We start from the raw sequence: 102,472 nt of genomic DNA on the forward strand, positions 1-102,472 counted from the left end.
ACAGGGAAAGACATACATTGTAGCCTATAAGAAATTGACTACCCCTGCAACTCAGCCAATGAGAAACCCATATCCGCCTAAACTCTTGCTTTTCTCCAATGGACTTCTATTGAAAACAACCCCTTCCAACTTCCTCTTTCTTCTCAATAAAATAGTGTTCCTTTCCTTGTTGGTTTTGCCTATGGTTTTGTGTAACTCTCTTGTCCCAAATTGCAGTTGTCTGTTATTCCTGAAAAAAACCATTTTGCTGTTAAACTAACTGGCAACTTTATTTTTAAGGTTCACACCTGCTAGTGTGGGAACCTATATGGCCTTTAAAAGGGAGCAAGGGGGAGGCACGAGCCAGTTTGGAGAGGATGGAAAAATCGAGAGATTGTATGTTGTATGGAGCTTATATAAAAGTATCTAGTTTTAAAAAACAAAAGCAAGGGGCGCCGGGGTGGCTCAGTTGCTCAGTGTCTGCTTTCTGCTGGGGTCGTGCTCCTGAGGTCCTGAGGTGGTCTGCACTGGGCTCGCTGCTCCTCCCCCGTGCTTCTCCCTCTCCCTGTGCCTGCGGCTCCCCCTGCTTGTCCTCTCCGGAGGGGGCACGCTCTTTCTCTCAAATAAATAAATAAAATCTTAAAAAAAAAAAAACTATTAAAAAAAAAAGCAAAAAGGATCACAGTTTAATTTCATGTCCTGTTCAAAGGAAGTCTGTAACAGGGTGGTGTAAGATGACAGAAGAGAAAACATGATAAGGACCACACCCTGACTGGAGTTGAGATAATGAGGTTTTGTTCCTTAACAGTAAGTGGACCTGCACAGTTCAAACACAGGTTGTTCAAAGGTCAACTGTACAGAATATACTTTGCTTAAAGACATTCTCAGATTACTAGGAAATGAATAAACACAAAAATGCACAAGTCAGAGTATAAAAGGATCTTAACTTATTTTTCCTCTTCTGGAAAATTTTCCTACAATGTGGATGAAGCTTGTGCAAAAATAGATGTGTAGAGGAGCAAGATAAATAGCGAAACATTGGAAATCTAAACACCTGAAATTTAAGGAATGTTGATAAAGGGAAATACTAGACATATTAAAAATAATGTGAACAAAAACCTTAAGTGTTTGTCTTATGTTTTTAAGAGCTAAATGCAAAATGTATATACAGCATGACCTCAATTATATTCATACATATGCATATATAATATATATAAAGTGTATAAAAATTTACCAGTATTGGATCTGGGTAAGGGTAAGTTATTATTCATTTTATTTTATTTATTATTTGAGTGTGGCTAAGTTATTATTTTCATTTCTTTATACTTTTCTAGTATTTCTAGATTTTCTTTAAGATTTTATTTATTTATTAGAGAGAGAGAGAGATAGCACAAGCAGGGGGAGAGGCAGAGGGAGAGGGAGAAGCAGGCTCCCCGCTGAGGAGGGAGCCTGATGCGGGACTCTATCCCAGGACCCTGGGATCACGACCTGAGCCGAAGGCAGAATCGTAACCAACTGAGCCACCCAGGCGCCCCTAGTATTTCTAGATTTTCTGTAATGAGTATATATTGTCTATAAGACAAAATGAAGAAAAAAAAATAATGGGGAGAGGGGCTAGCTATTTGTAGAGACTGAGCCCAATTTGGAAACTCTAAATACACAAGGTAAAACAACCAAAAGGAAAGTGAAACAGCAAAGTTTTAACAGTGGGGATATCTAGGCAATGAGATCATGGAGGTTTTCTTCTTTATACTTTAAGATATCTACCGAAATGTCTTTCATGAGCATATATTACTTATAAATTAGAATATTAAATATTTTTAAGATGCTAAGAATAATGTCATCATGTTAAGTATAATTTTAGATGAATAGGCAAATCCTGGCACAAATATTTCCTGAATGTGTCTGATGCTGCTAATTGCCCATTTAATATCAATTTTCTTTTCTTTCTTACTAAACCTGATTGTGTGATTGTGTTGTGAATGACAATGTTCTGTGCTGAAAAAAAAAAGAAAAATGTATCTCACCCCCTCTTTCAGCTAGGGGTGGTGGCATGTGATATGGTCCTGGTCAGTGAAATATAGGTGAATCACTGGATAGGGTGTCAGAGAAAGCCCTTTCATTGTATGTCTGTCTCTTTCCCTTTTTCTGCTTGAAATGAGAATGTACTAACTGAAATTCCAGCCTTATTGTGAACATGAAGATGAGGGCCCCACCTTAAGCAGGGCGGAACAAAAATCAACAAAGGAGCCTGGGTCCCTGGTGATATTATAGAGCATCCGTATCAGTCTTCTTGACTAACTACCTCTGGACTTCCCATTACATCAGAGAAAATAAACCTCTACCTCATTAAGCCATTGTTATTTAGGTTTTCTGCTACATTCAGCCAAATTCAAACCCTAACTGCTACCTACAATAGATGTGCCTTTGGAAATATTAGTTAGCCTTTTGTGCTACACTGAATTAGTGGTTCTAATTCCTCACTCCCCCTGGCATGCACACCCTTACTACAGACTTGTATCCTTCCTCCCCCTTTGACTTTGAGTTTAGCTATAGGACTTGCTTTGCCCAACGGGATATGTGGAAGTGACAAGTGTGCCAAGTTCAGAGCCATGGCCTTAAGGGACCCCACATTTCTTCTTTCCCTCTTGAACCGTGCCATTGCCATTAGAAGAACATACCCTGGCTAGCTCTTCGGTCCCAGGAGAAGAATGAGGGGCAAATGGAGCAAAATTGCCTGAACCAATCTTTCAGTGAGATATATAGCCATCCAATTTGGGCCTGACCTAGATCAGCCCAACTCCAGACAACCTATAGATGTGTGATAATAAATTAGTATTGTCTTCAACCACCAAGATTTTTGGTTGTTTATTATACACTATTACAGTGGTAATAGTTCATCTGTAAACCTTTCAACAGTCCAAATTTTTCATTATAAAAGAGATAATAATAGCATCTACCTCACAGAGTTGAGCATAAAATGAGGTAATACTTATAAAGCATTTAGCATATGTCTGATATAAGTAAAAGGATCATTAAGTTTTATTATTATTATTATTATTACCTTTATCACTGCTTTTATTGAAAAAATCAAGTATGAAAATATATTTCATACTCCCATGACTCATTGGACTTCTAGTCCTTATAGAACTAATTTTTCCTAGTTTTAACATAGCAGCAACTTAAAAAGAAACATGGGAGACCTAGAGTACTTCCAGAGAATCTTGTCAGGAAAAAAAAAAGTAGGAATTGGATATATTTACCTTGAGAAAAAGACAGCATGAGAACTGTTATCAGTTTTGTTTAAAAAGAAGGGACTTTAAGTATCAGAACACCAGAGCACAAACCTACATTCAGTAGTGGATTTAACTTAACATAAATAAATAGAGCTGACCAATTATGATGGAAGTAATAATAGAGGAAGTAAGCTCCATTTTATTAAATGTTTTTATCTCAAGGGATTGAGATTAAAGGAATTACCTTCAAGAATGTTGTAGAGTTAAAAACCCACAGCTAGGGGCGCCTGGGTGGCTCAGTTGGTTAAGCAACTGCCTTCTGCTCAGGTCATGATCCTGGAGTCCCGGGATCGAGTCCCCCATCGGGCTCCCTGCTCAGCGAGGAGCCTGCTTCTCCCTCTGACCCTCCCCCGTCTCATGTACTCTCTCTCATTCTCACTCTCTCAAATAAATAAATAAATCTTTAAAAAAAAAAAAAAAACCCCACAACTAACATCACACTCAATGGGGAAAAAAATGAGAGTTTTCCCCTAAGATCAGGAACAAGACAAGGATGTCCACCTTCCTTCCATGCCTCAAACTAGAGCCGGGCAGTTTCCAATGGTGTCGGGGCTTCAGAAGGTGGGTGGTCAGTTAACTGACCCCTAAGCTCACAAGACTTCTTGGGAGACCAGGTACTGGAGGTGGTTATAGGGGACCGGGATTTGGTTCCAGATTGAATTTCATCTTTGTGATTCTCTCCCACTATGGGGAGCACTATGGCACGGCTCCCAAGGGTGAACATTAATTTGGTACAGTCTAAGCCCTTATTAAAGGAAGAATATTTTCCCAATTGTCAAGGAGCTCACCTTGCTTGGTAGACCGTAAGTCCTCATTTTTGTGAGGAGGGATTTTTTGGACCCCCTTCCAGGTTTGCTGAAATTATAAAAGAGCTGCATTCCACTTTCAGCAGCTGTCTTCTTATGACCAAAAAAAGGGCAAAGATCCATCAGATATTTCACCTCATTTGTCCTCTGATGGGGAGGACTGGCCTGCCAGTTCCTTCTGGCACAGTACAAGTAGTCATATATCCCTAGATTTCTCATTCCACAGCAAGCTCATTATCTCTAACACTCTAACACTATCTCTTCTCTCCAAACCAGTCCCACGCTCTGCATTCTTTATTGGGATGAATTGTCTTTGACTTAATAGCAGGCCCAGTGATTTAAGCAGCCCCAAACCTGCTTTGGGTAACCCTGCTTCTCTCTCCCCCTAATGCTTCACACCCAGATCTGTCCTAAGCCTATCCATTCTACCTTTTTTAGCACGTCTCATATCCATTCCCTTCCCTAACTACTATGTTCTACTGAGGCCTGTTACTGGAATCTCTTAAAGGTTTCCTCTGCTTCCAGCCTGCTCCACTCCCGAAGGCAAACCTGATCATATACCATCCCCTACGTATATCCCTTTGAAGACTTCCCATTGCTTACAGAAGAAAATTCACCTCCCCTTGCATGGGATGCAAGTTCTTCCTTGATCTGGCCTCTATCACTAGACCTGCACTGTCCAATACGGTAGCCACAAACCACATGAATCTATTTACATTTGTTTTAAAGATTCTATTTATTTATTTGAGAGAGAGCAAGAGAGAGCATGAGCTGGGGGAGAGGCAGATGGAGAAGGAGAGGCAGACTCCCCGCTGACCCAGGGATCATGACCTGAGCCGAAGGCAGTCGCTTAACCAACTGAGCCACCCAGGCGCCCTGATGAGTCCATATTGATACAAGGTTAATAACTGAAGTCCATAGTTTACATTAGGGTTCACTGTGTTGTATATTGTTTTTAACAAATGTATAATGGTAGCTATCCACCATTATAGTATCACATAGAAGAGTTTCACTGCTCTTAAACTCCCAAGTGCTCCACCCATTCATTCTTCTCTTCCTCTTCCCCAGTTCCTTCCCACTCCCCCAATCCTTAGCAACCACTGACCTCTCTCTGTCTCTAGTTTTAGTTTTATAGGAATGTCTTATAGTATGCAGGCTTTTAAGACAGACTTCTTTCATTTAACAATATGCATTTAAGTTTCCTCCATGTCTTTTCCTGGCTTGATAGCTTGATTCCTTTTTAGTATTTAATAAAATTTCATTGCTTGCATGTGTCACAGTTTATTTATTCATCCATTGAAGGGCATCTTTGTTGTTTCCAAGTGTTGGCAATTGTGAGTAAAGCTGCCATAAACACTTGGGTACAGGTTTTTGTGTGGACATAAGTTTTCCATTCCTTTAGATAAATACTAAAGGGTGCAATTACTGAGTCATATTAAAAGAGTATGTTTAATATTCTAAAAAACTGCCGAACTGTCTTCCACCAAAAGGTGGATATCTCATTTTGCATTTTCACCAGCAACAGTGAGAGTTCTGGGTGCTCCAAATCCTTACCTGCATTTGATATTGTCAATATTTTGGATTTTTGCCATTCTAATAGGTGTGTAGTAGTATCTCATTGCTTTAATTTTGCACCTCCCTAATGACATATAATGGTAAACATCTTTTCAAATGCTGCTTGTTATCTGTGTATCTGTTTTGGTGAGGAGTCTGTTCATATTTTTTGCCCATTTAAAAGATCAAGTTGTTTGTTTTCTTGCTGTTGGGTTTCAAGAGTTCTTCGGATATTTTGAGAAATAATCCTTTATCAGATATGTGTTTTGCCAAGGTTCTCTCAGTCTCTGGCTTGTCCTTTCATTCTCTCAACCAGTTCTTTTGCATAACAGAGTTTTTAATTTTAATTAAGTCCAACCTACCCATTTTTTTCTTTCATGGTCGTGCTTTTGATGCTTTATTTAAAAAGTTATTGCCAAACATGGAGCACCTGGTTGGTCAGTAAGGAGAGCATGCAACTCTCGATCTCAGGTTCATGAGTTTAAGCCCACACTGGGTGTGGAGCCTACTCAAAAAATAAAATTAAATAAAAAAAATAAAAAGTTATTGCCAAACTCAAGGGCACTTAGATTTTTTTCCAGTGTTATCTTCTAGGTGGGTCTTACAGTTTTGTAGAGTTGGATCTATGATCCATTTTGAGTTCATTTTTGTGACAGGTTTAAGGTTTGTGTTTGTTCATTTGTTTTTCTGTTCCTGATGTCTGGTTATTCCAGCACATTTGTTGAAAAGATTATCCTTTCTCCTTCGAATTGCCTTTGCTCCTTTGGTCAAAGATCAGCTTACTGTATCTGTGTGGTCTCTATTCTATTCCACTGATCTGTTTGTTTATTCTGTGACCAGTACCACACTGTCTTGTCTACGGTGGCCCTGTATCAAGTCTGAAAGTTAGGTACTGTCATTCCATTTACTTTTCTGGTCTTTTCATCTCTTACTATGTGAATTTGGACTTCTGGTTAGATGTTGAATAGTAGTAACGGTAATACCGAGCTTCATTATTTTCAGAGAAATGCTTATATTATCACATTAATTATAGTACTTCCTGAAGATAAATACCTTTGGGGGGGGGGAGCGTTAAGGAAGTTCCCTGCTATTCCTGGTATGGGGATTTGCATTTTTTTTTTTTTTTTTGGAAAGTAATAAAACTATTTAATTTTGTAGAAAATATTTGCAATGCATTGTTATTAACAAAACTGTGTTCTTAAATACATTTTATTTTATTTTTTTAAACACTTTTTAATTTAAATTCAATTAATTAACATATAATGTATTATTGATTTCAGAGGTAGAGGTCTGTCATTCATCAGTCTTATATAACACCCAGTGCTCCTTACATCACGTGCCCTCCTTAATGTCCATCACCCAGTTACCCCATCCTCCCATCCCCCTGCCCTCCAGCAGCCCTCAGTTTGTTTCCTATGTCTCTTACGGTTTGTCTCCCTCTCTGGTTTCATCTTGTTTTATTTTTTCCTCTCTTCCCCTATGATCCTGTTTTTTTTCTTAAATTCCACATTTTTTTTTTTTTTTAAAGATTTTATTTATTTATCTGAGAGAGAATGGGAGACAGAAAGCATGAGAGGGGGAGGGTCAGAGGGAGAAGCAGACTCCCCGCCGAGCAGGGAGCCCGATGCGGGACTCGATCCCGGGACTCCAGGATCATGACCTGAGCCGAAGGCAGTTGCTTAACCAACTGAGCCACCCAGGCGCCCCTTAAATTCCACATTTTAACAAACATTCCAGGTTATTCTAGTTCAAGTGGTCCAGAGACACACACTCTGAAAAAGTAATTAATATGAAAGAAATACCATGTCTGGCAAGGAATTCCCCATCTTTTCAGTATCATATACAAATTCTGTCTTTGATTCTGATGGACAATGATACACTTGTGTATTAGACATTTTAAAAAATAGATTAGCTATGTTGATGACTGAATACTAAACATGACTTAAAATACCAAAAATGTCATAATTCATTGATACTTATAATTTTTTTTTACCAATATTAGAATTACTGAAGACTTCTAATACAATAAACTGCATATAACTCTATAACTATAACCACAATCAAGGTAATGAACATATATATCATCAGCCCCTTGCCCCCAAAGTTCCCTCCTGTCCCAGGGTAATCTCTTCCTTTCATTCCTCCCTTGTGCTCCCATCTCAGGCATCCACTGATCTGCTTTTTGTCTCAATAGATTAGTTTGTGGGGCACCTGGGTGGCTCAGTTGGTTAAGCGTCTGCATTTGGCCCAGGTCATGATCCCAGGGTCCTGGGATCCAGCCCTGCTTCAGGCTCCCTGCTCAGCGGGGAGTCTGCTTCTCCCTCTACCCTTTCCCCCTGCTCATGATCTCCCTCTCTCTCCCTCTCAAATAAATAAATAAATAAATCTTTAAAAAATAGATTAGTTTACATTTTCTAGATTTTTAAATAAATGGAATCACACAACATGTATTTTTTGCTTGTATAGCTTCTTTCAGGTAGCATAATTGTTTTGAGATTCATCCATGCTGTGTGTATCAGTAGCTCATTCCCATTTATTACTGATTAGTATTTCACTGTATGGATATACCACGATTTTCTTATCACTAGTAAATCCAAGTTTTTAATGTGGTAAAAATAAGTTATTTGGCTCAGTAGAACAAATAAGAAACTCTTTAACATTACAGAAATTCCTCAAACAAGGACATGAAGAATAAATTATGAGAAAAGCCTGTTTTTTTTTTGTTTTTTTTGTTTTTTTTTAAAGATTTTATTTATTTATTTGAGAGAGAGAGAGTGAGAGACAGAGAGCATGAGAGGGGGGAGGGTCAGAGGGAGAAGCAGACTCCCTGCCGAGCAGGGAGCCCGATGCGGGACTCGATCCAGGGACTCCAGGATCATGACCTGAGCCGAAGGCAGTCGCTCAACCGACTGAGCCACCCAGGCGCCCTGAAAAGCCTGTTTTGATCAAAGGTAGGATCAAATCTTTGTGATGAGAACAAAGTCTGAAAGAGATAAAGAAAGCAGAGGAGGGTGAGGAATTTGGAAAGCAAGAATAAAATATGAACTGAGAAATCTATCATAAGACATTGGTAGCAGGTATAACAGGGAATTTCAAAACATTTAAATTTAATGAAGTTAATTTATCAATCTTTTTCTCTATGGTTAACACACTTTGTGTTCTGTTTAAGAAAGCTTTGCCTACTCCCAAGTCATGAAGATATATTAAGTTGCCTTTTAGAAGCCTTATTATTTTGCCTTTCACATTTAGATCCACACAATACTATGAATTGATGTTCATCTTTGGTGTGAAGTAGAAGCCAGTGTTCTTTTTTTTTTCTTTCCCATATGGATATCCAGTTGATCTAGCACCATTTATTAAAAAAGGGCATTCTTTCCTCATCACATTTCAGTGTCTCCTTTGTCACAAGTCAAGTATGTGTAAGTGTGTTGTTATTGGCCTGTTTGGATTGTGTGTTCCAATCTTTTATCCATCTTTGCATCAATACCATGCTGTATTAATTACTGTAGCTCTATAATAAATCTTGGTAACAACAAAGTACCCATTGTTCTTCTTTAAGATTATATCGGTTATTTTTAGCTCTTTTTCCTTCCATATAAAACTTAAAATCATTTTATTAATTTTCACAAAAATACTAGTCAGATTTTTGCTGGTTTCTACAGATCAATTAGAATCTATAGATGAATTTTTAACATCTTTATAATATTGGGTGTTTCAATCCATGAGCGTGGTGTATCTTTCTATTTACTTAGTTCTTTAATTTCTCTCAATAATATTTTGTCATTTCCTGTATATATGTTTGGTCTATCTTTTGTTAATTTGAGGACCATTGGAAAAGTACTGGCACTCAAGCCCCCTCCCAGAGATTCTGAATCAACTGGCCTGGTACACGTTCCAGGCACTGATATTTTTCCAAGATGCCCAGGTGTTACAGTGTGCAGCCACAGTTGGGAAACACTGCTCTGGAAACCTCTCTCAAGGCTGACGTTAATCTATCATCAGTATTCTTGAGGTGGTGTCGTTCACCCGTTTAAAAACTGTTTACATATATTATCATCCAGTCTTGGCCCTTTATCTCTGGAACCTATCAATGTTATCTTGTTTGGAAAGAATCTTTGCAGGTGTAATTAAGTTAAGGATCTTGAGATGAGATTACCCTGGTTTATCCAGGTGGGCCCTAAACACCATTCCAAGTATCCTTATAAGAGAGAGGCAAAGGAAGATAACAGACACACATTGAAGACACTGTGAAAAGAGAGAGAGGTAGCTACAAGCCAAGGGATGCCAACAATCTCTAGAAGCTGGAACAGGCAAGGAACAGATTTTCCTCTAGAGCTTCCAGAGCGAGTGTGGCCTGATGATAACTTTATTTTTAGACTTCTGACCTCTCATAGCTGTGAGAGAATAAATTTCTGTTGTTTTAAATCACTTCATTCATGTTAATTTGTTACTGTAGCTCTAGGAAATTAATACATGGCATTTTCAGATAACATCTGCTCATCTAAGCCTACAAGTTGAGTATGCCCCGAAAAGAAACATACAAATAGATTAAGGCTTTGTACACAAACAGCTGTATGATCTTGGAAAAGTTACTTAAACTCCACAAGTCTTACGTTTCTAATCTGTGCAATAGTGCCTACCCACCATATGGTTCATGTGATGATTAAATTATTTGATGTACAGAAAGCCCTCGGGATCCTGGAACAAGGTTAGAAATTGACGTGCTAACTGTGGGGCGCCTGGGTGGCTCAGTTGGTTAAACATCCCACTCTTGATTTTGGCTCAGGTCATGATCTCAGGGTGGTGAGATAGAGCCCCACCTCCGGCTCTGTGCTCAGTGGGGAGTCTGCTTGAGGATTCTCTCTCCCTCTCCCTCTGCCCCTCCCCCCACTCGTATTTGCATGCTCTCTCACAAATAAATAAATATATCTTTAAAAAAAGGGAAGTGCTAACAGCTATTGTAGGAAAAAAAATCTCATAAAGAGAGAAAGAATATGATATAGCAGGCAGAGTGGCTAGGTGTTTTTTGTGTTTTGTTTTTGTTTTTTAAGGAAAAATATCTTTTTCTAAGGCAGAGTTTTAATCAGAGGTGCCTAGGGAGCTTCTAAGGCTGTGTGGACCTGATACTGTATCCAAAGCATTATGTCCATGGGCACTTTTTTCTGAGGGGTCGTGGTTTGATCAGATCCTCAAGGAGTATTATGATTCCATAAAGGCTAAGAAGGATTGAAGAGACTGAGAAGGTGAGAACAGAGTGTGCGGTGGTGAGGACACGCCTGCTCACAACACTCCAGCCTCATATTCTCCATCTTCTCATTGAAACAAACTTCACAATTACCATGTTGGGCAGGGAGGCCAAGCAGCTCAACGCGGTAGTGGAACCAAGGGCTGGCTCAGGACAAGCGCTTTAGATTCCCTACTTCCCCAGTAAATACATCGAAGTAGACAGAGCAGTGGGCTATGTCAATATAGCTTCTAGACAGGTCCTCAGCTCCTTCCAGTATGTTGCTGCCCCAGCCTAGCTTACATAGAACATTCCGGGTGCAGCCATTGGAATAAATAAGATCGTTGACAGCGTATGTGCCGGGAAGGGAGGCTTAAGACTGGCCTATGGAGGCAAAGGTGGAACTGATGGACCAAGTAACCTTTCTTGTTTCCGCGTTTTAGAAAACCATAGAAAGCGGAGGAGTTGGAAGCGGAGGAGTCCTAACCTCCCAACACAGCAATCCTGTTATTTTAAATCTTCCACGAGGGGCGCCTGGGTGGCTCAATTGGTTAAGCGACTGCCTTCAGCTCAGGTCATGATCCCAGGATCCTGGGATCGAGTCCCGCATCGGGCTCCCTGCTCCGCGGGGAGCCTGCTTCTCCCTCTCCCACTCCCCCTGCTTGTGTTCCCTCTCTCGCTGTGTCTCTCTCTGTCAAATAAATAAACAAAATCTTTAAAAAAAAAAAATCTTCCACGACCCAGATTTGCTCCATGCGCCTTCTTTCTCCAGCAGTACCCTGAGCAGAGGACACTAGCAAAGGTCAAACGGATGTGGAGAAACGGTATGGGAAACTGTGCAGAGCTGACCAGGATGGAGTGGGGTTTACCAAGTGTGGATTTCAGGAGGTCTCTGGGTGGAAAAGAGAGTAGTACTTCACTTCTGCTACTGAGTGAGAGGCAGCTGAGGTCTGTGGAGTCTCAGTACCAAGAAATGGTGAAATGAAAGTTCCCGTGTGTGACCAGTGCTGTCACTAAAATCGTACTCTAACGTTGGAACGGCTGGAAGCCCAAATCTGTGCTGTCTACAGCGGGTGTAAGTGAGGCGCTGTTAAGGCTCAATAGCAACCTCTGTGAGGGAACGAAGGGAGTACGTCCTGCCAGGGTGTGACTTTCATTCCCAGAAGGAGCAATACTCGGGTTGTTGTCCTCAGAGGTAAGCATAGCTCCTAGGAGGGAAGCTCCTCCTGCCGCTTTAATATCATCTTTCATACAAAAAAAAATCAACGCAAAGGATTACTTCCAAATTCAGCCTCCATGATATGCAATATGTGGCAACCACACGAAGGACTGAAGTGATTCCTAGGTAGACCACAGCGCTTCTTTTCTTACCTGTATGTAAGGGAGCCATCTGCTGTCAGAATAGGATCCTCCAGCTACAGATTCTTCCATTTTCCCCCTCCGACTACGTAACTACATTAACCTAGCTCCAGACCAACAATTCTGTAGAATTCTAGAAACTGACATGAGATCACTGTCAGGGAGAAGCCACACAGTCCTGTCTCTTCTGCAAGTCCGAAAATATTCAGTAAGCACTTAAATCCATTTATGACACATTGCAATTCTCAAAGGGGGTTCTGTCATGCTGGAATTAATAAGAAAGTCCGTAATAACAAATGTCCCTGCCAATTTCCTTCTTAGTGTTTTTGGCAATACGATTCCTTTCTCAACTTGTCTTTGCCTGTCCCCATCCTGCCCAACCCACAACCTCAGCTCCAGTCTTATTTCCTTCGCGAAGATGCTGTCATTGTTCCAGCACACAACGGCCTCTCCTGGGACCTCTGCTCTGTCCCCGGGGCCCCACTCTTGTCCACACTTCATCATCCACACACTGCTGCATGGTAGCATACACTAACAACCAGCATTTACCATATGTCTGCACTGTGGTAAGCACTTTTATTATTAACTTATTTAGTTCTCATAATAACCCTATGAGGTGGTTACTATTATAATCTCCATTTTGTAGAAGAGCAAATTGAGGTCTAGCAAGGCTAAAAAAAACCCTGCCCAACATCATCAAGGCTATTAACGCAGGGTAGCCACCATTAAACCCACATTGGCTCTTCAGATGTGTTCGTAAGCACCCAGAGGACAAGAACTAAAATTCTTTGGGAGTTCTCACAGTGCCTAGCTCAGCACTAGGGTCCTACGGGCTGATGTCCAGAGTTTTACGACAGTTTACTAATTTTACAGGGAGTCAGAAGACCCAGGAAAGAAGATCATTTTGTCCCAATAGTCAGGCTGATAAAAAACTAGTCTGGCAAGGTACTCTAGTAACAACAGGAAACTTGCACTGAGGATGTAGTATAAGCCAGGCTCTGGGGCAGATATGTTTATATATTAACCTATTTCATCCTTGTATACATCATTTCAGAGAGGTACAATTATATATATTTGATCATTGGGGAAACTGAAGCACAGAGACGTCAAGTAACTTGCTTGAGGTCACAGAAACTCCTGCCTACGCCTACTCTACACGCTATCATCTCACACTTACTATGGAAGAATGCTTATCTGCAAAGGAGTTAAGAAAGTGTGAAGACTATACAATGAGGAAGATGGCCTTCCCCATATTGTCCCAAATCCCAGGTTGCAGAAACGGTGCAGGAGGGAGGATCTCCGCAGACGCTGCACAGTCCCCTGGGGATCTCACTGGTTACTGCTGCCAGGCTCAGCTGGCCTCAGGGGGGCACTGCTCCCCTTTTAACATCTTGGCTTCTACACGTTTCCTTTTAAAACAGCGATCCTAACTAACGCAAGGCTGGAACATTTCAATCAGAATTTACCAAAGCCCAGGGTAATAAAACAAAGAAAGAAAGAGCATAACAAAGAACATAATCTGCTTACAAGATGTGGCCGACTCTCCAAGGCATGAACAAAATGGACCTTTGACCTGCCTTCCTGCTGAGGCTCCATTCTGGTGTTTACCACACAAAAGCACTCACCTGGCACCTTTCCTCTAAGTCCAACCCTTAGAGGGCTGGGTCTGGGAGAAGTAAGACTTTTCTGTGCATTAGCACAGAATTCAGATTCCTGTTTCCGGTATGAGGACCTGCTCCGTCCACAGATGATGGACACTGGCACTGAGCGCTCTCTTGGGGAGATGCCTTCTGTTTAGCCACTCCCTCCAAGGAGACCTGTTTTATTTTTTAATTTTTTAATTTTTATCTATTTATTTTTTGAGACCTGTTCTTAAGCCTCATCAGGACATCCTAAATCTAACATCTGTATAAGATATTTACATGTACAGTAGTAGGTTGCCACAAATCAACTCCTCTCTTCAGGGTATCAAACAATGAAAAGAATTCTCACACCAGAATGCTTGAGAGATTAAAGAAGCCAACAGGATGAATGCGCTACAGCCAGGAGCACATCTGACAAAACAGTACACATGTGCACATGAGTTTGCATGTGCATGGATTAGGGGCTGTTTGTTTCTAGATACTACGGGCATTTGTTTCTAGATGCTGTGATTTGAGGTGCTAATGACTGGGAGATCATCAAGAAGACTACACATGGAGATAAAATCGAGGACGGGACATTCACAATCACTTCTACTGATGCTGCCTCCAAACCTGTTTGCCCGCTGTTGCCAGGAGCCTGACTACCTTGAGGAGAACCCCAAACCCATAATTGTAGATGCTCAAAAAGCTACCCGTTAATTTTATTAAACACCTGCTTAATGCTTGTATTTTAAAAAACCAACTCTTTCTGAATTTAGCAACATTGCTTTCTTTACCTAGAAATTTTTTTCTGGGCTTGCCTTTGGGATCGATTTGATCTTAGCTTCTAAGGCATCCACCCCATCTAGTCCCAGGATATATGGACTCCTATGTGTTCCAGCAGGTCCTTCTAACATGGTGCCTGTCAGAAGTATAAGGCACTGCAGAGTCCGTGGTTATTGATGAGAACAGATGAAACAGTTTCTTCTACTCAAAGATATTTCTTTCCAGTCATTTACAAATAATATTATCAATCATGTCTAACTTATAGATGCACCTGTTTTCTAGGAAGATCTTCTGTGGACGTAGAAGGCCAAATTCATCCCCCTGCCTGTTTTTGAATGGCTTGCAAGCTAATAATAATTTCTATATTCTTAGGTAGTTGGAAAAAAACAAAGAACAGTAATATTTTGTGACATGTGGAAGTGATATGAAAGTCAGATTTCCATGTCCGTAATAAAGTTGGGCTGGAACGCAGCCGCGTTCATCCTCCGTGTGCTCACGGCTGACCTCGCTCTACCGCAGCAGAGCTGAGAAGCCACAGCAGAGACAGTGTGGCCTGAAAAGCCGAAAATATTTTGTATCTGGTCCTTTACAGAAAAAGTTGAGCAACCCCTGACATTGTCTAACAGGCTGTCTTTGATTCATAAATTCAATCTCCATTCTTTTTCAAATCATCGTAGTGATTTTACAGATAAGGAAATAAGAGGCCCAAAGAGGTTATAAATAGTTTGAGTGATACAGAGCCTGAACTAAAACACTTGGCCAAATCACTGAAGCTCTCTAAATCTTCGTTATATCACTTAGTGCTGACCTCACACAGTCATGGTGGAAGGGAAAGGGATTAACGCCAGCCAGGGGTTTAGGGCAGTGTCTGGCGGAAGCATTGACTACATGTAGCTATTTTTATTAGCTAATAATGTCATTATTACTATTAAAACTCAGATCTTCTGATTTAACCCAGTACCCTTTTCACTGTAATAAACTGTACTCCCCCCAAAGAAAAAACAGGAATAGGTTCTATAATCACTGATTGTTTTACCAAGACTTGAGATAGTTTCCACCCACTCTCCAGACAACTGATCCACTCATATCCTTAAGTTTCTACCAGTGTGACATCATAATGGCCACAGACAGTCTTTGGGGAGATGGATATCACTTACTCAGGAAGGCCTTACAACCATTTCTCCTCTTCTGATCTGTCCAGTGAGAATAAGGATGTGCCTTCTACATAACTGGAAAGCTCATAGGAGGTAATAGACAGGAAGACACTTTGAGAACTGAAATTTCTTTGCAATAAAATCATACATCTATGAAACCTTTTGCAAAAGTAGGTGATTCCTAAGATTGCTATCCATTCATAGGCTATTGAGAGTCTGGTCATCAGGTGAACTATGACCTAAATCGAACCCCTAGGTACTCTCTATTCCTTGATTTGGAGAGGAGCAAGAAATACCCAGCTCAGAAAGTAAATAAATTTTTTAAAAAAGAAAGAAAGAGAGAAAGCCAGCTCAGAAGCTTGGAGGGAGTGCCAGTGATGGAAGAAGAGAAGTTGTCAGCAGAGGTAAGTGAACAGGTGAGGGCTCTTCTGAAGTCCCTGCCGGCTGTGTACCTGGCCACTACCCACCCTGTGTCTCTCTCTATGGACCTTGTCTACCCCCATCCAGCTGCCTTCCTTTCTCCCCCACCTTCCTTTTTCCTTCTGTCTTCCCTATTCCCTTCTTCCATCTCCCTCCCTGCGTGCCATCCTGTCTCTCCTCGTCTCTTACTTTGTCCTCAAGAATATTATTAGTTTCTATACAATAAAATACTTCTATTCCATGTCATTAATGTTGTATTATTCTTCCGCTCATGTAAATTATTGTTTCATGTTACTTGAAATGAAAGAGATAAATAGGACTTTATTCCACTTACCAAGATGAGCACTGAGTGATGTATAGAATCACTATGTTGCACACCTGAAACTAACATAACACTGTATGGGAACTACACTGGAATTTTATTTTATTTATTTTATTTATTTTTTTTTAAAGATTTTATTTATTTATTTGAGAGAGAGGATGAGAGGAGAGAGAGAGCACATGAGAGGGGGGAGGGTCAGAGGGAGAAGCAGACTCCCCGCTGAGCAGGGAGCCCGATGCGGGACTCGATCCCGGGACTCCAGGATCATGACCTGAGCCGAAGGCAGTCGCTTAACCAACTGAGCCACCCAGGCACTCCGTACACTGGAATTTTTAAAATAAATACAAAAAATAGGACTTTATTGTTTGCAAAGCTCTTTCACATGCATTATTTTGTTAATCTTTGGGTCTTCTCAAGACCCCACTAGAAAACAATCTCCAAATTTAAAAAACACATAATGATAGCAAAAAGCTTTCATCTATTTTTTTTTTTTTCTAAATAGGAAAGTGTCTCTTGACTGAGCAAAAGAGCTTCCTGCATCATGAACTTGGAGCATCACTTAGTTGATTTAGCTCTTTATTTTCTGATTTTACTGTGGATATCTTTCTCTGATCCATTCTGAAGATATTCATGATTATATTATTGACTAGCAAGTAAATTCCTAATTCTGTAGCATGGTATTGGAGGGCCTCCATGATTGCCCGTGACCACTCTTTCCAGTCTCATTCCTCATGACCCCTCTCTGTGTACCACATAGTTTACATTTTCCTGACTGTGCCTTTCCTCATGAATTTCTCCCTGCCTAGATTACCCTATATTCTTCCCACCAAATCTGCCAATGGAGACTGAACTAGTCCTTCGAGGCCCTGATCACACCTAGCCGTTACATGTCTCTCAACTACAGCCCTTTATTAATGCCCTCAGTGAAGCACTCCCTAGATCTGGCATTGCTGTGTAATTATTATTGTTTATCAACCCATCACCTCCCACTACTCTCTGATAGATCTCTGTAATCCCTGTAAATTTATCACAATGACTGCATACAATAGGTTTTCCACAAATGCTTAGTGAATGACCAAACCTACCACCTCCAGCCTGAATTCTCAATAAAAGATAGGACAAAATTCAAACTTTAAAGGTTTTCATTATATTTTGGGGTCAAATCACTTTCCTCATTTAGTACAAGATTTCACCTTAGCATTTTTGACATGAAGTTCGATATGCCACTGCTAGGTGTTTTTCCACCTAAAATCATAGTTCTGAGAAAAATGAAAAACATCTGTCATAGGCCATTATTCAAGCACTGCAATCACATAAGGACTAGGCAAGCATGACTATGAATCTGATGCTGACCTTTAGGATGGATTTAGGTTTTGCAAAACTATTACATGACCTCCAGGCTAGCTTTACTTTTAGATTCCAGTAATCCAGAAAACACTCCGAATTATTTATTTCTCTGCAATGGGTCATAAAATGTGACATTAGCATCCTGGAAAAAATTATATTTGAATCCATTTATAATTGAAAGAGAATATGTTTGATGATATTTTTTGGAAGCACCTCCTCTACAAAGAAAGTAGGAATAGGTTATATAATCATTTATTTTAAAATGTTAATGGTGTTTTATTAAGACTCAAGACATCTGATCCACTAATGTCCTCAAGTTTCTGCCAAGGTGACATCATAATGACCACAGATGGTCCTTTGGGAGATGGATATCACTTAGTCAGGAAGAAAATACAGTATATTTTCAGCTCAGATTTCTTAGCAACATAAGGTATTAATTTTGTTAAAATCAAAAGCCATTCCTCTAAAAGCTACTGTTTTTTTTTTCCCTTTTCAAGTTCAGCAATTCCCCCCCCACACTCAGACTTCTTCATGTTTCCTTTGAAAGGTTTATATAACCTATCCTCATGACTTTCTATAAACAGATAATCCCTTTTTTCTGTTATAAGGCTTTTTATGTTTATTTTATTTATTTATTTATTTTTTAAGTAAGTTTTACACCCAACGTGGGGCTCGAACTCACTAACCTGAGATCCAGAGTCTCATGCTCTACCGACTGAGCCAGCCAGGGGCTCCAAGGCTTTTTACATTTAAATAGAAACAAATGAAATACTAAATTGAGTTTAGGTAAAATAGGAGCCAGGAAAGCAAGCTAGATGGCTTGGCCCTGGGATTATGGAGGGAAATATGTGCAGATGTGTCCATGATGGAAGAGAACGGCCTTGTCACTTTTCCTGTCTTCTCAACCTCTTCCCCTGCGGAGAAGCTCAGTGCCCCTGACAGCATGCCTAGCGACTGCTGGAGCATGAATGCAAGCATTCCTAAAATGGACCCTAGTGCTATCCTTTGAGATGGGGCTAAGTATTCAATAATATTCCTCAAGCTGAGTTCCTGGTTCCCCCGAAGGGATAAATCATAGGTTAAATCTTTAGAAATATGGCTTGTGAGTAAAAGCTGGTTGATTTGTTATTGATTAAAAACCATGCCAGAGGTCTTCCATCTCCTCCTCATTTGTAGACTCTCAAAAACACCCATAAGCCCTCCCTAACTCTCAACTCTTGCTCTGCTTCTGGACAAGTAAATAGCCAAGTGCACATTTAGGTTTTATCATAGTTGGTGGGACATTTGGGGTGAAAACGATATACCTGAAGCAATTCAGAAACTCAGTTTGCCAGAGAGTTAAAACATTAAACTATTCCTTCTAGGTGCTCCATATCATCACTTACTGTTTTTACCAAGGAAGTAGATTTAGGTTTGCAAGGCTGGTCATCTTCTCAGAGGTATTTCGCCTATAATTCCTGTAGTTATACACCAGGTAATGTGGCCTGATAGAGAACACAGGTTCACAGGTTTTTTATTCTTAATAAAACTCTTAAACTTCCTCAGTTCCTGATGACGTTATTTAATAATTTTTTCATGGCATCCCTATGCCAAAAGAAGTGCCTAACTACTCTGGACCTAGGCCAAAACCAGCACCTAATAGCTTGTGTGGAGCTGACAAATATCATTGTGTTTCTCTTGAAATTTAAAAATACCCTGCTTCACCCCTGTGAGTTTGCTGCAGTGCCCGAGGGCGACTTGGGACACAGTTGGAGAATGCAGTCTTAGTGTTTTAGGGCATTTAACAAATAATCCAATTCCAATTCTTATACGGTTTCCTTATGAAAAAAATAAATAAAAACTGCTATGATTTTACTTCTCTCTGGATAATAAAATGGTGATGTGTCAACATGGATAGATCTCAAAAACATAATGTGAGGTGAAAATGGCATAATGTGAGGCGAAAAAGCGTCAGAGGAGTGTATACAAAGTAAGAGCCCATCTACTGAAAGTTTATCTCTTATTTATGAATACAAAAGCGTAGTAAAATGAGGACCCTTAAAGGCGTGCACTCAGGAGACTGGTCGTCTCTGAGGAGGGGAGAAAATGGGACTGAAAAGAGAATAAAGAAGACCCACATTTTATCTGTGCTCTTTTATATGTGTCATTAGAATATGTAAAGCAAAGATGACCTTGCTATGGACTGACTGTGCTCCCCTGAATTCGAATGTTGAGAGTCTAATCCCCAGTGTGGTGGTATTATGGGTTGGGGCTTTGGCAGGTAGTAGGGTCATGAGGATGGAGCCCTCCTGGACGCAATTGGTGCCCTTATAAAAAGAGACACAGACTTTGCTTCCTCCCTCTGCTCCCTGCCATGTGAGGACACAGTGAGCAAGACTGCCATCTGTAAACCAGGAAGCGGGCTCTCACCAGACACTGGATCTGCTGCTGCCTTGATCCTGGGCCTCCCAGCCTCCAGAACTGTGAGAAATAGAGGTTTGTTGTTTAAGCCACCCCATCTATGGCAATTTGCTATTGCACCTTGAGCTGATGAAGACCATGACCAAATGTTGACACTTGTTAATTCTGGGGAGTGGACTATCTATAGGTGTTTCTTATGATTCTCTGTACTTTTCTATATTAAAACAAAACAAACACACAGAAACCAGAAAGTATTGAGCAAGAAATAAAAGAATAGATTAGTCATTATTTTTTTTTTTTTTGTATGATCAACTCTTATCTTCAGCTATTTCATTTGGTTTTGGATCATAAAATAATTCTGAATCTTTTCTGAGGGTCAGAATAGCCATATGATACCTACTTACTCTATTGTAGTCAAAAAACCATAGCAGCTGTGCTTAATAAAATTAGCTGCTTGTTAATCCTAATAAGGTGTAACTTTTACTACTAATTAGTTCCAGAAGATAGATTTACATTCAAATTTAAAACATTATTGTATTAAAGAAGAGACCAGGGGTGCCTGGGTGGCTCAGTATGTTAAGCATCTGACTCTTGTTTTTGGCTCAGGTCATGATCTCAGGGTCATGAGATTGAGCCCTGAGACAGGCTCCCCATTCAGTCGCTGGTGGGGAGGGGGGTGTGTCTGCTTGAAGAGTCTCTCCTTCTGTCCTCCCGCGACACCCACACGTGAGCTGTCTCTCTCAAATAAATAAATAAAACTTTAAAAATATATATCAGGGTGCCTGGGTGGCTCAGTCAGTTAAGCGTCTGCCTTCAGCTCAGGTCATGATCCTGGGGTCCTAAGATCAAGGCCCATGTTGGGCTCCCTGCTCAGAAGGGAGCCTGCTTCTCCCTCTCCTGACTGATGATGCTCTCTCTCTCTCGCTCTCTCTCTCTCTCTCTCAAATAAATAAATAAATCTTAAGAAAATTAAAATAAATAAATCAAAGAAAATAGAGGCCATATCTTGATAATTTTTTTTTAATCTCAGTATCTTATACATGGTAGATGTTCAATAAGTATCTTTGGAATCCATGAAACTAATTTGTCCTTTTCTCAACATTAAAATTAGCAATGAGAAAGAAACTTCTAGACACAGAAATGTAGCAGTTTGATAATGTGGCTTATAGTTTTTTGAAATTTTTTAAATGTGATAAATTCAGATGGTTCAAAATTAAAGGTTTAAACTGATATACAATGAAAACTAAGGTTCCATTCAACACTTGATCCCCAGCCACTCTCTCAAATAGGCAACCAAAATGACCAGTTTTGTGCATATGTCTGGAAAAGAGATATTCTATACATGTACAAGCAAATGGATATGTATCTTTTTTTCTCTGTTTATACAAATAGTAACATTCATATTCATGGCTCAAAATACCATCTACAGATGACATTGATTAGACAGTCATTTGGATGTCTAATAAATAAATCAAATTCAACACGTGCAGACTGAATTCCCGATCTTTCCTCCAAACAGGCTCCATCAGCCACTTTCCCATTCAGCCCATGGCACCCCCAGCCTTGGGGTTGCTCAGCCGTCCTTGACTCCTCCTGTTCACATACCACATCCAGTCTGTCAGGAAAGCCTGTTGGCAAGTAGGAAAACACTTCCAGAATCTGATCACTGCCTACCACCACCTCTGTTGTCACCCAGGTGGATGGCCACCAGCATCTCTCGTGAGATGAGGGTCCCTGCCTGAGGATTCTCTGCCTCCACCGCTGCCTCCCACAGCCTATTCTCTGCAGACCACCAGACAAAGGCTTTTAAATTCGAAGTCATACAGTGCCACTTGGTGCCTCAGATCCCAACAGGGCTCCTTGTTTCTCAGAATGAAAGTCAACCTCCTTATACGGCCCCGCACTGATCTGCCTCCTGCTGTCTTCCTCACCTTCTTCCTACTACTCTTTCCAGATCCCTCTGCTCAGCCTGGCCAGCCTGCTCCCACACCAGCAGACATACGCCCGCCCTAGGGCCTTTTACCTTAGCTCCCACACCTGGAACTCTTCTCTCAGACACTTTTCCGGACAAATGCCCTCACCTTCTTCAAGCCTTTGTTCAAATCTTACCTAATAAGATCCAACCTGACCACGGTATTGTTAACAGTGCACATTATCTTCTTCTCCACCCCCAAACCCCTGGATCTCCCATACCCTGCTCTACTCTTCCTTTTACCCACAGGACTCCCAGTTCCTGATAAACTACCATATAATGTTCACGTTTGGGGTTTACCAATTGTCTCCTTTAACAGAATGTAAGCTCCACTACAGTTAAGATCTTTGTCTATTTCATGGATATATCCCAAATGTCTAGTGTGATGCCTGACACATAGCAGATGCTCAAATGTATTTGATGAATACATGAATGTGTAAATAGATTATACTATGCATATCATTTGCACCTTAACTTTTTCACTAAATGACATATTCATTCATTCAACAAATACATTTTAAAATCTTGGAAATTTTTTATCAGCGCATACATTCTTTCCCTCATTCTTCTTCTTCTTCTTCTTCTTTTTTTTCAGAAGCTTATTATTTCATTGGAATTACATCATTAAAAAGAGGTACCATAATTTACATAATTCATATAACTGGTTCTATTTAGATTGATTCTAGTCTTTTATTTTTACAGAAGAATACTGTAATGGCAATCTGGTTCATGTGTTATTTTACATGTGTAAGAATATTTGCAGGATAAACTGCTAGAAATGGAATTGCTGGGTCAAAGGCTATTTGCTTTTTAATTTTAATAGGTACTGCCAAACTGAATTCTACAGAACTTGCACCAATTTACGTTCCCTCCAGCAATGTATGAGAATGTTTGCTCACACTGTCATCAATGCAGCTTATAATCTTATTATCTTTGCCAGTCTGGCAGGTAGACAATGAATTCTCAATGTAACTTTCATTTGCATGCCTGCTATTTTGAGGGACAGGAACATTTTTCCATATGTTTAAACAATGTTTGAGTCTTTTCCATTTTCTATGGGGTTGTTGATCTATTTCTTATTGCTTCCTAGGAGTCCTTTATATAGCAGAGAAATTAGCCCTTTGTGATAGGAAATGCAAATATTTTTCTCTGGCTTGTGTTTTGTCTTTGGGCCTTCTTACGATTTTTGGCCTAGCAGATTTAAAGAAAATGTTTTTATGAAGTTGAATGCACCATGTTTATTCATGCTTTTTTTTTCTGGGTTTTGCATCAGACATAGATGGCTATCCTCGATCTGATTTATTTGAACATTCTTAAATGGCTTCTTCTAATACTTTTGCAGTTTCGTTTTTACTTTTGAACCTCTGATCCACCTGGAATATCTCTTGATGTGTTGAGATAGGAATAGCTAACTTTGCCGTGACTACCCACTTACCCCCAAGCCATTAATTGAATAAGCCATTTTTTTTTCTTTACTACTTCAAAGTGCCATCTTTGCCCTAAGCTAAATTAATAAGTGATATTAAGGAGATTCAAAATCAAATATTCTGTCATTTGGGACAGCATCCCTAAGTTTTCCCTATACCCTTATATTTTATTCTTTTTTTTAAAGATTTTATTTAATTATTTACAAGAGAGAGAGAACACCCAGGGGGAGAAGCAGAGGGAGAGGGACAAGGAGACTCTGTGCTGAGCACAGAGCCTGATGGAGGGCTCCATTCCACGACCCTGAGATCATGACCTGAGATGAAATCAAGAGTCGGAGGCCAACAGACTGAGCCACCAAGGTGCCTCTATATTTTATTCTTAAATTCTATTCTGTACCATTGTGTCTTGCATCTATTCATGCCTCAGGATTACTATTTCAGTTTCTAATGGCATATAGTGAAAAGGTTAGTGCCCATCATCATAGGTATTCTCAAAATTTCCCTAAATATTCTTGCTCCTTATTTTTCCGCCTGAAATTTACTTTTATTTATTTATTTTTAAAGATTTTATTTATTTATTTGACAGAGAGAGCAAGAGAGCACAAGCAGGGGGAACAGTAGAGGGAGAGGGAGAAGCAGGCTCCCCTCCGAGCAGGGAGCCCGATGCGGGGCTTGATCCAGGACCCTGAGATCATGACCTGAGCCGAAGGCAGACGCCCAACCATCTGAGCCACCCAGGTGCCCCTCTGCCTGAAATTTAGAAACAACTTGCTATCACCGCTCAAAATAATGCCAGGACCAAGCCCAAGATCAACAACAAAAGCAACACAACAACATGTGATATTTCTCTGGGTTTCTATTACATTCATGCTCTCCAGCTCCAACCTTCACTATTGCCTTTAGCATATTGAAATCACTGGAAAACAGTCTTTTCCTGGTCTGTCTCTGAGCTAATTCTTACTGGAGTTTTGGTTGCAGGGTCACACATAGTTTCATCTCCATAACTGCCTTAGGCTGTTGTTCTGGGTTCTGATCCTCAGCCATCCTGATATCCTTCTATTCATTTTTTTCCTTATCAGTTCATGCTATAGCATAATTTAAAGTGGTTTGTTCAAAATCATAATTATAAGGGACTTACCATAATACTCCTTTTATTAACTTCTTTTAGACAGAAGTCTTATAATCCTGAAACAATCTTGCAGTCATTCCAATTCAAACTGTATGTTATGACTCTGTCCTTTAAATTTTTAAGTGTATTTTCCACTTGAGTTCTTAAAGGTTCAGAGACAACTGGTTTCTATGCAACCACTCAGGTGAAGTACATACTCTATCTTGCTGCTTTCCATTCCTTAGTGAAGTGCTTAACATCTGTAGTCAATAAACATACTCTCTGGGATGAAAGAGAAAAAAAGAATTTAGTAAAAGAATTTTAAAATAGCTGTCAGCAGGCTTCTCATAAGATTAAGTTTTTAAAAGCTAAAATAAAAGTTCTACCCATCACAGACTAAATATGCTTTAAAATATACAAGCAGTAGACTATAATTCACACACACAATGCACACACAAACACATAAAAAGACTGAGGAAATAAAATGTAATGAAATCGGTACATCCTACAATTCAGAATAAATGGCTTTAGGATCTGCATGAGGAATGCAGAACCATATATGTCTTGTGGGCTCACTTTTATAGGGATGAAAAATAACTAACATTTGGAATGCTTCCTTTCTCTGAGGAACTATGCTAAACATTCTCTTGAACCCTCACCAAGACCCTATGGTCCAGGTTCAATTATTATCTACACTTTGTGGAGGAAAAACTCTGATGTTTATAAGCAATTTGTCTAAAGCCAGCCAGTTACCAGCTGGTAGACTAGGATTTACTCCTAGGAGTAAATGGAATGCTGCCACTAGGCACAAATAAGATGCTAGAATGGGAGCATTTGCAGAGTTCTCCCTAAGTGGGGTAATTATAAATGATTTTTAAAAATCAGCTTTATAGAAGTTTAATATACATAATAAAATTCACTAATTGTGTGCACAATTAGATACGTGCTAAAAAATGTATTCAGTGATGTTATCATCACCAAAATTATAATATTGAACATTTCCATTACCCTCCAAAATTCCCCCATGCCCCTTTGCCCCATACTCCCTGGCTCCTGGCAAATCCCACTGATGTCCTTTCTGGTATGAGAGTTTTGCCTCTTCTAAAAGTTAATATAAATTAAATCACACAGTAGCTGTCTTTGAGGATGAATTTTTTTTTTTTTTTTTTTTTTTTTGAGAGAGAGAGGTGGGGAGGGTGCAGAGGAAGGAGAGAGAGAATCTTCAGCAGACTCCATGCCCAACGTGGAGCCCAATGCAGGGCTCGAACTCACAACCCTAAGATCATGACTTGAGTCGAAATCAAGAGTTGGACCCTTAACCGACTGCCCAGGTGCCCCTTGACGATGAAATTTTAAATGTATCATAGTGCATTTGAGACTCATGTTGTTGTCACATGTAAGTTATTACTTTTTATTGTTGAGTGGTATTCCATTGCAGGGGTATGCCACAATTTGTTTATTCACCAATAAACATTTGGGTTATTTTCACTTTGAGGTAATTACAAAGAAGGCTGCTATGAACATTTGAATACAAATCCTTGTTTGACATATGGTTTAATTTCTCTTGAGTAAGTACTACAAATACAACTTCTAGGTCATATGGTGTCATGTAGTCATCTGATAAGGTTATATTTATCTTTACAGGAAACTTCCAAATAATTTTTCAAAGTTTGTGAACCATTTTGTATTTCCCCCAGCAATGGGTAAATGTTCTAGTGACTCATATCCTTGTCTACCCTTGGTATTGTCCATATTTAAATTTTAGGCATTAGTGTGTGGGTGTGTGTATAGTGGTATTTCATTGTGTTTATTGAAGGCCTATTATTTATCATGCATCATGCTATCCACAGGGAATAAAATGGTTAGTAATACAGAGTTGATCCCTCATAGAGTTTAAGGACCAGAGGAGAAGACAAACAAGCAATTATGACAGAGAATGCTAAGCAGTATTGTATTAGGGCGCCTCCTAACACAAACATCTGCCATTTTCTGCCCATCAGCTCTTCTTTTCACTAATCAAAACATTTAGATAAAGTTGCTTAGAGAAATAGAAAAAACAAAAAGACTTTAGTAGAGGTGATTTTAAATTCCATATCGAATACATTCTTACACACATTAGCTGTTTTGTCAGTATTTACATCCTGAAAATCAGTTTGAAAATACACAACTCTTTTAGAACTCTGGAGACAGGTAACCTGATGTTCTTTAGAGCAAAGAACCAAAAATATAAACACAGCATTATTCCTGATCTGTGCTTCTAGGATCCTATAGAATTAATTCTTTGTACGCTGATACTACTTGTGAAAAATCTTTGAAAAGACAAGAGAATCTGTGTGGTCAATTTTCCAAACACTTATAAATCAGGTTCTAAAGATACACAAGGAGATCTACAGCTTTTCACTCTGGAAGACGATGAAGACACACTATCAGATCACTCCCTTACAGCAGTTAGTATAGTACTACCTGAGCAGAGGTGACTGCAAAGCATAATGTGAACCAAAATGATGGCATTTCTCCCACGAATGGAGAGGACTGGGAAGGATTTCACAGAGGTGGCATCAAGGTCCTGAGTGATGAATGATCAGGTCCAGAGGTAGGATGGAAGAAGTATCCAGGTAGCAGTAGTTGGGTGTATGGCTACTTGGCCTTTATTAAGACATAACTTTCCCAGAATAGCAGACCAGTACCTCTCAGATGTCATAAAAATGATCTGAACCAATAAAATAATGATAAAAAATCTGGTATGTAGAAATTCCTCCATTCAAGCAAAGAAAAGGAGAAAAGCCCTCCCAGAAAATATGGAACTAGGTGTAGCCCCATATTTGCAGTTTACCAAAGCTGATATTAATCAGTTCTGAACAACTGAGCAGGAAACTAGCCCATTGTTTAGTAGGAAAGAGCGAAAAGATAGCAATCAGTGTGAATAATAGTGTAATTAAGAGAAGTAAACTTGGCAAGGGTACTTAATTTATACTTAATTTGAAGTTTACAAAGCTCTCCTTCCAATTTGGAGGACTATAAAAGGAAAGAAGGTTAAGTTTTTGTCTTGAACGAAAGGACGGACCCTGGGTTAGGAAAGAAAGGGAGTAGCCTAATTTGGTAAGGACACATAAGCTTTAAGCCAATTCTCCTAAAATTTCAACAGAAGCCAGTGCAATGCATATTCCATTCCATTAAGCTAACATCCATGATGCTTATGAACTGGGACTTACCAGAAAACCCACTGAAATGTCACTCCAAGTACCATTACTTCTTTGTGGAATGGCTTCTCTTTCCCTCTTTAGCCTCAGGGAGGTCCTCAGGCTTGAAAGACTAGCTCTTGTCATTTTACAAATTAGAGGCTGTGTGAGCCTAAGCACTGTAAAAGACTAATTTTCCCTATCTGTAAAATGCAGCTAGTACTATCTACTTTGTAGGATTCTTGTAAGGTAAAGTATGTCGAGTACATTGAGTTCTCAGCACAAAGCTGGCCCCTATAAAAAAAGAAACAAGCAAAATGTATTAATCACCCAGTCTTTCTGGCCAGGGTACTGCAGGCCTATGATCTGCCAAAAGATACCCTTCAGCAGTTTGACTTATCTCGGAAAGCCTGTTCCCCGGGACACACCGTCCATAGAATCATCTTCTCACCAGTAACATATCTGTGCATCTCAAGCTGTCCTGAAGCCCTGGCGCCTGGGTGGCTGAGATGGTTAAGCGTCTGTCTTCGGCTCAGGTCATGATCCGGGGTACTGGGATCGAGTCCCGCATCGGGCTCCCTGCTCGGCGGGAAGCCTGCTTCTCCCTCTCCCTCTGCCTCTCCCCCTGCTCATGCTCTCTCTCTCACTCTCTGTGTCTCAAATGAATAAATAATAAAAAATCTTTTAAAAAAAAGATATCCTGAAGCATTATTTTCTTCTTACAATAGGGGTTGGGGTTCCTCAAGGTAATTAAAGAAAGAAGGCACATGGGAAGATAATTTAACTGGGAATAAAATTTGCACTATGAACAAAACAAAACACAAAATTCAAATCCTAATCAGTATGGAAAAATCATTTTGATAGAATAGTCAAAAGAGAACAAACCTGAGTTGCATATTTTTCCTTTTATTCAAAGGCTGAGTGGTGAAGCCACCTGAGACTTCCAGATTTTTCTTTCTTTTTCCTGTGTAGTCTCTGGTTGTTCCCATTTCAAAATGGCAGTTGTGGCTTTCCAGAGAAATGTTCAGGAGGGCAGCTGACTTGGAGGTAGGTTGCCAGGATTCCTCAACATTAAAACATGCACATAAAGACTCCAGAAGGGAATGTAGGGGCGAGTGGCCTCTGCTAGCTGTTAGAGGCAGGCAGGTCCACGGCTGCATGCTGCCCTGCCTCTGCGCCCCAAAGTCAGTTTTTGGCTGTCTTTTAAAAAGAACCCCTCAACGGATGCTCTATTGAATAACTTTTAAAAAGGCAAACCCCTTGTGGTCATTTAACACAATCTCAAAGCCTTGATTGCAAATGATAGTGAGATGGCCAAAATTACCACATGCTGTATCCAAGTTCTCAAGGTGCACCACCACTTTTTTTTTTTTTTTCCTGGTGGTCCCATAACCAAGCAGTTGATGTGTGTTGGGAACTATCGGGGCCCATTTGGAAGACCCAGGTGCCCAGCAGCTCAGGGTCAAAGTGCAGCTGACAGGTGTGGAGTAGCAAGAGGGTGGAGAGCGGCCAGTGGGGCCAGGGACCCACAATGGTGGGGCCCCAGAGGAGAGGAGGAGACAGCCGGAGCCAGAGAGCTGCAGGCTGAGAATTTCACTGTGGCTTTAATTTGCATTTCCCCAATACTAATTTTGAATAGCTTTTCATGTATTTAATTGCCATTTGTACATCTTCTTTAGCAAAGGGTTCACATTTTGGTGGAGGAGGATTGTTTGTCTTCTTATTGAACTGTGAATGTTCTTTATATACTCTGCACTAATGACCTTAATCAGATATATATTTTCCAAGTATTTTCCCTCATTTTGTGGCTTGCCTTTCTAGTTCAAAATATTTTCTAATTTAACTTATGCTTTGTTCTCTGATACATGGGTTCTTTAGAAGTTGTTTAATTTCCAAATATTTAGATATCCTTCTGTGACTTCTAATTAATTTAAAGAATATATTTCATAATCTTTCAGTCCCTTTAAGTTTATTGAGACTTGTTTCTTCGCCCATTTTATGGTCCTTATTTATGAATATTCCACATATTTTTGAAATGTTAATTAGGTCAATTTTCTTCCTAATGTTGTTCATGTCTTCTACATCCTCGCTGATTTTCTGTCTTCTTTTTTTATCAATTACCAAGAGAGGACTGTTGAAGTTTCCAACTATAATTGAGGATTCATTTATTTTTTTCTTTCTATTCTATCAGTTTTTGTGTCATATAATTTGAAGCTGTGATACTGAGTGAATCTACATTTAGGGTTGTTATGATCTCTTGATGAATCAATCTCTATCATTTTGAAATGTCCCTTTTTTCCCCTGGTAAGATTGCTTGTTATTAAATCAACTTTGCTGGTTATTAATATAGCCATTCTACTTTTCTTTTGACTAGTGTTTTCATGGTATTGTCATTTTCCATCCTTTTACTTTTAACCTATCTGTGTGTCTTTATACGTAACTTGGATTTCTTCTGGGTAGCATATGGTTGAGTCTTGCTTTTTATTTTTAAGATTTTATTTCTTTATTTATTTGAGAGAGAGAGAGAGCATGAGCAAACAGGGGGAGGGAGAGGGACAAGCAGACTCCATGTGGAGCGCAGAGCCTGACAATAGGGGCAATCCCACCACCCCAAGATCATGACCTGAGCCAAAACCAAGAGTTGGATGCTCAGCCAACTGAGCCACCCAGGCTTGCCTTTTTTTTTTTTTTTTTTTAATCCCATCAGACAATCTCTATGTTTTGATTAGAGTGTTTGGACCATTTACACTGAATGCAAGTAAATCTGCCATATTGATATTTTTTTCTATTAATCTCACTTCTTGTTTCTTTCTCATTTTTTGCCTTATTTTGGATTAACTGAATATATTTTGTGAATATTAATTGGAAACATTATTGGCTTAGTTGCTATACTTATTTGCCTTTCATTTTAGTGGTTGCTCTAGGCTTTACATTGTACATCTTGAACTTCTCATGGTCCACCTTCAAATATTATACCACTTCACACAGGCGTGTAGGGCCTTCCTATGGTATGCTTCCATCTCCTTCATCCCATTTGGTGGAATTGTTGTCATACATATTACTTCCACATATGTTATAAATCCCACATTATTTTTTTTCTTTAAGTAGTCAATTATAAAGAGATTAAAATGAGGAAAAATATCTTTTACCTTTACTCACAGATTTATCACTCCCAGTGTTCCTTATTCCTTCACACAGATCCAACTTTTTATCTGTTATCACTTCCTGCTGCCTAAAGAACTTTCTTCAATATTAATTATATTGCAGATGTGCTAACAATAGATTTTCTCAGCTTTTGCTTGTCTGAAAAAGTCATTATTTTGCCTTATTTTTGCAGAACGTTTCACGGGGTGTAACTGGTTTTGCTTTTCTCTCAGTACTTTATAAAGATGTTGCTACACTGTGGGTGCCTGGGTGGCTCAGTTGGTTAAGCGACTGCCTGCTGCTCAGGTCATGATCCCGGAGTCCCAGGATGGAGTCCCGCATCGGGCTCCCTGCTCAGCGGGGTGTCTGTTTCTCCCTCTGACCCTCCCCCTCTCATGCTCTCTCTCTCTCTCATTCTCTCTCAAATAAATAAATAAAATCTTAAAAAAAAATGTTGCTACATTGTTTTCTGGCTTGTTTCTTTTCTGCTGAGAAGCTTGAAGTCCACTGTTATTCTTTATTCCTCCACAGGTAAAATATCTTTTTTCTCTGGTTGCATTTTAGCTTTTTTTCTTTATCACTTACTTTCAACAGTTTGATTTAGATACTTCAGTGTGGATTTCTTTATATTTTTTTGCTTGGAGTTTATTAAGCTTAATAGATCTGTGGCTTTATATTTTCCTCAAATTTGGAAAATGTTCAGCTATCATTTCCTCAAATATTTTTTCTGCACCTCCCACATTTTTTCCCCCTGCGACTCCAATTACATGTATGTTAGACTTTTTTTATGTTGTTCCACAGGTCTTTGAGGCTCTTTTAATGTTTTCAGTCTGGTTTTTCATGCTTCAATTTGGATCATTTATTTCTCTTGCTATAACTCCAAGTTTATCTTTTCCTCTTAATCCCACCCAGGGTATTTTTCATTTTAGATATCATATTTCTCATCTCTACATGATTCATTTGAAATACGCACATACACACAGAGAGAGACAGACAGATAGACACTTGTACCACATACCCGTCTTTGAGAGATGCCTTAGGTGACAGGTGCACACGTCAGCTTAACTCAAAGGATGTTGAGCTATACCACTGTGGTCTCGGGAGACCATACTGCTATGGCAGGCCCTTAATCCCTGTGTCCATTTCTCCAGGGTAAACCACTACCTTCTCCCCATTGCAACAGACCCTCTTGCTTTTGCTCCTCCCTAGTGCAACCCCACCCTTTGCACCCACTTCTGTACCCTTCACCCTCTTCCTTAGCCTTCCTGGTATCTCCCTCCTCCCCAGTTCTCTGCTCTCACACTCCACTCTCAGGCCATCTTTCTTCAACCCAGCCTCAGGTACTATCTCAGTTTCCAGCCTGATGTTTCCACCAGCTTCCTATTTCCTCAACTTGCATCAACACCTTCTTTTCACTCTTCTCCCAGCACTGACCATTCATTCCTCAGGTGCTCGTAACCCCAGTCAAACTTCGGTCCATTACCCCAGTTCTTCCAAATCAACCTCAAGACCTCCTGACCACCTAACCTCCAGATTCTTTTTTTTTTTAAAGATTTTATTTATTTTTTTTTTCAGAGAGAGAGAGAGCACAAGCAGGGGGAGTAGCAGGCAGACCAGGTAGAGGGAGAAGCAGGCTCTCTGCCAAGGAAGGAGCCCAATGCGGGACTCGATCCCAGGACCCTGGGATCATGACCTGAGCCGAAGGCAGACGCTTAACCGACTGAGCCACTCAGGAGTCCCTAACCTCCAGATTCTATTCATACCTCTGTATCCAGCCTAACCTTTCTTTCTCAGGATGATGTTCACTTTGCTGAGGCTCTGTACCCATCCCTACCGGATTCCTGCCCACTCTTGTTCTTAGCCCTCGGGGTCATCATTACCTGCTCAGACCCTCTTCTCCCTGTCTGGTTTTTGCATTTCCACTCTGCCCTGCCAGTCTCTGTGAGGCCATGATGCTTCCTACCTTCTCTCTTTCTTCCCAAAGCATGATGTTTACTTAAATAAAAAGTGACTTAAATCAAATACCAAGAAAATACAAAAAACAGTTCTGAGATATGGAGAAATTATGATGATGGTATGCAAGGATTGCCTTTTGTTAACTGATCCAAGGAGCCTACAAAACCATATGAATACAAAGGGGTATCTTTTATTATCAGTTAAGGATTTCAATAATAACTTCCTTTATTTCTTTCACCTCTTATTTGGAAATAAAGAATACTAAATTGTTTTTTATTAATTGTTCAGAAATTAGGGGATAAAATGCAAAACAAAATGAGTGATAATTCTGGCATTTCCTTAACAATATATTGTGCATATTTTCTATGTTGCGAAGTTAAGGTGAGTCATAAAGTCAAGATCAGATACACACTTCAAGTAAACTGAATTACCAAATCCTATTTGTTTGCTGAGAATTCTTCTCAGGGTATTGGTGTCCTTATGGAGGCAGATAAAGGCCTAGAGATGAGACACATGGTGTGACTTGGACATACCCCTTGGAGACTGGCTTGCCTAAATTCCTCAGCAATAATACAGTCGGGTTTATTCTCACAACTCACCAATTACGTTTTCTTTTTAAAAGATTTTATTTATTTGAGAGAGAGAGAGAGAGAGCACGAGCAGGGGGAGGGGGAAGAGGAGGGGCAGAGAGAGAAGGAGAAGCAGATTCCCCACTGAGCAGGGAGCTGGACACTATGCAGGGCTCCATCCCAGGACCCCAAGATCATGACCGGAGCTGAAGGCAGATGCTTAACTGACTGAGCCACCCAGGTGCCCCACAATTCACCTATTATGTTTGGGATGCTCCCTGGCCAAAGTGCCCTGAGTGTATCTGTGAGACAAGAGAGCATGAAGCCAGACTATGAGCCTCTGGGGCTGCCTGCAACTGAGTGACCATAGTTGCAGTATTTTCTTTTGTATCTTCCTGAGGCCTTCCCCAGAGGCTGGGATTCTCCTTGGATTTCAAAGATTCCAGGGATCATATTTAATCAGATAGGAATCTGTTGGCCTGAACCAACAGAGGAAACAACCATCTACTCTTGGCCACCTGACAGCTTTGAGAAGAACAAATCATGTGAAAACTTTGGACTGTAGAAGTCATTTTGCTGGGAACAAAATTTGCATCACGCCATTCCTTCAGTAATGTGGGCAGGACTTAGCGCTAAGCAAGAACAGGTGCCCCGAAATATGAGATTATTAAATGATATCCCTTCCAATGCACCAGTGATACAAATAGCCCTGCTTGGGAACCCTGAGTTGGGAGTGAAGGGACAGTATAAAGTGGTATGTCAGTGCGCCTGGGTGGCTAGGTGTCTGCCTTCAGCTCAGGTCAAGATCTCAGGGTCCTGGGATCGAGCCCGCATCGGGCTCCCTGCTCGCAGGAAAACTGCTTCTCCCTCTCCTCCCTACTTGTGCTCTCTCTCTCTCTCAAATAAATAAATAAAATCTAAAAAAAATAATAAAGTGATATGTCAAGGATACTGTCTGGCTCTGGAGTTTGTTATGGGTTCTCAGCAGAGAGTCCTCTACGGTCTTTAGTCCAGCGGCGGGAAATAGACACCCAAAACAGGTTAAGAAGTAAATAGAGCTGTGAGAAATAGGAAATAACACATATGGTCAAGAATTTAAAAAAAAAAAAAAAAAGGCAGACTGAAAGACTTGGATCCTCGAAAGTTTTAAGAGCTAACATGCAGTTGCTATGTACAAACGGATAATTTTAACTTCATTCAACTCAATATTAAAGTGTTTATTTTGGGAACTAACTAGAGTAAAACCCACTTATTTTCAATCCTGCAATTTGGAATCAGATAGCAATGGGTTGAACGCATCCCAGCTTCTCAAATAGTGTGACCTTATGCAGAGTGCCTAACCTCAAAGTGCCTGAAATTCTCCACCTGGTTGCTGCGAGGCAGAAGTGGAATAACGCAGATGAGGCACTCACTCACTGCCTGGCTTTCGATAACTGATAACCGATAACTGGACAACAGACGATGATGCTTTCTTCTTTCCTCTTCTGGGTGATCTCAGCCAAGCAAGAAGAATTCGGTCGAACTCCTCTGATCTGTAAGTGAACCTAAGTTTTGCCAAACAGTATCTACCTGGTGTCCATGTAAATCAGGCCCCCAAACTAAATGTATTTAAATAAGCTTTAAGTAGGTCACGTGGAATCCAAGTTAGAGCAACTTCTTTGTAACATGAAGGTCCACTGATTACTAACTAGCCCAATTCCTGTGCTTTGTGACCAAGCTGGCTGGGGGCTTCTCCACCTTTCCTAGGTACTATGCATCTGTTTTCCAGCCTACAGATCTATTTTCTCCAAAAACAAGATTTTTTTTCTTGGTGGAATGACTTCTAGAAAATTAAACTGAAGTCATTTCTTAGGATCCCCAGATTGAGTTCCCAGATGGCCTCCAGGAATTAATATATCTTCCTAAATATCAGAAACCATGGGAACAGCACGCACTACTATTGTACAGATAGCATCTAAGGCAACTAAGGAAAATGCACTCTTTAATTTCTCCTTAAAAGAGTTCTCCAAAATGTTTACAATTTTAATAACTTACATGGGGCTTAGTATCTAAGGTCTATAATGGTCTCTTTAGGTATTGTACTCAAAGTAAATGATACCAGGAGAGTTAAGTGTTATCAAGTTAAATTATGCTTAAAAAAAATTGGTTCACTCAAGGAATCTTTCATTTTGAAAATAGCCCAATTTAGTCTCAATCAAGTTTCCCTAGAAAACCTTGGAGTAAGGCTCCCACTGAGATTTCAAAAACATACCTCACTTTCAATTTTCACTTGACTTGGAGAGTCTCCCCTTTGAGCTACAGGCAATTGATCTCCGTCCGGAACCGTAGGGGGAATCTTTCCTTTTTGAATTTGGATTGGTGGGAGGGAGTATGCCCCTCCATAAATTCACCCTTGGGGCTTGGTTTCAGGGATAGCTCATCGAGCACGTTTGGGGAAAGTTGTCCAGTTCTGCTCCCTTTCATTCTTGGCTCTCAGTCATGGCCACTGGAACTGTCAGGGTTCTACACAATAATTCAGAATTGCCCTGATACAATTCCAATGTATTTTGAAAGCAACGCATCATTGGTGGCTACTCAGGTCCTGGGATTGAGCACAATTAAGCTAACGTGCTGTAATTGTAGAAAACACATGGGCTTGCAGCCAAACACTTCTGTGATCTTCAGCAAGTGACTTTGCTTCTCTGAGTCTCAGGTTCCTCATTTTCAAAATGGGGGTCCTCGTAGGTACCTTACAGAGTTGCTATGAGATTTCAATATGACAAGGTTTAGTAAGGAGCCTAGTGCACTGATGCACAACCCATGCTCAGTAAATGGTCATTGCTATATATTTCCATTGTGTCATTTTTTAATGCATCAGGATCATCCTTATCAGTGCCATAGAAACAAGAGACTACTGAGAGGGCCCATTGAATGTGGCACTGGAAATATGAGTGATATCTCATTTTTAGTCTACCATCAGCCTTTCCTGATTTTTAGGGCAAATTATGCATCCACTTTGAACTCTAATTCTCAGGGGTATATTATCTGGGAAACATTCAAACTAGGAAGAACTGTGGGTTGAGATGACCAAATCAGGGTGAAGGATTTAGGCAAGAGCAAAGATGATGTTCCTTCAGTGCGACCCTGGGAGAGGTAAATCTGAGACCCTGAGTGAGAACAAGAGAAGTGAAAGAAGGCCCTCCTGCCATGGTTGGTGCTGACTCCAGACTCTAAAGTAAGTGGCAAATGGGGGCCTGGGATCAGGCAGTCTGTCCTGATAGGCTCCCCTGTGATTACCCCCATGACAGGAGGATGATGAGCACTTTGGGGGAGTGGGCAGGTGAGTCCTCTGGTGGATTCAAATTGCTTTAAAAACTCTAAGGAAGCTGTTGGTTGGGATTGAGGTGGGAGCAGGGACAGGATTATGGACAAGGAAAATACTAAAAACACAGATAATTTAATTTCTTCCAATCAAGTTGAAGACTGAGAAGCTAAATTCCTTTTTTCAAACCCAAAATACATTGTCTGCTTTCTTTTCATGTTACTGTCACTGATGCCAAAGGAGTCATGCTTAACTGTGGCCATAGAGTGAATCCCTTCAGAGGACAGTTGCCTTCTGTTCCCCTACGGTATGTGCTCAGATTTGAAACTGGTGGATGACTCCAATAACTCAGATACCACCAATCTTAGGTACAATTTCCTTTGACTTCTATGAGACAAAAATGATGCATGACAGAGAGGACAGACCACGTCCTTCTTGCCCTCATCACAGAACCCACAAAGCACACACTCGCAGAGTACCAACCAGGTACCAAGGCCTTGATGTTCAGGCTGAACAAAATAATGACTAAAAGTGTGGACTGAAGACCCACACTCTCTGGCTGTGATGATTACAAGCTGTGTGACTTTGAGAAAGTGACTTAACCTATCTGTGACTGTGTTACTGGTTTGTACCTTTCACAGACCGCTGTGAAAATGAAAGAGTCCTCTTGTGTACCATGTTCAGCGTGCCTGGCACACGCTAGCGCCCCCTAGTGTACTCGATGATGAAAAACTTTAGGTCTCTTAAGCTCTGCATCCATGTGCCTGTGCCTTGTAATATTTTGAACTCTGGCTCTGTCATTAGTTGTGTGCTCTGGGGAAAATTCCTAAACCTCCCTAGCCTAGCTTTCCCTTCCTACAAATAGGGGACAATGATAATTACTTTCAAAAGTCATTGTGAAGATCAAATATTAATGTTCTCAAAATGTTTCACACATGTAAATACCTGAATACATACATAGTAGTTTTTGTTATCTATTAAAAATAGACTAACAACAATCCCTGTCCTGTCTCATGGATTGTTGTGAGAAGAATGGACATAAAAAAGCAGCATAAAGCACTATATAAATGTTATTACATCCAGCAGGTAGGCAATCAATCAACAGGGATTGTTGCAGTCCTGCAGTATCAGGAAGCTAAATACTGAGGAGACTGTAGTCCATTTGCAATTGTAAACAAATTACTACTTTTACCATTAGGAAATCAAAGAACAGTCATTGTAAACAAATCAGCTTAAGGCTTGCTCAAGAACAGTACTTTTTAATTTACTGAAAAGTGCTTTCCAAGTTTTTATTTTAAAGCCACCAACACAAGGTGGTGATGAATAATTTAAGGATGTTACATTAGAGTGGATAGATTTTTGAAGTTTTTATGGCTTGGGTTTTCTTTCATTTTAATTTAGTAGATGTTGACATGTGTTGGTGCTGAGCATTGTGGTACTTAACAGTCTTCTGCGTTTTAACCCAAAGAAGGTGGGTTCAGAGCGCTCCTGGGCTGGAGTATAAACACAAGAAGACTCCCAATCCCTGAAGCAGGAGACTGCCCTCTAAAGGCATATTTTTTCTTTCACAACTGACCAATATAAATGAGTCCTCTCTGAATTAGTTTATATAGAATTCCCAGAATTTAAATTTTATCCTATTGAATTAGAAGGAAATTGCTTTTTTTCCTACAATGCTATTGCACTTCACCAAATATTAATCTTTACTGGAAATTAGCACACCTCTCCACAATGGGAACAATCTAAAAACATGTCCCTTTACTTGTTTTCAACTGCAACAAACACTAAAATAATTACATGTCTGATGTAGACATGAATAAAGCCAGTTATAGAAGTTTGTTTGAACTTCTTCCAAGAAACCTTTCCCCCTCCTAATTAGTTTTGTTCCCTTTCACTGTTTTCTCTCCTCAAATAGACTTAGAACTCAATGTAGCCTGGAATGTGCTTTTTGAATATTTTGGTTTTCCATCAAAATGCCTGCAGCCCCATAGCACCCTGTATATAACTGGGGATCAATAAATGGTTTTTGAGTTGATTTATTTAGTCTTTGGAACATTGACATTTGTAGTGAAATTTCAGTCAAAGATTTCTAATCGAGAGTTGTTTCTTTCTCCTGAATAACAAGACTGGAAGGTGTTTTCTTTCTTTCTGGCAGAATAAAATCTGCATGTCCTGGAGAAAGCTTAGGAAACGTATAATTGATATATTTTTGAAATGCTTCCCTTGTTTCCTGTAATTCCTCCTCCAGGAAATCTTTCCAATTTGTCATAATGCGTAGTTGTTTCGCTATGGACAGCAGCTCCCCCTCAGTGTCAATCAGTTTATCCATCACATTTCCAAGCGTGGCCTGATGTGTCTTCTCTGCTTCTTGAAGCACTTCCTGGACCTCTTCTTGCTTCTGCCTCTGAGCCATGCAATAGTACACATTCATTTCATGTTCTTTTTCTTTTATCATTTGGTTCACACTCTTGCTCTGATCCTTCATAACTGTTATACCAGTATTCAAAACTTCCTCCATGGCTTTTCTACAAAAGGGAGGGAGTTATAAGTTAGATGGGTTAGCCACTAAAAACAAAAAGATGTTGTCTTTTGCCCCAGATGTATGAGAAACTGTTGCATTGTTTAGATGAGCCATCAGTCTGAGAGAGGTGGGTAGAGATGAGCTTTTGGATTGCAGTAGCTGTTAACAATCCAAGAACATTTTTCAAGCAGGGAGACTGCCCACTGACTTCCCTGCTGGGGACTAGGGTGAGGCCTACTAGCCTAGTGTCTGATGGTAATTTTAGGAACCTGAGTCCTCTGTGGCCAGAAAAATATGAATGCAATGTGACTAAAAATGAAGAAATAGGGTCAGAGTTCTAAACCCCTAGAGAAAGTATTTCTGTGTATCAATCCAGCTACTTCCCTTTAGCCAGAGGGGAGGAAATTGTACTCACAGTTTTATCTGAACAATACTCTGATAGCCACCTCAAACCTTTTGGTCTCAAAACCCCTTTTCACTCTTAAAATGACCAAGGAACCCAAAGAACTTTTGTTTGTATGGGTGATATCTAGTGACACTGACAGTATTAGAATTAAAAGTGAGACATTAAAAAAATATTTATACATTTATGTAAGGTACGATTAAATCTATGGAATATTAAATGTAATTAACTTAACTTTTATGAAAAATACATTTCCAAATTAAAAAAATTTTGGTGAGAAAAGTGGCATACTTCCACATTTTTTTGCAAAACTCTTACTTGTCTGGCTTAACAGAAAAAAAGATGGATTTTTTTCATATTGTTTCAATCTGTTGTGCCATCACACATCATAAAACTCTGGAAAATAGCACTCTGTACTCATGAGATAATGAGAGTGAAAAGGCAAATAATATATTTGTATTATTAAGAAAATAGCTTTGACCTCAGGGCCCCCCCTGAAAGGGTCTCAGGGACACTGAGCATTCCTTGGACCACACTTGGAGAACCACTGCTGAATGAGTTCACAGACCTCTGGTTGTAATGTACGAAATTATATGTAATTTATAGCAGCCAACTGTTTTGAATTCTTACCATGTCCCAGGCAAGTAAGTGGATGAGCATCCCATGCATACATTAGCTTAATGTTTCCTCAAAATGAGTCCATGAGGTGGGTTTATGATTCTGTCTATTTTACCGATGAAGAGACTGAGGCTCACAAAGGTTAAGTGACTTGCCCTATTTCACTTTATTAGTGCAAGTGGCAAAATGAGCAACCCAGGCAGTCTGAGTCCAGGTCAAAAGCTTTTAGCCACTGTAATGTAATTTTGATGGACATCTCTGCTTAACCTAGTTTCAAGACCTCCCAAGAGGTCTTGAGAATAAAACCTCCCCAAGATTTGAGAATAAAATAATTTATAAATGTGATTCAAATACTTATGATTGTTCCTGAAAATCCTCCCCCTCTGCCTCCGGGTCTATTACAATCTTCCCAAGACTTAGCACCTGTCCTATCTCCTAACTTCTAACCTCCAAGATGCAATTCTCTCATTGTCTCCGATTCTTTCAACTTGACTTTCAAATGTGAACTTCCCTAATCATGAGGTAAACATCAGTTGTCCTTAGCCTCTGTGGCGCTGTGCAATATTTCTCCCCTTCCTTTTCCCACCAGTCAGGCTACATCTATGACTAATAACAAGGGTTAACATTTACTGAGTACTTACTGTGTCCCAGGGACTGTGCTAAGCATTTGACATGCATTACATCTCATTTAATTTTCACAATAACTGAAGATGGTACAATTTTTATTTATTACCTCTTACTATTCCCATGTAACAGGGGAGGAAACTGAGGCTTAGGGAGATTTAGTTATTGTTCAGTGACACAATTGAGCAAGTGGGAAAGCTCCCACCCTTAACCATTACCTGCTGCAATAGTGTGAGAGATCATTATATATTTTTTATCCAGAGAACAAAACAATGAAAGTAATTATGTTTTAGAATTGTTATTCTGGTAATAGTGGTTAAATTGAAAAATAACGGGGTGAAGTAGAGATATGAACTGGTACTATTTTGCAACATTCTGGGTGTGCAATGATTAGGGTCTGAATTAATGATGAAAAAGAAAGGGGTAGGTAGAGGGAGAGAAAAGGATAAGTCCAAGAAATATTACAAAGCCATAAGTGCCAGAATTTGTGTTGGCTAGGATAAAGGGGAGGCAGGAAGAAGAGGAATCAAGACTAACTCCCTGATTCTCGGCCTGGGTCACAGGAGAATGGAGGTACTATCAATAGAAATCACACTGTGGCTAGAGCCAGGGGTGAGCCTCTACACACACCCTGAGGATTTAGTCTGATGTTTTACAGAATCTTTGGGATATTGGAGAGTCTGTAAAGGTGGCGACCAGGGACACTGGTGCTTTGATTAGAAGGGACTGAAAGGAAGCTTCCTTGAGCCTGCCTCAAGTCTCCACAGGGGAAGTGGTGCTCCTTCTCGGGAACCACAGCTCTGTCCCATGCAGGTGCGAGCTTCCTGCTGGCTTCGCCTGGCTTTCTCCCGGCCCACACAGAGGATGTGTTCATCTGTGGGGCCAACTAGAAGGCTCCACCAGAGCTGGTCCTAGGTAAAACTGCTCAAATAAGGTGCATCTTAGATGACTCCAGCTTCCACCCTCTGTAACAGTCCCTCCCGCCGCCCTGGCCCTTAAAACACCTTGCTCTCAAGATCTGTTCTCACTAAAGGGATCTGGTATTTTTTGGGATGTCCCTTCCAACTCCTCCCAGCCGGCATTAGAGCCTGAATTTTTGATCCTGTGGGATTCACTCCTTTTGGTGTAAGGTCAGAGTATCTCTGATCTTTATTCTGATAATTTCCTAGAAATCATGGAATTGAAGCCAGGAGAAAAGTGGGTGCAGGGCATGGAGAAATGGTCTGGAGTACCCATTCAGCTTTCTATCTCCCCTGTCTGGCATGGTGCCTGGTGTGTATACAACAGGTAACCAATAAATGGGTGAATGAATGGGTAGTATAGATGTAGTTCTCTCCAATACATTTTTTATGCCAAATAATACTAATTTAAAAACAGCTAAATTAGAGCATTATCAAAGCCTGAAACAATTCATGCTTAAAAAGGATTCTTAGCATAAGCAAAATATTCATCATAAAAAATAGTCACTTCTTGTGGTATCTCTAAAATATTTTTTGATTTATACAAATTACCCATAATTTTTTTTCTCAAAAGAGGGCCTAGAAATCATATCATATGAGGAAGGACTAAAGGAACTCGTTTAGTACTTTTTGGTTTTTTTTCTTTTCTCCTCCAAATGAATGCTTGGAGAATCTTCCTCTCTTCTCAAATATCTGGAGGATCACTATGCATCGGGGAGGGGAGGCAGAGCTGGAAGCCAAGTGTGGATGTGAGGATGAGACCCAGCACATTCTGGATCCACATTAGGAAGCACATGACAAGTAGAGGCATTCAGTATTTTAACCAACCACTCCAACCAGCTGTAAAATTCCTGGAACAGAAGCACTCAGGAGGCTCACCAATGCTTGGCAGGCATCCAGCAGAAGGAACAGCAGGTTCAACGGCCTCCAATGCCCCTTCTGACATGACGCGAACATTTATGCTTCCTTCTGCAAGTGGTGAGGTCTATCTGCCATCTCTCACTTTATGAGGCTCTAATCTTGGGATTTCAAAATTACACACCATATTTACGTGCAGTGCTGGCCACAAATTGAAATTTTTTGAATAGTTTTAGTGTGTGTCCATATATATCCATAGGATTCAGTCTGATATTTTATAAAATGGGTTCTCAGAGAAGAAAAATAGATTAGTAAATAAAAATAGAATCTAATATATAATAATTCAACCTCATTAAGCTCTTGAGGAAAAAAATAAAGCATGGAAAACCATACCAGCAACTGATTTGTGCTTTGCTCTTGAGGGACTCTCTTAGCTCTCTCTCTCTCTCTCACTGTGTTTGAGAGGCTATTGAAATGATTCAAGATACATTGCTCACAGGTTTAAAGAATAATATCTGGCTGTTCCTTCCCTTCTACCTATTAAGTGAAGTTTTCATTTTCCCCATAAATGTTGCTAAGAGCACACTTCTCAATCTCCTTTCTATGTCCATCAGTAAAAGTCTTGGTTCTTAAGACAGTAAGAACGAATACTTCATTTCTCCATTTCTTCAATTCCTAAATTATAAAAGGATTTGTTCCAAAATTCATTTGTACATCAAGTATTTAGAGTGATATTAAGCATTTGCCTGATGAGCCCACAGTAAACTATTAATCCATTTTTTCACTTGAACTATAGCACTGTTAGCACTATTTTATTTTTTTTAAGATTTTTTTCATTTACTTGACAGAGAGTGAGAGCGCGAGCACAAGCAGGCAGAGCAGCAGGCAGACGGAGAGGGAGAAGCAGGCTCCCCACCGAGCAGGGAGCCCGATGTGGGACTTGATCCCAGGACTCTGGGATAATGACCTGAGCTGAAGGCAGACGCTTAACCGAGTGAGCCACCCAGGTGCCCGGTAGCACTATTTTAATCGGTTATAACCACTGTGTTTGAAGGAAAATATATTCTGACTTTCCACCTAAGAAACAGGGAACCTACTGCACCCAGTCTTGCAGGAGGATTAGTGATACCCCAGACTGAGGTGACAGGCATTATATAGATTTGGTGGGGGGACATCTCCAGAGGCCACCCCTTAGTGATGCATCTATATCTCAGGGTCATTCATATTCTTAACCTTCCCTTGGTTCTGCCTCATTACACTATCCACCTTCCCCTCTACATGTTTGTTCATTCTGTTCTTACTCTTTCCAGTCTTTCACAAATAGGACCTCCTTCCTTCTCTCTAAGGCCCAAGCCAAGACTAACTGCCTCCAACAAACCCAGCTCACCACATAGCCCACACGCTTGTTGCCTGATCTTTCCAGGACTTTCCCAGTACTTAGTGTTCTTTGTACCCGTCCACCTAGCCTTGGTCTATGGGGCAGCCATGCTTTAGTTACTACACATGTTGAGGAAACACCCTTATTTCCTTGCAGCAGAACTCAGGACCACATCCACAGAAGGCACTTTATAAGCTCTGGTGAAATGAGCAGGATAGTGTAATGGAAGGTCATAAACTTTGGTATGGTATAGACCAGGGTTCACATGGGGCCCTGTCACCTCTTCTCTATGTGACCTTTGGCACGTTGCTCAATCTCTCTCTTAAAACTCAGGGACTTCATCTGAAGATATGGAGGATGATAGAATCCCTCAGGAAGGGATACAAAAATTCAGTGAGAAGCACACAAAGGGCCTTGCCTGTGCTGCATGTTAAATAAAGGGTAACTATCATTAGCAATTACAGACATGAACACAAAAATTCCTGAGCAGTCACTTCATTCATGCCTTTGTCTTGGGCTAGAAAACACCTAGAACCTTTCTAAGCAAAACTCGCCTGCTTGCTCTCTTCTCTCCCTCTCCCACCTCTCCTTCCCTCCCTCCCTCCTTCCTTTCCTTCCTTCCTTTCCTTCCTTCCTTCCTTCCTTTCCTTCCTTCCTTTCCTTCCTTCCTTCCACCTCCCTCCTTCCTTCTCGCCTTCTCTCCCTTCCTTCTTTCCTTCCAGAAAAAGAATACAGTGTTTCCCAGATAATCTATTTAGAATCTAATCACCCCAGTCCACAAAATGTTTTCTGTGAATTTGGCATATTTGTCATAATACGTAAATGTTCTGAATCCTTAATTCTTCAGTGGAAGTTTATAGTCAAATAAAAGATCTACAGTCAAATTCTAAAGAGTGGTCCTTCTCCATATATTCATTTCTGCAAATGCTCTAAAGAACACTGGAATCCAGCAATGTCTAGAAATAAGATCTGATGTGCGGCAGAGTGGGTTCAGCTAATTGGAACAAATTCAAACCTTTGTTTAATAAATATTTAATACATGCACCACCATGTGCCAGGCTCTCTTCCAGACATTTGGAATACATCAATGGACAAAATGGACATAAACAACAGACATAGCAGTTCCCTAGTTTTAGTCAACTGACTTAATAAAAGGCAGAGGGGAAGGGGCGGGGGGGGGGGGGGGGGGGGGATGATGAAAGCAGCAGAGTGAGGGAAGGAGCAGACACTGTAAGTGTGTGAGGAGTAGACCCAGAAGCTCCTACAGGAGAGGCAGAGTTCCTGCAGATGGCGGGCAGGGAGAAGGGAGAGGGGTACCACCTTTCACTGTATTGGACTACAACTCATTTGGGCATTACCACCTTCTCTAACTTTCTCCCAGAATCCTCTTTCACTTTCCTTTTCAGTCTCAATAATGATTTATAGCCTGTGCATGAAGGAAGGTACCGCTGAAACAGTCACAGCTGCAGCCCTCACTCTTATTTATCTGCAAAATAAACATCCTACAGGATTTGACCTTTGGCCCTGTTCTAAACAGTTCTAACAAAGAAGATTTTACCCATTAATCACAAACAGATTTGTTCCTTAAGTCAAAGAGCAAAGCAAAAGAGACAAGTCCTAGACTAGAAGGCCAAACACAGAGGTTTCAGTCTTGGTTCTGCTGCTGAAGCTGCGTGATCTTGGGCAGGTCACTTAATAGCTGGAAACTGTTTTTCTCTTGGTTCCAATAATCACTAGGGATCCTGACTGCTGTCCTGTAAAAATTGGCCAATTCCATCAAATGTTCATTGCATACATAAAAATGGTTACTTTGGTATTCTTTAAAAAAAGTGATCTGATTTGTGTAGAAATTTTTTGTGATCATGTACAAATATAAAGCTGTAATGACATCAAAAGGGCATGGAAGGACAAGGGGCCCATTATTTAAAAATGAATGTCCCTGGGAGACAGGGAAGGTAGGGAAGCAGTGAGTGAGGACTTAGCAAGTTTTGCCCTATATATTTCCAAAGTGTCCATTTCATTTACAGCATGTATGACTTGTGTAATAAGGAAAAGACCAAAAGTAACACATCCATGCTGGTGTATGATATCAGCTAGTGAATGTGAAGATTGACTTTTATGTGTTTATGGGGAAATATTTCTTGATTCCTCTCCTCAGCCTCTTAAAACTAGAGATTCAGAACGCAAAGCACATTATTTAGGATGGTAGTTATCTCTTGAGAGTGGGGAGAGGAAGGAAATGTGATTGAGGAAGCGTCATGGGAGCGTCAGAAGTGTTAGCAATTTTCAATCTCTTCAGATGAGTGGTAAGTCTTTGAATATTCATGGTATTTTTTCTTTAAACCACACACACACATACACATACATTCTACAATATATTACATATTGTTCTCTCTGTTTGAAATATTCCATAATAAAAATATAAAAACACAGAACCTGGGAAATATTCACCTATGCGCCTCAACCTTATCCCTTGCTCCAAGTTGATTTGGCCAGAGTAAGATACTGATTTGCAAATGTGTTCTCTGGAATACCTTTTCTGGGCCTGGATTGCTTCTTGGGCCATCTGTCTCTCTTCAGCCCTGGCCTTCTCCACAGCCTGGACCTTCTCCCTGTGGCACTCCATCATAATCCTTTGGATTCTATGTACCATGCGTTGTTCTGCAGCCAAGTGTTCTCTCTGTAGTTCATCTTCCATGTTTTGGTACACCTCAATCTTGGTTTTGGTTGCCATTTCCTTAAGCAACAGTTAAATAGGTTTAGATGTTATAGCTTTTATTTATTTATTTATTTATTTATTTATTTTAAAAAATATATTTTTCTTTTTCTTTTTTAAATATGGAGCCCAACCCAGTGCTTGAACTTGTAACCCTGAGATCAAGGGTCAGACGCTTAACTGACTGAGCCACCCAGGTGCCCTTATAGCTTTGGTGTTTAAAAATGTACACTAGAAGGTCCTGAGTCAGTCTCAGTCTCATAAAAATGCATATTAAAAGGTTATTTGTATTTAACCCAATGGAATGTGCATCTATCAACACTGATGATTTAAAAGAAGAGTGTGGGGGTGTCTGGGTGGCTCAGTCGGTTAAGTACCTGACTCTTGATTTCAGCTCAGGTCATGATCTCAGGATCATGAGATAGAGCCCCACCTTGGGCTCCACGTTGGGCATGGAGCCTGCTTAAGACTCTCTCTCTCCCTCCAGCTTTCTCTCTCTCCCTCCAGCTTCCTCTCTCTCTCAAAAAAATAAATAAAAAGAAGACTGTGTATGATATGGAAAACTTTCATTTATACAATGCTAATACCAGAAATGCTGCAAACCACAGAGCATAAATATTTATGTAAGTAATATTGGAATATTCCCTAATATGCCAAAAGGAAAAATGGGTTTTTTTTTCCTTGATCGTCCAAATGTTCTATGGTGTCATGTTATCTTTATACATAATTAGAGATACATAATATGATTCTCCTTTAGGAAGTCAATCCTGGAAAATGACAGAAATAATGACTATGCCTCCTGAGTGTCTTCTGGGTAGGAGGGAACCTGAAGCTCAGACAGCTAACAGTTGCCCATTACTGTAGTCACAGAAGCTTGTCTATCTGTCCGCTTGCCATCTGAGCATTCCAGCTCATTAGCATTGAGGGGTCCTTTCTCCTTCACCAAGGGGACAGGAACAAGTGCTCCATCACTCCAGGGTAGAAGGACCTGTGGATGCCTTTGGCCAAGTAAAGGGAGGAAGCACTAGTCAAAGCAAGACTCAAGAAAAACAGATTCTCAAGGAAAACCCTGTAACCATTTTGGAAATGCCTACTAACCCTGCCACGTGCCAGGCACTGTGCTAGGCTCACGTACTACAAACACAAGAAGGCTGGGATCCTCCTCCTCAAGAAACCAGCAACTTAATCGTGCAATGAGTGTTTTAGTAGAAATGCAAGAAAGGAGGAGCAATGAATTCTGCCTAGAGTTTCAAAACTTTCATTTAAAAGTAAATTTTTACCTCTATTTTAGGGATAACAAGAGAGCATAAAGAAATAAGTTATTTCACATAGTGAGTCAGTGGAAGAACTAGGAACAGAAACAGGATTCTCAATGCCAGTTTCCTGCTTCATCGCTGGCTGTGATGCTAGGGTCTTTCAAGAGATTCATCAATTTATTTTCATTCCAGAAACGCTGTACAATCCTCTAATCACAGTGAACATGTCTGCTTGCTTTCTCCTTCTTTCTTTTGAACTCTATGTCTCAATGGAAGCTGAAACCACTTTAGCTTTTTAGAAAAAAGTGTCTTAACAATTAAAATATTTGTTAGACTTCAGTTTTTTCAAGAGAAGGAAAGTTTTCGTCTTCTCACTTTGGCTACTCCAAAGGTGACAATTTTAAAAAAAGGAATAAAACAACAAAAACAACTTTAAGAATCTCTCCAGAGTGGCCTCAGTTCATGTATTTAGCAAGAAATGTTAAGGAAAACACTGGCTGTTTAGAAAGGCCACTAGGTTTTCCATATGCAGAAGGTTTTGCCTCTGAGAGGACTAGAACTTTTTGACGATAAAACATTTTGCATGGAAATATTTCTAAACGTCTTTAAGATTTATCTTACTTCATAAAAAAAGCATTAAACCAAGTCCTTCTTTTATGCAATGATGTATTAAAAGCAAAATCATTTTACTGCCTCACAAAGCATGTGGAATATATATTTAAAGTTACAAAAATAATTCAATGACTGACTGTTTGGCAATGTTCTTATTCAATGGAAAGTCTCCCAGTTAAATTACTTTTACTGAAATACATTTTGAGTAAATCAGCTCATATATTGAGATACTGTAAGAAACAGCCTCATGAAATCCATCATATTTACTGCACTGATGTGTGACAGACATTTATGACACAATGTCTGCCTTAGGAGAAGTTTCTCTCAGCTATCACATGTAGAAATATCTGGGCCTCTCTGAGTATCTCATTTGTTTTTGCCTTATGGACATGGTTTATCTTTCTTTGATAAGATAATATATGAGCTGATTTACTCAAAATGTAATATGAGACTTATGCCAAATTCTTAATATCATAAAAGAGTAATTAATACCTGGTGAGATCTACATATCTGAATTTAATGGTATTTGGTTTTAGAATAGCTTGGTTTCTGCTCTACATATTGGCAATCTCAAACTGTAATACGTGTGAGAATCAGATGGGCTGCTGGTTAAAAACCTTGCCCCTGACTGTGTAGGTCAGGTGGGGCCTGGGAATCTGCATGTTAAGCTCCCAGGTGAGTAGATTCTAAAGCAGGTTGTTCATAGACACCACTTGAGAAGCAATAATGATGTGTATGTCTGGATATCCTAAGTTGAAATAATCCTATGCATCCCTCTTAGACAAATCACTCCTCATTACACTAAAAATATCCCTGTACGCCTGGGTGGCTCAGTCATTTAAGCGTCTGCCTTCAGCTCAGGTCATGACCCCAGGGTCCTGGGATTGAGTCCCATGTCGGGCTCCTTGCTCAGAGGGGAGTACGCTTCTCCTTCTCCCTCTGCTCCTCCCCCCGCTTACGCGCTCTCCCTCTCTTAAATAAATAAATAAATAAATAAATAAATAAATAAATAAAATCTTTAGAAGATATGTCCCTGAGATGGTAGTATAAATGTGAATTCCCAAACCCTAGACAGATATTTTAGAAAGGTCAACCTCCTTCTAACTTTTCCCCTTTACATTTTCCTAGGACTTCTACTTCAGCACTAAGTGTATCAACTCCACCCAAAGACTATATGGAGTACAGTCAAACGTGAGCTCCTTGAAACTGGCATCACAGCTCGGTCATCCTTGTATTTTCAGAACCCAACACCAGGAGTGATGTTCAAAATGTGTATCCTCTGGCTGCAGCAATGGGGCAGGGGCCTGAAGTTCCCCACCACTTTAAAAGGTTGCCCCTTTACACTGCTGGATTGGGGGAGGTCTTAGAGTCTGGGGGAGTGGCCAGGGTGGCTGAGAGGTGGTTATCTATCAACTGATAGAGAAGTATTTAAATACTTATGGCCATACTGGCAGATGCCAGTGGTGCAGCAGGTCCACATAGATTTGCTATAAATGTTCTTCGTGTTTTGAACTAAAATAGGGAATGGGCAGTGAACCCCTGCAGCCAACTTCTCGGGGACCATGGCCACTGGAGCCAAGCAGGGAGGATCCCACTACCCTTCCTAAAGGGAACCCTGGGGCAGAGCTCCCTTTCCTGCCAACAAGTTTCCTGAGGACAAGGACAGTCCATTTAATCTTGTCTGATACATGGTAGATGTTCATTACCGAAACAATGAATAAATGGGCCGGTGGTCCCTGAACTGTTTATTAGTTCTGTTTTTATTAAGTTAGGCCGAATCTGGGGCCAGACTTCTGCCACTTTCCCTCCAGCCTCTGCCCATGAATCATCACATCTACACCATGTCTTGTCCTGTCCCTCCCGTGGCTGACATGTGAGAACAGTTCTATATCCTTTTCCTTTGATCAGATTTGGTAACTGGGGTACTGAACTAAATAATGAATTCCTGCACCTCTGCCTGGGATGTTGGCCAGCTACCTATAAGTTCCAGGTTAGAAAGAGGACCCCTCATTTTATGACATCTGGTGCTGCAGGAAATACTTCAGTAACAGCTCAGAGTCCCCATCGGCACTGCAGTAAATGTAAATTGAGGGGAGAGGAGGCCATCAGAGAGCCTGGGAGAAGGAAGAAAACACCCTGCTTCCTTTGTTCGGCCACAGCCTGAACACTTGCTAAGCCAAGGCTCTGCGCTGGACACTGGGCTAGAGTGGGAATGAGAGAGGCATGCCCTACTGGAGGCTACTGTCATGTGTGAGGCACAAGTAATCACGCGGTCTATTTAACTGCAATGCTGATGGGTGAGGACCGCTATAAAAGGCGACAGGGTGTCAAGGACAGAGCACGGTGGCAGGGCAGAGCTGATCAGGTAAAGCTTCCCTTGAGTAGTGATGTTTGAGCTAAAACCCTTGAAGTGGGGGAAGAACATTCTGGCAAAGACCCTGAGGTGGGAAGGAGGCGGTGCATTCAGGTTTGAGGACCCGAAAAACGGCGGTGAGATAGAAGGGCTGGGGCAAGAGACGTGGAGGGTAAAGCAAATGGGGTGGCTCCTTTGGGCCTTGAAACCCCATAAAGTTTTGGATTCATCACATCAGAAACCGTGGGATTCTCCCACACCCATCCATCACTGCTGCCTCTCATCTGTGAGTTCAGCATCTCTTCTGTGAAAATCCTGGGTCTCCCAACCAACCTCCATGAAATACCCATCAAGGTTTTACATATTTTGTTTTTTCTCTTATTCCTTTGCCAGAGCTTTTTACTAACCTATGTACCCTTAAAAAGACAACAAACAAGCCATTATAAAAACCTGTAAATCTTTTTGGTGTGCCTCTTCCAGAATCTGAATATTAATTTTGTATTGGCCATTTGCTTCTTCAAGTGCTTTCTCAATTGCCTGTTTTTGACGTTCATCAGCCTTTGAAAGAAACAGCCCATACTTAATATTTATATATTAATGTATAAACTTATATTAACACAAATTTTTCATGTTTACTGAAAATTAGCAACCGCCATGGGGCCCCTAATTACTTGCTCTGTTCCCATCTCAAATCTCCCACAGCCAACTGGCTGCCTCAGCCAGAGATGCCCTAACACATTCTAATTGACAGCTAACATCACTGTTTTGTGAACTGCTTAAGAGAGTTTTACTGTAAGCTGCTGGGTTGTCTTTTCTTTGGCACTTTATTTCTTGCTTCTTGATTATCAAAGTAATGTGTGCTCATTGCAGAAAATCTGGAAAATTCAGAGAAGTGGAAAGATGCACAAAGCTAGACCTTGCTGAGAAACGAGGCTGAGCACCATCCCTGACCTCCTGAATCAGGCATTCAGAAAGAGGTTTTATTATTTTATTTGAAGAGAATGCCCAGATCATTAGATATGCTGACATTGCTTTGTATTAGGGTGTATAATTAATAGTTTGCAATTGATTTGAATTTTACTATTATTGATAAAGAGAGATGACTACTAAGACTTTTATTCATATTACCCTTTGCACTTGGAACATTTTGCACTTTCAAAGTACTCTAATACCAAACTTGTGCGGGCACAGATGCTGGACAATTCTAACACTCTTTGCCATGATGTCTATATTATAAAGACACTGAGAAATAATGTTCCAAGCACTGTGTCTTGTCCTGCTCTCACGGAGCATTCATTCTCTTTGGGAAGTTGTTTACGTTATTCTATCTATGACTGGAAGGAGGAGAGGCTGGAGGATTGAGATTTTGCTTCAGTTAAGTGTCTGGGATCTGACTGTGAGTCCCAACACACTCAAATTGCCCCTACAACCCTCAGCAGTCATAGGGACAAGGTAAACAAGGACCTTGGAGAGAAAGAAGGAGAGCAGACCATAATACAGAATTTGGCAAAAACAGGCACTTGGTCAGGGGTGTTACATCACCACACAAATGGATGGTCTACATATGAAATAGTAAGCAATAATAAACAATTATTAACAAGGATGTCTTTTTTTTTTAAGTTTTAATCCAGTGAGATTAAGGAGAGCAGGAGTCATCCACACAGAGGGGCAATTTAGAAGGAATGAAACCCCTAATGGTGTCTGCTTCTCACTAAAGACCTCCTGTGTGCCAGACACATTATTTCATTGAACTCTTTCAACAATCCTATAGAATCTTATCGTTCCTCTTTTACATTTGAAGAAGCTGAGACTGCAGAGTTGATTTGCCCAAGGTCCCACAGATAGCCAGGATTCAAAGTCAGTTCTGACTATTGTTTTGGACAAATCCAAAAAGTGAAAGAACTGTAAAGATGCATTTAGGTTGATATCCAACTTCTTTTACCTGAACCCATACGTCAGCTTCTGCTTTTGCAATACGTTCTTTGAGTACTGCCTCTTGAAATTGCTCTTCTTTATTCAGAATATCTGCCCCAATATCTGTGTATTTGAGGAAAAACAATCACAAGAATCCACAGACTGTTTTTTCCTTTTCACTATCACCTAGTTACTTACTAATGTCCTCTAAAAGATATTCCCTTTTAGATGTCAATCTTTTCTTTAAAGATACCAATGAAAGGGGTAGGTTTTTCCCTAATTAGTGAGGAGGGAGCTCACAGCATCATTGGGTCTGGAGACAGGCTGTTCCCTTCATCACACTCAGGCCACACAATAAGCAACTGGGGAAGTGGCAGAAAAGAGCACATCCTGCGGTCCCAGAGCAGAACAGTGAGAGAATATTCAAGCTGTGTTAGCACATTGTCCTGCTCCCCACTCTCTGCCCTGATCTGGGTGCTGGCGTTGCTTCTCTCAGGGAATGGGTAGCAGAATGCTCTCTTCACTCTGTTGCATGTCTTTCTTCATGTGTAGGTCTTCATAGGTTAGCTGCTTCAGTTGTGGAGTAAGGGGGTAGCTGTTTAGTACTTCTCGGTCAATGGTCTCATTTAATTTCCACATGATAATATTCCCATAATAGCCTCCCTACTCGGACAAGAAAATAAAAGCCTAAAGAGGTTAGAGGACTACATGGTACCAGATAGCTAGGGACAGAGCTAGACCTGCAGCCGAGCTCCATCTTCACCTGCCAGAGCGGACTGTCAGAGGTGGCTCAGGACCTGTGTGCAGGCGACGAGCCTTTTCAGTGCTCATGGCACACACAGAGTCATCTTTTCCCCAATCTAAACTCTTATACTACTTACTCTTCATTCCATTTATTTCTCACATCTTAGATTTGTTGAATTATTAACTTTTCATGTGATTAGGTCTTGACGATCAACTTCTGAAAATTACAAAGCTTATCTTATATTGCAGTGTCTCTCTCCTGATACCCAGCTTGGCGATAAGTACAGAGAAGCCATTGTGGACATAGGTGTCTGCCAACATCTCTGCTCTCCCTCTGGTAACAGGACCCATTTCTCTCAAGAATGTTCCTCTCTCACTTCAGGTTGTTCTGGGGGAACTGGGGACTGCAAATCTCAGCAGCCAACCTGCTTCGCCCATCATATTGTCACCATCTTCCAGGCCATAACAGTTGGCCCAGGGTTGAGCACATGCTCCAGCCTGGCCAACCAGGCTCTTCTTTAGGATTTATAGAAGGATGTAAGGAGAAAATACCTTTTTCCTCTGAGATTTCTAAGCTAGAGGTAATAGCCACTTAGAGCAGTTTGGGACCACTTCTACTCTTTTCCCAGCTGCTGGAGTAAGCCTGGCTGGTAGTAAACAATTGGGCCAACTCATTGAGAGCAGGCGTGGATAGATCGAAAGCCCTGGTACCAGATCCCTCTTGGGTTTCTCTGTTAAAGGGTCAAGGAATTCTCTTTTATGCACAGTCTGTCTGAGTTGTGTTTCTGTCACCTGCAACTGAAAATCCATGTTTGATAGCATTACAAGTCTTTGCTATTAGATTATTAGTGACTCTAAACACATAGGGCAGTGAATACTACAGTAGAGATGGACATATACTACATAGGCTCAACACTGTGTAGATATGATTATGAAAGATCTAGGAAGAAAGGGGACTAAGCATGGACCATCAATGTACTAAACTTCATAAAAATGTGATACAACTGTGGGCTGCTAGTACTCTTTCTTATGCTTAAATTCCATTATTTGATATTAGTTTTTCTCAACCCTGATTGTACAACAGGATTCCTGCATAGCTTTAAAAAAAGTACTCAGGGAAAGACTAGTAATACAAAGGACAACGTGGATGGATCTCAAGGGCATTATGCTGAATGAAAAAGCCAATTTCAAAGAGTTACATACTATATGATTCTATTTATATAACATTCTCAAAGGGATAAGATTATAGTGATGGAGAACAGATTAGTGGTTGCCAGGGGTTCAGGGTAGGGTGTGTTAAGGGGTAACACAAGGGAGTTCCTTTGTGGTGATAGAACAGTTCTCTGTCCTGATTGTGGAGATGGTTACATAAGCCTACACGTGATAAATTTTATAAAATTATACACCAAGAAAAAAAAAATGCATGTAAGGTCTGCACCTGAGTTAACAGTATTTTCCAATACCAATTTCCTGGTTTTGACAATATACTAGCATTTTGTAAGATATCAATGAGAGAAACTGGAGAAGGAGTACAAGGGAACTCTATTCTGTTTTTAAAACTTGTGAGTCTTAAACAATTTCCAAATAAAAAGCTATTAAAATATGAAACAAATATAAAAAAATAAAAACCAACACATGCTGAAGCCTGATTCTGAAGGCTCTAAGTTAGTGGGTCTGTGTTAAATTAACATTAAGTCCTATGACTCTGTATTTAGATATTTGTAGTAAAAACAAATGTTTTAAAAGCTATGTGTGCTGAAGCACCTACGTGGCTCAGTCGGTTGAGGGTCTGACTCTTGATCCCAGCTCAGGTCTTGATCTCAGCGTCGTGAGTTCAAGCCCCATGTTGGGCTCCACGTTGGGTGTGGAGCCTACTTAAAAAACCAAACCCCAAAAAAACCACAAAAAATAAAAGCTGTGTGCACTGCTAGCGTTGAGGACTACTGCCCTATGCAATATTCACTTAACATTTATACAGACATTCCCACATGCTCCTGAATTTACTTATAAAGAACAGAGAATTTTGACTCTTTCGACTTAAAATAGTCAATGACAAATACAGGTCACTGAATATAAAATATTAATTTCTAACTAGATTTATCCACATAAGGAATCAATCAATAAACACACATCTAAGAATGGATATCCACTGACCTGGGCGTAAGAAGTCAAATCACTCTAGACATTATAATTAATAAGTCATACTAAACATGTACTGAAAGTTAAAATCAGTTTTGGTATTGATTATTTGTAGAGAATGATTCCAATTTGATCTCCCCTATACTGTAATGTTTTCAAGACATTCTCCATTCTTTAGCTTCTCACATTTTCCAAGATCAGGAGTGAAATCAAATCACTAGTTTACCAGGTTACAGGAAGAGAGCATCAGAGAAGTATTTTGAGAGTCCTTAGGAATGCATTTTAAGGTTCAAAGTTAGACTGCAAACTGATAGGAATAAGGAGAGAAGTAAACCTGTGATGACAATCTGATTTGCTTAGACAGCAAATAGTCTCAGGTCATCTCCATGTTACCTACATTTATGTCACCAGCTACTAGTAAAGGTTATAGTGTCACCCACTTATTAAGGTGTTACTTAGAGGTATTTCCTCTCCTATGTGTAAGGAAGGTGACCAAGTATGGGCAAGGGCAAAAAGAACTCCCATTTGCTATTATGTGTCAACAAATATTTCATTAAAGCCTCATAACCAACCTGCAAATAGGGATTAACATCCCTATTTAACACAGGATCCCTAACATCCCTATAAGGAAACAGATTGAGAGGCTAAGTGTACTGTCTAAGGCACACAACTGGTCAGTGGAGAAGCTAGATTTCAACCCATATTCTTCTGGTGCCAAACAGACACCCCTGCAAGACAAGCAACTTTTATCAGAAGAGCTGATAAAAGTATAGCAGAAAGAATGACATATAATGCTATCAAATATTAGAACAAAGGAAAAGAGCATTCACTTACCCAGTATATCTTTGTGAGTGTAAAAACGTGTCTTAAATGGCTTGTATTCATGGATCCATTTGAAGGTTTCCCCAAAGGGGGCTGGTGGAATTATTTTATTACAAACAGCACAGCAAACAAAGCTTGTGTAATTCGGATTTCTGATCATAATTAAATTTTAGATGTCTTTTACTATGTGCAGTTAAATTACTCTTATGATACAAAAAAAAAAAGAGTTTTAAGAAAAAGCTAGAAGTTTAAGAAAGCTGGAAGAGGTTCAAGGTTTTAGGACAATGTTAGAGGCTGGTAACTATGAAATGATTCGCCATCATTAGGTAGTGGTTATGTGCCTAATGGCAAAGAATGGTACTGAAAGCCTTTGCCATGTAAAGTATGGGCACTGGATTTGGGAAGATTTAAGCAGTGGCTCTCCTCCAGATTCTAGCATGAAATTGTTAACTTACTTGGCAACTGTTGCTAGGTAAGACAAGCTTTGCTCATAAAAGCAACTAGAAATAATGACCAAAGGAGCATGTTATAGCCATTCATTTCCCAGATACTCTCTGTATGAGTTTCCTTTTGCTGCTGTAACAAATTACCACACATTTAGTGATTTAAAACAACACGAATTTATTCTCTTGCAATTCTGGAGGTCAGAAATCCAAAATGAGTCTTATGAGGCTAAAATTAAGGTATTAACAGGGCTGGTTCCTTCTGGAGGATTTAGGGGAGAGTCTTTTCTTGCCTTTTTCATTTTCTAGAGGCCACCAAATTCCCTGGCTCATAGTGTCACATCACATAGCCTTTTCTACCCCTGTGTGCATGGTGACATTGCTTCTTCCTCTGATCTTCAGCCTCCTTCTTACAAGTATCTCTGTGACTGTATCAGGCCCATATGGATAATAAAGGATAATTTTCTCAGCTCAAAATCCCTAACTTGATCATATCTGTAAAGCCCCTTCTGCCATATAAGGTAACATTCACAGGTTATAGGAATTAGGAACATCTTTGGGGGTGGGGTGGGACAGGGGAATCATTATTCAGCCAACCACACTTTCTTTTCTCTGTTCTTTTCTTTTCTCCCCTTCCTTCCTTCCTTCCTTCCTTTCTTTCCACTTTCTTTTAAATGGTTTATTTAAAGAATTGATTTCTTTTAAGCCAGGTGCTCACTTCGGCAGCACATGTACTAAAATTGGAATGATTTCTTTTAGGCCAGAAAAGGAGAGAACTTAATTTTTTTTCAGGTTATCTATAAATGTGATGTTTCAGTGTCATGGCAATAAAACTGGGAAACATCACAGTATCTTAAGGGAAAAATTCCTTTCCTTTAGTCAGAACTCAAAATTAATAAGCCTGGTTTTTAAAATCACATAGTTAAGTAATTTGTTGTCCTTGTTTTAAAATGGAAAGTCCTGCATACCAAGAACCTCCTCCATGCCTGAAAAACTAGGAAAGATTGGTCACCCTATGGAGGATAAGGCTACAAACCAATAAATAACTTCACTGTTTATTCATGAAATTCTTGAAAACCAATTTATCAATTGAACAGCTTGCTCCTCCAGGAAAATAGCTCTTCTATCAGAACAGATTACTTCCCTGGGCAAAAAGGTCACTTACCGCTTATTAATAGTTTACTTACTGAGACTTGCTTCAAGATCTAACCTATTATGTTACTGAGTTTGGCCAATCTCAACCAGATTCCCACACTGAAAGACCTTCCTTTAACCACTTGAACCCTGACTCCAAAATGCTGTACATCTCATGCCCAGACCATTCCTTTCTTAGACACAACTGACTTTGTCAAAGTGGCATTTTCCCTTAGAGAATGAATGAGAACATCAGTACACAGCCAGGCAGCCTTTGACACTGTGTACACAAAGCCTGTGTTGTAACTTGTAGCCACCCTGTAAAAAGTATCATAGTTAGGTTATTTGTTACTAAAATTCAATGTGATTGTTCCCTCCCATTATTTTTCACAGCTGTGCACCTTGCTGAATCTACTGCATAAGTGGCAACAAATATTTCATTATAGCCTCATAAGCAACCTGCAAGATAGGGATTATCTATGAGAGAATAACCCAATGCAATTAGAGTTTTTCTTTGGGGAAAAAAAAGTATATTATACTGAGGTATGATGTTTTTATTTGATTACAACCAAATGTTATCTATTTAAGTTTTTGTAAATTAATGTTACAATGATATTATAAACATAAAATCAAATTTTCTTATGGTTATTTCCCAATAACCAGAAGCAACGACACAATCCTATTTAATATAGGATCCCTAACATCCTTATAAGGAAACAGACTGAGAGACTAAGTGTACTGTCTAAGGCACACAACTGGTCAGTGCAGAAGCTAGATTTTAACACATATTCTTCTGGTGCCAAACAGACACCCCTGAAAGACAAGCAACTTTGATTAGAAGAGCTGATAAAAGTCTATATAGCAGAAATGACACATGTGAATATGTATGTATTCACATACATAGATGTCACATGGCTTAAGGCTGCTCTATGCATTTCACACTGCCCTTCTGTGCTGTGATGGTCTCTTGATAGTTCACCTAACTACTATCTCCCCCCCGCCCCGCCCAAATATCAACTTATTTTGTTGAATAATAGAGGAATTCTAAAAGATGACAGTGTGACATTAAATATGTAAGTTAAAAATAGAATTCTAGCTTAACAGCCAAAGTACACAGGGAAACCAAAGGCATAAAATAATACTTTAAATTAAAAGGCATTTTATACCACCTAAGTGCATTTTAAACTGATGAAGTGTACTATATAGAGAGATGTAACAAAGGAATATTTAGGGCTCAGGAATAAAGATTTGATTTAGTTGCCTATAGATAACTCAATTAGTTAAGCTCTTTAATATCTACAAACAAGACAAAATTGCATTTTCACGTATCTTACACAACCACAATAAAGTACTGGAAATTAAAAGCTCACAATATGATGATAAACCCTGCCAATGTAGTTATTGTTACTTGGCAATAATAAATGAAACAAAATTTCATAGGTGAGATTTATTTCTGAGCCCCAATTTCAGGGATTTGGAAAACTGTAAAAATCTACAAAAAAGAAACATGTCCAAAATCCTTGTCAGAAAATTCTAAATTATATAAGGTAAACCCAGGAGAGTAAGAAGACCTTCTTTTCTTATCTGTTGAATAGTTCTGGTTTTAAAATAACCATAAGAAAATTTGGTTTTATGTTTATAGTATCATTGTAACATTAATTTACAAAAACTAAAATAGATAACATTTGGTTGGAATCAAATAAAAACATACCTAGGTATAATATACTTTCTTTTTCAAAGAAAAACTCCAATTGCATTGGATTATTCTCTCATTTTCTCATGTTAGTAGTTGAGTGGGACTACCTTATCAAAGGAAATAAAATTCTGGACCAAAAATAGCTGAAATGGAATGCCAAAATATATGAGTCATCTGTGACTCTGTAAAAATTATCTGTCTTGAATGTTGACTGCAGGCTTTATAATAGTTTACAATTTTTCTTTCTTTTTTTCATAAATACAGGTTCTGTGCCAGGAAGAAAATGAACATTGCCTTTACAAATAGCAAAACAAAACAAAACCCTCACAACAGTTGCAAATGCACAATTCACCTTAAAATATTAAAAATACCCTACAAATTTGATAGCACTGGGTACTTTTATTATATAGAACTTAATAATTAACAAAATGATTTCCATTTTCCTGGCACTCTGATACGAGGACTTAATAAAAGAACAATATTAAGAAGCTCCCGCTGTGGAGAAAGAATGAGGTAAGGACTGCAGCCTCAAGGCCTGGCTGCAACTGCTACCTTCTCTCCTCATCAACATGTTCCAGAACAAGAAGCTGATACTAGGCACTCACAAAGTCTTTCCTTCAAAGATTTCAGAGCCCTTTACGAAGCTCCATCTGCGGTATCCAGCACTATTAATCCCATTTAGATGTTCTCCTCCTCATGTAACTGTGTCCCTCACTATCAACAGCTTCGTATAGGTCCTTTGTATTCTCTTGTGTTGCATGTAGATAACCAATATACGCCACGCAAAGTGAAAGGGTTATCAATCCGAAAGCCATTACAGGTTTGTTCTGCCAAAGAAAAAAAAATGATAAATCCTCATTAAGACTAATAATTTGAGAAGACCCAAATATCTGTTGCACTTTCCTCTTGACATCCCAAGTCTTTATTACCACACTAGCATTCCTATGGTAATATTTTCCATTATAACAATTTATCCAGTTCCTTATTTAATTAATTCAGCTCCTGATAATTCAGAGATTAGAAAAGACTCTTGCTTCTCCTCTCCAGTCTCTCTCCTGTGTACAGCCTGGATCTCAGGCCTCCACCCTCAGGATGGTGGTGGTTGGGAGAGGGGTGAGGGAAATGAGGCACGAAAATGGGTCTGGTGCTCAGTTTTCACTGTTATCTGGGTGACATGGAGAAGTTGCTTAACTTGCCTGAACCCGAGTTTCCCCACTGACAAACCTTCAATTAGTTAATCTTATTAGGAAGTGAGGAATGAAGTATATATGCTGTTCTTCTTGCCTGACTCCATGGATAACTAGCAAAAAGCCTTTCATTTTCACATCATATATTAAGTGTAGCAAAAATGACAATGTATACATTCTTCTCTGGGAACCTACTCTATAACCTCAAGAAATTTAGTGATTGAGGCAGATACTATGCTGTTATAATAACCTTGATTAACTGCTGAAAAATCCAAGACCCTAAGAGACAAAGTGATGTAACTTTGAAATTGGAAAAAAAAAATAGGAAAAGATGTTCACAACTCCACAGAAATGTTTTGTCCTGTCTATAGTATAACTCAGATCTTCCTTTTTGTGTGTTCACATTCAACAAATTAACCTTTCTTAAGGTCAGTGTGAGTGCACAGTAGTGATACAAGTTTCAATTAGTATTTTCTGCTTCTGTCATATTTGTTGTATTACTATTTCAAATCTTAATCATCTAAAGAATAAAGGTCAAATTTTTTTACTTGGATGGACACATAAGAAGGGCCACAAGCTCAAAGGGGTTTAAATCTATAAATTTTGAAATGCACTTGGCAATTAAAACAACACATTTGTTCAAAGGTTTTTAAAACATTCTACCTTGACTTAATGATTTGATTGTTAAGTTGACCTATTTAACTTTAAAACAGTTTATACTGGCAACTATGTTATCAATATTCTAACCAAATTCAATATATTTACATATATTACATAATATTTGATTTCATTTACATTTATTTTTAAATAAATTTATATTTATTTAAAAATAAAATTGGTCAAATGTATTCAATAATCTGCAACAAGAATATAAATAATTAGCTAACTCTCTTACAATGTATGTTTTAAACTTTTCATAACATTTGCAATATCCCTTAAGTAAGAATATTATAATAAAAGCTGGAAGTGTAGTCTATAAGAATGATCAGATTTTCACTTTGTTTTGTTTCAGTGGAAGATCTTATTTACTTAATAGTACCTGATCAACAAATATTTCCTTCAAATTAGTGCAACCATTAAAATAAAATTTTAAATAGGAACTTGAGAAGTTGATCTATTAAAGTACAACTATATTCTGTTAAAGTTCTCAAATACCCTCAAAATAATTAGTTTTATGTGTATATTTACAGAAATAGATAGCATTTAAAATTTTCCTTCCACCTGCTTTTACTCAGAGAGGTCTTATTAGTCAACATAAAATTTTCATGATACAATCAAATGTTACAGGAAAATAAAAACTTTCTATTTCTGATAGCCTAGTTAAACTGAACATAATGTCTTATCCTGGATATATTTCTTACAGGTTTAATGAAGAGCTCTGGATTCACAGCTCGAAATAAAGTTGTTGTGCGGACCCCTCTGAGCCCTGGGTTTCGAAAGTCTTTCTCTTTGGGTGGTTCCTTTTTAAAGCCAGGAGATTCCGGTGCTGAAGACATCTTCTTGATTAATGATGATTTATTACCTAAAAATAAGAGACTTTTTTTTCCTTCATGACCATGTTTTTTTTTTTTAATAATGTTCTTTAAAAAATCATTCTGTATTCATTCATTTTTTTGAATTCCAGTCCAAATATATACCAAAGTGATTGCCAATTATATTATTACTTTGTATAACATGTATTTTGTAAAAGGTGCTTTAAATTTTGTTTGGTAAAATAGTTATTTTATTTCTCATCTCTTAGAACAAACCAGTGAAGTGGGCAAAAGTTGTTTTCCTACTTTCACAGAAGCCTGGAGAATTGTTCCTTGGTCTGAGTCACATTGTATCTTGTTATATGACAGGCATAGCGGGGGTAGGAGAGGTTGGGGGTAATCCATACCCTTCTTTATTTCCTCCCACTTTCATTCTTCCTCACCTTCCAACAGCCGAAAATGCCGCTAGCATTCCTCAATTTCTCCCACAGCTTCCCCCCTGGCCCATGCTCCTCAGCGTCTGTTGGCCTACCCAAGCATGAGCACCAAACAGTAAGGGCAAGTAGTTATTTTCACTCCTCATTTGCATGTCAGTGACTTTCTGGGAAGGACTGCTCTGCTATCTTCTCAATCTGAATATCCTTTTTTCCTCTTAATTACTCTAACTCTATCCTATCAAATCCAAATGGGTCTTTTGGCTTCCGGTTCTCCCAGCTGGAGTGTCATTTTGTGAATATTCTCTTCTAGGTATTATTAGGCAAATCTTATTCTTATCATTCCTGCCACCTAACGCTGGGGAGGGATGGGAGAGGGTTGGAAGGAAAGAGGTAGGCAAAGAGACCTTCCAAAGGCTGAAATTAATGACAATACTATAAAGTTCTCTGGGGAAATGCTGTAACCCTACCATACAGTAAATGTTACGAAACAAGAGTCAAACATTCACATTTAAACACTCATTGCGGCTTTGTTCATACAAGGACTCTTTAAGTCTTCCATTTTACGGACTTTATAAAAGCAGTGTTTCTGTACCTTAATTATGGAGAAAATTAGTTCATTTTTTCTTTTTTTAAAACTATTTTCTTTCTTTTTTTAAAGAAGATTTGAGAGAGAGAAAGAGAGAGAGCATGAGTGGGAGGGGGGGGGCAGAGGGAGAGGGAGAAGCATACTCCCTGCTGAGCAAGGAGCACGATGTGGGGCTCCATCCCAGGACCTGAGCTGAGGGCAGACGCTTAACCAACTGAGCCACCCACACGCCCCAGGAATTGTTTTTTCAAAACTGTTTTTGTTGAAGTGGTTACTTCGTCTATACCACTTAGTTGGATAAACACCTCGTCAGAAACACCTACTTGAAGGAAAAGGATTCTCAACGCTCCCTGTATTTGCCAGGGCTTCTGAAATGTTCACTGTTCCCTGTTCCATCATCCACTGGATGTTATGGCTGTCACTGCTGTCATCATCATCACTTTCTGGCTCCACTCTGACATTAGTTAGCACTCCTATAGCAATTTTTGGATTTGCTAACTCTTGGAAAATAGTTCAACTGCTATCTCTAGCCACAAAGTCCTTAAAATCAAATTAGTTTGGGAGACTAAGAGAGTTACCAATTAAGTACCAGACTATTTCAAACACCATGCTTGGTTTGCAGTCTTCCAAGCTGACCTCAGGGGATTCCACAAGAATCATGCCTGTTTTCTGCCAAAATTTCACTATGTGGATGGCTCTACAGATCACCAGATCTCAGCAATCATTCCAATAGCTAGCTTCATTCAACTTTCTCAGTCTTCTCTTCACTATCTAAATTTAGAAAGAGTTGTTTCAGCAGTGTGCTTACACTGTGAAAATTATACCCCCAGCTGATGGCTTTAGAATGGCTCATGTAGTTCAATGGGAAAAACTCAACACATGCATGATCCAAGCACAGGAGTGTGTTTAGGCAGAGCAACTGTCTACCAGCAGGAGGATATGGCATTTTGTTCCTTCCATTCTCTTGCCAACATTTCCCAGCTATTCATTAAACAAACCTCTCATCCTTCAGGTATGTGTCCTGGCTTTGTAATCACAGGGGAACAAACAAGCATTTCTGAAACACTGAGGGTAAACTAACTTGCCAATGACAAGTAGTCTCACCCCTTCTGTCCCAGATGCATTACAGCAGAATAGAGCAATCATCAATCTTTATTTCTTTTGCAAAGTCCACCTTTGCCCATGAAGTATATGAGATAGCAACTCATAAAACACAATTCATTAGCATTTCAAACATCATTCAAACAGTAACTAGCAATTGTTTTTTTTTTTTCATTTCTCTTATATGCAAATTACTCATTTTCTCCACTGGAACACTGGTTTTGTTTTGTTTTGTTTTTCCACAACAGACAACTTATGAAACCATTCCATAACATGCCTGAAATTTGTTCAGCCAGAATACACTTGCTTGAAACTCATCATGACCAAGGCTGGCAAAAAATCCACTGCTTTCTGCTGACCAAGAGGTCCACCTATGTGCCTGAGTCCTGCACTAACTTTAAAAAAAAATTTTTTTATGTTTATTTATTTTATAAGTAATCTCTACACCTAACATGGGGCTCAAACTTACAACCCCAAGATCAAGAGTTGCCTGCCCTTCTGCCTGAGCCAGCCAGGTGCCCCGTCCTAAACTAACGTTTTTTTTTTTTTTTTTAGATTTTATTTATTTATTTGAGAGAGAGAGTGAGAGAGAGAGAGAGAGAGAGCACAACAGGCGGGAGCGTGAGAGGGAGAAGCAGACTCCCTGCTGAGCAGGTAGCCCGATGTGGGACTCGATCCCGGGACTCCAGGATCATGACCTGAGCCGAAGGCAGTCGCTTAACCAACTGAGCCACCCAGGCGCCCCCTAAACTAACTTCTTAATACCACACAAAAACAGCTATAATAGGGACCTGGCATTTGCTTCTGCTTTAGGCCAAGAATCCCTTTAACTTCCTCTTCATTTACGGCCTAATCTTTCAATGATGTCGACAATATAGGAGGAGGGATGGTAAATTCCTTTGCTACTCCTCCTTTCTTGTGGCAACAACCTACTCCTATTGCTTTCATTTCCTTCTATGAAAACTGCTGGCATTTCATCTTTGCCTCTCAGCCATGAGAGCAGGGTAGATGGCATGTACTAATGCATTTAGAATTTAAGTGACAAATGTTGGTCACCAGATGCCTAAGCTAAGTGCCAATGATATTTCTACTCAAGTTAATAACATGACTGACTTTAACACAGGGAAAGAAAATTCTGAAAGAAGCAATCATTAAAGTGGAAGCAATATTATAGAGGGTAAATCGGCTATGCCCATAAAAAAAAAAAAATGTGAGGCAGGAAATAGTTAACACAATAGCCATGTTAGGACTAAATCACAGCCTGAGTGTACTGCTAATTGAAACTGGGGATATTAGATAAAACTACTAGGAAGGGGGCGCCTGGGTGGCTCAGTTGTTAAGCATCTGCCTTCGGCTCAGGTCATGGTCCCGGGGTCCTGGGATTGAGCCCCGCATCGAGCCCCGCATCGGGCTCCCTGCTCAGCGGGGATTCTGCTTCTCCCTCTGCCTCTGCCTGCCCCTCTGCCTACTTGTGCTGTCAAATAAATAAATAAAATCTTAAAAAAAAAAAATACTAGGAAGGCCTGAAAAAGCAAATACACAAAGGTCAGTCATTTTAACCATAAACTGACAAAATGGCATTTTCCTTCAATTATTGAGAAACTGCTGCATGTAATTAAAACAAAGATATTCAGTAGACTATGGTTTAAAATTGTTTCCTGGGAAGAAAAACAAGGTAACAGGGAAGGTGGGTAAAGAGGACACATACTGTAAAGCACGGAAGGGTCCCCCGATCACAGTTAATCACTCACATTCTGTGTTGATGAAAATGTGCCAAGAATTGGGCGCCTGGGTGGTTCAGTGAGTTAAGCGCCTGCCTTCAGCTCAGGTCATGATCCCAGGGTCCTGGGATTGAGCCCCGCATTGGGCTCCCTGCTCTGCAGGAAGCGTGCTTCTCCCTCTCCCACTCCCCCTGCTTGCATTCCCTCTCTCGCTCTGTCAAATAAATAATATCTTAAAAAAAAAAAAAAAAAAAAATGTGCCAAGAATTGAGGATGGTTAAATCAATCCTTACCTCAAGTCCAAAAACGAGAGAGATTTCACTATTTTAAAATCAAAGGGATGCAAAAAAAAAAAAATTTTAAATCAAATCAAATCAAAGGGATGTGGTGATCTTCAATATCGAAATTCAACCTATATGAAATGTCTGTAAAAACTATGGATTAAGAGTGTTCTAATATGAATTGTAATGACTTAATTTTTTTTGTTTTTTAAGTAGGCTCCAAACCCAGCAGGGAGCCAAAAACAAGGAGCCCAAACCCCAATGTGGGGAGCCCAATGCAGGGCTTGAACTCACAACCCTGAGATCAAGACCTGAGCTGAGATCAAGAGTCGGACACTTAACCGACTGAGCCACCCGAGCGCCCCTGTAATGACTTTTTTTTTTTGCAAGATTCCTTGGTCTCCTCTTTTCCTTAGCAGAACCTATGTTTTCTTTGTAATGAATGAAGGAAGTAAATAACCAAGGCAGTATTTATTATACTGCAATCTGCAGACATCCATATTCACCTTAATAAGACACTATTTATGTTAAACTTTTTACTGGAAATAACAAAGAATACCTGAACTGGAAGCCAAGAGAAATGTTTATTAAAGGAACATTTACAAATTAAGGGATTACCTACCACACTATATTTTTAAAAATTTCATATACCACAATTTCCATTATTTGTGATACTTTCTGCAAAGTATATAGGTAACATTTTCCATTATATATCAGTCTTTTATCAGATATGGTATAAGACAGCTCAATTTTATTGCTTTTTTTTTTTTAGATTTTATTTATTTATTTGAGAGAGAGAGAGAGTGGGCAGGAGGAGGATCAGACGGAGAGGCACAAGCAGACTCCACACTGAGTGCGGAGCCTGACTCGGGGCTCAGTCCCACGACCCTGAGATCACGACCTGAGCTGAAATCAGGAGTCGGACGCTCAACTGACTGAGCCACCCAGGTGGCTCTATTGCTGCTTTTTTTTTTTATAAGCCACAGTCACTGAAGATGTTATAATAGTTCTCCCAAAAACTGCATGTATTTGCTTATACAATCTATTGAACAAAGAAATTTTAACAACATTCTATACTTTAAAAAATATATATAGATTACTGAGTACAAAAAAGGTTTAGTAGCCAAAAATTTGTTATATATAAGAAACAAAACAACATAAAATCTTCTCATGTAGAAAGTTCTTTTGAATCTCTTCACGTGCCTAGCCCACAGAGCTATAGACATAGGCTGGAGCAGAAATTCAAGATGTGTTGGTTGGATAAGTAAAGTATATAGAGTGCAAAACCTTAGTTGTTTGTTCACAGATGTGTTCACTGTCAAAACTTTTGGGGAAAACCAATGTCACATCAAAAGTAAACTTTTAATCTAGAAGTAAAAGCTGACTAGCTATTTTCAAGTGCAGAGCTAATGTAAGTTCCATTTTTAAAAGCTGCAGAACTAATCATAAATTCAAAGCACAGCAATAATCTGACATCACCACTCAAATGAACTGTACCTATGACAAAAACATCTATTTAACTTCTAGCACACTTCCTTTAGAATTTCCTGTCCTCCCATCACTTTGACCAACTTCTCCCCTTACTCTTTTGCTTCCCACGACAAGTAACCAGCACTTACTTATTTGCATATGATTTTGACCAATCTCTACTTACAGTAGCTTTCAAGATAGGTTTATTTTTAAACTAGGAAAAAAACCCTCATTTATTGTGTTAAAGGAGGAATCACACAAAACAAACACACACAGAGTCTGGCAGGGATGACGGAAACTTGGCATTGCACTGCTCCTGGCGAAGCAATTTGGTGATCGGTCTGTGTGTGGGCCCACTTGCAAAATACTCGATAAATCAGGTATCCAAGGGGCCACCCCTGGCTGGTGCAATCTATCCAGGAGCCGCTAGTTGTATTTCTTCTTCATTTTTCCATCATTCTTGTTCCCTTATTGACAAATGATATGAAACTGTCGTTTATACATTTTTAAAAAATAGAGTAAGATTTTTCATACTTACCTGTAAATAAAAATGATCTAAATTAAGCTGCATTTACTTCATATGTCCCTCCCTGGTAAAAAGTTCACCTTTTTCTTCTGCCCATCCTCTTCTGAAGGAAGTATGTGATGGGAAAAGGAAGCAGCAGAAAGGATGCCTCCTTACGCAGCTTCATGAGGGTCATTCAAACCTCAAAGGGTGAGTGACAATGGTGCCCTCCTGGAATTAATAATGCACAATGTGTGAAGCTATGCAACATAGTCCTAGTCAGTCAGAACTGGTCATTTTTTGATGATTTTCCCTCCTTTACTAAAATTCTTGCTCAGGTGGATGATCCAGAATGTATTTGGCAACTGATATTAAATAATTCACTGGCATGACTATCTATATTATGTTGTACGTGGAAATTAGACAAGATAAAAAGACTAAGTTACTATAGGGAAAAATTTAATCTTCAGATATTCATTTTTGAAATCAGCATCTCAGCAGAAGATGTCAAAACAAAATTATCAGAATTATAGAATGTTAGTGAGAAGGAACCTTAGGAATAATCAAAGCCTTTCTGGGGCACCTGAGTGGCTAGTTGTTAAGCATCTGCCTTCGGCTCGGATCATGATCCCAGGGTTCTGGGATCGAGCCCCACATCAGGCTCTCTGCTCAGCAGGAAGCCTGCTTCTCCCTCTCCCACTCCCCCTGCTTGTGTTCCCTCCCTGGCTGTGTCTCTCTCTGTCAAATAAATAAATAAAATTTAAAAAACAAACAAAACCAAAGCCTTTCTTTTAAGACTTAGGGAATTCTAAAATGGACAAAATATTTTAGTGAGATATAAAATACACTTGTTATTTCAGTTTCACATACCACACTGTCTTAATATTTAAGAAAGTCATTTGAGGGGCTCAGTCATTAAGCGTCTGCCTTTGGCTCAGGTCACGGTCCCAGGGTCCTGGGATCAAGCCCCACATCGGGCTCCCTGCTCCGCGGGAAGCCTGCTTCTCCCTCTCCCTCTCCCCCTGCTTGTGTTCCCTCTCTTGCTGTGTCTCTGTCAAATAAATCAAATCTTTAAAAAAAAAAAAAAAGTCATTTGAAATCTGGGACAGAGCACTTTAAAAATTTAAATTAGAAGAAAAGTTTGGGATAGAATCAGAGGGCTTTATGAGGGAACTCAGCATAGCCTCAAATTCCAACATTGCTACATATAGGCTGGAGGTCTTGGAGTAAGTGACAACCTCTGCAGGCCTCAGTTTCCACCTAAAGGGGTAATGTTATCTATTGCAAAGAACGGCTGTGTGGATTGAGATAACACTTTTTAAAGGATGTTAACAGATGTTCCATAAATGATAGCTATTGTCATGCTCACCATCTAGTCCAATTCCCTTTTTTAAACAGAGAAACCTAGGGGCACCGGGGTGGCTCAGTCATTAAGCGTCTGCCTTTGGCTCAGGTCATGATCCCAGGGTCCTGGGATCGAGCCCCACATCGAGCCCCACATGGGGCTCCTTGCTTGGCAGGAAGCCTGCTTCTCTCTCCCTCTCCCACTCACCCTGTTTGTGTTCCCTCTCTCGCTGTCTGTCAAATAAATAAATAAAATCTTAAAAAACAAAACAAAAACAGAGAAACCTAGACCCAAAGAGATTGTCTTTGCCAATGGGAGTGAGATAATCCAGGTCTCTCAATTTCCAGCCCACCCCTATTCCATTACTTTACCCCCACCATACTCCAAAATTGATAAGGTGCTGCATTTACAAGTTATCACCAGAATTACGAAACATAAAAGCGTATCACTTAAATTTTTAAAATGGATTCTGTATTTGTTGTTTTGATGTAAAAAAAAAATACCGTTTAAAAAAGTGTCTTTCCATCTCTTGAATTTACTGTACCTGTGTAAGGGAGAAAGGTTTTCACAATGGCTGTTACAATCTGCGGGCTGTCAAGTATTATTGAGGTCTACCCCCCTCCCCATATTGTGGTACCTACACTACAGCTGGCTATTACTCAAAGACAGATGCATTTGAAGTCTCCAGAAAAAGAAACTCCATTCAATTAAGTTCCAGACACTGTGTTGGGGAATTGCAAGGGGAACACGTGACTTTTAACACAATTACTGCTCAACAATAACCCACAACCCTCGGACCAACCTAAAACAATTACTGAAGGAAAGAGGCACTTCATGTGAAAACAATTGCAACACCACTTCCCTCTAAATAGGAGTTTGGTGAGCTGGGACACCAAGAAACTGTCCAGGAAATGGTAGGGTGTCTGAGGTGGAGGGTGTCCATGACCAGTGCCTGGATCTTGGCACGTGAGGGGCGGGAAATGGGCCCTATGGGGTCAGGGATCCCAAAGACCGTTCAGGGCACCCAGGAGTGGCGACGGTTCGGGATGCTCGGGAGAACGCCGTCAGGTCCTACGCACCTGGGAGTGAGGCCCGCAGGACGGCCGCCCCGCCAAGGCCAGGGACCAGAGCGTGGCGGCGGGGCGGCCACCCTGTTCCCCGCCGTCACCCCTCAACCGCCGCCGCTCACCTACCGCGAGGCCACTTCCCCTGCGCGTCCTCTCAGCTCTGCCTCGTCTCCGCCTGCGGAACAGAGCGGCCCACCGCGCCCAGCAGGCTCAGCGCCACAGCGGCCCCTAGAGCCCGGAGGCTGAAAACGCCGGGGCGCGTGCACTGCAGGACACAGGCCAACGCCGCTCCTCGACCTCCCAGGCCCTGGCGCCGCCCACGGATTCACCTGCTGGAGTTTGCAAGGGGCGTTTTTAGTTTCTTCCTTTTTTACCTTTAGTTTTCAGCCTCCCAGGGTTCTAGTTTCGTGTGTCTGTGTTTTGTAGAAATAAAAGAAGACATCTAGAAATATATATTTATTTAATGGAAGGGGTAAGCATTCTGAGGTGGGAAAGAAGGCTGGGATCTACCTGGATTTTAGAGGCACAGTCATTCAAATGTACAATTAATACTCTGTCATTCTATTAGTGTCTTGACATTCCAAGATGCAAGGTGTGTGTAGCTATGGTTGTGATAAGAATAGATACGGTTGGGCGCCTGGGTGGCTCAGATGGTTAAGCGTCTGCCTTCGGCTCAGGTCATGATCCCAGGGTCCTGGGATCGAGTCCCGCATCGGGCTCCCTGCTAGGCGGGGAGCCTGCTTCTGCCTCTGCTTCTCTCTCTCTCTCTCTCTCTGACTCTCATGAATAAATAAATAAAATATTTAAAAAAAAAAGAATAGATATGGTTACTGGTTTTTACATAGTTTACTAATGTTAAAGTTTGTTGGTATACCAGTTGCATTAAAACAAAATGGGGTGCCTGGGTGGTTCAGTTGGTTAAGGGTCTGATTCTTGATCTCAGCCCAGGTCTTGACCTCAGGGTCCTAGTTCAGGCCCCATGTTGGGCTCCACACTGGGCCTGGAACCTACTTAAAATAATAATAATAATTTAAAAAATAATTTAAAAAAATAATAAAACAAATGAAAGAGAATGCAGGTGCCCAGATTTGAGCAGGAATCTGTGTAAAGTTTGGGCAAATAAATTTTGTTCTGTTTTGTTTTGAACAGTTAATGAGAAAAAGAAATATATCGAGCTCAAGAACACTGTGTTTCGTGTGTCACTGGGTCCAGGTTTGGGGATCCACGACAGACCTAGCAAACAGGATATACATCAACAAAAACATTCCTGGTTACAGACTGAAAAACTAGCGCCTGGCACGATTAAGTCTCGGTTTCCTCATCACTCAGCAGCATGTTGGGAATCCTGCGACTGATGGGGAACAGACGTCCAGACTCTGGGCACTGCAAGGTGCCCTCCAGCACATCCACCTCCAGCAGCACGTGGTGCATCTGCCTCAGGAATTTCTCATCATGCTCATACCCTTCAATCGGCCCTTTGGGCACCCTCGACCAGATGCAAGGTATCCGCCGCCTCCAGAAGCGCCGCCCACTCCACCTTGGGTATCATACGCGCCACGAAGTCGGAGTTGAACTCCGCCGGGTTGATGCGGACCTGAGTGGCCTGGAGGCGCAGTGGGAAGCCACGGGGCCCCCCACCCCCCGCACATGCGAGCTCAGCAGGTTGTGCGTGAGCAGCTTCATGTCACCTCAATGCGCTCTCAGCAAGCCTGGGCAAATGAATTTTTAATTTCAAACTTGTTCATTCAAGCCGAATTAACTTTATATTTGACTTGAGGTTTAATTTCTAAAAGTTCATCAGCATCTGGTATTACTAGACAATCTTTCTGACAAAATAAGTTAAATTTTAACTAAAAAGCTATTTGTGACATGAAAAGGTGCTCATTATCACTAATCATTGGGGAAATGCAGACCACAACCGCAATGAGATCACCTCACACCTGTTAGAATGGCTATCATGAAAAAAGACAAGAGATAAGTGTTGACAAGGATGTGGACAAAGGGGAATGCTTGTGCACTGTTGGTGGGACTGTGAATTGGTGCAGCCACTATGGAAAACAGTATGGAGGTTCCTCAAAAAACTAAAAATAGAAATACATATGATCCAGCAATTCCACTTCTGGATATATATCCAAAGTAAATGAAATTACTATCTCCAAAAGATATCTGCACCCCATAATGTTCATTTGCTGCATTTTTACAATAGCCAAAACATGGAAACAACAACCTAAGTGTCTGTCAATGGGTGAATGGATAAAGAAGATGTGGTATTTATGTACAATAAAATATTATTCAGCCCTGAGAAAGAAGGACATCTTGCTGTTTGTGACAACATGGATGGATCTTGAGGACATTATGCTAAGTGCACTATGTCATACAGAGAAAGACAAATACTGTATATCAAGCATATGCAGAATCTAAAAGAGACAAATGTGTAGAAATAGAGACTAGAATGCTGGTTACCAGGGACTGAGGGCATAGGAGAAATGGGGAGATATTGGTCAAAGATTACAAACTTCCAGTTAGAAGGTGAATAATTTCTGAAGATCTAAAGCACAGCATAGTGATTACAGTTAATAATACTGTATTTTATACCTGAAAGTTGCTAAAAGAGTAGATCTTAAATATTCTCACCAAAACAACAACAACAACAAAAACCAAACAAACTAGTTGATGCTATGGTGGTTATCAGTTTGCAATTTATATATGTGTTAAATCAAGACACTGTACATCTCAAACTTGCACAATGTTATATGTCATTTATATCTCAATAAAGCTGGGGTGGAGGGGAAGTTGCCCACAAAATCAGGCAAAGGACCTACATACTAAACACAATACCAAACTTCCAGATGATGTTCCAAACTCTCTCAAAGAAAAAAAAAAAGCTATTTGTGCAGTAGCCACACAACAAATGAGGGTTACAAAATGTTCCTGTGCTGCATTATCAACATACCCATATTTTCTCCTTATCCCTTAGGGTTCTCCTCCCTAATCAGTAAATTGCCAAGTATCACTATGGAAACAAAAGTACCTTTACTGTCATGATCAATGCAAAATGATCAGGTAAAAGAAAATGAAACTTAAGAATGTAAAAAAAAAACGGGCACCTGGGTGGCTCAGTTGTTAAGCGTCTGCCTTCAGCTCAGGTCATGGTCCCAGGGTCCTGGGATTGAGCCCCGCATCAGGCTCCCTGCTCCGCGGGAAGCCTGCTTCTCCCTCTCCCACTTCCCCTGCTTGTGTTCCCTCTCTTGCTGTGTCTCTGTCAAATAAATAAAATCTTAAAAAAAAAAAAAAAAAGAATGTAAAAAAAAAGAGCATAAACTGTAGGTAAAGACAGTAGAGAAAAGCCTAAAGACCCTGCCAATGTCATGAATATGAAAACAATGCAAGTGATGTGAATAAACAAGAGTTCTTTCTATTTTATCATGCTTTTAAGAAATTACTTTGAAGAATGAGGCCAGTCTGAAATCAGCTTTTATAATCATTTTAAACAGAACCATCAATACTTAATAATATTTAACAGGAGATTTGGTATTTGCTAGGATTAGCGATTTTATATTTGATGGGATTAGCTGCATAAAACAAAAGTTTATCTGTGTGACACTGCACTCAAATTTTCAAAATATATCTACTTTCATCCGGAGTTCATTAAGTGTGTCAGGGACGGGCGCCTGGGTGGCTCAGTTGGTTGGGCGACTGCCTTCGGCTCAGGTCATGATCCTGGAGTCCCAGGATCGAGTCCCGCATCGGGCTCCCTGCTCAGCGGGGGGGCTGCTTCTCCCTCTGACCCTCTTCCCTCTCGTGCTCTCTGTCTCTCATTCTCTCTCTCAAATAAATAAATAAAATCTTAAAAAAAAAAAATTAAAATAAAAAAAAAGAAAGTAAGAGGTAAAAATTAAAAAAAAAAAAGTGTGTCAGGGACAATACTCGTGGTCTGGGAGCCTTCTCAAGGGGATCTCTGATGTGCTGGTTCTTTTCTTTTCAGGCATGAATTAATAGTTGACTTACAATATTTAATAAAAAAAATCATACATTAATTTATTGGTGTTTTATCAAAAGCAAGGGTTGCTTTGTTGTTGTTGCTGTTGTTTTTATAAAACAAATGCTGGCTTCTTTTCCCTAGCATTAAGCCAAGCCAAAGTAGGTGATATAATTAATGTGGGCCATGGGGATATGACTCCATTGAATGAATTATTAGCTGAGAAACTGGAAAAAAATTAAGCATGTGTGGTATAATACAAAAATGATCCCAGTTCTCTACTCCTCTATACCCTCCCCCTCACCCTTGTGTCCACTCCCACTCTGATTCTGGGATCGGCCTTGTGGCTTATTTTGGTTAATATGATATTAACAAGTATGACACAAGCAGAGGCTGAAAAGGTGCTTGAACTGGTGAATATGCCCCAACTAGCCCACTGGAGATGAAAAACACATAGAGCCAAATCAAGTCATCCTCAACATTCCAACCGAGGCCATCCTAGGCTGGCCCCCACACATGTGAGCAAGCCCAGCCAAGATCAGCAAAGCTACCTACCAAGATCAGACAAGCCTGCCCAGATCAGCTGAGCTTAAATAGGTGTGTTGGTTGTTGTGCAGTTTCACTGTGGCAATAGATAATTGACACAATGTCCTCCATTGCAAATTCTCTGAAATCAAAGAGCATTTGATTTGCTTGGTAGCTTGAGGAGTAATCCGCTTCCAGCGGGAACTGTAAGAAGAACAAATGTTTGCTATTTGTAAAAACTATATTGTGGTCTAGCATCATAGGAATATCTGCTATGGGAAGGAAATGAAATCTATCAAATGGTAGGAAACATAAATGAGTTAAAAAAATTGAGAATGGGGAACTGATATTATTTCTTCCATATAATATTTTTAGCAAAACTGGTTTTGATACTTTCCATGTCAGGTCATCTTATATTTATTTTTATCACATTTCCAAATACTAGAAAAAATAATGATTTATTCAATATTAATTTTTCTAAAATCTCATAATCTCAAAGCACCTTAAAAAATAAAAATTAAAAACATTTTTATTCCAATTTTTTTTAATTGAGTGAAGGAAGCATCTCAATATAATGTGATAAGTGATAACATAATGATGTGCACAGGTTTCTTTGGAAGCACAGAGAATGGTATGTAGCTCGGCCTGGAAGGGCTGATGAGCTGAGAGAATCAGAAGCATTAACTAAGGCAAGGAAATTAGAAAGGACGTTTCAAGGCAGGGGAAACAGAATGAACACAGTCTTCGAAGCATGAAACCATACAATGTGATGGGGTGTGTTACGTATTCACCAGAGAGTGAATAATAAAATGGAAAATGGGAAGAAATGAGATTGGAAAAACAGATAGGGGCCAGTCCAGGAGGGCTCACATCCATGGTAAGGGACTGGTAAAGTATTCTGAAGGTCGTGGGAAGTTACTGAAGCCATTTAAACCCGGAGCTACATGATCAAATGTATGTTTCACATAGATTTCTCTGAGAACAAGGTGGGCTAAAGGGCAGAGAACGCATTAAAAAGGCAATGCAGTATTCCAGGAGAGAGGGAATGAAGGCCTGGATTAGGACAGTAATAAGAAGTATAGAGAATATGGGATGGATTTTGGTAATATTAGCGGGCAAAACTGGTACGACTAGTGATTGTTTTGGGTTGGGGTAGAAGAGGTAGAAGGTAAGGGGAAAAAGGAAACTAGGAGGATGTAGTGGAGCCCGTGGTGCTCTGCCCAGAATCCCCCTCTTTGGGGCAACATGGAAGATCTGCTGCTGACTCCCTCCAGCTGCTCCCTCCAGCTGGGCATTCCCATGGCTTCAGGAAACTGTCTCATCCAGTGCTTCAGGGGTTGCCTGTGACCAATGACAGGCTGATATGGGTGTTGGGTATATGTGTCTGAAGTTCGGGGGGAAGGGAGATAAAGATTTAAGAATCATCAAATACAGAATAGGTAAAACCATGAGAGTGGATGTGAACATGTAAGGAGAGGAAGCAGAGAAAGAACGGTGGGCCACAAGACACTGGGAACATCAACAGTGCAAGAGTGAGCAGACCAAGAGGAGATCAGGAAAGGGTTTGAGAAAGGATGGTCAGAATGGTGTGAAGAAAAACAGGACAGGATTGCCTTGGAAGCTAAGGGAGTTGAGATGATTAAGAAGAGAATAGATTAATGCACAGGCTTCTTTGCCATCAGCCAAACTCCCCTCCAAACTATTGGCCTTCTTTCTAAAATACAAGTCTAATCATGTCACTCTTCTGCTCAACATTTCCTGCGGGGATGCCCTTTCCTGTCCTTGCCCTTTGCCTCACTCCTTATTCCATAAGGTTAATCAGAGGAGACATCACACCCACAGCTCAGCCATACTTGATGTGTAAAAATTATCTTCCTGGAAGCTGACTCTTGGAGAAGAATCATACCTATCCAGAAGAAAGATTCCCCTTTTTGGATTCTCAGGTAAGGCTAAGAGGCTACATTTATTTCGTTTATTTTATAAGCCAGAAGTCTAGCAGGATAATCTTGAGCCCCTGCAAAGACTGATCACAAGGAGCCAGCAAACCCTGCCCCCACCCATCTAAAAACTCTGGTGTCAATATGTAGGAGGTAATAGGTAAGAAGATTGTCTTTCTTGATTAAGTGGGAAGGATGAGATTTGTGCATCAGCTCCTAGATAGAGAAGAAATGGAAAGAGCAGGGTTACTTGTTCCGTGGCCAGTAAGAAACAAGATCTGACCCCCTAGAGACATGGTAGAAGCAGAAGGGAGGATTTTTTTGATATAGGATCCTGGGAGACTCAGCATACAACTGTTATTTCAGTTGCAAATCACTGAAACTAGCTCAAGTGCAAAAAGATCTGTATTAGGTCATGTAATGATAAGTACAAGGAGAGAATTGGTTTTGGGAACATTGAGTTATGGGACATCCAAATACATCAACAAGGCGCCCTTGTCTCACCTCTTAGATACACTTATTCCATATATTGGATACATACCTGCTGGCAGTTTTAGGCACCTACCATGTTGAAGTACATCCAGCTAGAAAGGGAGCTTTTCTAATCATTCATATATCAAATCTTATAGAAGTGCTCTAATTAGCCTTCATGACCTTTGGGTCATGTGCCCTTTTTCAGGACAAATTGCTGTGGACTGGAGGAAGGGGTGCCATGGCTGGTCAGGCCTGAGTCAAGTCATGTTATTATAGTTGTGGAGGAGCAGTTGCCTGGGGGTTGGGATGGCATAGAGGTGCTAGGAAGACAAAATCAGCAGATGTCCTCTCAACAGGTGGACCTGCTTTCCAGTCCAAGTTATGCACAGCTGGGGCAAGGAGTGTGCTCCTGAAATACAGCAGCCAGCAGGGACCATAGAACAGAGCTTTTCCACTGAGTGGTGCTGCTGCCATATTCTCACATGGTGGTAAAGAGAGACCTTCTTCCTATCATGGCTAATGACAGGAGATGGCCAGAATGGAAGAGATAGGTGGGCTGGTGCCAAATGCACATGAGAGAATCCCAACGGACTTTATTTATTTATTTATATTTTTAATTTGACAGAGAGAGACACAGTGAGAGAGGGAACACAAGCAGGGGGAGTGGGAGAGGGAGAAGCAGGCTCCCACCAAGCAGGGAGCCCGATGTGGGGCTCGATCCCAAGACCATGGGATCATGACCTGAGCCGAAGGCAGATGCTTAACGACTGAGCCACCCAGGCGCCCCCCAAGGGACTTTAAAAGACAGTATATCATGGGGTACCTGGATGGCTCAGTCTGTTGAGCATCCAGCTCTTGGTTTAGGCTCAGGTTGTGATTTGGGGATCGTTGGATTGAGCCCTGTGTCGGGCTCCGTGCTGGGCAGGGAGTCTGCTTGGTATTCTCTCTCTCTCTCTCCCTCTGCCCTCTGTCCCTCCCCATGCTCACTCACTCTCTCCCTCTAAAATAAATAAACAAATCTTAAAAAAAATTACCTGACATCACAAAGTTTATTTCTTTGTTGTCTTTCTTCTCCATTAGGATGCAAGTTCCATGAAGGCACAAACACTCCATGAAAGCTCCATGAAGGCTCCATGTTTTGCTCATAGCTATATTTCCAGACACATTGAAAATCTCTGGAAATACCCGCTGAAGCAGTGCTGAGTGAACTAGGGAGATGTTCAGGAGGAGATATAATGAGGAAGCAAAGCCAACCAAAGCATTACTTTGGGCCTATGGACCATGAGAATGAGGGTGGGAGTGAGATATTGTGAAAGGGAGCCCTAGTGGAGGAGAGTAGAGCTGCCAGGGTAGGTCGGCAGGTGCCAGTTGATTCAGTCTTTAATAGCACCAAGGGCTACAGAAACAACTTCTCTCTAGATACTGAGGCATAGATCCTTTATTCCTTTGTCAACCTGCTCCCATCACTGAATAAAAACACAACCCTTCAAACTATGCTTCTTAATCTTCCACCCTTGCACAAACCCAATTTCCAGAAAAGAGGGAGGGTCTTAGACATAGAGTCTTTCTGAGTCTCCCCAACACTCTGTTTGCTATTCTCTGTCACTCGTACTACCCAACAAACTTCTTCCACTTTCTGCAGCTCACCTTTGATTTCTATCTGAGTGAAGCCAAGGACTGTCTTGGCTGGTCCTGCGCCCCCTCCCCTGCCCCCGAGTCCTCTGATCCACTCTGCCTGCATCAGTTTCTACTTTGGGGACAGGGATGTGTGACATTCTAACTTAAGAAATTCCTCTGAATATTTAAATATCTGACCCAATAGATCAGACTTAGCAAAGCACACAAAGCAACCATTTCAGATGATGGAGATTTAAGTATAGTTGGTATTTATCATAGGTCAGTATGGATTATGATCAGTGAAAATAAAACTGAGTGGGACAATTTTATTTGGGTGCAATGATACTTAATCATGAGAAGGTCCTCCCTAAGACTTGAAAAATACAGAGATGTTAGGAAATTTAGAGACTCCCTTCTAATTATTTTTACCCCCATCCTTTTAGAACATAAAGCAAATAATTGAGTTAGTTGGGTGTGTAGCCAGGGCACTGGGTTGCAAGAGCACCTGGCTCCGGGGGTCCCACACAGACCAGGTTCAGCCACTGGCCACTAACAAAATCAAAAAGCAGAGAAATGAGTGGTAGTGAAACAAGAAAGGAATTAATTTCAGTGAGGCTGACACCAGGAAGACATCAGACTAGTGTTTCTAAGACTGTCTCCAAAGTGCTGAAAATACTTGCAGGTTTGTATGAGGAAAATGTGGGACAAAGGTCAGTGGGCAGTGACGGTCAGATGGATCATTGTCATGGGCGGGGTCTTGCTGGCTCTGAGCAGTCCTTATTGCTTGAGGGGTAGTTTTAGTTTCCATCAGGGCATGCTTTGCCCACTGGGTCTTTTGCCTGAACTAAGACATGAGCTGGAAAGAACTTAATCACTTAGAAAGTACAGACTGAGGTCAAAATGGAGGTATAGTTGAAGTCTTCTTTCAGATGCATAAAATATAATAAAGGCCTTTACTGTAATAGTTCTATAGGATGTCCTGCAATGCCATAAACAACAATGAAAGGTCTCTTTAAATTCAAACAAGTAATAAAGATTCCCTTGTCTTCTATTTTCCTTGATTTTCTCCCTCTCTTTTTTTTCTTTTCCTCTTCCTTCTTTCCTTCTAAAACACTTGGGAGCTTTCCTCAAGTCATTTGGAAGGTGTTCTACAACAGATGATGCACAAGGCAGGGTTATTTGTGGATTACAGTTAAGTGTTTGTATTTACAAGAAAGCTGCAGATGTGCTGAATTAAGGTAACCTGCTGACAAGCTAAGTGCTTTTCTTCATTAATGATAGCAGTCGTTAAAAATCCACAGTAAAAAGATTAAAATCTCCAGAAGAGGAGCGTCTCATATGTTAACAAGAGTCCGGGTTTTCTATTCTGAGCAAGATGCTCACTCTCTTTTTGTTTTAGATCAATAAACCTCTACCACTCGCTCCAAGCAACCAAGAATGTCTTCCAGCCATGTCTCATAAATATATTTTACGCTTGTTTTTGGTTTTGCAAGAGGTAGAGTTTTGATCAATACAATTTGAAAAAGCAAGCAAGGAAAGAAAGCATTAGCCCATAAATGCCTGATGGAGGGAGGCAAAATGACACAGTCACAGAATAATGGAAACTGGGTGAATCAAGTCAAACAGGGTAACAGGATTTTGTAATTTTGAGGAATTACTTCCTTTTGTTCAAATTTTCTTTAATATTGTTGTTGCATTTATTTTTAATTACAATCATTTAAGATATAAACTGATACTAGAATTTAGGCCTTTCCTTTGCCCACCTCTATTTTTTAAGTAATCATTTTGTTTAATTGAAGCATAACATAAACAGAAAAGCACATAAGTCCTAAGTGTACAACTTGATGGATTTTCAGACTGAACACCCTCAAGTAACCACTACCCAAAATAGGAACTAGGACTATCACCAGCATCCCAGAATCCCATTATACTTCCTCTCAGTTACTATCTCTCCCCTCTGTTAAGTGCTATTTTGATTTCTATCACCATATTAATTTTTTAAACTTTACGTTTTAAAATTATTCATATTGATGCATTTACCAGTTTTTCATTTCCATTGTTAGAGTATTCCACTGTCTTAAGAATTGAGATTACCTGCACCAACATAAACTTAACTGATGGGACTGATGGCTGAGACCACCTATGTCAAATTACTGCCTTTAAGCCCCAGGGAATTCTTGCCTCAAAAGAGACACAATAGCAGATCAATAAAATGCTTCAGTGTTTACATCAGGTTGACTTTGCAAACCAATTCTTATACGCAAATAGTTTTCTTATCTGGGTAAACAACTCACTTATCAGGACGATAGTTTGCTCTTCATAAAACTCATCTCCAGACTGTAACCTTGCTATGACCAACAATCCTAAAATACTGTGTCATGAACTTCACCCAGTCCCAAACAGTTCCCTACCATGAAAGACCTGCCATAAACCTGAGTTCAGAATCCCCAAACCTACAAAGACTCTTCCCGAATGTCCCCTTTTAGAGACACTACTGTCACCAGCTAGACCCTACGACTTGACCTTTAATGCCCAGCTGCTTGTACTCATTGATCTTTGTCCCATATTTTTCCTTAAGCTCTTGCTTCCAGTTTATCTCTTAACTCAGGCAAATGGAAAGCAAAACCACCCATGAGCAATAGCGATTGTCCTGACAAGACCTCCCAGCCAGCCCAGACCAGCCAGATCTGTGTGAGCTAAACCTCTGACTCTCACCTGTGCAGATGGACCAGGGCGTGACCTCTAGAATGGCCCATGACGACCTTTACCTCATCACAACACTAAAATCTTTACCCAAGGAGAAGCCTTGGCTCCATTTACATAACACACAATGTGTGTATAGGCATGTTTCCTTAAGGCACACATGCAGCCTTATGCCCTCTCTACTTACAAAGACAAGGTTTTGCAAATCCTCCAGAGAGGTGTTTTTTTTTTTTTTTTTTTAAAGATTTTATTTATTTATTTGACAGAGAGAGAGACAGCGAGAGCAGGAACACAAGCAGGGGGAGTGGGAGAGGGAGAAGCAGGCTCCCCGCGGAGCAGGGAGCCTGATGCGGGGCTCGATCCCAGGACCCTGGGATCATGACCTGAGCCAAAGGCAGACACTTAACGACTGAGCCACCCAGGCACCCCATGTCTTCTTTTTTTAAATTTAATTTAATTAATTTATTTGACAGAGAGAGACAGCGAGAGCAGGAACACAAGCAGGGGGACTGGGAGAGGGAGAAGCAGGCTTCCCGCAGAGCAGGGAGCCCGATGCGGGGCTCGATCCCAGGACCCCGGGATCATGACCCGAGCCGAAGGCAGACGCTTAATGACTGAGCCACCCAGGCGCCCCAAAGAGGTTGTTTTTTTTTAAGCTTCTGAGACTCCGTTAAAACAGGATCCTATTATCTTCATCTAATAAGGAATTGATCTGATTCAGAGTTGAGTCCCAGCCTTTTAAAAGCCTTGTCTATTTCTTGTTTCCTTACTGAAAGTCTGGGAGTCCGCACCAGGACCTCTATATCTTGGCAAACCCTGAAGACCAATTTTAACTCCCTATAACTATGAGATGCCAGTAGCTCTGGTTAGCTTCTCAGTCTCATAAAACTTTCTTTACAGTTCTCTTTCTCCTGGTCTGTGCTGCTTCCATATCACTACCTGGTCAAGGGAAACAGAGAAGTTGAATATTGACTTACCTCAGTGAGTGTCCTTTCTTTAAGGGATCTTGGCTCCTTAAGTCGTAGTTACGTTGGTGATTCTCTGATGCCTTCAGACAATTTCGTCTGTTTTGTTTTTGTATTGAATTCAGCTTTCCAGCTGTTCTCAACTAGATGGACGATTTGCTACAAATTAATCTGCCATAGTTGAAAGGAAGAGTCTCCTGCTATTTCTTTTGATTCTGTCTTTGACTCTCAGTACCTGCATTTCCTTGGTTGGAATTGATCAGAACCTTTAATTCTGGTGACAACGTTGTACAGACACTTTTTATCTCCTCCCCTTGTCCATGGCCACCTCTTCTCTGGAGAATCTTTATAAGAAAAATAAATAAACAGAAAAAATGGCCCTGCATTCAAGGGTCAGTTGAACTGTCCCCACAAAATTCTTAAGTCCTTAACCTTGCCTGTCCAGTAGGAATAAGGAACATCATTGGGCGCCTGGGTGGCTCAGATGCTTAAGCATCTGCCTTCGGCTCAGGTCATGATCCCAGCGTCCTGGAATCGAGTCCCGCATCGGGCTCCCTGCTCCTTGGGAGCCTGCTTCTCCCTCTGCCTCTCTCTCTCTCTCTGTCTCTCAAGAATAAATAAATAAAATCTTAAAAAAAAAAAAGATTAAGTTCCATTAAAAAAAAAAAGGAACATCATTGACTCAGTGCTTATCTCTCATTACACTGTAATCGTGTGTGTAAGCCTGGGAATGTCTCTGTCTTCCACTAGACTGAGCTCCTTAAGGAAACTTTATTGTCTGCATACTCTTCTGTTGCCTCTCCCTATGATAATAACTTCAGTTTTCTCCAGATAATACACAGAGACAATCCAATCATTCTCTGGCATAGTTGTTCAAAATTTGCTTTTTATTATTGATAATTTAGAAAACTATTTTTCTGATTACTTTCTACTAATAGCATATACATTGGAGATTATTGCCAATTTGCGGGAAAGCCTTCATGAGGTTTCTTCATATTTAGAAGAATTTTCCAGACCAAAATCTGCCCTGATCTATTTCAAACTTCATTTCTCTTCCATAACCCAAATCCTTCTGGTCCTGGGTTTTACAGGACATATTCAGATTGCAATGAGACCACAATCTCTGTACCTTTGGCTACAGCAATGGGTGAGTGGGCACAATGGGCAATAGGATGATTCTTGAAAACCATCCCTACGCCAGAACACTTTGTAACAACTAACTCTAAACAAAAGTGAATGGGAACTACACAGATATATTTCACTAAACCAAAATGAAGTCTAAAACAACATTCCTTAGCTAGATCCTCAGAATATCCACAGCCACTCCAAACCCTGATAGGAGGGGAAGTGCAACAAAGGAGATATTGTAGTAGTAGGAGGAGACAGCAGTCTCAATTGATTATCTTATCAGTTAATACATCTTAAATGTGCAGATTTTATAGAAACATATGCCTATGAAAACATGTTACTGGGGCCATTTCCAGGGCCTTGGAGGGAGCTATGCTGGTGAGGAGGGGCTTTGTTAGCTTCGGAGTAAATCTACCTTGTATTTAAATATTATTTATTTAATCACCCCCACAGGGTAGCTTATTTAGAATGTGGACTCTGGGAAAAAGGAAACTTAGTGCACTGTTGCTGGGAATGCAAACTGATACAGCCACTTGGAAAACAGTAGGGTAGTTCCTCAAAAAAATTAAAAATAGAATTACCATATGATCCAATAATTCCACTACTGGGTATTTACCCAAAGAAAATGAAAACAATAATTTGAAAAGATATGCACCTCTATGTTTATTGCAACATTATTTACAATAGCCAGGACATGGAAGGAACCCAAGTGTCCATCAACAGATAGACGGATAAAGAAGAGATGGTACACACACACACACACACACGCACGCACACGCACACATACACACACAATGGAATATTACTCAGACATAAAAAGAATGAAATCTTGCCATTTGCAACAACATGGGTGGACCTAGAGGGTATAATTCTAAATGAAATAAGTTAATCAGAGAAAGACAGATATTATATGATTTCACTCATACGTGGAACTTAAGAAACAAAACAAATGAACAAAGAGAAAAGAGACAAACAAAAACCCAGACTCTTAAATATAGAGAACAAACAAGTGGTTGCCAGAGGGAAGGTGGGTAGGAGGATGGGTGAAATAGATAAAGGGAATTAAGAGTACACTTACCATGATGAGCACTAAGTAATGTATAGAGTTGTTGAATCATTATATTGTGCACCTGAAACTAATATAACAATGTATGCTATTTATACTTCAATTTAAAAAAAAAGATAAAGATAAAACAGCTGAAATTAAAAAAAATAAAGAATGTGGACTCTGGAATAATCATAGACAAAGAAAGGAAAGCTCAGTCCTTGCCCTTTATATAATTTCATACACATGGTCTTGGGGAGATTCAGTACCACATCAAACCATATCCCCTGTCTCATTTCAGTAGGGCTTTCTGAGGGAAGGAGTAAGAGAACAATAATTGCTCTCCATATTCCCCTTCTCTCTCTCTAAATGTCTAGTCAAATATACTGCCCCCACCTCTCTTCTTTCTCACTCTCAAAGTTCTCAGAGGACAAAGAGTGATGAGAGTATTCTGAAATACATTGTCCTTACAGAAGACTAGAGTGAATAAAACCCTGCCTCCCTCTATTCCCCATTTCCCCCCAAACCCACTGGAATAGTCTTTAATCCTTCTTCTTTCTCTAAAATGTCTGATGGAAGACTATGTAATACACTGGGTTTACTTCTCCACTTTTCCAATAAGCTAAAGATGTTGAAGTGTCTGGGATTCAGGGTGTGGCTACAAAGTGTTGGCTCTGGGTGCCATTGTCTTAATTCTATGTACAACCATATGAAGGCTGTGTGCAAAGTTAGCTGTGTTGATTACACCACAAGAAGCAAAATATAAGCATCCTTGGGCATTAAAACTTAGAAGAACGGATGGCTATGTTATGCCCGTGTTTACAGAACACCATCTGCTGAACTGTATGTTATGGCGACATACAGAGTGGTGCAATCCATAGACCTTAAGTCCTGAATGGGATTTGAAGTGTGTGCTTTTCATCTGAATTACAAAAAGAGATGTTTAAGGTACTTTTTCGTGTTTTGTTTTGTTTTTTTTTTTAGTTTAGTCAAGCACTGGAAGAAGCATTTGACCTAATTATTTCATCTTCCATAATTATGTGTGTTAAGTATTAATACTTTTGCCCTTCTACCCCATTGGACTAGCCAATGGCCTGAAGAAATAATGCTACTACTTTTCACATATTGTGATCCTTTTTCAAACATGAATCTCAAATTACTTTATCAGCTATTATTCATTACTTCGCCCTTTCAATCTTAAATTGCAGTAACATTTATCAAATGCCTGTTATATGTTGGGCACTATTACCCAATAATTTCACATTATTGCTAGATAATCAGAGCCAATAATTCCCAAGCACAAAATGAAGTTATAGTTGCAATGAGTCCAATCTATTCCAACCATCCTGGAATAGGAGATCCTTACTTATGTATATATGTTTCACATTATTAATCTCCAGGCTACATTTACAGAGTTATATATATTTTCTATACAAAATGGGATTTTATTGCCTATATTTATGTCTCCATCTAAAATTTAACTATTAAGGGGGCGCCTGGGTGGCTCAGTTGGTTAAGCGGCTGCCTTTGGCTCAGGTCATGGTCCCAGGGTCCTGGGATTGAGCCCCGCATCGGGCTCCCTGCTCAGCGGGGAGCCTGCTGCTCCCCCCTGCTTGTGCTCTCTCTCTCTCTCTCTCTGTCAAATAAATAAAATTTACTTTAACTATTAAAATAATAATCTTGGAGAAGGCATGCAAGTGATTAAATTAAGAACTTTTTATTTGGCAAAAGTTGGTGGAGAAGAGATAAAATTTGTTGTTTAATCTCCAATATCTGCAATAACATCTATATGCACACAAAACAATTCATATTATTTCTTTTAAAGCAAATTAAAATAATAAGGAAGAGAGATAAAAATTTAGGCTTATCTGTCACACAGGTGTAATAACTGTTATATTGTATATACTGTGAACATATCAGTTGAATCTAAATGTTTTCCAATACTGTGCACTTGTTTTCTTAAGTAAAGGTGCACAAAATGCTCATAGGTAAAATATGGCCTTTTATCTCTTGACCTAACAATGAGAAGAATTAACTAGAGCCAGAGTCACATGCATCTATCAACTTCGAGCCCTGAAAGTTTTGAAAGAGTGGTGGTTACACTCATGATAGGTAATACGTGAGTTTCTTTTTTATTTTATTTTATTTTATTTTTATTTTTTTATTTATGTGAGTTTCTTTTTCTTAGCAAAACAATATTGCAAACATTTCTTGGATGTGGAAAGTGGGTAGAAAGTATTTGATGCTTTAAGTGCAAGTATTGAAAATGTGAGCCCTCTCAATGACCTGGGAAGAGACATGGTATCTGGATGGGGCCAGCACCGTGGTTCTGCTGGCAGCCAGCTGCGATATGGGGCAAGCTCGTCATACCACTGGGTCCAGAAAGAGCTAATTAAAGAGAGGTTAAAATCAAGGAGACAATGCTCACATTTTCATTCTAAAAATGTTAAAAACTCATTTTAGATATAGAAATGGTGCTAAAATGTGACCTTTTCTATATCCCTCAGGTATTCTATACCAATGAAGCATTTTCCCTTGATCCTTTCCTACATCAGTCAGAAGAGGAATCAATCACTTATGGCACCAGAAGACACAGCAGTGGAAGGCAGAGAGCCCCTCAAACCACTCTTACCAGAACATGAAACCTCAGAAGCACTTGATATCACAGACATCAATCATTATTAAGTAATATTTACTGTGTCCCTGGACTTATCCCAATGCTACAAATCTACAAGCTTCTGGTGTAACTGGGAATTACTTCTTCCTTCACGAAGGTGTCTTGGGTTCACAAATGGTACTGAAAACCAATTGCTCTGAGATGTGCAGGCAAGTTCCCCCCAACACAAAAGGTAACTTTTGTGGTTTGTCAAGTCCATGCATATGTCTCTCATTTCTGGTGCCATTTTTTTTTTTTTTGACAGGAAATTTCACAATCCAAGGTCAATGCTGCTTTCAGTAGACAAGGATAATGGTGGTTACAGTTTATTGAGCAGTTATTATTTCGTTTAACCTTCATAAGAACCCTGAAATAGGGAATTCCTTTCTATTTTGCAGATGAGGAAACGGAGGCTCAGAGAACTCAAACATCTTGGGCAAAGCCACAGAGTTAAGTAGGAAATAGCTTCAAGTTTCCAACCCTGGTTCGTCTGAACTCAGAGTCTACGGGATCTCTACTATTGCAAAAAAAAATCTTGAAATTGACAGAATTAGCATCAAATTCTGATAAGTAACTCCCTGGGACCTTGTCTTTCCAGGCTAAACACCTCCAGTTGCTCCAATCCTTTTTATGCATGTTTAGAGACACCCTCTCCACCCTGGTCAGTCTTCTAGACCTACTCGAGTTTGTCAAAGGTCCTACTGAGACCAGAACAAAACACAGTGCTCCAACTGTGTCTAAACTGAGCAGAAAAGACTCCTAACCTCCCTTGGAAGAGACATGCTGAGACACAATAAAGGTTAAGTTCAGAGCACAGTGATCTGTGTGTGATGGTCCCCAATGTATAGTAGTGTTTATTTTGCCATCACTGCAGCCAGCTGTGATGGTAACAATCAGAACCTTGGTCATGTTCTTCTCATATGGTGTCTGCACTCAACACACCTTTGTGGTCTTTCTTAACAGAGTGATCACCAAGATAGGCCTTCCTGAGCCCCCACCCTTATGCAGTTCATCCAGGGGGACACACTGGACATTTGAAGGCTCTGGCATATATAGCCTTTGCTCTGGGCTCTGCTCTTGCTGACATTTCACAGGGGCCAGAGTCTCACACTGAAGAGAAAGCTATCGAAATCCAAATCTTAAAGAAGAAGGAGAACAAGGTTTACAGAATTTATTCCGTTCTTTTTCTAGTTCTGCCTTCTCTTATTTCTCCCCACCCTTAGCTTTCTGACTTATAGATGCTGTTATTTCTACTACAATACAGCACTCTTTTTGCAGTTTTTATTATGACTGTTTCTTCCAAATGAAAAATGGTGATGGAAGAATTAAATCTCTTTGTCAAAAGCATAGCAAGGGTCATGAGTGTAACTGAGAAGGTGTAGGGTTCAGCAGAGACACTTTGTCCAGAACACACCCATGTTCCTATTTCTCATTCCATAAAGATTCAACCCATGTCCCACCTCTTCTATAGAGCATTTCCTGATAGCCCACTGCCTCCGGCAATTTCTCCCTCCCCTGGCTTCTGTGTAAGGTGCTGCAAGATCCTTGAGGACAGGGACCTTTGTCTAGAAAACTGTCAAATTCTACCTTTGTTTGGGTTAGTGCTAACATTATTAGAAGGCTAGGATCCTCTGAATTATTAATGCTCAAGGATTCAGTATGTCTTCCCTGAAGGTCATCCTAAAAACGAACTACCTCAATCCAACTGCTCCTGGCAGAAGGTGTCTCAGTACAAAGACTTTCTATCCTGGCTCTGGGACCTGAGGCCCGCTATGCTCTGTGGTTCTGTTTTCTCATCTTTAAAATGAAGGCATTAAATTTCATGACATCCAATATCATTTCCAACAATGAAATTCTATTTGTAAGCTATTCTTATTCTAAGAGAAAAATGATTTCATTTTTATTTCCACATATCTTTAATTTTAGCTGAATTCATACCTAGGAATAAAAAGATAAAGTACTTTCTCTCCCCCTACCCCCCGCCCATCCCCGCTTCTCCCTCTCTCCCTCCCTTTCACATCTGTTTGTTATGTACATACAAAATGTCTGTTATTGATGCTTCCTGGTTTTGTGAGAGTGATTTTTACTATGTCTTCTTACTTTCTGAATTTCTAAGAATAGCGTATATGATACGAAGTTAAAGTAAGTTCATCAAAGATACATTGACTTAAATTGTTCTTTTGCCTATTGTTTTTGGTAGATAGGTTCTGATAAATAATCTTGGAAAATCCTTTAAAGAGATGAAACACCTTCTCATTGTTCCAGCTTCTTTGTGTAGATGATGACAAGGTTTTATAAAAAGAGATATTCAGTGAACTGTGTGTATGTGAATGGCTTTGAGTTAGTTTTTCCAGTTTCAATTCTCTTTTAACATATATTGTAAACAGCAGAGACCCAAGAGTTCTCATCTAAGTTATGAGCCAAAACAAATGATCAGGTTACACCTGTTTGGCTTATGCTCCCTTGGAAACCACTAGACTCCATTTGCCCGAGCTTAAAGCACTAGTTTCCTCTCAGGGAAATAATATAATCAGCTCATGATTTTTTTTTTTTAATCAAATGAGCAACTGACTGGCTCTCTTCTTAATCTCCACATCTGTGTCAAGAGGTAAGTTAAGCTTATTTCTCTTATGATAGGATTTGTTTATTTAATGGGAAGATGGCATTTCTTGTAATTAGGTAGTCATTACCTCTTTCCAAAAAGTTTTGGTGAGAGAAGTGATCCTAATTATTACAAGCTAGATGTCCTGCTATCCAGTCTTGTGCTGCATCACAGATGCCCCTTCTGGATAAGCTTCCTCAGGAAAGTTGCCCATGTGGAATGTGTGATGGACCCGAGGACTTTGCGGCTGTGGCCAAGTTGCAACGCCTGGCCAGAGCACAGAATGTCAATGAGTGGAGGAACAGCCCAGGACCATTTGGCTCCTTCTGTGTGGCTTTAGGACAAACTTTGCACTGTTCCTAAGAGGGGAATCTCTAAAAAATGGCAATGCCTTGGGGCACCTGGGTGGCTCAGTCAGTTAAGCGCCCGAATCTTTTTTTTTTTTTAAAGATTTTATTTATTTATTTGAAAGAGAGACAGAGCACAACCAGAGGGAGAGGCAGAGGGAGAAGCAGACTCTGCTGAGCAGGGAGCCTGGCATGGGGCTCAATCCCAGCACCCTGGGATCATGACCTGAGCTGAAGGCAGATGCTTAACCATCTGAGCCACCCAGGTGCCCCGTAGCATCCAAATCTTGATTTGGTCTCAGGACCAAATCTCAGGGTCCTGGGATCAAGCCCTGCAACGGGCTCTGTGCTCAGCGGGAAGTCCGCTTGGGATTCTCTCTCCCTCTCTTTCTACCCCCAACCACTGCTCATGCACACTCTCTCTCAAATAAATAAGTACATCTTTAGAAAATATTTTAAAATAAAAAAATAAAAAATAAAAATGGCAATGCCTTTCTTCATACAGGACATTAAAATACCAGGCAAGAGTTGTATATATATATATGTATATGTCAGCCTGTGTCGGTACTGTTCTACTCAGTATTGTTCATGGACCCCCAGTGTTGACAATTTATTTTTTTAGTATACCATTATTTATATGTATGAAACCTAAAATTAGATGTGAGATAATTTTACATCCACAGGCTAATCCTTAGACTTACAGCTCTTATGCAACTATGTTTACAAAAGAAAAATCAAACATCACAAAACCAATAAAATTAAAATTAATTAAAGTTTAGCGGGCAAAAGATACGGTTTGGCTGAAATTAAATTACTACTCATTAAGAGAATAAGGTACTGACTGCAGAAGCCCAGATTATTTGAAGTTGGTCCTACTGTCCCACTGTGGGTTGGGTTATGGCTTGTTCTTCCACCACTTGTCTCCATTCAAACCACCAGCAGGCTTCATTCATGCTGCCCTGTCCATGTGCCTTCATATAGCTTTTTTTTTTTTTTTTTTAAGATTTTATTTATTTGTCGGAGAGACAGGGAGAGAGAGCACAAGCAGGGGGAGCTGCAGGCAGAGGGAGAAGCAGGCTCCCCCCTGAGCAGAGAGCCTGATGCGGGACTTGATTGGGATCATGACCGGAGCCCAAGGCAGATGCTTAACCGCCTGAGCCACCCAGGCATCCCCTTTATGTAGCTTTCTGTTGAGCAGGACCCATCATGTGTTGTTTCTCAGAAGCCCAGATAATTAAAGTTCTGCAACTTGGTTCCAATATGATTTCGAAGACAATATAAATATCAGAGGTCTGCAAATGGCCTTTGCAAAGGCCAGATAGTAAATAGTTTAGGCTTTGAGGGCCGTACTATCTCTGTTGCAACCAGTCAACTCTGCTATTTTAGCATCAAAACAGCTATGGACAACAGTAAACGAAAGGGCAGGGCTGTGTCCCAACAAAACTTTATTTACAAAACAGGTGGCCAATTGGATTTGGCCTGAAGCCTGTGTAGTTTGCCAAATGCTGGTAAATATGAGTACTGAAATCCTGTGGCAGTCCTTGGTTATGAGCGAGTCATCCAGCATTGTTTTGTTTGTTTAAGATCATAAAAATAAAATACACACACATAAACTTCTCATAAACCCTTGAGAATCTAATGACAGACCCTCAGGGGTCATAGATCCTGGGTTGAGAAACACCTTGGTTTAGGGATTTTCCAAACAGGCTATTGCTAAAAATGAAAATGCTTGTATTCAGTCAGGGGGTTTTATGGAATTTGCAAGTGTCAGCAGGTGGTGGAAAGAGACCCTTGAGAGGAAACTCTATTCTTTAGAGGTTAAATAATTTGTGTACGAGGTAGCACAGAGTTATTAATGAACCAGAAAACCTAGCACACTGCAGGGAGCTGGAGACCAATTATTCAGGATCTGGGTTCTGCTGCTGGGTTTTCTACTGATTTGGGGGAGTCTTGCACAAACCCTTTCCTTCTCTGAGTTTCCCTTTCTTCCTCACTACGTTGGAGGTCATACCACCGACCTTACCTACTTCAGAGGATGGAGGTGGGGGTTGCATGAGGTGCCGCGAGACACTTCGGAAATGCTCAGGCACTACCCAAGGGCAGGCACCGTTATTATTGAGACGTGAAAGGAGCTGGGTATGGACGCTGACGCCTTTTTCAGGACTTGTCACTGGTGGTCTGCAAGGAAATTGGAAATCCAGTGCCCCTCAAACACAAGTTTCAAATAGCTCTTTTTGATCATTTCAGAGCAGAACTCTGCCTCCTGGCATTGTTTTTGTGCCCATTCAGAGCACAGAGAAGGCACTTGCTTGCGGATGGCTGAACCACACTGGAAGTGAAGTTTGGTGTGGGAGAAGTTGCTGGATAGCAAAGGCTCATCTTGCAATAAGTGAAGGACAGGTGGGCTGGTGCTCAGTACCAAAGGCTCAGAAACTCGGGTGTGATTCACCCCAAGGTGAGTCAGCTCTAAGGGACTCATTAACCAAACCCAGAAGAGAGTGATTTAGAAGGTGCCTCTCCTGGGACTGGAACTCTTGTATGTAATCTCAGGAGAATATCCTCACACAGTTTAGGGAATCTCCTCAGCAAGAAAATTATTGCCTGGTAAATTGGAGGAATGAGAATCAAATGATTGTGATGAGATTTAATCCAGGATGTAGAAAAGTCAGATGTATTAACTATCTTTGCTTATATTGTATGGTTATTGTAACTCATTTTCTCAACCTAAAACTTGTACATGTTCTCATTAGTTCTGACATCAGTATGTTTGCAATAGGGTTGTCCTAGAAAATCCAAAATCCTTGGCTGAAGAAGAGAGTGATGGAGTATTTTATATCTGTACATTATAATCTTTTCCCCGTATATAGAACTATGTAGACATTGAGAAGGTCTATGTAGTTTCTGTTCACCTAGCATTCATACAGGGCTCTACTCTTCTGTTAACTTTGTTGCCATGTCATTATGCCAGTCACAGGCCCACATGGTTGATTAACTTGTTTCTTCGTTTACTATCCACTTTACTTAGGTGCCCTCTGGTTGCTAAGTTTCCAATTCTCACTTTGACGTTTAAGGTCTTACATAATTTTACACCCTTTTATCTACTAACATTCTAGTATTTTCCAGGTTATCTCAGGAATATAGGACAGATGATCTTTTTGGGATGGTTTTCTTCTATGAATTACTAATTCTTTCCCTTAATGGTTTTTAGTCATTTCACACTCAAAGGAGGTATTTGTCTCCAAATTCTGAGTTACGTAATTTGGTCTGATTATGCTTCTTTTCTTTTCTTTTCTGTTCTTTTCTTTTCTGTGTGTGTGTCTGCGTGCTTTATGAAATTCTTATATTTCATCTTGACTTATGATCACAACAAACATCATGAAGTCAGCTTGGAGAATATTAGTATCCCTCTTTCATAGAGAGGGAAACTGAGCCCTCAAAAGAGTGAACTTGTCTATAATGACATAGCACAGAACAGCCCACTGTGACCTCTAAGGCTCTCTGTGACCTGGCTGGACCTCCTTTTCCAGCCTCATCTCAGACCATCCACCCATTACTCACTGAGGTCCAGTCATGTGGACCTTCCTTCTGTTTCTCAAACACATAAATTCATTCTGTCCAACCATTCCATTTTCCTAGGACGTTCTTCTTCATAGCTTCATGTAGTTGACTTCTTGCCTCTTGGGGCTCCATCCAAAGGCCACCTCATCAGAGAGGTCTCCATGGCCACCCAGTCCAAAGAGGCTCTCCTGGTCCCATCAAAATTACATCATTCTGCTTGTGCTTCCTCACAGTCTTCATCATTATCTGATATTATGCATTTCTTTCTTTCTTGTTTATTGTTTCTCTCCCTCCTTAGAATATAAGCTCTACGAGAGAAAGGCCCTTCTCTATCTAGCTCACTCTTATATCCCAGCACCCAGAGCATATACTTGTCACAATTCTTTTTTTTAAGGGAGAGAGAGAGAGTGAGAAAGAGAGAGAGAGAGAAAGTGCAGCAGGGAGGGGCAGAGGGAGAGGGAGAATCTTAAGCAGGCTCCATGCCCAGCACAGAGCCCAATGTGGGGCTTGATCTCACAACCCTGATATCATGACCTGAGCCAAAATCGAGTTGGATGCTTACCCAACTGTGCCACCCAGGCGCCCCTTTATTTTATATTTTAAAAACTGTACTCATCCTAGTAAATGTGAAGCAATATCTCATTGTAGCTTTGATTTTCACTTTCCTAAGACTAATGATGTTAAGCATCTTTTCATGTATGGACTGGCCATTTGTATGTCTTTTTTGGAGATATGTCTATTCAAACATTTTGCCCATTTTTGAATTTTCTTTTGTTGTTGAGTTTTAGTAGTTCCTTACGTATTCTGGATATTAAAACCTTACCAGATACATTACTTACAAATATTTTTTCTCACTTTGTGGGTTGTCTTTTTGCTTTCCTAATAACGTCCTTTGATGAACAATGGTTTTTAATTTTGATGAAGTTCAATTTATTTTTTCTTTTTTGTTGCTCATGCTTTCAGTATCATACCCAAGAATCCATTACCAAACTCAAGGTCATAAAGATTTACCCCTTTGTGTTCTTCTAAGAATTTTATGGTTTTGGCTCTTTTATTTAGGTCTTTGATCCATTTTGAGTTAAGTTTTTAAATGGTGTAAAGTAGGGATCCAACTTCATTTTTTTCCATATGGAAATCTGATTGACCCAGCACCTTCTCACCTCCACTTTTAACTCAGATCAAATGATTGGGGAAAATTTGCAACTCCCCAAAATTATTCCTGATATTGGCAATATTGAATATTTTACTTTCTGAGAATATTTGATTAATTGAATTTTCCAAACTAAATTCCTGTGCCGTTAACTGCTAGTTCTTACAAGAAAAGAGAAAGTCATAGGAGAATTAGTACATTAGAATTGGCAAGTAGAAACTATTCAAAAATTGGTAGTTATCGGGCACCTGGGTGGTCAGTCGGTTCGGCGTCTGCCTTCGGCTTGGGTCATGATCCTGGAGTCCTGGAATCGAGCCCCGCATTGGGCTCCCTGCTCAGTGGGGAGTCTGCTTCTCCCTCTGCCCCTCACCCTGCTCGCGTTCTCTCTCTCTCTGTCTCTCTCTCAAATAAATAAATAAAATTTTAAAAAAATTTAAAAAATTGGTAGTTATCCTTAGTGGCTTAAGAAAAGGGATAAATTAAAGACCTTTATTAAAAATAAAGAGACAATCTGAATTATTATTAAGAGATATGAGTGTTCTTTGTGTTCTTCTAAGAATTTTGAGTGATGAGCTAATGACTTCAAACCAATAATGACTGCTTTCAAATGCTTAAAGGACTATTAAATGGAGATTCTTAATTTATCGACCTTCATAGGAAAAAACCTAGAGAAAAAAATATACTTAACTTACAATTGGAAAGACTTCCAATTTGACATCAAGGAAAGGCTTTTAATGGCAAAATAATAATGATGATGATAATAATAATGCTTGTGGATCACCTACCATGTGTCAGACTCTGTTTTAAGCCCCACGTGGCTGGTTCTATTATCATCAGAGGTGAACTTGGACTTGAACCCAAGGAGTCCAACACTGTGCCCAGGCTCTTATCCATTATGCTAAACCACCTTTGTTAAAATTGAACTAACATTAGAAAACCTCTCTCTCCTGAGAAAAGCCATTACCTTTCCATCAGCAAAGAACTTCAAAATAGGATAGACATCTATCAGTCAAATGAAATTCATAATCCTGTCACATTTGATGGTATCAGTCTTCCAATTCTACTCAAACACCAGTTGCTTTTTTACTGCTTTCCTTTTAGCAAAAAAGTCTGAACCTATTCTTGCCTTCCTTCCTTCTCTAAAACGCCCAACAGGGTACTTTCAAATGTTTTGTAATATTACATAAATATCCTTTTGAATAATATGGACAAATGCCCAATGACACATGTTATAGGAAAACATAATCCTTTTTGTTTTCCCTTTTTAATCTTTGGGACTTTGTTTTAATAATTCATAGAGACATTAACCTTTCAGGTGGATTTGAGAACCCTTTTTATTTAATACAATTTTGTTTGTGTTCTGAAAACCCAAGGACATTGAAGTATTTATTCCCTGCTGAATAGAGCACTGTGTACATGTATCTTTGTTTTGTCTGAAAACATCTCTTAACCTTCGTATTTCCTCAGGGCTCTAGTGTGTGGGCTTATTACATATTGTTCCCTCTGTAAGAGGTAATGTGACATGCTCCAACAGGTGTGCTGCTATAACAATATCCCAATTTTCTGAACCTCCTCATTCCCCTCACACCATCATTTCCATGATACTCTTTCAGCTGAGTTATAAAGCAAAAAGTAATAATTTTGTAATAGAAAACAAGACATGAAATGGCAAGGATTTCACCTGAGAAATCACAAAGAATATTTGTGGCAGACCTGGAGCTCTGGTCCACATCTTCTGATGAAAGCAGAAAGTTAAGAGAAGTGATTTTTACTTGGAGAGATTTTGCCTCATCTCCACAGGGCACATTTGGAAATGTCTGGACTACATTTTTGGTTGTCTGAAATGGGGGCAGGAGGTGGTACTACTGCATCTAGTTCGTAGAGGCCAGGAGTACTGCTAAACAACCTACAATGCACAGGGCAGCTGCTCCAACAAAGATTTATCCAGCCCCAAATTTAATAGTGCCCCTGTTGAGAAGCTCTGTTTTAGAGTGATGGAAATTCGATTTGAACATTGTTCTGCATCTTATTTTGTAAACGTGGGAAAGTGGCTTCATTTTTTAGAATCTGCTTTCTCATGTGAAAGAACAAAACATCCACCACCATAAACAAACAAACCAAACCAAAAAACAGAAATTCCACTTCCCAGGGTAGTTGTGAGAGACCCAACTCGAAAGCACTGAACAGAGTGCTGAGTATATAATGAGCCCAACAAACAAATTGGGGGCTAAACCACAGAATTCAATTATAAGACAAAATAGAAGCCAGAAAGACAACATCACTGAAATGAAAAAGAAGGCTCTCTAGCATCCTATCAACTTTTTTAAAACTATTTTTTAATTTAAATTCAATTTAGTTAACATATAGTATATTATTAGTTTCAGGGGTAGAACTTAATGATTCATCAGTTGCATCAGAGCACGCAGTGTTTATTACATCAAATGCCCTCCTCAATACCCATCACCCAGTTGCCCCAACCCCCAACCACCTCCCCTCCAGCAACCCTGTTTGTTTCCTATAGTTAGGAGTTTCTCATGGTTTGCCTCCCTGTTTTTATCTTATTTTTCCTTCCTTCCCCCCATGTTCATGTTTTGTTTCTTAAATTCCACAAGAGTGAAATCATATGGTGTTTGCCTTTCTCTGACTGACTTATTTCACTTAGCATAATACCCTCTAGTTCCATCCACGTTGTTGCAAATGGCAAGATTTCATCCTTTTATGGCTGAGTAGTATTCCATTTTTTATATATGCCAAGTCTTCTTTATCCATTCGTCTGTCTATGGACATCTGGGTTCTTTCCATAGTTTGTCTATTGTGGACATTGCTTCTATAAACATTGGGGTGCATGTGCCCCTTTGAATCACTATTTTTGTATCCATTGGATAAATACTTACTAATGCAATTGCTGGGTCATAGGGCAGTTTTATTTTTAACTCTTTGAGGAACCTCCATATTGTTTTCCAGAGTGGCTGTACCAGTTTGGATTCCCACCTACAGTGTAAGAGGGTTCCCCTTTCTCTGAATCCTTTGCCAACATCTGTTGTTTCCTGACTTGTTAATTTTAGCCATTCTGGCCTATGTGAGGTGGTATCTCATTGTGGTTTTGATTTGATGGTGAGTGATGTTGAACATTTTTTCATGTATCTGTTGGCCATCTGTATGTCTTCTTTGGAGAAATGTCTGTTCATGTTTTCTGCCCATTTCTTGACTGGATTTTTTGTCCTATCAGCTTTTATATGTTAAAGAGCAAAATGATGGAAAGAGTTGCAAGATAATTAAGCAACATCAAGGACATACTAGGAGGAGAGGGGAAGAGATGATGAGACTGGAAATAGAAAGCTGTGGGAAGGATGTATAGGTGAGAGATATTTCAGCAGTGACCTGGAGGGGAATTTGAGAGATATTTAGGAGGAATCAGAAGAATTTGGTGAGCAATTAAAGAGTCACGAGAAAGGAGTCCAGGATGAATATGAGATATCCAACTTGGGTGCTTGGGCACTGGTGATGCCATTAAGCAAGAAAATCAAAGGGGAGGACAGATAATAAATTCAGCTGTAGATATAAGTTTGAGATGCCTGTGACATATTTAAATGATAACCAAGAGGCAGTGAGATATGGAAATCTGGGGAGAAGCTGAAGATCTGAGAGTCAGGAATCGGAAAGCAGCAGTTGAATCCATGGGAATGAATGAGATTTTCTAGGGAGAGAATATGGAGTGAGAAAAGAACAGAGGACAGAGCTTTTAAGAACTAGACAAAGAAACCTAAGATGGTACAATCAAGAGGATCAGAACAATAGAAAGAGAAGAGAGAGTAATACGGATGTCAAGGCTGAAAGAGTTTCAAGAACACAAGAGCAGGCAACAGTATCATAGAAAAATTAAATGAGATCCAGAGCATCCAGAAGATTTGATAGTTGAGTGACAGTGCTAATTTTAGTGTGCAATGGTGAGCAGAAAAAACTAGACTCAGTGAGTTGAAGAGTAAATAATAACTGAGGAAGTAGAAATAAGGGATAAAGGAAGATAGGGGGTTTGTCAGAGAGATAAGCTATGCAGATTTCTCCCATTAAAAATGGATAACATTTAAGTACACTTATATGCTGAGATGAATAAAATGGTGAGGGTTGGAGATACAGAATATAGAACCAGGGAAAATGGATAGATCAAGAATGGGCTGTAGAGCCGGAATGATCATTTTGGGGCAATATGAGACTGACTCCTCCCTCTAAACTGGGTGGAACAGGTTAAGTTGGGCATGGATGTAAGTCTGGAGGGGTGAGGAAACATGAGTTTGGAGTTCATATTGGAGAGCCTCACTTATCACTGTCAGAATGTAGGTGAGCTCAGCTGTTGGTATGGGATATGAGACACAAAGGGAGGTAGGTGCAATGAATAACCTTTAGGGATTGGGGAGGGGCACTGACAAAGTAGAAAAAGTGAGTAGAGATTACAACTTCAAGAAGTGGGTATGTGAGGGCTATCTCAAGGTACCAAAGTCACCTTGGGATTCATATCTAATTTTTTCTAGATCAGTAACAGAACCCATCCATCCTTAGAGAGAAGCAATAAACTGAAGAATTTGTTTGAAAATGGGATAGTGTGTGTGGGATCACCAACCAAATTCCAAATTAAATTGGGCATGAGATAAATTACATCTGTGGACCAATTGTATCATCTCCTTGTTTGAAAGTGAGTACTCAACATCCAGAGTTGAAATTTGAGTTTATCTTCCACAATCCCGTAATCAAGTAAGACAGTGGAAATGATCAATGAAATAAAAATAAGTGAATCATGATGAAATTGTTTTCTTTTGCAGAATCTTACCTTCTTTTGAACCCAAGTCATGAGTTGGATGTTCCTCAGGGACCTTCTAACTGGAGTAAACAAATACTCAACCGGGATTGGGCGGATTTGGCTCACTGTTGTGTTCATCTTCCGTTTGCTGGTCTACATGGTGGCAGCAGAGCATGTGTGGAAAAATGAGCAGAAAGAGTTTGAGTGCAACGTTAAACAGCCTGGTTGTGAAAATGTGTGTTTTGATCACTTCTTCCCCATCTCCCAGGTCAGACTTTGGGCCTTACAACTGGTCATGGTCTCCACGCCTTCACTTCTGGTGGTTCTACATGTAGCCTATCGTGAGGGTAGAGAGAAAAGGCACAGAAAGAAACTCTATGTCAGCCCAGGTATGATGGATGGGGGCCTGTGGTACACTTACCTTATCAGCCTTATTGTTAAAACTGGTTTTGAAATTGGCTTCCTGGCTTTATTTTACAAACTATATGACGGCTTTAGTGTTCCCTACCTTATGAAGTGTGATTTGAAGCCTTGTCCCAACACTGTGGACTGCTTCATATCCAAACCCACCGAGAAAACGATCTTCATACTCTTCTTGGTTATTACCTCATGCCTGTGCATTATGTTGAATTTCATTGAACTGAGCTTTTTGGTTCTCAAGTGCCTTATTAAGTGCTGTCTCCAAAAATACTCTAAAAGACTCAAGTCCTCAGCATGTGAGTGCCACAACCTCAGATATGTTGAATGTGGTGAGATAGGGGCTCCTCCCTTACTCCAGAATCGCCATTCAGATTTGGCCATGAGCTCACCCCAGCGAGGTGAAACAAAGCTGCTTTTTGATGCACAAGAGGGTTAGACAAGGAGAACCTGCATCCTTTCTAAGCAAGACCTGGGCTACATTGGAACACAAAGGGCGTCAGCCTTTATGTCATTTGGGACATTTTTAAAAATTTTCAGTATGTGCTCAGTTGTATACACTAGACAGAGATCTCATTGTTGCAGGATTCAAGTATGTATGTGAGTTGTGTTTGAATAGTTAATTGCAAATTAGTCTGAAGAAATTCAAAAGGCAGCATTCTTTTAAATGCTTAGATCCATCAACTGGAAAATATAAAATGTGACATTTCTGAAAAATGTGATGGCCTCCAAGCTGAGGTTGAAGTGCTGGCAGTCTTTCCATAGTGGCAGCCGAGGCTCCCCTCACTCAGCCCTACTTAATCTTTGTAGAGAAAGAGCATGTTGAGGGTGGGGCAGCAGCTAACCAAGGACACAAAAAAGCACACACAGTGACACTCAGTGAGAAGGCCTGGCTTGGGGAAATGACCACAGAGCCCAGGACTCTGCAGGTTAGGGCTCCCTGGATATAAGTGGAGTAGGGAAGAGGGAAGAAAGCCATCATCTGTGGTCTCCAAGTTGATACAAATATTACCGGGAGATATTCTGCTTAAGCCTGAACTAGGAGACACCTGAAAGGGTCACTCTAGAGTCACATGGGAAGGCAGGTCCCATTGAGTACATTGACCAGGAGCAGGGTAGGACCCAGAAAGAGAACATACCCAACTTGATAATTACTTGACACTTCTACCACTGAACATTAAAATACTTTTTAAATTTCTGTATTTGTTGAACCTTTTTATAATCAGGAATTCAGAATGTAGTCTACAATATATCATACTTTGCCCACACTTTACTAGTACATCTCTC

General features: G+C 40.1%; 3 protein-coding genes, 1 non-coding gene and 1 pseudogene across 5 annotated transcripts; 1 reads left to right on the forward strand and 4 right to left on the reverse strand.

Annotated features, from left to right (window-relative positions):
* Positions 1-18,526: 18,526 nt before the first annotated feature.
* TRNAQ-CUG lies at positions 18,527-18,601 on the reverse strand. The gene has a single exon. It is a non-coding gene; the product is annotated as a tRNA-Gln (tRNA).
* A 20,413-nt stretch (positions 18,602-39,014) lies between these two features.
* On the reverse strand, positions 39,015-57,002 carry C8H6orf163 (chromosome 8 C6orf163 homolog). The gene is made up of 5 exons (XM_021693261.1): positions 56,855-57,002; positions 53,166-53,260; positions 51,674-51,781; positions 46,821-47,023; positions 39,015-39,450 (listed from the first exon to the last, which is right to left on the reverse strand). Exons 1-5 carry the CDS (start codon positions 57,000-57,002, stop codon positions 39,015-39,017), a joined length of 990 nt encoding a protein of 329 aa, XP_021548936.1.
* Positions 57,003-60,499: 3,497 nt separating this feature from the next.
* Positions 60,500-71,460, reverse strand: SMIM8 (small integral membrane protein 8). Of its 2 annotated transcripts, none has more exons than XM_021693263.1 (3): positions 71,410-71,460; positions 62,664-62,824; positions 60,500-60,942 (listed from the first exon to the last, which is right to left on the reverse strand). In XM_021693263.1, the coding sequence occupies exons 2-3, from the start codon at positions 62,796-62,798 to the stop codon at positions 60,784-60,786; spliced, it is 294 nt and encodes a 97-aa protein (XP_021548938.1). In that variant the 5' UTR covers positions 62,799-62,824; positions 71,410-71,460; the 3' UTR covers positions 60,500-60,783. The 2 variants fall into 2 exon arrangements, with proteins under 2 accessions (XP_021548938.1, XP_021548937.1); XM_021693262.2 differs by having other exon boundaries at positions 71,414-71,433.
* Positions 71,461-72,421: 961 nt separating this feature from the next.
* LOC110583394 lies at positions 72,422-72,970 on the reverse strand (annotated as a pseudogene).
* A 27,847-nt stretch (positions 72,971-100,817) lies between these two features.
* On the forward strand, positions 100,818-101,624 carry GJB7 (gap junction protein beta 7). Its single transcript, XM_021693594.1, has one exon. It carries the CDS (start codon positions 100,818-100,820, stop codon positions 101,622-101,624), a length of 807 nt encoding a protein of 268 aa, XP_021549269.1.
* The last annotated feature ends 848 nt before the right edge of the window (positions 101,625-102,472 follow it).

This window comes from Neomonachus schauinslandi, chromosome 8 (genome assembly GCF_002201575.2).
Source record: "Neomonachus schauinslandi chromosome 8, ASM220157v2, whole genome shotgun sequence".
Lineage (NCBI taxonomy): Eukaryota > Metazoa > Chordata > Mammalia > Carnivora > Phocidae > Neomonachus > Neomonachus schauinslandi.

Bases quoted from the DNA above. Each gene is read 5' to 3' on its own strand.
- C8H6orf163 (XM_021693261.1), bottom strand. From the start codon at position 57,002: ATGATCAGAAATCCGAATTACACAAGCTTTGTTTGCTGTGCTGTTTGT. The intron at 51,782-53,165 runs GTAAAAGAAGTT...TTTCTTTCAAAG, and splicing joins AAGCTGACGTATGGGTTCAG to GCTGATGAACGTCAAAAACA. The intron at 47,024-51,673 runs GTTTTTATAATG...CTGTTGCTTAAG, and splicing joins CACACCAAAAAGATTTACAG to GAAATGGCAACCAAAACCAA.
- SMIM8 (XM_021693263.1), bottom strand. From the start codon at position 62,798: ATGTCTTCAGCACCGGAATCTCCTGGCTTTAAAAAGGAACCACCCAAA. The intron at 60,943-62,663 runs GTAAGAAATATA...TTTCTTTGGCAG, and splicing joins CAGAGCTCTTCATTAAACCT to AACAAACCTGTAATGGCTTT.
- GJB7 (XM_021693594.1), top strand. From the start codon at position 100,818: ATGAGTTGGATGTTCCTCAGGGACCTTCTAACTGGAGTAAACAAATAC.